Genomic DNA, 141,541 nt, shown 5'->3' with positions numbered 1-141,541 from the left:
TGGCTAATTTCATTTCCTTAAAACATTGGACACGCAGATGTAAGTAGTGCGTCAAGGCTTTTTCACTTCCTGTAGAAGCTACAACAGTTAATCTTTAGTGCATCAGTGCAGTGCATCTTTAGCCTTTTGGTTAATAAAACAAATCCAAGAGACAAACAAATCCAATTCATTTCAGCTATGGTAAAAGTGCAGGTGTACAGAGTGAGCCAAATAAACTTCACTGAAAAAAAAAAAAACAACTTTTCTTCCAAAGACCATAAGAGCTGCAAAGCTGAAGACTGTCCTTGAAGGAAGCACAATTTAACAATACAGCAAGGCTAGAGACTTACATTGTGTTCTTTTGCTGATACACATGAAATAAAAGCTGAATCAGATCACTAATCTATTTATTGCTGATGAAGCAAACACCACCAGCCATGTACCAAGAGATACATACAATATCAGCTTTTGTATCAGAACTGCTGTATCTATTTTTGCTTCCCAAAGTTTCTGAACTTCCGTAAACAATTGTGAAATCCCCTGTTTTTTTAGGTGATTTCCGAAATTTTCCCTACATATATTCTCAATTATACTCTACATATATCCTAAATGCTACGTCTATCCAAATTCCATTTTCACATAGTCTGGACACACTGGACATCCCTTCATCAAGAATAGCTTTTTTTGATATGTCAACTGTTCCTTGGCATTATCTCAGTGTTAGCAAATCAAATCTCCAGGCATACAGGTGGAAGTTATATTACGGCAACAGACATAAATTTAACTATTGTGTTATTTTGGAGAGAAGCTGACATGGTGTAAACCATCCAACAATGTTGTAATCAAAGATGGTATCTTCCATGACTTTATAGATCCCTGTTTTGATGGTATAGTCATTATCACCTTTTTAATTATCACATATTTACTGTATATATCTTCAAGAACTGACACATGGATGTTCACTAGAAGTGTCACAACATATAAATGCATTATTTATTTAATTTTAGTTACCATTACCAATTCTGTAATTCAAGCATGCATCAGTCTTGTCTAGTACTAGAACTGAAAAAGTAAACAGTGCTGCGATGTTTCAAAATGATCAGAAAGGCTGTGATCTATGCAAATAATATAAAGTTATTAGTTATTAGTAGTAACTAATATTATGAGAGTGAGAATAATGGTATAATTGTCTCTGATCACTCAAAGGTGATGAAAGGTAATTATAGAGCAGTTACTGGCATCTTGATGTTTCTTTGGTGCTATGAAAGTGAACACAGAGGCTTTAAAAACAATGGCCACAGCCTTGGATGCATGAGATTGCAGTATTATGATTAGCTTGCTCTAAGTCTCATTATTAAGGCTTTAAGTAACATGTCTCATCGTCCAGCGCTATCTGATCAACAAAAGGCTCGCTCTCCTCCCTCTCTGCCTTTTCCTCCTCCACCTCCTCGCTGTGACTGATGTTGCTGCTCCTTAGCGCCCTCCGCAGCTTGGTCCAGAACAGCTCCTGCGCTTGGGTGGGGTCGGAGCAGTCAGCTCCCGGCCACTGCAGGTAGGTCTTGTTGAGCATGACCTTCCGCATGCGGTGATAGGCCGACAGCTGCCTGTCAGGGATGGGCTCCAGGAAGACCAGGAGTAGCACGTCCCGGAGCTCATGAAAGAGCCGGTAGCTGGCCAGCTGGATCTCCAGGGAGCACCACTCGCTGCGGAGGTAGCGCTGGCTGACCACGCACACCGTTTTGCGGCTCCCGTACACCGCCGCCACGATGTTGTCCACAATGTCCCGCCCCAGTTCGAAGTCGCGGTGGTGGAGACAGAGCCGGAACGGGGATCCTCCCCCCTCTAGGTTCGGCAGCAGCTGCTCCAGCACCCATTTTTCGTCCGCGGAGTTGTAGGAGATGAAAGCGTCGTACTTGCACTGCTCCTCCTCCTCACGAAGTCGCCGCCAGCGCTCTCCGAACCAGGAGCGGAACACATAGTAGCTGTACTTAAGGTTCCAGTAGAGCTTGGCATAGAGCAATGGAAGTACGGACAGCAGGAAAATCAAGTTGCTGGTGAAGGCAAAGAGGTAGCCGCCCACGTCCAAGTAACAAACTTTAGTGTCAAAGTTGTAGAAGTAAGCCCCAGGATGGTCGGGGCACATAAGGCTGTAGTGGTACACTAACTGGACCTTAGGGTTGTTGTTGGTCCAGTTCTGAAACCAGCTGTTGGGACAGGTACAGCTGATGGGAATGTGGCGCAGGTCGAGATAGCGCAGGCTGGTAAGGTTCTCCAGGAGAGTCTGATCCACGGTCTGCATGGCATTATGGGTGAGCATAAGCACTTGCAGCTGGGTGAGGTTACCAAACACGTCTGCCGTTAAAGACTGTATTCCCATGTTCTCTGCATTCAGCCGACGCAGTTTGCGCTGGTTTTTGAAGATTCCTGGCTGGAGCTGCGTCACTCCATCACAGGAGTTGTCCAGGGAGAGGAACTCCAAGCTGGTTAAATCATCAAAAATATCAGGCTGGAGGTAGTAGATCCTATTGTTTCCAAGACGCAGAGACCTAAGTGACTTAAGGCCTCTGAAAAACCCATTTGGCAGTAGGGTAATCCCATATGGCATTTGTCCATCTAGCTTCAGGTCTTGCAGATGACTCAGGTTCACAAAAGGGGAGTCAGAGTAGTTATATAGGTAGCGGATCCTGTTCCCCTGCAAGTCCAGTACTCTCAGTGTAGCCCGCAGCCTTTCAAAATGCCAGCCGTCAATTTGTTTGAGGTGGTTGCCATCAAGGTAGAGGTTGGCTAGGCTGTGAAGCCCTGCAAAGGCGTTTTGCTGGAACTTAGAAATTTTGTTCCCACCCAAATCCAGAATTTGAAGGCAGCCGAGGGCATGGAATGTTTCATTAAAAATGACAGCAATGCGGTTTTCACGCAGGTTGAGCGTGCGCAGCCTATGCAAATCTGAAAAGCTCTCCTTGTAGATATCCGTCAGGAGATTGTTGTCTAGGCGAAGCGTGGTGAGACGTCTTAGTCCCTTTAATGCCTTGCGGTCTAGGTAGGCAATGCTGTTTATATTTAGGTTGAGAGTTGTTAGGTTTGGAGTGTGACTGAAAGCGAAGGATTTTACATCGAGAATACGGTTGTAGCGGTAGCTTAGTGTGGCCAGGTTAGGAAAAGACATGCTTTGCTGACTGCGGCAGGATTCAAGGTGACTCAGGACGTTGTGTTCCAAGATGATTTTCACTAAGTGATTTTGTCCTTTCAAGAAGCGTAGGCAGCCTGCACTCTTCAGTCTATTGTGGGAAAGGTCGAAGGTTTCCATAATTAGAGGACAGTTTGAGAAGGTTGCATCCTTCAAATTGCTGATATTGTTGTCCTGGAGGATCAGGCGGTGCATGTTGCATTTTTTGCTCTTTAGCAGCTTGCACAGTTCCATCACCTTGGAGCTGTTCTGCAGACCCATGCCTGAGAAGTCCACATGACCAGGGTTCACATTGCTGAAACTGAAGAGGTCAGTGGCTGAGACTTGGGTAAACCGCAAGCGCATATATGAAATATTCCTCATATCCAGGCCTCTCAGAGAATTTGATTTCAGCTGCCCGTTGTAGGAAAGGTCCAACAAATGGACGCTGCTCAGAAATGTGTCCTTACACGCTAAAGTGGCGAGACGGTTCGAACAGAGATAAAGGATTGCAAGGGATGGAGGCAGGCTTGAGGAATGGTGAAGGGATGTTAGCTGGTTATTGCAGAGGTCTAGCTTCATTAACTTGTGCAGGTGGGTCACAGATTCCATGATCCTTGAGAAATTGCTCAAGCGGTTGATCTGAAAGTTTAGGAAGTTCAGATTTGTAAGGTTTGAAAAAACTTGTGGAGGAAAGTCCCACAGTGCATTGCTGCTCAGTATGAGCTCGGTCAGATTTTCCAGGCCACTAAATGCCAAGGGCTCAAGTGTTTTAATTTTGTTGGTGGAGAGATTCAAGGACTCCAACTGTCCCAGATTAAGGAAGGCATAATTACTCACATTCTGCAGATAGTTCCAGTCTAGCTTCAGGGTCTTCAGTTGCTGGAGGTGGGAGAATGATCCCGGGGGTATGTGGCTGACTTGATTATGGGAGATGTTGAGTGAAGTGGCCCAGTCAGGGAGGTCAGCAACAAGTGCAGAAATGTTCCTTTGCTGGCGATGCAAGCAGTTGAAGGAATAACGGTTAAAAGGGTTCTCAATGCAGTTTTTGAAGCCGTAGGCGACTGTGGGTGGAGGGAGCTGAAAAAGATGACCTAAAACTATTGCCAAAGCCAAGACAATGCTCCTCACCATGTTATCAAACTTTAAACGAGGAAACAATGTAATCAAGGTCTGTTGTTCTTTGGTTCCAGGATGTCAACTTTTCAAGTTTTTTGCTGGATGGTCTTCTGCTCTGTTCAGCTTCTCCTGATATAGCTGATTTTAATAGTTTAATGACAGTTCAGCAAGATGAATGATAGCATGGGTTTTATCCTGATACGATAGAACAATTTAAATAACACTTGATTTCAGCTGTATGGAATTTTCATCTCATTGCAAAAGATGAAAAAATTGGTCCTTCCAGTAAGTTTCAGGTGATTGTACTGATCATCAGATCGCTACAAAAGAAATAAAAAGACTGTCACTTAACTTAATACTTGCAATATTTATTTAAGACATTTATCCATCCTGTAATAAATAAGGCAGGCACAATTCAACATTCTCATCACCATACTTATCCCTATGCTCACAATGATACTGCTCAATCCCATTGCCCAAGTTGGATACTTGTGTGACCCTGAATTTCAGACAGGTACTTGCAATGCCTGGTCTTCTAATTATCTCAGGTGATGTACCGTCAGCAAAGCACAGCTCAAATAGAGGAAAAAAGTTTCGCCAAAGGGCACAGATGGACAAATCAAAGGGGATCCAGTTTAACCCACATTCAGAATTCAATCAAACCAGGAAGGTTTCACCCTACTAGAGCTGGTACATTACTGAATTGAATGTGGTTCTGCTCATACATTAGGCAGTGGGATATATATTACATTACATTACATCCTTGTCATTTAGCCGATGCTGTTATTACATGGGTTACATTTTTTTAGCGTACTATTAATTTATACAGCTGGGTATTTACTGAGACAATTCTGAGTTAAGTACTTTTCCCAAGGGTACAATTGCAGCAGGGAATCAAACCACCAACCTTTTGGTTACCAGGCCAACTCAGTACCACTACACCACACTGCCACCCTTTTAATATTGTATCAAGAAATTACGTGATTCAACCTACAGTATCATATGAATATCATATGATAAAAAATAAACAGAATCCTGGCAGGCTTCTGTTCTGTTCCTCAGTCCTCCTTGTGTTTTTTTTCCATTAGTCTCTGTTCATGCAAACCACTAACACTGTTATTGAGAGTAAACATTAAGCATGAACAGTAGATATGCCAGTTAAAATTACACTTAACATTGAGCATGAAAAAAACACGTCAATGCAAACTGTAATTTGTAATAACTTTGTCCTTTCATCTCAGCAATAATGAAGTGACTTGCACTGAACAGCATGAGACTCAACATGTACTAAAATGCATAGGCACTCATGCAAGCCTAAACGAGTAGAGATTAATACTCTTTTCCTAGGGTGGCAATGACCACATACACTTTATAATTTGAGGGGAAAATATGAATTCCATTTAACTGGAGCTATATTTTAAATAGAAACCCAGGACACATTAAGAAGAGACCATGTTGAATGATTCAATGATTCAACAACAGCAGCTTTGTATGAATTAAACAGTCTTGTCAAAGTTCTGTTTTCACAGACTTTCATATCCCTGTTTTTGCTTGGGGGCTTTACTCCACTGTTTACAACCTCCATTAGTCATATGCAATGTACTTGTACACAAATTGCACCTATTCACACTTAACCCACAGAAACAGGACAAAGTTTATCGTTCTCACAATAAAACAGGTGCATACTTCAAAATCACACATGGGAATTGTTTGTTTTGAATATTGTTGAGGAAGTATGTCCCAGACAGCCTCATAGGTGGTGTTTGGTGTGCTTTGTGTAGGTACAGCCCCAGATTTAGGATCAGCCACTAGATCATTATAGATACATATACAGTATAAATATATTCCTGAGTCAGTCTTAATGTACTATCTTCCTGCTTTACTCAGAGCACCCTTGATACATCCAATGGTCCTTTTTCTCTTTTGTCCTGAGGGCTGAAGAATATTAATCACTTGAATATGTGCAGCTACAAGATTAGGAGTTTTTTTTTCATCAAAATTGAAAAAGTTCTCCTTACCTGTCTGGAACAACCAGAGGGTAGAAATCAGTGCAGTGGTCACACTGCTACCATCAGACAGCCTTGCTTGTGTTCGTTTTTAAATGCTACTTATGGCTGCACATTCACCTTCCTTTTCTCATGAATAGAAAGAGGAAGATATGTGAGACTTTCAAATGAGCGTATTCAAAGAAACTCAAGAGATAGATACATTGTGGTACATTGAAAGGCAGGGAGATGGTAAAGTTTTTTTCTAAAAGTTATTTTTATTCAAAGGAACTATTAGTATTTTTGTGAGCCATTTCAATCATGTCCAGTTATTTGTCAAACAAACCACAAAAATCACACAAAAGACATAAACAGAATTAATCATAATTATAACAATGCCATGACTTTATGATGTTAGTCCTTTTGATGTTAAATTGCAATTAGAATATTAAATAAGCTCATTCTAAGCACTGAAATGCTTTCAAAGCTTGGGAACTGGGGAAATGGGGGAAGAATATTCTTTTCAGCCTCTCATCTTTTGCTCTCTGGCCATCTGACAGAGTCCACAGTGAGGTAGGCAGGCCATGATCACCCAGTCATCACAGATAGAGCCCTGAGAGAGAAAGAGTTACCACAATAACTGTAGTTATCACTGGCTAATTATTGATGATTCATAATCACTGCGACACAGACAGCAGGGATTGTGGCAATGACTGTAATCTTTTTGTAAGACATGAAGATCATATGGGTGACATAAAAATAGAACAGTAACATGAATGACAGTAACTACACTAAGTTATGTAAGACAGTGAGCTATATGGATTAAATGTGACCCCACCAATTATAAGTCACAGACTCTGGAATGCACAGTATTTGAGAGCAAACTTGCGTTTATGTGCAACGCTGTGTGTTTGTCATGCAGTGTAAATCTGTAAAACCAAACAGCATGATGAGGATACTATTCATCTGCAGTTTTGACAGACCATCACCTAAGGTATATGTACAGCAATGTTCAAATTGCTACACTGTATTAGCCTCTGAGACTTATGGATTGGAGCCAAACTGCATGCAAAATGCTGAAAGGCAATGTAATGACATAGGAACAATTCCCTTACAATGTAGATACACTGATATGTGGACAGCCTGCAACTGAATACCAGTCGTGTTGTTTGAGCCCTAGAGGTTTCTTGGAAAAACAGGCCATGCAAAAAAGCATGTATTTTTGCTACACAACAATAGATTTATTTGTGAATGAAAAGCTGAAGTAAACTTTCAAAACGAAATGTAAAACGACATTTTTTAAAGTATTTAGAGAAGGGGGCTGAGGAGACTGGAAGGCTGACACTGCTTCAGCTGTGAGGGAGAAACCATTACAAGCCAAGAACGGAGGGATTTCAGAGGTTTCTTCTGATATGAGTTTCAGTAAATTAAAATGTGCTGAGACATTGTTTTGCTGGCACCGGCTGCAGCACCACTAGGGGGCGTGTGGGAACAGGTTAAGAGATTGAATTGAGTATCCGATCACCAAGAATTCTTTAAAACCCTTCAAGGTACATTATTGACGGCAAATATGAACTTCCTTTACTTTTCATAAAGGAGGCTTACAAATTCTGGCAGATCAAAGCAGGAAGAAAGCCCTTTACCATACGAGATGTAGCTGAGAATATCAAAAGAAAACATAAACAAATGTGCAAAATCCCTGCACCCTACGTTATTAAAAAGTTAATTAAATTAAAGGGAAATTAAACATTTATAGCCTACACATTAGAATGGATATATATTCTGGTCTGACAGACTAAAATTTGAGAGACAGAAGACGGAGGCAAATGTTCACTTGGTCTGAACTAATGTCAATCAACACTCAACACTTTTTTCAAATGATGCAATTTAAGCCATTTACAGCTCGCCATCAATGAAAAAGGGAACAAAAAGGTTCTGGAACCTTCCAAAAACATGTGAAAACTGGAACTCTAAGTGTTCCTCTCTGCTTCCCCCCCTGCCTTTATTGTGCGGTGCAATGAAGTGGCAACCGGGCGCTCACCGAAATATTGTACTTGCTGCGGATGCTGGTTCTCAGGGCGATAAGGGCCCCTGGGAGGAAAGGCAGACAGCAGCTCTCTCCATGATCCTGAGCCACTTTGCATCCCAGGATGCAGGGTAAGAATGTGCCACACAGACCTGCATACCACACAACACACTTACAACACATTTCCCGCAGCCCGCACATAGCAGTCCACTCAGCTGTGTAAAATAGTACCAACCATTTCAACACCTTCTGACAAAACTGCATTGTTAACCACAAATTTTTGTCTGAACCACATTCTATGCCAGTTATGCATATTACTGCTTTTCTTATTGAAATTTGTGGAAATTTCAAACTGAATCTCAAAGTATGTGCAGCCTATGTTTCAAAATTCCAGCAAGAATGTGTATGTTAGAAATAAAGTTTTTAGTACATGTAAGTGAAAAGTACAGTAGCATGGTTTCTACAAACTTTAAAAAATGCTACTGTAGTATACTATTTATTATCAAACACATATTTGCAAATTGATGCCCCTGTCTTACTCATATCACCTCTGTTAGGGCCCAAATGCCATGGGTTCATTTGTGTTCTCAGATTAAGGGTTTCACAGATTATAGTAAATATTATAGTAAACATAGTGTTTTTGTCAATTATATTTTGCAATTTATTAATTATTTTTAAATTGTATTTATATGTAGTGTTCAATTGTGTGGATACTCTAGTACAATCCAATGATACTCCGATAAAACCTGTGTGATAGCGTAATCAGCACAGGTCGTTCACATGCAGACGCACAGAGAGGGACTCACAGATGCCACAGTCTTCACAGCAATCGCATACATTGGAGCTCCAGTCTGTGGAGCCTGAGGATATAGTGTAGCTGGTAACTGTCACCTGGGGCTGAGAGCTTATCACCTCAGTCTGGTAAGCCATGGCTGCGAGGGTGAGACAGACGGACAGTCAGACAGACAGACACAGCGAGAGGCAGAGACAGATAGTGAGCAAATTTCTCCCTGGTAGAAACGCTGGTGGACCGCCAAGAGTGTGACACAGTTAAAAACTGGATTTTTTTGTGCACGTGGAGGTGTATTACTTTGTGACTGCTAATTATAACTTATCACAGTAGCCCAGGGGGAAAAGACAAGGCATCACAGTTCAACTATTTTTAAAATAAACAGTAATATTTGCTGTTGTAACAACACCCTACCGCAATTAAAGGTTTTCTTGTAAATCCATTTTCTTTTTCCAAAAGACTACGGCAAATTGCTAAAAATGTGATCTTCGATCAATAACAACTTTTGTTTGTATTTAGTACACTCTGTTTATTCCTGCAACATTATCATGTATATTTTTCACTGCTCTGGATAAAACCTGCTAAATGACTAAATATACATGTAAAGAATATCCATAACATTATCATTCTGAGACACATATTCTATGCTATGGTACACAATTAATTTTCCACATACTAAAGGACCAATTTTATTTATCTAACCACCAATATTTAGTGCATCATAAGGGATAAATATTATTACTTACTCTGACAGTGCTGCACCTCAACCTTCTCTATCTATAATATCATTGCATGTTTTCCTGGACAAAAAGCCAACAAAATAGCAAATGATCACCACTGACCTACCCTTTCTGATCAAAAGCAGTAACTCAGCAAGTCCCCAATCAGGCCAGTCTTCCAGATACCACTGAGTAAAGTCAACAAGTGATGGTGCTAGAGAGATCAAAAGCTCTTATACCAATGGTGATGTCAGGGTGTGTAGTGGTAAGCAGCAATGTTGTTGCTATGGGAAAATGTAATCTTTCAAGAGAGAGGAGGGTATCACTGCCTTGTCCCGCTCTGCCCATGTTGAGGGATAGGCACACAAATGGCAGTATAAGAACGTTAAATGTTTGATTTTGGGGCGTGCTGGTTTCTGTGCTTTAAAAGGTCTCTACAAGTCTGACCTTGGCGTTATCTCTGAATCTTTTGCACAACCTTTTCAAAAGAGTAAAAAAACAGATTTGTTTCTTTGACAAGGGCAAACTGTTCACACTCTACAGGTGTGTTTCGTGTGTGGAAGGTGTGTGTCCAGTCAGATCAAGTTAAAAGGTACTTTATTCCAAGGCGTCAGCAGGTGGGTGAGGCAACACAGCATTCACTGGACTGCAAGATGAATGCTGTAGTAACTGCTATAGGGAAGCCAATCGCTAAAGAGAAGTCTGCCACTTTCGTAAACGTGTAATATAATAAAAAATGTAACGTGTAATATAATATAATGTAACGTATTCAGTGCCCAGAGGGCTGCAACATAACAAACCACTCCACCATGCAGCCTTGGAGCTAATGCTGAGGCATACATTTCTGCAGGCAGATATTATATCCAAGCCTGTTGTGTGTATTGAACAGCAAGACCAACAGTCACGTTGTCAAATTCAAAATCAAATTCAAAATCAAGTATGAAACAAGTTCATTACTGCTAATATGAATGTAAGAATATAAGTGAATACTGGTCATTTTTGTAGCATTTCCCATCAATGAGTATAAAGGTTATGAGCCTCTCTGTGGTGTATTTGGTCACAGATCAGATGCAGTTTAGCCAATAAAGCACCATTAATGATTCTCATGTTGTATCTGCCCAGAGAATCAAGGGAATCTGGAAACTTTACAGCAAGGCAATATGCTTTTCAGGGTGTGGCATGCACTTCCTGCTCAAACTCAAAGTGTCTACTCCTAATTTTTGACAGTGATATTAATACTTATGCAGATGACGCACGGGGTCACTGCCATTTCAGTCAGACAGAGCCATAAGCTGCCTTGAAATCACTGCTTTATGTGAGTGTGCAGCAAGATCAAGCACAGTTGTAATCCTTTGCTCTATGGTAACAAATATATCACCACGTATGTACTGTTTAGCGTTGGACTTTCCTTAAATGATAGCATTATGCTACATTACATCATTGTCATTTAGCAGATGCTCTTATCCAGAGAGTCTTCCATAGGTTACAATTTTTTACATGCTATCCATTTATGCAGCTGGATATTTATTGAAGCAATTCAGGGTTAAGTACCTCACCCAAGGGTACAGCAGCAGTGCCCCAGTGGGGAATCAAACATTTTTGATTTGACTGATTTTTGGTTATAAGCCCTGCTCCTTACCACTATGCTACACTGCCACCCTTAAAAAAGAGAAACCTTCCATTGCTTTTATCTGTAAAAGGGACAAAGTCCTGAATTAAACCCCACGGGCAACCTTTATTCGGTTCTTATGGCAACTGCAAACAGTAGCACAGTGCTCACCAACAGCTATGTACACATACAGACTCTATATTACAAGATATAAGCATAAAATAACATATGACCAAATGTCCTGTGTGACACATACATCAGTGTAAATACTGTATTCTATCCTAAAAACATAAAACCATCTACAGCTTCAGTGTGTGAGGGGATAAGTGTTTTCACATGATAATTGTATAAGATCACTTACGTCAGGTTTACAGCGTGTTCTTATATGATTATCTAAGATATTAGGAAATGAAAGTCGTCTTCGTATAAAAGGGAGTGGCTGCGGTGCTCTTGTGTTAGTAGCCCTAACGTATGAAATGGCTTTGAAATAACTGTAATGTAATGAGTAAGTGCAAGTCAGTTCGGTGTGGCGGGTGTGATATTAGCTGTGCACAGAATCTTTTGTGGTTTTGATGTGGCAAACATGAGAAGGATGACATCTCACCCTTCTGCTGCAGTTTGACACCAAGAAGAGGTTCTTTGAACTACGGATGTGAGAGAAAATGCCCATAGTTTCCTTACAGGCTGTGCAAAGCCTTGGGGCCTCCATGTCTGATCGCCAGGGAAATGTGTATCTGTCGTACCTTCTGATAATTAGCCTTTCATAGCAGGCTCGTGGTGAGACAAATTCCTGGATCCTAGCCTTAGTTCTTCTGTTTGCTGCGTGATATTGGTGTGAGGATTTTGCACAAGTTGACTGACGTGCAGGCCAGTGCTGTTGCTGCCTGTGTGATTCCCTGTTTGACATTTGCAACTTCCTACCCTGGGAGTAATGGAATCAGGGATTTAACTGTGGCTCAGTGATTGATGTGAGTGGGTTTTTTTATACTTAAGGATGAGACGGGTTTTTTGATTGTGTAGGGACCTACACAAAGTGTCCTTTGGACCTGAAATTATTTGTGTACTGTGCTTTATTCTGTTCATTGCTTTCTAACCGTTAAGATTATTAAAATAATTTATATTTTTCCTACAGTCTTTGCTCCCATTTATTAACTAACCTGTTCCTGTATTCAACGCGAGGCCTATAGTACGAGGTCATTTAGTCACTGTCCCACTAGGGGGAGCAAAAGATGTGTTTTATCATTTAATCGTGGTTGATCTAACAATACTACATTAAGTGAAGGACAATGACAACTTTATAAAAGGAGTACAGCTAAAAACAAGCAAAAAAAAGAAGAAGAAGAAAAAAGAAAAAACAAATATTTTCCCTAACCTCGATCCAAGACCATTTAAAAATGGGGAGTTCTCCATTTCTCTTTAATTTAATTGCACATCAAAAGCTGTGAGGTAAAGCATTCATGCACACATTGATTAAATATGGTGATGAAAGAAAAAAATTCACTGAAGTCACACGTGAGTTAGCATAAGGCAGACACAAAATAAAAACAAAAAAAGAATGTCATTATTATTGTCTTGCATAGAGATTTTTTTTGCTCTGGAAAAGCCTGTCCTTATGAATACATTGCTGCCACCTACTGTACCAGCCCACCTCCAAGATTCCCAATATCTCTTTGAAGAAATATATAACTTAGCAAATGTACATACAGTATAATAACATGGGATAATGTTTACATATTCAAATCTTGATATTTCTTTATTTCTGGTAGGTAGCTGAGGTATACAGTGAGTGAAATTAACTACTCCAAGGCTTGCATTCTCTCAATTTGTAAATGCACTTCCGGCGGTGATAACATTCACAGTTTATCACCCCCGTGTGTGTTTATAAATTGGGACAATGTACGGAATGGCACAGTTTGTGTCATGCTAATGGCGCTGCTGTTTATGAGGACAGTACTAACAATCCAGAGACATTTGTACACAGACAGTCCAAGGTAGGCATCTGTTTCATCCAAGAGTCAAGAGTCTTTGACCTTTGAATATCTGTAGAGTATTCAAGCAAGTTCATTTATTTATTTATTGTTTACTGTTACTTATTTAAAATTTTTACACTTGTAGATTTCTCACTTGTAAGTCGCTTTGGATAAAAGCGTCTGCCAAATTAATAAATGTAAGTGTAAATATACATTTCAGTGAATATAATCACAGTTATAGTGACTAACTGCCACTATGTAAATTTGGGCTGTGATATTCATCACAAGTCTGACATAGATCAAATCTGATTATGGTATATCTGTTTTTTTTTTCTTAACAGCAACAAGGATAAAAATAGCCATATTTCAGGAAGTCAGAAAAAACATTTCCCTTGTTAATGCATTGACCGTAAAGGCACATCTACATCTCAGAGATGCAATCTCCTCTTCAAATCCAAGACCCATAGCTGGTAAGAATTTTTAGTTGAATTTTATTCCTTTACAGTGAACTACTGATTGGTATTATTGATGTTGATCATTTTCTTAATTTGCTTAATTGTGTCAGCTAACAAACACAACTTTTAGATATAATCAACACTCAGCTTAGCTACTCAGCTACAACTTGGTGTCTTTCAGTTTCATGCTTTGTGGTATGATTTACTGCAGCTAAGTGAGAGCACTGAATGCAGGTGAGCACTCCTGGATTTTTTAAATTGAATTTTGGCCAAATAATGTAGAGTATAAATTAAAATGCATGGTATTGCAACGATGGGCGTCCACCTTGGATGGAGAACCGGGCAGCGTCCTGGGTTTGCATGTGTATAATTTTGCTTCATTTGCTTTGTGTCAGAGTGGGGCCCATACATACTGTGAAAATGTATGATACCACATTTTTAGGAGAAAAAACACAACTCACAACATGAAAAATAGCTCCGCTGCTTGACCTTTCAGTGGGAATGTATGTATAATTACTTTGAATTTCATTTTACAGTCAAGATATGCTTTTTGTTTTGAAATGGCTGTTTTGTTCTTTGTGTGACATTGTTGTGGACAAACTGTACTTAAAGTTGGACAAAAGTGTCTCCAGACAATGAATAACTATCACAGGAATAAACAAAAAAACACATTTACTCAAAGTTACATGAAAAAGAATACTCTCAAAGGTATACACCAGTTCTATCAGGTTCGTGTAGCAAAATTTCAAATCCCAAATGTATCAATGCTTGTTTTTCTTTATTTTGATGAATCAGGATAAAATGGACAAGATCAAAATTCTTAACATTGACAAGCTGAGTACACAAGAATTGCAGTAATACTAATTTGCATACAGAAAGCACGACAGCATCGAAGATGACCTTCTTCATGAAACTAAGCTATGACCTTAGCTGCAAAAGCAACAGGCATGTTCCTTGTAGAGCAGACCACACTGCAAGAGCAGCACTTTCATTTCCGTCATGAGGTGGATCTGTGCAACACTCAGTCGATCAAGACCCCCTCAACAAACCCCCCCCATTCCCTTCCTCATCCTCATTTAGTACCCACCCCCAACACCCCCCCCCCCCAAAAAAAAAATGTGTGGTTTGTCTGATGGGCAGACAAGGGAACATTATGCGGTAACGCTTTGCTTTATCATGCCAGTGCTGATGGGCATTGGTTTGAAGCATTGTTCAGAGAGCTGGGATTGCTTGCGGAAGTTTAAAATCTAGTGGACACTGCAGGACACCACGGGCACTTGACCACTCTCATCCCTCAGCTGTGCAACACTGGAATGAATACAGCTTTAGAGTTCAACGTGCCTGGGGACTCTTCATTTGTCCCTTATATTTAGTAAAGTAAATATAGTTGGGCACATTGCCAAAGACCTATTAATGAGTGTTACCAGGAAAATGTGAAGGTTCAGTTCCTGCATTTCTGAAAGCACTTCTCCTTTCTTTCAAAAGCGAGAAGGAGAATCAAAGCAGACGGAGGAATCTTTCTACAAACATCTGCGTCCTGTCTGTGCTCGAGCCCCAGGTGTCCATCTACCACGATGACCACACCGCCAATGGCAATGACAACCACTGAAGAGGTGAGTGATGCATTGATTGATTTTGCACACACTGGTGCTCAAAGACATGATTTGCTGAGGAAACCCGTAACTACACAATCTTGAGCCATTCCTGTGAGAAACACATTGTACATATTAGTTTCACTGCAGTAAGAAATATGAGCTGTGCTTACACAGTACTTTAAAAAGTACTTTACTTTTTGTAAGTCATGTTAATATTTCCATTGTATCTGACAAGTGTTATTGGGATCATTTAAAATGGGAGTCTTTGGTAAGTTGTATTAATAGAAAACACACCATAAAGCTGCAAAAGGTATATTCACTGGGTGTATCTGCGCATGCAATCAGACTTTAAAGTTACACAGGGGAATATAAGCACTTTACAGCTGGAGTCAACATATAAAACAATCCCTGCATGTAAAATTATGATGAAACACAAAGATGTGCTCCTTACAAAGCGTGACTTGAAACACCATTAGCAACTCCGTGAAGTGTGCGAGAGGTGACTAAGAACCCTTTTGGCTAAACTTAGAGCGCTCAATGTGTTTTGTAAATGTTAAAAAAGAGAAGTTAAACATCGTACCCAGTTCTAGATCCTGGAACTTTGTTCAAAAAAAAGCTTACATTTACAGGCAGCTATCAGCCAGTTGAGTGGTAGCAGATGAATTGAGCATTTTAACATTGCTAATGACATGTGGAGTTTAGGTTGCTTGAATGATCTCTCTTCTTTTCATTACATTTACTAAATATGAAGTGGGTCATGATGTTCCTGTTGAATTATACAAAACCCATCCATGTTTTGCATATGAAAATGGGCTTGTTATACATGCTGGGTTTTCACCAAAATATGCTCTGAACTGCTCTTCACTCCGCTCTTAAGCAAGAGCTATTTACATCGCCTCTCATCAGTATCCTTTCAAACACTGGTTGGTGTTTCACTGTCCATTTCAAATGTACAGCTGATGCCAGAAACGTTAAAGCAACCGAATGAACAGCAGAATGCTCTGAAAGATGTGTGGATTTGGTGTCATGAGGGGGCTCACTGACAGGTGATCTCCGTTGGGTTCCCAATCCCTGCAGTGTTACAGTGTCCCATTAAGAGGGCTTGGGGTTATGCCTTGTGCTTAACAGGGTAATGATGGATGGAAAGTCTAATAAGTCTAATAAGTTCTTTTGTTTGATTTTAGTATATGTATTATGAAGACTACACCAGTCTGGTCGACACGGACATGACCTATGCAACTCCGTGCAGTCCGCAGCATAGCTGGCAGTTCGCCGGCCGCTTCTGCCCCGTGGTGTACAGTCTGGTCTTCGTGCTGGCAGTGGTGGGCAACACCCTGGTGCTGTGTGTGGTGAGGCGCTACCGCACCTCCCGTAACAGCCCCTGCTCCTTCTCCCTGACGGACACCTTCCTGCTGCACCTGGCGGTGTCCGACCTGCTGCTGGCCCTCACGCTGCCCTTCTACGCCGTGCAGTGGGCCAAGGAGTGGGTGTTCGGCGAGGCGGGCTGCAAGATCGCCAGCGCCGTCTTCTCCCTCAACCTCTACAGCAGTATCCTCTTCCTGGCCTGCATCAGCTTCGACCGCTACCTGGCCATCGTCCACGCCATCACCACGGGCTGGCGCCGCAACGGCTACCACGCCCAGATCGCCTGTGCCGTCATCTGGGTGGCCTGCTTCGCCCTGGCCAGCATCGACCTCCAGTACGGGCAGGTGGTGAAGCTGCCGCGCTCCGAGATGCACGTCTGCTACCACCAGCTCCCCGAGGGAGGGCTGGTGGGGCTGCAGCTGCTCAACCTGGTGGTGGGCTTCGCCCTCCCCCTGCTGGTCATGCTCTACTGCTATGTGCGCATCTTCCGCTCGCTGTGCCACGCCAGCCGGCGGCAGAAGCGCAAATCCTTGCGCCTCATCATCTCGCTGGTCGCCGTCTTCGTGCTCTGCTGGGCACCCTACAACGGCTTCCAGCTGACGGACAGCCTGCTGCGGCTGGGGGTGATCGAGCATAGCTGCAGCCTTGACGACGCCCTGGACATCGGGACCTTCATCTCGGAGAGCCTGGGCCTGACGCACTGCGCCCTCAACCCGCTGCTGTACGGATTCGTGGGGATCAAGTTCCGCAAGGAGCTGATGCAGATGTGGAAGGGGCTGCTGGGGTCCTGGGGCTTTCTGGGATTGGATGGCTGGGGACAGAGACAGGAGAGGCGCAGGGCCGGGGGGTCGTTCAGCTCAGACAGCGAGAACACCTCCTACTTCTCGGTCGTCGTGTGAACCCGGCCTGGGAGACAGGGACTGGAGGCAGGGTAGCCCCTGATGTGAGCTCTGTCACATTGCACGGACCACGCCCCACCAAAATAAATAAAATTCAATACAATAATATGATGATCATTTATAATGTTGAAAAAAATATTTTCATTAATGATTATTGCGGAAAACAGGAAAAGAGGTCATTGTGGTGTTTTCGGTTCACACTTTCATGTTAAAATCAGAATCCAGTAATGTCTCTTCATACAGTATGTCGTAATTATGTTAAACAGTATATCCAATCAGTGGTTTGAGCTTTTTTCCCTCAATATTGGAGATGAATGCATATGGTGCTCCATCAGTATTCCACCTCTTAAAGCCACTGAAGAAGGGATATGGAGGGAATGTGAAGAGTAAAAATAGAGGGAGCATAATTGATAAATTGTGGCATGTCTCATGAAAAATGTTTTTATATTATCAAATCTAAAACTTTTTTAGATTTCAGACAGTATCTTACAGTGCCCCTTGAATTCACACATTGTATTAACATTCAATTCCCCACTGGGTCACTGCTGTTGTACCAGCAGGGTACTTAAGGTCAAGGGCAAGGTACTTAACCTTGAATTGCCTCAGTTAATATCAAGCTGTATAAATGGATAACATTGTAACCTATGTATGTCCTCTGAATAAGAGCATCTGCTAAATGACAGTAATGTACTGTAATGTACCACAGCATCAGAACATGTTAGATCATAACTTTGACTTCAAGAAAACATTAAGATACCTCACCTACAGCTATAAATGTAAGAGGACAATTTAGCTACTCAATTCAATCAGTTAGGGCATAAACTTTAATTGAACTAATTCATTACAACATAGCATTATGCAGGTGATTTTTTATTGGTATACACATAGATTATAATCTTTCTTGTGATGCAAACTACTTAAGTAGTGACCAATGTTGTAAAATTTGGTGCTGATTACCTAAACTGAACCATGAAAAGCAGTTTTGGTCATTTTGTTCTTATTCAACCTCAAATCACATGCTGATTAATTGCTTTGGCCTTCTGATATCTTCCATGATAAGGATGGTTTTATTGTACATTAATTAACTCAATGATTTTAAAATTAATGACGAGATTGACTGGTACAAACACATGCAAGTATGTGTCTACACATATATGTAGATACGTACATATATATATACATTGGTGTGCGTGTGTGTGTGTGTGTGTGTGTGTGTGTATGCAGTCTATAGCTATGTGGCCCAAAATAATGTATTTCTGAAATTTTTTCATGCAATATCTGGAAGGTTTTAGCTGCCCAGACAACCAAGGAACCAAGATAGTTTTTTACCCAGTGTGCACCACTCAGAAATGGGGACATGAAACAGTCAACTTCTGACTTTCACATCTGCTGTCTCTTTGCATGTGAAATTTTCTGTGCAAGATCATTTTTTGAGTGGTAAATATCAGAGTGGTTAAGACCAAGAGCCAGGTCATCACTTCTTGTATGTTTCTGTAAGGCCGCGTCTGGCGGTTTGGAACACCACACAGTCACATTTTCAGAATTCTGTCAGCTTGGGTTTTTTTTTTTAGCTCTGTCTGATCACACAGCAAAATGAAGACGTATGTATCACCGACGAATATTCAAATCCAGGCAGCAAACCGTTTCTGCCTCAAGCGGAGCCAGCCCGGTTGACTTTTAGTCTCAGGTAGCCATATCATTTCCTGTATGACGGTTTCAATACTCGGAAAATGCACTGACGGAAGCAGGGGGGCCATCATGCAGAATATCTTTACAGCTGATTAGTGTAGCTGACAGGATGTGTGGACCCAGCACTTCACTTAATAGACAGCACTTCCTGGGTCTTGATGGCAGAAGCCAGAACTGACAAGCAAATTATGGCACAGCAATATGAATCAGTTTAAATACTGCTCCAGTGCTCTTTGGACACATTTGGGCCTAAGATGTTTGGCATTTCACTCCGCTTCCCTCAAATTATTCTATTATCCATTACCTTTGTGTTTGAGTTGAGTGTCCTGGATGTGTCACACATTATATAGCCAGCACTTGCTTACACTGGTCTGCAGTGTAAGGACTTAAGCTTGATAATGGTGCCAATGGTTGGAAGGTTAAGGGGTATGGGTGTATATTATGAGGGCGTACACACTCTCCTTTTAATTACACGCTGAGCAGAGGTAATATACTACAACGAGGAGTAGCGCTCAGGCAGTAGGTACTCCTCCACAGCAACTTTTATTGTGACAACATGCTAATCAAAACATTGTCACAATAAAAGTTCTTTTTTGTGGTGCACCACCTAATGGGTGAGTGGTAACCTTTCCAATCATATGGGGAGGTTCCCATTTTTTCGTTGATAGAATCATGCATAGCACTGAGCATATATTGAAATATTATTTATTCGCTTCAGGGTTTTTCATTTTCTTTTAACGGTTTAATTATTTTACCATCTCATTGATAATTGTTCTCAATTGATTTGTTGTTTCTAGGAAAAATAAAACCTCTTTACCTATTAATACCTTTTCAGCTTACTGAAGTCTGTACTGAACATTGTCTGTTAATAATGTATTAAATATATGATTTTCATGACATCCCATTTTTGTTAAACATTGTTCACTCTGTACTTCATGATCTTGTATGTCAGCATTATGAAATAAATAATAAAAAGGAAATAAATCCTTCAACTGCTTCATCATGATGCCCTCTGGTGGTCAATGATAGAGCACATTTAATGTCAGAAATGATCAGGTAAGAATATATTGTTTACCAATAACCATAATGATTTAAAGCAAATGAACAGTCATATTAACATTTCTGAAATATATTTTGAGCTCCTTGCATAAATTACACTATGAGATGATATAGCACACAATAAAGTGTGTTATAGAGGTTTCCTGCGTATCTTTGCATCTAGATGGTAGTGACATACAGAGGCTGGGAGGAAATGAATCATTTCAAAACATCCAACAGTTCATTTTTAATACACGCTCCATTATACGTTCAATATTTTCACTTGATTCATCATCATTTATTATTAAAATGTGCGTAGGGTGAGACATCTGGAAACATTCCTGAATGAGTGTAGCAACAGTAGCAGCAATTGTAGCTATATTCGGCATGAGTACGACTAATATTATAAACAATAGCGGAAAGCATCTATAAATCTCCTGGAGTTTAAAGCGAAGTTGGGGGAGGGGGAGTGACTTGTTTAACCAATGCCAGTGTAGAGCACCCACCAGGGTTATGCAGAGCAGCCATTTTACCATTCAGCCATATCACTGGCCATCTTCCAATGCAGACTAAAGAGCCACCTCCTCAGACTGCACCTTGGTTCCACCTCAATCCCTGCCCCACAGCACCTGCTACTTGTAGTACTTGCTGTTTATTTTATGTGTTGTATTGCAATGTGTTTTGGGTTCTGTGATCTAGCGAGTGATGTATGGTAGAATATTTGGCTTCTCTTGTCTAGTCAGGTTGCACAATTTAACTTGTGGTAGGGCTTGAATGGTGTTATGCTCACACTCACTGGTCTGGGAGTGTTTGTTAGCCTGGTCTGACACTGTTGCTCATTCAGCTTTAATGGATGCACTTATGTTCTTTTATGCTGGAAGTTCTGGATCTGGATAAGAGCGTCTGCTAAGTGAATGTAATGTAAGGTAATTTTGTGCGTGAACACTCAACACATTTCAGCTGAGGTGGGATTATTTTTAATGACCGTACAGACTCATGACCTCAGTTTAACATATCAAACAAAAGACAGAGTAATATTAGTGGTAGCAGTAATATTGGTAGTGCTAGTACTATAAGAGTGTGAGAGGTAATTGCTGTAATTGTACTAGTATGGTAACCATAGTACTAATAGTGACTTACAGTGAGCTGAAAGTCTGCACGGCTATTAGTACAGCAATCATATTACTAACAGTGATCACAGTCTAAAAGTACACTGTACCACAAGGCGGATATGTGATTGTTACAGAGTGTGCATCTTTCTGCTTCACAGGACCCACCGTTCTGGCCCACCCAGGCTTCGAGAACAAAGGCACTGATAAACCTAATTACTCTCCCAACATGAGAAGAGAGGCAACTGTAACGCTAATGCATAGACCAAATGGCTGTATTAGACAGACACTCCTGAAGAGGTATAAATGAACTTTCCTGAGACCACAGATTCCATTGCCTGCAAACCAGCTGAAATTACAGAACGTTTAAAAGAGACTCATGAGATCATATAGTCAATATTCCTTAATTATAGGTGTTATGCATGGGACAGGTCTAAATTCAGGGAATCAAGCGCAAGTGTGCCTTTTCAGTCAGCATCAGAAGATAGTGGGGAATTCTGACTGTAACAGGTACATCACTCCGCCACTGGGGGGCCCGTGAGGGAAAACAGGCGACCCTGGAATTCACAGACGTATAGGGGAGGATCAACCAGACAGCCAGGGATACGGAAACAAAAACAGACAGACCTGTTCTCAGACCTGCTTAGGGACAGTAAAATGGAGACAGCGAGAGATACGTAGTGAGAAAAGGTTAGTGTAAGCAAACTCATCTCTGTCTGCTTTAAAGTGCTTCACTTTTGGATACTGTTACTTTTATGGACTGCTGTTAGGCTCCCTATGCTGTGAGGTAAGTATGCTGCTTTTAGTTGCTTAAGTGTACCGTGTTAAGCACTGTTTTTAGCTTGATGGCAGTATTACATTTCAGAATGCTGTACGTCTAGCTGTTCTGTACGTATGTTACTTGTTCTGTGCTTATATTACTGCTGTGGTGGCTTCTGTGACATGTGTTTGATGCATTACATTACACTAGTCTTCTAGGTTACTCTGAAAGGAAATAATGAAATAATAACAACAGTCATAACACTAGTACTGCTAGTCGCAGAACAAGTAGCAAGGAAAGCTGGATGGGCTGCAGTAGCTTTAGTAGCTGCTGCAAAAACAGTAGCGTTACATTAAAAGAAGTGCTGTAAGCAGGGTGGTTGCAGTAACAGCGCTAATGTCCTGTGCTTATCTCACCCACACTACGCTGCACAGAAACAAGCCAAGCCCTCTCTCGGGAGTGTGCTGCTGCAACAGCTGTTGCGTGCGTTGACCTCTCAGCAAGCTACTGAAACAGCCGAGATCATCTGACCACCAGCAAGGAGGACGCAAATGAGTTTTCTCCCTCTGCGCCCAGCCTCTTCCTCTATATACTGTAAGTATCACAGGGTCTCCACTTCAGTTTTAGGGTTTCTGTGCACTACTCTGCCTCTCCCCTCCTTGTTTCCTGAAGACAACCAGGCCAAGTTTTCTAAGCTATCTGCCTCTCTGTAGGGGAGTTATTTTTAACCACACGGACACAGCATATGTGCCCGTTGCAGTCTCTGACCAAAATTATTACCACTGAGGCCTGAATCATGAATACTGTGGTAAGTTCATTCTTTCTTCAACTCTTGAGCTTCTTTAGTTTTGGCAGTGACAGCCTTGTCTTGTTTGTCTTTTTAATTTATTTTATTGTTATCCTCTTTATTTTTCTGCTTTTTCCTCCCTGAGGACTTTGTGTTTCGGAACAGGATGCAATGTTTTTGCTTAAGATTTAGATGCAGTGAAAACACTGCTTTCATTCCCTCGTATTTTCGCTTTTTTTAGCCTCAGCTTCGGCTCCACTCTGTCTGAGGATGTTGTTTTAGGAAATGTTTCATTTTGGTTTCGTTTCGAACACTCTTTACAGCCTCTCACACCCATACTTTCAATGTCAGGATCTTCAATGTAAACACTAACTGCTCTTGTATTTCACCTTTACATTTTAATCTTGAAGTAAAGATACAGTTAGACCACAGAACGTAACACACTGAGAGGCAGACCGCTGTTTGTCAGCTGGTCATGTGCTCTCGCGAAAAGGAAAATGTACTTTCCTGCTGACGTTGCTGCGATGTTGCCTCATCTTTCGCTGATGTGTAAACAATGTGACTCTGTGTGTGTGTAAAACAGTAGCAGCTATTTCTGAGAAATGACAACTCAGTAATGACAGAACTTTTATGACCTCTCCCAATACTGTAACATTTTAGAACTTTGACGACAACGTGCAGTTTTCCTGACCTAATATGACTTTTTTTTTGTTCCAGAGTCAACATTCTTTTACAGGCTACTGAAGTGAACTCAAGTGACAGTGAAATTCCTGAGACTGTTGACATATAACAAAAATAATGAATTGACAATATTCTTGTGAAAGGTTGACGAATGAAAAATCGTCTGATTTATGAATCCGCATTTCCACTGCTCTCTTTCTCCATAGAGGCCCATGGAGGTGGATTTGGATGGCCTGTTCGTGCACAACACTACGTTTGATTATGAAAACTACGAAACCCCTGAGGACGAATGCACAGCCAGCAACCACTTGCAGTTTGAGGCCGTGCTCATCCCGATTCTGTACTCGCTGGCGCTGGTTCTGGGCCTGCTGGGGAATGGGCTGGTGCTGGGGGTTCTGTGCCGGCTACAGCGGAGCTGGAGTGTGACCGACACCTTCATCCTGCACCTGACGGTGGCTGACACCCTGCTGCTTCTCACTCTGCCCTTCTGGGCCGTAGGGGCTGCCCAGGGCTGGAGCTTCGGCGGACCGTCCTGCAAGCTGATCGGAGCCATCTTCAAGGTAGGGGGCGCTGTTTTGGCTCTGCCTCTGGGGACTGCAAAGTGAAAGTTCACGGACTCTGTGCGGCTGGGACCAGTCCAGACTGTTGCACAACTTATCCACACCTACAAACTTACAATTACTCACAGCTCTCCTGGAAATGTACTGTACAAAATTTAATTGCCAATTCCAATGTAAAACTGTATTACAGTGTTAGAATCAGTGCTGTGTATAGGCAGATATGCAGAATTATATGCCAGACAGTGACAACTGCTGAATGTCCTTAATGCAATAATTACTGTTTGTAAGTCACTCCATGCTCCTTTCTCAGTTTTCCTCATCTCTCTCCATTCCACAGATAAACTTCTATTGCGGGATCTTCCTGCTTGGCTGCATCAGTCTGGACCGCTACCTGTCCATTGTCCACGCTATGCAGATATACTCTTGTCGCAAGCCCTGGGCGGTGCAGGCTAGCTGTCTGTGCGTGTGGATCTTCTGCCTCCTGCTCTCCATCCCTGACTGGGTCTTCCTGGAGCCCGTAGCGGAACCAAGAAGAGGAGGGAAAGCAGTGTGCACTCACAACTACCTGAAGTTCAACACCAGTGCTAAGGACTGGCGCATGGCCTCCCGCCTCCTCTACCACGTCGTGGGATTCGTCCTCCCCTCCCTGGTCATGGTCTTCTGCTACTCCTGCATCCTGCTGCGTCTGAACAGGGGCTCCCAGGGGCCGCAGAAGCTGAAGGCCATCAGGGTGATCCTGGCGCTGGTGGTGGTCTTCTTCGTCAGCTGGACGCCGTTCAACATCACCCTGATCGCGGACACGCTCCGCTCAAAGGGAGATTTCAGCGGCGCGTGCAAGAGCAGGGCGGCCCTGGACGTGGCTCTGGTGGTCACCACCGCCCTGGCCTGCGTGCACGCCTGCCTGAACCCCGTGCTGTACTCTTGCCTTTGCTCCAACTTCAGACACCACCTGCTGGACATGTTGGGATGGCGCTCTCGGGCACGTGCCGACCACGAGCTGTCCCTGTGGGACCAGCCGGAGGACTCTGTGCTCCAACACTCGGAGGAAATGGGCCAGTTGAATCCCCCGAAAAGCACTGAACAGACTCAGCTTAGTCTGACTGAGCAGAAAAGCAGCAATGGTATTTCCTCCTGACTTTTATTCTACTTACAGCATATCTGCACTTTAACAGACTTATTATGGGTCAGGATGTAGCAGTTCTAATAAGTGAGAGTTTTTGTGTTTGCAAATATCACTCCTACCAATTCGCATTAGTTACAGCCAATCCGTTTTAATTTCCTCAATTTTGTATTTGTTATCCTCTCTGTGATAAAGAGGATCATTATTATTCTGCATTATGATAATAAGCTATTCCACTCTCTACCATAACTTTGTGTGGTACCCCTGATCCTCCTGTAATTATATATAAAATGGTTGTTTCCACAGCACGGTTGTTCAAAGAACACATGGGTTTAAGCTCTCTGTAAATCTGTTTCTCAGGCCCTCCTTTTTATATACGGTATATATATAATTCCCATTCCTACTGTTATTTTAGGCACTTTTTATATAACTATTTATAGGAAATAGGAATATGAAGACACACGACTTGTAATAAATTCTTAAAGCATGTGATTTTCTTATATACCCTTGCCCTTGCCAAAGTGGCTCCCCTGCCACTAAATGACTTGCATTTTGAGAAGAAAAAATTCCCATACCCATGTCAATATTTACCATCTTTTAGAGCATTGATAAACCCTATTTACATGGGACAGAAACTGGGGGTTCTCAGAACTTTTTTGTTGACACGTATTCAGGTTTTTCCAGGGTACAATTCCTACTTTTTTCATACAAATCAGATAAGTGACTTAAAGCAGTTATGTAATTCCAGAAGGGGCTGCTTATCAGCACAAACGCTGAAAAATGTAAAAAAGGGAAACTGCAATAGTTACCTTTGAAAAGATGACATTCAAATGGTTTCTCCCTCAGCATGCTTGCTTTAATGTGGAACTTCCAGAGTGCTGCTTCTCATCACAGTATTACCAGCTGACATCTATGGTGTAATAGTCATATGGGGGACCTTTTGGAAAAGACAACAGGCTTTGTATTTTTTCAGCCTCAAGTGAATCTGGGCTTTTTCTACAGTTTAGAATCAAACGTTGCTCAATTTGGCTTTTATTAAGCAAACTATGTGATTTTCCCCTGATGTCACATTAATTTGATTATATAGCCAACTGGCATTTTATGTATATGACTTGTTTGTTTCTTCACTGACCAAGTCACCTGTGTGTTTTTTCATATCAAAGTCGTTAAAAATGCCACATACTGTTTGGTTCAAAACGCCATAATTGTCTTATGAAATGTACCGAGCAGCAGTTTCAGTTAAGCTCGGGTCAGTTCCTCCAACATTGCCCACCTACCCCCTGCTGTGACATCATTTGGCTTCTGCTCCTGTATAAAGGTTACAAGATCTACAAGATCACAAGCCGGTCCTATTCAGAAGTGTGCATTAAACAGACAATGACCATCTCTGTGCACTTCTTTCACGACTTGGCTTCTTCAAGACCCATCTCAGTGTGCTGGTATTTCGTTCGGTAATTGCGAACAGTGGCAGGCTTTGTTTGTGAAGTTCATTGGTGGGAGTCAAAACAAGAAAAAGAGGAGCAGAATTTATGTAGCGAAGAACAGAAAACATGATAATGAGTTGCTGGCTGAGCCACAGCTTCCCTATTTAAAAGGAGCTTTGGTCACAGATCATGAGCAGCGATAATGCGCGCTTTCAGTGTGAAATTAGGTCTGACAATTTCTATTCAATCAATTGAATATGGTTTGATTTTTCTGTATTATCCATGCCAAGGGTTTTCTTCCGTGCATTTGTCAGTTTATAGCTGTGAAAAATGCCATGTTTGTGCAATATATTTCCCCCTTCCTCTTTTTTTTTAACACGTAACACAAGGAACTGGAAACAGAGGCAACCACTACCAAGCCCCAACAGGAAATCGAGCGCTAGAGTCACCAGAGAGTGTCGCATTCTTAGCTGGACTCACAGTCCATCACATGATCAACTTCTCCAACACTGATGAAAACACATTAATATAATTACTTTTATCTATTCTTTCATTTATTTAAAGAAAACATTCATTTATCTCATATTTCATTTCAGTGTTCTCGGACACAGCCCAAGGACAAGAAAAGATAATGGGCGACACCTGTAATTTTCAATTAATATTTAAGGAGTTCATGGAGTTGTTAAAGCAGCATATCACTCTCTAAAAACACAGGGCAGAGGAAAAGACAATATAGATATGCTATGACTTGTAGGATGATGCTGAACATGTCTAGACAGAATGTCTTCCTCAGGCTTTGCCCCACAGCAAAGGAATGGCTCCAGACCGTAGAAGATATTGGGTATTTCAGGTATGACTGGTAATCCACTCCAAGGACACATACATTTGCAGCTGGCATCCTGACCCAGGAAGCATTTCTATTGGGCAACCGGTTTTGTGAAAATATGTGCTCATGTGCATCACTTGAGCTTTACCTTTCCGAGGTTACCCAATAGGAATCTTGTGCATCAGGGCACTAGCAGAAAATGGAGAAGAAACTGATTATTCTCTCTCAACCTCTGGACACTCCACTCTGTCTCTCAACTCAAAAACAGCAGTTGCCTTAGACAAGCTACCTTTTGAAAATTATTTAAATTCTGTAACCAAGGGGGAATTTCAGCCTCAGGGGAGCTGAGCATATTTTGTGGTTGAGTGAATTATTGAGCTTTTTATAATCAATGGAGCGTATCTCGCTGATGTGTTTCATCTGCCACCTCTGCTGTCAGAACTCAAAAGAGAACATCATCATCATGTTTAAAGAAGGTAAACATTAAACATTTTATTGACAATTGTGCAGGGCTATCAAATGGAATGAATTAAAAAATAAATGTTTAAATAAAAAAAAAGTGTTTATTGTCACTGTGGTGCACTTTTCAGTCCAGAAAGCTGCCTTAAGTATCAGGTCAGAATGAGAGTATCTTGGTAATAAATTATGGACACTTGTTTTGTTTTGCATCTCCCACATAGCACTCCGTTAGTCCTTTAGAATTCGCGTAGTTGTAACACAGCTCCAGAACACAATTTCTCAATTCTGAATCCACCCCTATGTTGTCTCCCTTGTTGCTTATGAGGTCAATTAGATAGAATCATGTTTTAGTTGGTAGTGCGCTGCGTGACTCACGGTGTTAAAAACATATGTTGGCTGCAGATGATTGCATTTATCTCACCTCAGCACTCCTGCGTTGTTGCTGTATGAGGTTGCCATGGTGAGGCGACTTATGTAGTACTGTCAATCACAAAACAGGGTAGATGGGTAGATTGCATAGATGGGGAGAAAACATAAAAAAGAGTAGCCCATTTAATGTAGCTATAGCTGGACGTTAAGCAGCGGCACATCTACTGTTTTATTTGAATTGATTTTGTTTAACCTTTATCTTACCAGGTTAGTCTCGCCAAGATTAAAAATCTCTTTTTCAACAGAGACCTACTCAAAAAAGCAGCATATGAAATTTCAGCCAATGACACATTTACAACATAAAAAATAAGACATTACAGTTTAAAGGAAAATATCAGTTTACTTATTCAGTACAGTAATGATGTTCAGTAGAGGTGTGGTGCCACAATGAATTAAAACATTTATGCCATATTTTTAACCCTAAGTACCCTATTGTGGTAAGAAGCAAGGCTTGCAACAAAAAGGTTGCTGGTTCAATTCCCCACAGGGGCAATGCTGCAGTACCCTTGGACAAGGTACTTAACCCACAATTGCCTCAGCAAATATCCAGCTGTATACATGGATAAAATTCTAATCTATGTAAGCCGTTCTGGATAAAGAGTGTCTGCTAAATGACAACAATGTAATGTAATGTAAGAAATCACCATCTGGGGTCGCGTGGGAGTTCCAATGTGCAGGGCTGAAATCAAACCCCGCTGTGTGAAGAGAGGGTCCTGTTTTTCTGTGTGTAAGCAATAATCACAACTAGAGCAAGTAATTCCCTATGAAAGATCTCACACCAACAGGTGCAAAACTCTCAGAGTTTTGGCTTCTGTATCCGGAGGCCTCTCTGCATTCTTCTAGCATGTATGCACTCGCTCAGGGTAGTGCCATGTATAAACTGTCTGATTTTCTTCAGGGACAAGATTGTGATTTTGTGGATAATCTCAGAAGAGGTAGAGGACTGCGGGTTAGTGAAAGATTCAGCTGCAAGTTTCAATAGATGTGGAACCAAACTGTCAGAACGAATTGCCTTTTCCATACTTTTTAAAACCCTGCAAACCACAGAAACAGATATCTCAAACCTCTGATCTTTTCTCACTTCTACATGAAGAAAAGCCTGACTATCTGAGTTTGCTGCAGTGTTACACACAGAACCAGAAGAGACAAAATGATCTTTAAAGCAGTTTCATTAAAACCGTTCACTTCTGTCAGAAACCATTGTTGTACTCTTAGGTACACATAAAGGTGAATCATAATTGAAATTTTTATTCAAGGACTTAAATTACTTTCCAAAACTTAAAAGGATTGTTTAGACTTTCACAAGTGGTCGATAAGTAATATTCAGGCTTTCTTTCTTAGTAAGAGCTGTACATTTATTTAAGAACTGAAACCTTAACCAACCAGACACAGAATTAGCTCTCCCATCAGCAGCCCATACTTAGTTTCTCAAATGCATAAGCTTAGACTCTTTCTCTGAGCACTAGGGGTTATCCTTCCCTTTAACTCAATATTTCCTTAGTCGAGCATGTTTGGTTGTAATTCCCAGGACGTTGTCATGGAAAAAAAAACCACAGGCCGCTTCAACATCTGGAATAAGTGTTATTCTGCTCCAATCACTGTACATTTGAACACCCTTACACACTAAGAAAGATGTGTAACATTCAGTTTGTTGAAGAAAACAGGACTTGGTTTTAGGGACATTAGTGTTTCTCATAGCAATAACAGTGCGGTCATTAGTAAGGGCACCAGTGGCAACATATTTATGTGGACTTTGTCTGGAAAATGTCATTGGGGGTCGATTTATAAGGGCACTGCCGATTAGGATGCGTCGGGGCATTTATTAAAGAAGTTCAACTTCACACAATCATAAGCTTTAAAAATTCTATTTTTTATTCTATTTTAAATAATAATAACAACTATTCCACTACGCTCTGGTTTCGCTGTTCTTTAGGGAAAAATACTAGCATTTTGCTTGAGACACGACAGCAACCTGCCACGGTGGGGTGGAAATCTTTCGATACTTCGACGTTGACAGCAAGCATTTCAAACTGTCTGCACACAGATTCTGAAAGGAGCACGCTCGCACGGAGTTCGGCTTTACAATACGTAGCAACACCTCCTTTCCTAGGTCTGTCAGTGCGGAGTACATTACGATCATGAATGTGGATGTCTTTGTTGGGACTGATTTATTTTAAGTTCCAGAGATCACAAATCAACCGGCATCAGTCGCCCAACTCATAATTAAATCAATTTTCGATACTATGTTACGGGAATTAAAATGTAGTATACCCAATCCAATCCAGCTGTACCTTCTTTTTTAGTCAGACGGAGTTTGCAAACTTTGTTGTCCAACGTCTGGACTGGGCTTTGGTTGAACGCTCCCAGATATCAGCAAAAATAAAATAATAAAAACACTGTCGCGTTCTTTGTATTTAATCATCTGTTGACAAAGTGCAGAGAAGAGTCTTCTGAACCAACAAAGACATCATTCAGCATTAGCAAACCATGAAGATGCCAAAAGATAACCGAGTGATTTATAGATCGAGTAGGCCTATAAAGACAGTGTATCAGTGGCAGTCGCTGAGGGAACTGCGGTGTTCACGCAGTTTATGGACTTACTCACCCAGCTCTGCACGTCACAGAGGGTGAGCAGGCAGAATAGTACCAGTATGCATTTCATTTTGACCACTGTGGATAACTCCGGTGTAAAAACCACAAGAATGTTTGCCGGTCAGTCCTGCAGCTCTCTTTGCGTGTGAAACACAACGGGTTGCCAGGTAGGTGGCTGGTGCGCACAAGGATGTAGCCAGGAGAGAAAGATCTTCACACTGTGTGGACAGGAGGCCTCAATAGCCTACTATGCAGATGGGATAGGGGTTTGAGAGCGTTCACTCCAATTTTTGAAAGGCGCTGGTAGATGGAGATGTAGCCTGAACATGTCTTGGCGCTGGACAGGAGATCTCGGTAGCCTACTCTGTAGGCAGAAAATATAATAAGGTTGCCAGATTTGGCAGAAAAACAGGCTAAAGCAGGAGGACTCAACATAATGCCGTCCTAAAATGCACGAGCCACTTACAGCACTGAATTGTAGAAAATCAAGACTAACACTATAGACCCATTTGAGTTCCAGATTTCCAGTTTTTCTTGCACATCAAAGACTGAGTTGTAGGCCTCACTCAGATCTGTAATTCCACTTGAATGTAGCCATCAAAGCCCAGAATGAACAAAGAATCAGACTTAACCTTTAAATGTATAAAAAGATTTTTTTCCCCATCTCAATTTAAAAATATTTGGGATGAGTAGAGGCACAATAAGAATACAAAATTGACTTAACAAGTACCAAACTACAAAGACAAACACAGACAAAGACTGCCAATCTACCTTCGTGGAAAACTGGAATGTTTGACCTTTAAGGTAGCTTGAAAACTGCTTAATCAAGGAATGTTTGACCAGCACAGTGTCACAAATCTCTGAATTAGAATTGCCAGCAGAACAGCAAGTAACAAGTGCACCGCACGTAACATAGCACATACAGTACATTCACCTTTTCAGAACAGCATCTTGATACTGTCCTTTATGGGAAGAGTGGGTCTACAGCAGCTCAGTCCTCTACCTCTTCTGAGATTATCCACAAAATCACAATCTTGTCCCTGAAGAAAATTAGACAGTTTATACATGGCACTACCCTGAGCGAGTGCATACATGCTAGAAGAATGCAGAGAGGCCTCCGGATACAGAAGCCAAAACTCTGGGAATTTTGCACCTGTTGGTGTGAGATCTTTCATAGGGAATGACTTGCTCTAGTTGTGATTATTGCTTACACACAGAAAAACAGGACCCTCTCTTCATACAGAGGGGTTTGATTTCAGCCCTGCACATTGGAACTCCCACGCGACCCCAGATGGTGATTTCTTACATTACATTGTTGTCATTTAGCAGACACTCTTTATCCAGAACGGCTTACATAGATTAGAATTTTATCCATGTATACAGCTGGCTGTTTGCTGAGGCAATTGTGGGTTAAGTACCTTGTCCAAGAGTACTGCAGCATTGCCCCTGTGGGGAATTGAACCAGCAACCTTTCAGTTACAAGCCCTGCTCCAAACCACTACACTACACTGCCACCCCATTTGTAGACCATCTAGCATCACTCTATGCAGGCAGAAGGTAACTTCACTCCTAACACTACAGACGTGAGGAAGAGTGGGCAAGGGCACAACAGGTGGAGCAATGGAGTGAGTTACTGTTCAATCACTCAGACACACAGCCTGCTGAAGATGACGGAAAACTGCTCAACACAGGACTCTCCTTTATTCCCACAGCCAGCCCTATTCAGATTAAGGCAGAACTCTTTCTGTCCTTTCGTTCCACCAATTTAAAACAATTCTGCCATAAGGAGCGGTAGTGTAGCCTAGTGGTTAAGGAGCAGGACTCATAACTGAACAGTTGCCAGTTCGATCCCCGCTGGGATACTGCTGCTGTACCCTTGGGCAAGGTATTTAACCCACAATTGCCTCAGTAAATATCCAGCTGTATAAATGGATAACCTTGTAAAGAACTGTAACCTATGTAAGTTGCTTTGGATAAAAGCAGCTGCCAAATGAATAAATGTAAATAAGGACAGCACTAGTTCACCTCTTTATGCTTATATTGCTAATTTTAGCAGTGATTTACGTATGAATCATATACTGAATTAGATATGTGGGGAAGTGTATATGTGAAAGTTTTCTTCAGGGTATGTGTTAGCATTGTGTTTGCAATGGTATTACATGTATTGTGTTACACTTTCATGTTGATCTACGCACAGACTTGTGGTCTCAGCACTATTTTTGGCACTGACGCTTGTTCATATGTGCTTGTACAACTTTTCATACCACTTAAACTGATGCACATTGTAAGCAACTCTGCATAAAAACATGAAGATGTATTTGTACTGTGATGACTTATATTTAAAATCTAAAAGCACTTTTTGTCCGCATACCAGCAATACAGTTGTTGTTTTTGTGTAAGTTGGTTGATGTTGATGATAGTGACAAGCGTGTCAAAAAAAAACAAAACAAAAAAACTCTTAGCAAAGAAAAAAAAAACTCTACAACAACTAACCCTAACCCTAACCCAAATTTAAAGAGGACTTGAGACACAGGAGGTTTGATTAAAAAATAAAGTTGCCTTTACTGGAGACTTTCAAAATACAGTCTTGTGTAAGTGGATGGACGGACAGACAGACGGATGGACGCACACACACCAGGTACAGCAACTCTAGACTGAGCAAGGGCAGGAATAAAAGGCAGAACTTAAAACAGCAGTGAACACAGGAGCAAACAGTAACTGATCAACACGTGAAACACAAGAACAAAATGAGACATACAGAACACATGGTTGTGTGGCCATCTGGTGGCCAACCTGGGAAGCAGCAGCTGCATTCATGAGAGGAAACCTTGCAGTTTTCAGTGTATTGCCAACTCTGTAGGTGGATCAACAAATGTGGTATTGCCATCCATGGGGATGATCCTAAATCATCTGCAGCATGACACGTCTGAGGTCCACCATTTCATTAGTGTTTTCTGCTCTCTTGACTAGATATATATATATATTTATCTGTAGTTCTGCTTTAAGAACTTGATTAATCCTGTTAGCTATATATCTTTTTATGTAGAAAAATCATAGCATAAATCAACAAACAGATAACAAGAAATAAGAATTGAATTACTGGGGGGAAAATCCGTGGTAATCCAGATGGTCATAAATTAAATTCTGTTCTATTTTCCATAGACACAGGGTTCTGAGCAGGGATTAAATTCCTGAGCACAAACTAGCACAAAATATTGGATTTATTCAAATATTTATTAGGTATTATAACTGTATAAATATTTGTGTAGTTAAATATATCTACACATATAAAGTTCAGTATGGCCTCTAAATTAAATTTTGTGATACAGGCTGCCTAGAAGTTTGGGAAGGACAGCACATGAAAATCAAGGTCTTCAGACTGGCATTCATTTTTTAAGGGCTTAGAGTGGAAGAGCTTTAAGTGAGAGAAAGACAGTACACACTCTCGAAGGACAAAATAAGTCCTCCTTGGCTCCCCTCTACAGACCCATAGAAAACTACTCAAATCAGGAAAAAAGCAACAGAATATTAACAGCTGTAAACCAAGACCTTTAAAATACAGTTCAGTAAACTTGTGTATTTTAATGAATGTGTATATATATCAGTTCAGTATTTGGCCTTGGGATAACCTCTGCCACGGAGGCTGCCTCCCACTCAGAAAAAAAATGCACTGAAAACCAGGATACCTAATTAGCATGTGGAATATGGAAGGCTGCCTCATGCAAATATACAACACTGCAAGTCACAAATCTGCTAATTGTGAAGGCCTCCTGTGTTACTCTGCTACATTGGATCACACTGCTATGCCACCTTTTAGCCACTGGAAGGCGGCAGACAAATAGATATCAAGAAAAGGGTCATTTAACTTGCTTAGAGAATTGACTTCAGTACTGTATGTGGAATTTTCTTGTGTGGAGACTTCGGTCATATTATTTGCTGTGTGGTTGTATGTAACATATCAGTGCCAACTGAAAATATGAAAAAATGATTCAGAGGGCATCATGAAATAATATTTAGAGGGCATGTTTATGGATGTGTGGTTTTTGGGTCGGTGGCATGTCCCCCTCAGTGTGGAGAGGATGGAATGAAATAACTATGCTGTAATGCAGCATTTATATGAATTGTAACAGCAGTGTTAACATCCCACCCTTAACGTTCTGAAGAAACCTATGTCCCTGTGCATGTCGTCTTTAGGACAGGAGATACAGAGCTAACCGAGGGTTTCAACTGTCAAACCTAAAACCGTTTGGTAACAGTGGAATCCTGCCTTTTGTGTCATGTGATGTGGATAGAACAAACGGCAGAAATACTGTCTTTACAGGCGCGTAGGCAAGTCACGACTTGCGAAGAAGCGATTTCCAGAGACGCAAACCGGCAGGAAGTGGCTGGCATGAGACGGCGAGGGGCTGAAAGGTCACAACAGTTTTTTGGCGAGAGTGGGACGAGCATTGTGGAGCACAGCGCTCTTCTTTTCCCACACGTTTCATCTTATGAGCCACTCAGCTCACATAGTTTCCCTGCAGTGCGCTCCGTAAGGCACTCTGTAATTACTCCTTTGTGAAGAGCACTATTCTAAATGCACTTCAGTTGATTTATTGTCAGATTGGGACGTGTGTTTCTGACTTTGGAGTGTCATTATGCCCCAATGACAGTCCACTGATCCTGGTGTCTGTCAGTGTTTGAGTACATAGGGGTGGGTGTGGTGCTGTGGCAAGGACCTGGGCTCGTTATTGACTGTTTCATTTCCCGGTGGGATGCTGTCCTTGTATTGCACCCTTGAATTTAGCCTGACTCGCTGCAGCAAATATTTAGTGGTAAAATATGGGTCATATCTAAAAATATAAGCTGTGTATGTTGCCCTAGATAAGGAAGTCTCCTAAGCACATAAGTAGAGTCTTTCTCCTTTACCTTCAAAGTGACTTCCTGCACAGTCTTTCGAGTCATAACCCACAGAGGCAGCGCTCAGAGTTTAATCTGATTTTGAGGGAACATTAACATATCGCATCTGATAATCTAGTAACACTTCCTTCAGGAGGTTCACGTTGAGGTATGAACCCAATGTTCAAAATCTAAACCGAAAACAGAATAAAAGACAACAATAAAAGACACTTAGAATGTAGTACAGTAATTATCACCGATGACAATCAGTTCATGAAATTTCTGTACATGGCTTTATGCATAGAGCCAACAGTGCCCAGAGTAAGCCATGGTAACTGAAATTCCAAATACAAGCAAAATCATTTTTCGTATTTATGTTTTGTTTGGAATACATAGGCACTGAAGTCCCTCTACTTACCTGACTTCTGTGTGATTAGATATAAGACATTTATTGTCAGGCATTGATCATCTAAGAATAGCACAACATAACAAAAAGGACAAAAAGCACAAGTAAAGTGGACTTTATTCATTTAAAATATTTGTAAAAACACTCATTGTATATTTAAAAATGCTATGTACAAAGTCTTTCCCTCATTCATGAACTTTGAATACTTGAACCAAAAAAAAAAATGTTGACCCTAGCGACTCAAATCCAAATTCAAATAAAACATACAAAGTTTTTATTTTAGAAAATGAAAACAGTTTATATATTCTAAGCGATTTTAAAAAGTATTTACGTTTGCATGTGAAAGGAGTAAAAAGTGGTTTACCTCAAAGTGCAGAGATTATAGTGATACGGTGCTCCACAGATAAAAAGTTACATAATTACTCATGTCTTAATGGCTCAAGAAGTATGACATATGACACACCCTCCACAACTGAATGTCTCAGCCAAACCAAGTTCTTAAATAACATTTATCTGAGCAATTAGATATGGAGTCACTGAGGAGCATCACAAATATCAGCTATACAACATGCATTTGTGCATATGTCTGAATGTGAGAGAGAACAAAACTAAGAGGCAGAACAAGAGGATAGCTTATGCACTCTGACCTATTAGTTTCAGATAGGGCTGGGCTTCACTTAAGCAAAACAACATGTAACAGTAAAACAATAATACCTCACACACATTCAAAAAATGTTGTTGTCTAAGTTAATAGTCCACCAAATCGTTTTATTACTCCTTTTTAAATGACATAGCCATTGCTGTGATTGATTGCCAGTTTTACCATTCGGCTGTCTCAGTCGCTTTGTATGAACTCAGTCTGGGTAATCATATTCCCTTGAAAGAGAGAATGTGAGAATGTGAAAGAGATTTTTTTTTACCCACATTTTTCACGCATATTTGGTTATCACCAATTGTGCTGCTCAAGCTCGTCTCACCACGACAACCTCTGCGCTCATGTTGAAGTGGGGAGGGGGGCGCGAGGTAAAAATGGCTATATTTCACACTACGGGCCACGCTGCAGTGCACTACCGTGAAGTAGGTTTTCTTTAGAATAAAGGTGCTACTCCACTAACATCACCCCAGCAACTCACAGGCACCCCACGAGTTGCAGGGTACCAAGAGAGCGTGTGATGAGGAACCCCTGGCTGAGCCCCCCACCCACCCCCTAACCCTGGTGGTGTAAAGCCAGTTTGTTCCACTGCTGTGGGGGGAAGCAGTTTTTAGACTCACAAGAAGTTATTTTCAGAAATGGAACCTCCTTTTAGCGTGCCTCGGTTGTTTGGTGTAGACGTGCTCTATCGATACACTAACGAGCAGTTGTCATCTTTACATTCCAGTGCATGAGGAAAGTAAAGCCTTAACTTTGCATATTTTAGCCTGTTAGTCTCGTGGGCTTGTTGTACACTTCTTCTCAGTCTCGATTTTAAGAGGGAAGTTGTTGGATGTACAAGGACACTTGTCCCTTCTTCCCTGGTCTGTTGTCAGTTGAATGCCTGTCCTCTTTCTAGTCCTCATAAATACTGCTTCTTGAGTAATTCTGCTTAGATTTTTTTTCCAGCACTTTTTTTCCAAATCACAGCCATTTTTTTCTGTACTTGTTGATCATGTTATAAATACACCTTGAAAATTGTATGATACCAGTTATTGCATCCATGTATTGTAATTTCTGAATGCGTAAGACCATTACACAGCAGTGTAATATCTGACAAATATCAACAAAAACAGCTTTGGCACATTTACATTCATGTTTGGTGCTTAATAATCTTGTGGTTTAGACCACAAATACAACCACACCCAGTAAAATAGTATGCAAAAGCACTGACTGTGCAAACAGACAACTTAATTCAAACTACAAACTTAACACGATATACAGACTTAAATTCCCACCTGCAAATATGACATGAGTTATTCAAAATAGTTTTAGAATGTTGCATGTTTTGGAAAACAAAGGAACATGATTTTGACAAAGGCACTGTCACACATTGACACACATCCTGTTTAAGTGTCTTTCACCACATTTAAACAGTCTGTTTTCTACACAGTGGATCTATACATTGAAGTAAGAAACGAAATGTCTCTCCTGTGGCTAACTCTCTGAACCTTCTTTTCTGTAATGCATCTTTCCACTATCCCTGGACTTACTTCCCTCTGTAACTCAGCCCTGTCTTTGGCAATTTTACTCACTGTCTCTCTCGTTTCCTCGTTTGCATGAAGTCACCAAAAGCCAGACATTTCCACGTAACGCCGTGAGCCCGCTGCTGATGCAGGGTGGGGGGTGGGGGGGTGTTGGGTTGTGTCTGTGCAGCGCCCTTTCCTCAGAAGCCGGAGGTGTAGGTGGTGTCCCCGGACTCCGACCACATCGAGCTCTTCCGCGCAGCCGGCCTCACCTGGCTCTTCAGCTTGCAGCCCAGCACCCTCAGCATCTCCAGCAGGTGGCGCCGGAACTTGACGCCCACAAAGGCGTAAAGCACGGGGTTCATGCAGCAGTGCAGGTAGCCCAGGGTGGAGGTGACCGTCAGGGACACATCCAAGGCGTTGGTGCTCCCGCACGTGAGGTTGGCGGTGTGGTTGGAGCGGAGCGTGTCCGCGATCAGGGTGATGTTGAACGGCGTCCAGCTGACGAAGAAGACCACCACCAGCGCCAGGATCACCCTGATGGCCTTCTGCTTCTGTGGCCCCTGGGAGCCCCTGTTCAGACGCAGCAGGATGCAGGAGTAGCAGAAGACCATGACCAGGGAGGGGAGGACGAATCCCACGACGTGGTAGAGGAGGCGGGAGGCCATGCGCCAGTCCTTAGCACTGGTGTTGAACTTCAGGTAGTTGTGAGTGCACTCCTCTTTGCCCCCTCTTCTTGGTTCCGCTACAGGCTCCAGGAAGACCCAGTCAGGGATGGAGAGCAGGAGGCAGAAGATCCACACGCACAGACAGCTAGCCTGCACCGCCCAGGGCTTGCGACGGGAGTACATCTGAACAGCGTGGACAATGGACAGGTAGCGGTCCAGACTGATGCAGGCAAGCAGGAAGATCCCGCAGTAGAAGTTTATCTGTGGAATGGAGAGAGATGTCAGATTTCAGGGAATCTGACACTAGCCCTGGAACACAGTTTTACAGTACAATTGATGATGATATTCTATACAGCTTATTTCATTGAGGGATTGAGTGGGTTGCAAAACCTGTTGTTGTTTGGACTTATCCTCATCACACGGAGTCCTCTAACTTTCAGTGTCTGTAAAATATGTTTACCTGATAGCAATATTTAACGATTTAATGCACTTGTGTCTCTACCAGTTAGCTTGTACTTTGTCTGGACAACTACTGAAACTTGGTCATGCAGCACATCTAATATTGTGACTCCATGTATGACTCTCACCTGTGTTGTACTTTGCCTCACTTGTGAGTTGCTTTGGATAAAATGATAAAATGATAAAATGTATGTGCATGTAAATGCAATATGAGAAAACCCCAGCAGCCCCCAAAGGCGGAGCCAAAACAGCGCCCCCCTACCTTGAAGATGGCTCCCATCAGCTTGCACAGTGGCTTGCCGAAGCTCCAGCCCTGAGCAGCCTCTACAGCCCAGAAGGGCAGAGTGAGAAGCAGCAGGGTGTCGGCCACCGTCAGGTGCAGGATGAAGGTGTCGGTCACGCTCCAGCTCCTCCGTAGCTGGCACAGAACCCCCAGCACCAGCCCGTTCCCCAGCAGGCCCAGAACCAGCGCCAGCGAGTACAGAATCGGGATGAACACGGCCTCAAACCGCATGCTGTTCTCCATTGTGCACACAACACCAAGGCAACATGTATCGCTGCCAGTGTAGTTGTAATCACTCTCATTATACTCCAGGTCAGACAGGTCATAAAAAACATCCTGCAAATAAAACAGGATAAACGGTCAGATCTTTGTTGTACTGTTGCATTGTCAAATATGATTCGTAACTTAGCTTAGTCAAGATTCATATAGATTTCAAAATCATGGTTTGAAATTAACACGTTGTGATAGGCTGCTTGTGGCCTGCAGATTCCTGCAGCCCTAAGATGCAATGACGTTAAAAGCACAGGCATGGTAGCTGTAGCTACATGAAATGGCCTTTTACTTTTACTCAGGGATTGTGCTCAGGACAGCCTGACAGCCTGACTTCTTCAGATCGTCCGTCTCTGCACCACAAATAATCTTCTTGACAAATTCTTTAATTCAAGACATTTTCCCAGCAGCGTTTTTTTTTAGAAATAACAACAACACATATTTTAAAATATTTTGAAGGACAGTGGAGGGCAGTTACGCTTGATTCAGTCATGCTTGTAGAATGACATTACACTTCAGCAGAGCATATGAATTCCATACTATTTTTTTTCAAGTGATTTTAAAAAAAATAACTTGAAAAAACATTTATATAATCTAGCCCACCAACATGCGTGTGCAGAGTCATACATGCACACTGAGGCACAGAGATACACAGTGTTCTAGTGCAAGCAGAAGTGAAGGTAAAGGACTAAGATGTAAACCGGCTTGCATCACACAATGCACACCATAATATTAACCACGAGTGCATTCTCTCTTACGCACGTATGTGAGAACATCCAGTTCAGGTAGGAAGACATGCAATATATATCTTCCTGTTGCATCATATAGTCTCCTTGAACAAGGACGTGAAACCGCAGCCGCTGTGACAGCCCCTGATATCTCTTTGTCTTTTTAGGGATGACACAACTCAAGCAAATGTCTTTGCAATACATTAAGAAGAAAGAATTTGGTCTTTTTACCATTCTGAAAAATTACAAAACTTAAAGTACAACAGCAATGTGTTTTTTTGTAGAAACCCCACTGTAATATTGAAGTGTTGTCCAGATTTGTTCTGATGTTCTTTCAGACAATGACTGGTAAAATGTTTGCATAATGTGGCCTTAACTTCTGCTGATACATCATATCCATAATGCCCTCATTGTCATTTGAAGGGGTTTCCCCTCTCTTGTCGTTTCATCTAGGGCTTGGTTGTACTGTGGGCACAGAAACAGCAGAGAGGAACCTGAATGTACTGGCACAGCAACCAGTTCATCTACATATAAGAATCTTCTGCTGCTCTTTTTTAGCAGGGTGGAGGGGCCTGTCTGTCACTAATCTAAATAAATTTCTCATACTTAGTTTACATTTCCTGCAAAACAGCAAATTGTTATGTGTCTTAGGTAATAAATATTGATAATCCTGAATATTTACACAAGGATAATGTTCCACCAGTGCTTCACTGAAAGACAGCGCGTAGTTATGTTCAATAACGTAGACCACGCTCCCCAAAAGCAAGCGATATGTGTACTTACGGGTACGGCGTGAAATTTAACTGGTTAAAGTTTAACGTTTTAAAATATTTTATGATTTATATGCGATCATTACATGCAATTTTGCAGCGATGCCATATTCTTCAATGTTGCATTACAGTCAAGCTGTCAGGTATGGGGTATTATATAACAGGTGCCATAGATGCAGGCTTGCTTAAGGCTCGCAGTGGCGAGCATGCTACGCGGCAGGAGAGATCCCTTGAAGTTAATCTTCTGAGAAGACTTGTGGTTTTTCAGAAACTCATGACATGTATGTGTGTGTATATATATGTACTCATACATTTACAATAACTCAACCACTATGCATTTACTGCTAAGAAACACCACATGTAAAACCAGAATGAGGACAGGATGGAACAGGGTATGTTTTGATGACCAGCTCCATTTGCTAAATGTCTTTTTAAAATGGAACACTCTAACTGAAATGGACACTCCATCCATACAGTTATTTTGTGCAGAAAAGGGCAGGTGACATTAGAAGTTAAATGTCTGAACCCATGACAAAGAGTCTATATCTTAATCAATCTATATTCATCCCAGGTAGACTCGTCAGTTCATCCGCGACATGACACCCCCGTTCAACTGCGAACATCCAGAAAAATCCTGTCTTTAGTCAAAATTTTCAGTTTTGAAATGTACAACATGCCGAGCCATCCGGATTTGGCTATCACTGTCAGAGAATGGGGATGCAGCTTGTGGCTCATTTTGCTTGGCACGATTATTGCATCATTTTAAGTTAGTGTCTGTCAAATTGCTTGTTCTGGCCATTTATTTTCCTTTTTCAGCAATATTGACCATGGTATGCTCTTCACATAATTATATAGGGTTGGCTTTACAAAATATATAAATCTAAAATTGGTAAAGCTGATTATTATAAACTGTCCTCCTATAAGAACGTCATATTCATTTTAGGTGAAGCAAAAGCAACATACTTCTTTTTTTACATGATAAGTACTTATTTTCGCACAACTGGTGTGTCCTAAATGTTAAAATAGCAACTTTTACTACGTCTTTTACGCATTGGACGGGGTATAAACTGGATAATTAGCTTTGACATTTTAAAAAAATATATATTTAGGCATATTCAAGAAAAATGCATTTTAGCTCGGTCATCAAATGTGTTCCGAAAATATCCATTCAGCAGCTCGTAATCTTGCATTTAGGGTCTGTCTGCATTATTAGTCAGATCCGTATGTGGCTTAATATTGAAAGGAACACTCTTATCGGATCACCAGAGAGCACTGGTAAAAATAAACACTATACATAAATATATAAATGGCAACTTCTACTTTAAGCCTTCTCAGTTTCAAAAAGCTACAACAACACTACTAATAGTAATACTAATGTAGATAGTACTACCATTACTACCACTACTATTAATAGTGGTTTATGTCCTGCTTTTATATATATAATTTTTGCAATTTTGACACATATTAGCAGGGGAAAGAGATCCGAAAGATTGTCGAAGGGGAGTGAGGGACAACCTTCACTGCAAGGCAACATTGCGCACAGCAAGCAAAAGCACTATTGTCATTAGCATCATAAACAATTCCTGAAATACTGATCGGGTAGATGTGTTTATAACTTACCGGCCCCCCCGCTGACATTGTTACGGTCTCCGCCAAGCACAGCTGTGTGTCCGTCCAACGCGATCAGCGATCGGTGCTACAGTGGCGAGAGAATACATATGCATGAGTTATTAGGGGAAGGGGAGAGGGGGTGAGGTGACTGAAAAAGGAAATGAGATAACATCAGCACCATTCACAATTCGGTGCGCAGGCTACCTGGGGAACAACATGACTGACTATCAGCGCGATAGAATTTGATTTAAGATACCTCACTTTTTCTTTTGAATACTTATTTTAAGAAATATATGTGCGAAAAATAAGAAATATGCATTATAATATTGAAGCATCTACGTATATTGATGCATATACGTTATAATATTGATACATATGAATTTAAATATTGCTATCACTGACTGTGATGTGATGTGACTGCAATTTCTTTCTAGGCTGTCTAGTCAGGTTGCACAAATAACCTTGCGGTAGGGCTTGAACGGTGTTATGCCCACACACTCACTGGTCTGGGAGTGTTGTTAGCCTGGTCTGACACTGTTGCTCATTCAGCTTGAACGGATACATTTATTATATAATTATATATATATATTTATAATATATAATTATTGTGGACTTTAGTTTGTGAATAAATGCTGTCTTAAAAGACGCCAAAGTCATATTCAACATTGCCAATAACTGAAATCTGTGCTTGGTTGCTTGATTGTTCCACACCTGATTTACATTAAGCCACAGTATAATGCCAGGCATGTGACCATTTGCAGACTTTTTGATAAAGAGGGTAGAGTTGACGGGCTGCAGCCTAACGCTGTGTCTGCCTTGACTTTCTTATTATAGTGATGCAAACATATGTACCAGTCATCCAACATCTGTTTTTTTTTCTTTTTTTGTATACTGTACTTTTTAAAATAAACATTCTTTTGAAAATCCAGATCAGAGGCTTACAAAACATAAAAATTAATGTGAGGGTATCTGTGATTCATAGCTGTGGATGTTAAGGGTAGTTAATTCATGCCACTACCCTAATCTGCACACAGTTTGTAGTGAGAAAGGGATGTGCAAAGATCAGGAGAAGCAGACACACAGCTAGAGAGAAGGACTACAAGACATTCAGCTGCTCAGTTTGTACACAGTGAGGCAGCTCTACAATTTAGAAATTAAACACAGAGATGAATACCGAATTACGTAAGAGCTGGCTGAGACATTTCATATTTAATTAAAAGTGCCAGGATTGTACAGTATAAAAGCAGGGATGCAATATTGGCCTGTTCAGAACAGCTGAGGCAGAGTCCTCCACCCACGGTCAAAATGCTAGGTTTGTATGTCCGCTCAGAATCAGATGGAGCTGCTCTGTGCAAATCAAACGGAACTTTCAGCCAATCGAGTTATTCTGTCTCTGTGAAGCTGTTCCTGTTTTGAATTGACCCCAAGGCAGCCTGGTGTTTGTCCGTGACTGCTGATCTGCACACACACATTGCCCTCTCTTCTGCCTGGTACAGGTTTTAAGGACAAGCCCGTTGAGTGCCAGGGCCTACGCTGACACCAGCAGTCACACACAGCTACAGCGACAGACCCTGACACTGCACACTATACTGACAGTTTCTAAAGTATGACTGCATTAATCATTCTGAGTGACCCTTTAGACCTCAGGTTGTTACCAAGAACGGAGTGTTGCTGAAACCTCTAAATGCATTCAGTTTGTGTGTGTGTGTTGGGGGGGAGGCGGTTGTGAGGGGCATTGTATGTTGGTCAGACCTGGTATACAGGAGACTGCCGATTCTTGAAAGTGATGTTTTTTCAAGGCAGTGTGGGCGAAGTGACAATACCAGTCTCAGACATATATGTTTCATTTTTATCAGGGGACTTTTTTGCTGTACATCACAGAATTTTTTTGGCCGGCGAGGTGTTACGACATATATTACCAAAACATACTACAGTAATTGAAACAAACTTGAGAAGGAATCTAATAATGAAATTATTGAAGACGCATATGCAAAACCATGCGCACAGAGGGGAAAAAAAACTTCAGTGATGCACGATTGTGGGGCTTTAGAGTAAATGGGGAGCTCTTCTTGTAAATAGTGACACAACCTTATTCAGTTGTTTTATGCTTACTCTCACATGGTAATACATTCACAGGAGGTTTCCATTGATTGATATAACATGCATACATACAAACAACATTAATGTGTATATTGATGACAGATCTCATAATTTTTGCCATCAGTCAGACTCTGGTGAAGTAGGACTGTACTCCAGCTAATTTGGTTTTTGAAAGAGGCAAAGTGCAACTGCAATTTATATGTGGTGATGAGAAGCTCAGATATATATCCTAACACATATCCTGTTGTGTTAAGTAGAGATGCCCCTGTACTAATTGACTTCCTGCCACACTGGTAGCATGGACATGATGTACAGGATGTTGTCTTGATCATTACATCTCAATATAAGCAGATAGATATAGACCTAGGGTGGGATTAGCTAAGCAGCACAACTGAAGCATCAGAATCACTACTTGAGCAAGATGATGATTTTTGTGAGCATTCCTAATTATAGTGCTGAGTTACAGATGATGTCACCTTGAAACTTGTTTTTGAGAGAGTGGTGTTGGAGACTGTAGTGTTATCTGTCACTGGGGAGACTTATCTGTTGTTTAGAGAGGACATTTGTGTCAGTGGAGCAGGACGGACAACCAGCTCTTGTTCCCCATAGTTTGAGGTTGGCTGTGCCGGCATTCAGACATTCTGTGCCTTCTGAAGGGTGTTCTGCCGCGTACACCAAAAATGTTGTCGTCAGTTTAAAGTGATGGGAACTTTCCACGCACCTGAATGTCTTCCCATGCCTCTATGCCAGTGGTCTGGATATGCCATCTTGCTAACACAGAGATGCCATAGATGCCACTGACTTAACCATGAAGTCATGTCTGTCACGGTCTAACACCACAACGAGACTGAGACATACACTATTACAGACGTGCAAAACACGAACATCGCAACACAACACTTTTTACATCCTGCTGGCAGACCAGACAACATTTGTATTAAGTGTGTGATTGCGTGCATTTTCTGTGTAGTGAGCTAACTAGCTGAGTTTTGTTGTAGGCTGGGTGGGGTGACTGCTCTCGCCCCTTCGCTACAATGCCCACAAAAGTTAGCGTGGTCTCCCTCTGCCTGTGAGGAGGTCTTCCCAGACCTTGAGCAGCACATGTTTCAGCCTGAACTGCCAGTTTCAGATTTTAGTCTGCCATCTGCAGTGCAGATAGATGCCTCTGTGCTTGGTTTGGGGACTGTGCTGTTGTATTGCTGCAAGGAGAAGGCACAAATCAGAGGCCTGTTTAGTACGTTAGCAGGAAATTTTTCTAGAGGGATGTGTGGTGCTCATGCCATACAGCGCCAGTGATTGGCTGTTAAGTAGGACACAAACAATCTACAGCACTACCTCCTTGAGAGGGACTGTGTATTGGAGACTGACCTATGAGCCTTGCAATGGCTTCATCGCATGAGTCACAGCAGTGTGGGAGTTTATTTGGTGTTTATTTTACATGTGGCATTGTGATGTGTTTTGGATTCTGTGATCTAGCGATTGATGGTAGTATACCTGGCCCAAATTAACTTGTGGTGGGGCTTGAATAGTGTTATGCTCACATTCACTGGTCGGGGAGTGTCGTTAGCCTGGTCTGTCACTGTTAATCATTCAACTTGAATGGATACACTTCTGATCTTTTATGCTGAAAGTTGCTCTGGATAAGAGCGTCTGCTAAATGAATGTAATATAATGTAACCTAATGTAATGTACCTAATGTAAACGGAGTCACCAGATGCCTGTCTGTGTATCCTTGTTGTTCTGACAAGTTTTTTGTCCCTCGTAACTCTCGTGATCACTCCAACACCAGCATCACACATCACTTACCTGTAATGTAGCTGTTAATTCCTGTGGGTTTGCCTTTTCATACAACTAATGCTATAGCCTGTCATTGCTATGGTTTATGTGTTTTCGCATTTATGCGTGCAAGCAAATTCATACCACGGCGGTCTATCTTCAGTCTCTCACACCCTCCACTTTACCCGCCACAGACAGGCTATTTATTGTTCAGATTTTTAACTGGACAATTTTCCATATTTATATTCAAAGGGACGGCTCTCCTATTTTCCACTTTGGGCTTGGTTAGCAGATTCTTCATATCTTTAAGTACTGTATTCAAAAACCAGGTAAATCTGGTTCAACAACAACATTCAATGCTTTCTCTGCTGGGGCCAGAAATGACTCAAAGTTTGAAATTCACCACAACAAGACGCAAGAAAACAAAACAAAAAAAAAAAAAAAGCAGAAATGAAGTATGCCCAAAATATCCATGCCAAAAGATACAAACTGTTGCACTAAGCTGAACTGAGTCAAATTTATATCAGGAAAAATAACGGTGCAAGAAAAACAGACAGCTGAGGGTAACTCATGTGAATCAAAGAAAATAAACACAGCCAAAAGTAGAACATATTCACTGGCTGTTAGTGCAAAAACACAGTGTTGGTCATGTGATGGCACTTTAAACACATGCGTGGAGCTACTGCGTGCTATTAATTGCACACCCATCGAAACCATCGAAATCGAACACTGCACACCAATCGAAATCTGCGGCACTTCACCATGAAGGGCAAGTCATTTTTACAGATTGAAATCAGTCAGTGATTGACAGCAAATGGAAGCTGGTTCATTAACCTTATTTGGGGCTCACTGTGCATTTGCGGTCAATACGCCATTCTCATTCTTGCCGTTTATGTTCTCAGTTAAAGAGCAATGTGGTGAAAATACACTCTTCCTGTGTAGGGTCTTTATTTTCTGTGTGAATGATGTTCAGAGAGAAAGAGCAATTGCAAAACCACCATCTTTAACACTGATACCTTCATTGATTTTGTTTCAGATCTTGCCAGCCTCTTAGGACTAACTGCCCAAACAGTAATAAATTACTTAATGTTGTTATTTATTGTAAATGTACTTATCATTGCTACCTATGTGATAGTAAAGCCTATTTATTTTATGTTATTAATTTATTCATTAGATGCCCTTATCCAATGAGGCGCACATTCTTTTTTAATATATTATCAATTTATGTAGTTGGACATTTACTGTATTAGTTTTCAGAAACGACGTTGTGTAAACTGATGTGTTTTATATGCACACACGCACACACACACACACACACACATATATGTTGGTTTAACTGATACAGACTGTGGGCACACTGCATTGAATTTAGGCAAATTTGAACACACTGTTGCATTACGCACATTTGAATTCATTTTCGTTTAGTGCCACACCTTATCCAATATCTGCACACATTGACAGGACCCTCACTTGCTGCTTCTGCTGGCACTAACTCTACATGAGAGATGGGTGATACAGAGAGGTGAGGACAAGGGTCAGCAGCCCTAGCCATATGAGTGAACAGATATGCTGTTCTCGGGGTTCCCAAGGAAAAGGCATATTCTTGGGGGGGGGCAAGGTCAACAACTTTGCCCTGAACAGCACGTAAAATCCTTTCCTCAGACTCCAAACAAAGTTGAAATGCACCAAAGGCAACACACTGTAATTGTCCGTAATAATGTGGGGTGTTATTGCAGAATGATGCTAGGCGTTGAAATTGGCCGCTGGTCATTGCAGACAGTCATCAAGGTCAGCGAGGATATGTTGGCTCGCAAGTGGCTCAGCCGTAAAAAGTGTTTCTTTCAAGTGGAGGCTGAACCCTACAGGCTACGTTCGATCCTGGCCTTGTCATCAGCTGACGATGATGGGGAGACCACAGCAGCAAAACGCATCAGTTTAGTTCCGTCAGGGATATTGCGGTGCTTCGTTCGGCCAGGGGTAAGAGTATGCTCCAAAAGTCATTACATAACCTATAATTTAAGTAACTTGGCTTTTCCCCTTGAGCGATATGTCTATATAGGAATCCCCTACATGCTACATAAATACAGAAGGTAGTGCTTTGGTATACACTACACATCTTGAAATTTTAATATGTACATGTTTTGCTATTTTAAGGGGACTTACAGCACGTTAAGTTAAGTTCACGCGTGATACGCATACCGAGGTGTGCTTGTATAGCTTTGTGTGACGGATAGACGCGTTCAAGCACATTCTTTCATTTTCTGTACGCACTTTGCTCATGACGCCCTATTACATGCACTTATGTACCTTTACTTAATAAACTGCTTTGGATAAGAGCACCTGCCAATGGTACATGTAATTGAATGTAAATGTAAATTTAGCATGACAGGTAGGCTGTGATTAAAGTATTAAGTTTGTGTATCATGTATAAACATGACAGGTTTAAGACTGACTCAGACACAAACTCTAAAATACCCTGAAAAGGTGTGATCTGGTCTATTTGTAAATGACTGTCTGTATATTTCCCTGTCTGTAAGACTCGGCAAAAGTTCAAGAATTGCTGAAATCATCTACAATGCTATGTTTAACTGTAACAATCCATACTCTTATGTTTATTGTTATTATTATTAGTAAGATTTAATTTTATAATATGAAATACAAGCAGCATGCCAAAGGGTCATCAAAGTGTATTTTAAAGTCCCATAATATTTCACGATGAAATGAGTTTTAGCGAGCTTTCTGTAGTGAAACCATTCAAACTCCCTCTTGGTTTCAAATCTTTCTTTCTTATCAAAAGCGATCATTATTCCCTTGCGCTATGAGTCACAGAAGTTTCTCTTTTTTCATTTTGCCTGTTTTCAGTTCTTAAGGCATGAATTAAAGGTGGGAAGCCAAAGGGGGGGGGGGGGGGGGGGGGTTGTAGTAAGGAGGAGAGAGAACAGAACAGGAAACTAGGCTTTATTTTTTGTTTTCAGTCATTTTTATTGTTAACTATTTTTATCATTTTTATTGCTGTGGGATTTTTCAAACATCTTTCAAGTTCGTCAAAGTGTATCCTTATATTCCTGTTTGTATTTCCGTTACGTCCGTCATCCTCCCTTACTTTCCTAAGAATTTTTTTTTCCCTTTTTCTGTTCTCATTAGGCATTTATCCACTTATCTCACAGTTTGTGATCGGCGCCGTTGTCCTCTTCACTCTGTCCCCTTCACTCTATTTCCTTATTCTCTTTATCTCCGGATGTAATCTAACCCCAGATAAAGATGTTTGTCGCGAGCTGATCTGACACCTGTTCTTTGCTTCTGCGTGTGTCAGTCTGCATTCATCCCCCTTGTCTCATTTACGTATTTCGACAGCTTGTTTTTTTCACACCTTGGCACCGCGGTAGAGTGCAGCTGTGGTTTCTGAACGCTCTGAGACAAAGTTCACTGCAGTGGCTGCATCCTGCTCACTGCTGTTTACAGGTACACCGGGGCCTTCTGAAGCCACTGAACACCCACTGCACCCACTGCACCCACTGTTACAGAGTGTGATAGTATCAGGGCTGGGGAGGGAAAAAAAGGGATGGGAAAAGTAGAGGTGAGAGAAAGAAAATTGGGTCGGGGGACTCCAGTGAAGGGTGTATGGGTGAGACTGAGAGAGGGTAAGGAAGTGAAGACTGACAGGAACACAAGAGCAGGAGCCTAGAGTGGAAAAGTGGGGTGAAAGAATGAGAACAATAGGAGAAGGAAGATATCACTGTGGAGAGGGTGGAGATGAGGAAAAGAGGCAAAAGATGACATTTACATTTACATTTATTCATTTAGGAGACACTTTTATCCAAAGCGACTTACAAGTGAGGCAGAGTACAACACAAGCAAAAAGCCGTATAACAAGTCAACATTATTAGAGGTACTTGACCAGGTTTCAACAGTAGGCCAGACAAGGTACAAACTAGCTGCAAGAGATACGGGTGCATTAAACCATTCAATCTGTTTTTTCTTTAATAAAGGGAAACAAAGTTTAAGACAAACAAGAAATTGCTTTAGGTGGTAGTGTTTCAGGTGATCAGGTGAGCGCGGAAGAGCTGTGTCTTCAGACGATTCTTGAAGATAGTGAGGGACTCGGCAGAATGGATGAAGTGGGGAAGTTCATTCCAACATCGGGGTAAGGGATGGAAGGGAAAGGGGTCAGAAGACAATAGCAAGGTAGAGCCAGTCAGAGCAGCAACAAAATTCATTTTTGGGGATTTGAGAACAGTTAAAAACAAGGCAATGTGCCGAAGCTTCTTCCTTTGAAAGGAGAAGTTGACACGTTTACGCGTCAACTTCCAATCTCATTACCTCTCTCGTTTTCAGCCCAGCCATTTGCTGCCACGATTTAAATAGAAACATCAGGTGCTTAAAAAAATGTATGTTGAAATAAAATTAAGTGAGCATTGTGTAGTGACAAAAATGCCAACTTTCTTTGATACCATTGAGAGTTCTTCTGTACCCAGAAGGCATTGCTGCCCCACTTTCCTGAAAAACCCTTCCTAATCTACTACTCAAGTCCTGTAGAATAGCAGGCGGCTGTTATTTCCACTAGTGGTCCCTATCAAAGTGAACTAAAAAGGCTGTTCCAGAATGTGTTAAATATTTTCCTTCCAAGACATCCACTTTCAACTACATTATTTTATGATGCTTCAATGCTTGCAGGTGTACGTGTAAAGATACGACTGTATTAATTGCTCTTGAGTTATAGATGTAATTATTCCATCCTCTGGAATGTCTCAAGCGATGTCCTGATCATCACTTTCTTCGGTTGGTTTGTTTAAATGAATATACAAAGATCTGTCTTTTTAACAAACATAATGAAATGCGATTTTGAAAATATAAACACAAATTTCCATAATTTAGTCTGACAGCGGAAAATTCTAAATATGTAGATTTTCATCAAATAGAACTGATGATGGATGAGAGTGATTGTAATTAATATCAGAGTAAAGGCAGGTGAATATTCACCAAACATACCAGGCACAGGTGAGTTGTGAGCTGAAGTTCAGTAAGGCTGGATTTTTCAAACAATTTGACAGGAAAACTATGTTTAAATCAGTTCAAAAAACCCTTTTCAAGCATTGCCTTTCCACAACAGTGGCAGCAAAGAAGCTTTCTTTGTTCAAAACAAAACTGATTTTGCTGAACTGGCAGTGTTGGCTGCTAATTTGTGGCTATCATTGTTCTGTATGTGCAGCAGATTCTTGCCAGCAGAGCAGGAAGTTAACCACCAGTTTCATGATGAATATATACATCTTCCATCGGGGCAGAAGTACATACTGTAGCATTTAAAAAAGTGATCCTTCCTTTCATCCACCAAATATCCTTCTGAATCTCCACAATGTTGGAAACTACACAGTGTTGGAGTACAGTCTGCCATGGAATTGCAGTGTGTATAATTATGATAAGTATATAATGTGTGATCTGTGTGATAAAAAGTTACTCTAACAGAAAATGATTATCGTGTTGTCTGCAGGACCTTGCTACTGTACGTGCATTTGATCCTTGAATTCCAAATATGCTCAATAAGTTATATTCTGTTTAATTTTATTCTTAACCCAGCGCATGAGGCACCAATACATCTAGACTAGGTAGTGCCATATGCGTGCCAGGTCATTAGCATTCTGCCAGCACTGCAATGATTCTGTGATGGAATGTTGTTGCACGGAATGGTGCACACCTAACAATGGATTAATGTCACGGTATATTCAGTCAAATGGTTCCGTTTTCAATCAAAACAGATCATGCATAGCACATATTAACACCTTTTTTTAACTGCCCTTCAGAAAAAAAAGGTGTTAATCTGTGATATGCATGACTGACCATGTAGCGGTAAATCATTTCTGCCTTTTTCTTGCCAGTCTCCAAAACCCACCTGTAGACCTATAAATACAATATTTACATTTTTTGCCTTTTTACATCTGTCAGAGCAGTGTCAGTAATTGGTCCCTGTTCACTCACTTCCATCTGAGAAGGGAAGTGAGAACGTGCAAGTGCAGTATCTAAAGGGAAACTTTTTTTAAAGCTAGTTCCTTAAAAAATGTTCTTTGCCAGATTTTATTACAGGGTATAAGACCGGTGAGGAAGTGATGAGACACAACCAAAACAGAAGTGATTTAGTAACGTAATGAAAATTAACCTATTGTCATCATGTTAATTCATGCTACATTATGCTTAGCAACAGTACACAAGTCTTAAATACAGGAGGCTAAATATAACAACAACAACAAAAAAAAAAAACTTGTGTCATCTGACTGGGAGCGTGTGGTGGCAGAGCAAACCTGGGGACTTAGGATGGGTAGGTTGGCCGAGGTGTCCTTGTCTCACTGCTGTCAGGCACCTGTTGATTTGTCAGGCACCAGCGAGTTGCGTGGATGATGTCAGCACGATACTATTATACAATGAGCAACCACTTCAGTGTGGGCCACTGTTTGATCTGTGGTGTGGAAAATGGCCATGGACTGCGTGCCGGTGTATCAAAGGATTGCATTTGTCTCACTTCAGTACTCCAGCCGGAGTGCAGATATTGTCATGGTGAGACAAGCCTGTTGGCAGGTCCCCCCCCCAGAAAACAGGATTGCATTAAGGGGAAAAATCTTAAACAAAGCATTGATTTTATTTATTTATTTTTTTTTGGTTGGTTTGGTGTTCCTTTTGCAGGGCTCTGAAAAGAATTGAAGATGCAGCCACAGGACAGAGAAGGAGCTAGAATACCACTTCCGCCCTCCCTACCCCCGCCTTCACTCCTGTCTAGAATAGGACCAAAAAAGGGGTCCCCCGCACTACATGCTGGACCGATTTGACACACTGACACAGTGAGCCCTAACCCACATTCAAATGATGCTGTCAAATAATTGTGGGCTCAGCCTTCAAAGAAGTAGGTCCACTGCAGCAAAGACTGGATGACTCGATCAAATTTTCGGTTTATTGAATGCAAATCATCCCCATGCTTACAGTAGTCATTCAAGGTATGAATGGTTCTTCTTTTATGGTCTCATTAATATGACAGATGCTTTTGCGTAGAGTGACTTTCGCATACAGTGGCTTCAGAAAGTGCTCAGATCCCTCCACTTTTTGCATACTTTGTTGTGTTACAGATTTAATCTAAAATCGATGAAATGTATTTTTTTTTTTTTGGCCATCGGTTTACACACGCTAACTCGTAATGACAAAACGAAAGCATTTTTAGAAAGTTTTGAAAATTTATTAAAAATGAAAAACTGTACTGTTTCATTTACATAAATATTCAGACCATTTGTCGTGGCATTCCATATAGAGTTCAGGTGTATTGTTTGCTTTGTATCAAATTGAATTGATTGGACATGATTTAGAAAAGCACACACCTGTGTATATAAGGTCCCAAAATTCACAGTGCATGTCAGACCAAGAACCAAGCCATGAAGTCCAAGGACATCTCCCTAGACCTCTGCAATCAAATTATGGCATAGATCAGGGCAAGGATATAAAACCATTTCTAAAGGTTTGAATATTCTTAGGAGCACAGTGGGCTGCATCATTGTGAAATGGAAGGAGTTTGGAACCACCAGGACTCTTCCTAGAGCTGGCCATCCAGCCAAACTCACTAACTGGGCAAGAAGGGCTTTGGTTAGGGAGGTGAGCAAGAACCCAATGGCCACTCTAACAGAGCTTCAGAAGTCCTCTGCAGAGATGTAAGAATCCTGCTGGAAGGACAGGAGCTGCCAAGTGGCGCTTGAAGGACTCTAAGGGCTACCTCTAGCGAAAACCAGGTACTGCTCATCACCTGGCTAATACCATCCCTATCGCGAAGTATGGTGGTGGCAACATTATGCTATGGGTGTGCTTCTCAGTGGCAGCGACGGGGAGACAGGTCAGAACTGAGGGAAGGATGAATGCACCCAAATATGGAGAGGTCCTTGAAAAAAAACCTGCTCTAGAGTATGCACACAACTTCAGACTGGGGCAAAGGGTCATCTTTTAGCATGACAACATTTGAAAGCATACGGCCAAGACAACACTAGAATGGCTTAGGGAGAAGACTCTTAATGTTCTTGAGTGGCCCAACCAAAGACCTGAAGATGGTGGTTCAGCCATTCCCCATCCATTCTGGCTGAATGTAACGGGTGTAGACTGCGTTGTGTATTTTAACTAGATGTTACGTGGGTCGGTGAGTGAGCGAGGTTCAAACGTCGGTTCTCATTGCTCACTGCCAGCCCCTTATGGCCAGTGTCGTTGCCAGTTGAGCTAAAGGCAAATTGCCCCTAAGCTGTCGGCAACAATGCTAGTTAACCTCTCAGGGAGTGATGCAACTGCTGCAACTGCTCGGCTACCTGCTACCCGCTACCCCACAGGCTTTACGCGGGACTCACACGAGCTACTCACTTCAGCTCGGCCACATGAGCTTGAGAGGATCTGTCAGGAAGAATGGGGAAAAACTGTCCAAATACAGATACATAAAGCTTGTAGAAACTTATCAAAAAATGCTTGAAGCTGTGATTGATGACAAAGGTGCTTGCACAAAATGCCAAAAAAGGGTTTGAATACTGGCATCCATCATGGACAACACCTCCCACCCCCTGCGTGTGTCTGTGGTGTCCCTCAGCAGCTCCTTCAGTGAGAGACTGCTTCACCCACAGTGTAAGAAGGAGCGCTACCGCAGGTCATTCATCCCGACTGCGGTCAGACTGTTTAATAATACCATTGGGCAATAAACCCCATCACTCTGTAAATAGATACTATGGTTTTTGCACATCTCTGGTTGCACTCAGTGCTCATTTCTGCACTGTATTTTTCTACTTTTAATGTACATTTATTTACTATTTTATTGGTTCTTGACTTTTTATATATATATATATTTCTTTGTATTTTTTTTTTTGTTTTTTTGTATTTTTTACCTTATTGCACTTTGCCACTCTTGCTTTTTTACCTCTGTCTTAATGCCGCTGTGACATGTGAATTTCCCCGCTGTGGGATCAATAAAGTTTCTCATCTCATCTCACATCATGTCATGTAAATGAGATTTCGGTTTGATTTTTAATTTAAAAATGTTTTTGCATTGTCATTATTACTTGCAATGCAGGTACTAGAACAAATGTGAAACGTGCGTGCAACCTGCATCATCTTCTGTCGTGAGGCGCATTTCAAAGGCCTCAGAAGAAAGTCAGCTTCCAGTGCATACTAGCACTAACCAAACATGCAGAGCCTGGAAAATCAAACACTGCAATCAAGAGATGAAAGCTATTATAATTATTATTTATTATAATTTTCAGACAAACGCTGCACAATTAACGTAACCTAGACAATCCAGTCCCGTCCATGACTATAAAAGTCTCACTTCCTTTCTGCATCAACTGTTCATGACACCCCTCCTCCACCCCATCCACCCCCTTTCTTTTTTCTTAGTTTCAAGCCAACTTCAAGAACAGTAGGTTCGCTTTGTCGGGCCAATTTAACTACTAATAACACCTTTGCTGGAAGCACAACGCACTCTCTACACAGGTGTACACTTGATGAAATAGCTTGGATAACAATGAAAGCAAACCTTATATGTCTAGTTGTTGGTATGCAAGTGTTTTATACGTTTCGTCTGCAGACACTGGAGTTGACATTACCAAGACAGTTTTAGCAAATGTCGTGAAAGTAGGTTTTTTGTCTGGCTGGGGGGTTGTGAAGACCTAGAGCTTGTGGGAGGGGGTGAGGGGTTGGGGGATGGGTCTGAAGTGCACCCCGCACCTCTTTGATGTTATCACTTGACAGCAGCATTTATCTGAGCTCTGGGGAAAGATATCAGTGACACCTTTGTGGTTTTCCGGAGCTGTACTGAGATGAAACCCTGCATCTTGCAACAGCAGTTTCACAAGCAAGCTCCTCATTAACCCATTGCGGTATCTCCCACTATCATCAGGCGCTTGATGGGTGTTGAAGACTGACCATGGAATAGTTCTTGTGGAAAAAAGTTCCAAAAATAGTTTCCTCAACCACATCTGCCCTGGAGAACTCGTAAAGAGTAGGTTCAGGTGTAGCCACGTGTCAGGGTGCAAAAAGTGTTGCAAGCTGCAGCCGATGTGCTTATTACTGTGCATATGTCTTGCAAATGATATTGTTTTTTTGTTTGTTATCACATTCAGCTCTGAGACTATCAGGTTGACAGCGGTCAGAACCACAAATGGGTACAGTGCCTGCACTGATCCACCTTGCTGATAAATGTACTGCCCACATCCTTTTTCGCTCACTCGATCATGCTCTCCCAATCTGTCTCGCCATCTATTGGCTCGTTCCCACAGCCATAATTAGCTAGGAAAGTCCTCGTTAAAGCCCTCTGCTCATTGAGCCGACTGCTCGCAAAGCAACTCTTGTCAGGAATTGATGAGTAAATATGCTAGGGCAATTGGGAGAGAACGGGAGTTTGCAGGACACATTTTGCCCAGACTGCTCGTGTGGAATCCTGAAGTCTCGTCAGATATGCCCGGGCCAACGTGAGATGCAAAAAACATGTGGGGTACAGTACCAGTCAAAAGTTTGGATACAACTTTTATTGTTTATTTTTTCCTATTTCCACATTTTAGAATATTAGTAATGGCATAAAAACTATGAAATTACACAAATGGAATTATGCAGTGACCAAAAAAAGTCTTAAATGGTAGTCAAAATTTTTTTGGAAATAAATTCAAACATAGGCATCAACTTCACCATTCATATTTGTCTATGCAACAAATTTCAAGCATTTACGCATAAGTCCTTAGATATAAATGTCTTTAAATGCATGTTTACCATTATCCTAACCAGGAACCAACTTTTGACTGATACTGTATATATCTGGTCGGGGGGGGGGGGGGGGGGGGCTGCGATAAACAGAAGCAGAACACGCAATAGTTATGAACTGAGGCAATCACTTCACACAAGTATTACTGTTGATTCTACTCCTCCTCCTCCTGCTAGCCCCCCCCCCCCCCCCCCCCCCACCCCCCACCCCATCCGCTCACTCACTAGTCAGGTCAGATAATTTCTTAAAGGTACCTCAAACACATAACAGAGGACTGAGCAATCCAGCGCTAGGTTACCTGAAGATTCCCAGGTGCCGAGGCATGGAGATCTAGTGTATGCACATTTCAAATGTGGGAATTTCTAATTATGTGCAATATTATTAATTATTGATATGGACATTGATTGTGTATCAGCAACGTTTTAATACTGCGTAATGTGATATACTACAGTGTGTCTATAGTATGCTTAGGGTCCCGATGTTAGTTGAATTATGGTGAGGTGAACTGCAAACAAACCAGGCTAACTAAAATATTGTATTTAAAAAAATCTGTTGTAATGTGCTTTTGTCAGTCACTATTTTTGTTAAATTATTTTGTTCAATGTTAATTCACTGACGGTAATCTGAAAACATGACATCATTTCGTTCCAGCAATTTCTGTGTGCAGTTTCAGTCCCACGAAAGTTTTGTTGTCGTTGTTGTTTGTGAGTAATACATACATGCATGCTTAAGTCAAAATGTATATTGGGTAACCATTACGCCTTTATTTTTATCGGTTACTTTTATTTTAAAAGGTGGTCACACAGCTGGGCACAGTCTGAGATGCTACTTCTAACACAATACAAAAAACACACTAGCTTGCATTTTATGGCAAGTCTGTAGCTCCCTCTTCTGGTTATGTAAGTCACAATTTTAGGCCAAAACAAAAGGCACCAGCGTTGAAGCCCACCCTTACATGTCTGTGAAACAGTATGCAAAAATAAAGATAAAAAATAACGAATAAGATGACTGATAACTTTTTGTACATGAAAATCAAATTTACAAAAAGAGAGATTTGTAAGTGAACATATGCGTCAGCGATGAAACCTAAATCTAAATCAACACTTAAATCTATGGCCCCATTCCCCAGATCAAAAGTCTCTGATTTCTCACAGACAGTAAGGCACTGCAGTTAAACCCATCCCCGAGGAACTTAATTCATACTTCATATCCAAGGTGGCTTTTCCAGTGTAGTGTCAGACAACAACTCCTCAGACTGGGTTCACAGACAACTTGGCTGGGAGGACTACCATGGGTGTGTTGTGAAGGCCAGGGCCGAAGAGTGGGAACACCCTCTCAGTGAACTTGTCAGTGAAGGTGCAGATGTGCTTTTTTTCAGCGGGGTCCCAGAAGGACACCTCGCCCTTCTCCATGTTCAGCTTCACCCTGATCTTGTCCAGCCTCCTCTCCAGCGGAAGTGGCGTGCGGGGGGAGGTCAAGGCGTTGTACACCCCTTTGCTCAGCCCGATGGTCCACACGCCCCCCGTGGCCGTCACCGTGAACTTCCGTTTCCGGGCGACAGACTCCTTGCACACGCCCAGGATCCACTTGGGGTTGTCTCCCACCTGGACGTCCCAGCGATGGCGCCCAGAGGTAAAGCCCTCAGAGCCCACCACAAACACGCAGGGGTCGAAGCGCTCGGGGTTGTCCGGGATCAGCTGCCTCTCCGCGCTGGCATACACGCCGGCCATGTCGGGAGTCATGCAGAGCCAGGGAGAGCAGGTGTTGGGGTCCATTACCACCGGCACTGAGGGGGAGAGATGGGACACATGAGACTCACCAAGGGCTCCTTTCACAGAAGACCCTTTCAGATTTCAGTAAAAGCTTCAGTATAAGATCACAAGTTCTCACTAAAACTGACTTCCTGCAAGTTTTCAAATGGGCTATCGCATTCATGTTGCATGTTCAATAGAGTCAACAGAGCCTGTAGAATGCTGTATTACAAAATAACTTTTTAAATGTAAACAATGGCACCTTGAAAATGTCTGTAATTTTTGAAATATGACAAATTAATGGATGTTAATGCTAAGGAAATCTTAGTGTGGTTTGTGGTACTGTATATTGTGTAGATCAAAATGACGCTGTTGAACGCTTAAGCAGAAATAGCAAAAAATTACTTAAATTTATCACAAAAATAGTAAATTTTTTAGTAAATGTTGGACTCTCAAAATCTATGAGCCAACTTTCAAAGTAATCAGAGAGGGTCCAATTCCAAGTCCCATTTCACACAGAATTATCCTAAATAGAAAACAGCTTTTGCAACCTAATCATTCGATGGCATCACCTTTATCTATCTGGTAACCGCCAAAATAAGGGAAACGCCAACATAACTCCTTAACGCATTGCCAGAACATCTTCAGTGTGCCTTGGCATAGATTCTGCAAGTGTCTGGGTCTCTGCTGGAGGGATGCAACACATTTGTTCCACAAGAAATTCCATCATTTGTCATTTTGTTGATAACAGTGGGAAAACGCTCTCAGGTGCCACTGGAGAATCTCCCACAAGTGTCCAGTTAGTCTGAGGCGTGGCCATTGATGCAACCATGGCAAACGGTTTACATCGTTTTCACGCTCATTAAACTGTTCAGTGACTGATCATGCCCTATGGGGATGGGGGCTTTGAAATCCTGGAAGAGCCCACTCCCATCAGGATAGAAATGCTGCACTATAGGATGACGGTGATCATTCAGAATGGCTTTGTATTTACTTCCATCTACCTTGCCTAACTGACTTGAACTGAGTGGACCTAAATCATGCCAGGGGAAGGCACCCTCCACTGTAACAGAGCCACCAGAACCCTTCACCATTGAAAACAAGCTTTGCTTTGCATCTCATACCAGTGCACTCACGATCAAGGAGTATGTGCTGTTAACCACAGTTGCCTCTGGTTGATGATGTCTTTCCCCCAGACTTGGGAAAAATCCCCGCAAGAAAATCGCCTTAACCACTCTTCCTCATGAAACATCAGCAAGTTGAGCAGCCTTTGTCACTGAAGCTCTGACCTCTCTCAAAGTCTCTGTAACCTCTTCCTCTAGCCATGGTAGCCAAAACAAAGGGTAACTGGGCCTGCCCAGTATTTCTATACATGACCCTAAGCATGATGGGAAGTTAACTGCTTAATTAACTCAGAAACCACACCTGTGTGGAAGCACCTGCTTTCGATATACTTTGTATCCCTCATTTAAGTCTTTTGCTTTATTTTGGAAGTTACCTGCTAATGTACACAATAAACTTGCAATAAACATTATCATAGGATTTTCTGATTTATTATATTTCAATGTTTCAATGTTTTTTAACCTTTATGTAATCTTATTTTTCTTTTTTTTTATGGCATACCAATTGTATACAATAGTCTTGTTTCACCAGGAAACAGTAGCTCAGACGTGGTTTCCTTATTCCACTGCTCTTACGCGCCCTGCATTTTGTCAGGTGCCTACGAGTTGCTCGGATGAAGCCATCCTCGGATGAAGCCATCCTCTAACGAGTGCCAATTCATCGTGGTCCACTGTGTTACTTGCAGTGCAGAACTTAGCCGTTGGCTGTGAGAGTGTGTATCGGAGGATTGCATTCATCTTGCTTCAGTGCTCTTGCACAAGTGCAGAGGCAATTCATGCAGTCAGTATGCAGTCAGCAATTCCAAAACATGGTTCCACAGAGGGGAAAAAGAAATTAAGATTTAATATCAATTCAATATCCTATCTGCACTGTGACAGCTGGTCTCACTCAGTGTTCCAGGCCCCCACCCCCCTCCCTGTTCTGGACCCCCCCCCACCAAGTGTGCAGATCTCCCTTATACTCACAGCATGTAATATGTGACTGCATCTTCTCCCATACTTTGTAGCTCAGAGCGCCCAGATGCTTGGCCACATTAATGAGTGCTCCTGGGACACTCTGAGGGTCATCTGCAGTCCACTGGGCCCTGCGATGAGAATCTGCAGTCAGCTACAGTATGGGGCTGGATTAAAACTTCACTACTCATTGCAACCATATAAAGCAGTACAGTGTCCAGGGCGGAGTCTACATACCTTCTTTTTAAGGATTGGAAGTTCTGAGGAGAAAAAAAAAAACATTCATTCATAAAGAATTGATCAGTCCAGAACCCATATGTATACACATTATGACTTTTTGAATATAATGTAATACAATAAGTATGCAGACATGAGCAAAGGTGTACTACAGCCAGTAACATAACAGTGATAATGCAAGCTATACAACGGAGGCAAGATACCACACAACTGAATGGATGTTAGTGGATGCATAATCTTTTACAGTATAATCCTCATAACCTTCACACTTTTCCTGATCTTGTAGAACTGACTGTGCCGAACAACATACCAGAAGATCAACAAAAAAGAACTATGTGAAATTACACATAGTGCTTAAGACTGCCTCTTCATGCAATAAAATAACTGGCCATGCAGACAAAAAAATATTGCAGATTGCAAAATCTGCCAAAACATTTGGCGTTGAAGAAGGTTTTATAATATTCAGATACTGTGCAGGGGTATGTGGGCTTCCGACACGTTTAAAATGACAGACCGCTTTTGTTTAGTGTCATACGGCTCTGCGAATGCTAAAGGGTTCTTACCTGCAGGAAGGTTACGTCTTCCGAACCCATATCCCTTCTTATAGACTGGATGAGCTCAGACAATGCAGAAATGTCTCTACTCAAGCTGCTAATTCTCTCGAGCATCATCTGCCTCTTATGCTCCTCCTCCTCTCTCAGGGCGGCAATCCTGCTGGACTCCTCCTCATTCAGGAACTGGTGCAGCTTCTCAAACTCCATCTTTATCTGTTTCTCCGTCAGCTGGGCTTGGCTCTTCGGGGGAGAAAGGAAGACCTCACCCTGTTAATTTCCTGATTTTTCAACAGGAAACTGTTCCTAAATTCCTCACGCGTAAATGTATCCTTTACTTTTACAAAACTCAACAAAAAAGTTTTCTGCAAATACTTTAAAAATATCTGCGAGGCTGTCCAGTACTTATAACCATAGACATACTCATATCAATATATCAATATCAACCCTTCTCATTGCTTTTCTGTTCAAAAATAGACAAATAAACATGTAAAATGAACTCAGACACAGTAAGGCCAAGCAAGCACTATATGACATTCTGGAGGATTGCACAGAAAATGAATTTTTACAGGCTAATGACCTCTTCCTCTTACATACCAGTTTTGTCAGATTAAGTGAGAAAGGCCACTGCAACAATTTCATCCCCATCTTGGCTCTTTTAATAGTCTTTTTTTTTTTAGTCTTTTGGTAGGCAATGTATTTGAAATAATTCTTAGAACATTTTGAATTATGCACACTGAAATAATACCATATTCAATGCCACACAATGGAGTATTTTGAAATACTGAGTAAGTGATTCTACTGGTGCATCATAAGCTTTACATTTAAACTTGGACAATGCAGCAAGCATCTACAATACCGCATATTGAACGTTGCCATACAGGATCGTGCAGGTACTACTATAGCCAGTATATTACATTACACTGTTGTCATTTAGCAGACTCTCTTATCCAGAGCAACTTACACTGGGTTACAACTTTATCCATTTAAACAGCCAGATATTTCCTGCAGTTCATACAAACATATATTACACATATCAAAATGCATTGAGGTGGATTATTGGCATATTCTGTTATATATGCTGACTATTCTGACATTTGTTTATGACATATTATTCTCTGTATTATATTTTCTATTTGATATGTTACCCTATACTGACAATCTTGTTAATTATATATATATATATATATATATATACGCGTGTGTGTGTATGGGGTAGATTGCTTCCCAGTTCATTTGAACTGAGCTCAGCTTGTGATGAATTTGTTCATTCAGAGTAGCAAAACAACAACATAAAAACATGCAACCTTAGTGAAGTTACTTTCATTACTATTTTTGTTGTTTGTTATTACTATTGTTACATTCATCAAAATGAAAAAGAGAAGAACAGCAGTATTACCCGGATGTACTCTATTGTGGCATTGTATTTCTGTTTCATTCTTTTAAACGAGTCCACTTTATCATCCAAGATGTTTAATTTGACGTTCAGCTCATCCTGGAATAATAATTTTAAAAAAAACAGAAAAAAAAACATATCATGTTAAAGTGTAATATATCAGGCATTAATGACACGCTCTATCTGCATCATTACACAGGAAGTAGATGAACAAGCTGAACAGGCTCAGATAGGCCTACGCAGAAGGCCTTTGCTCTTTCTGTAACTACAACTTCGAAGTTAACTGGTTCCTGTTTTCTAAAGCAAGTGCCATTTGCCACTGAGATGTGTACAGCACAAAGTATTGAATTATTTACATCATTTGCAAATAATGTGACATAAAATGTTAATTAAAAACATACTTTAGCTACATATATCTCATAAACTTTTCCAGCTACTGCCGTTAAGTATAGGTGTGAACTTGAGAGGGTGAAGTTCAGGGTGACATTTTTCCGTGCCGTGGCTAACTGCTGTTTACGGACAACAAACAATCATATTTACAGATGTAATTGGAAGCACAGGAGCAGATACCGTTTTCAGTTACGAGCGGGTCTCTCTCACCTTGCAGCACGGTACCTCCCGTTCCAGCGGGCCCAGCTCATGACCTCGGTGCAGGGTTACGCAGTCGATGCAGACGGGCTCCTCGTCCTTCACGCAGTACAGCACCATCTCCCTGCGGTGCAGCCCGCACAGAGTCTCGTACGTGGCCGGGACCCTCCAGCCTTTCTCCCTCTGGAAGGACTCGCAGGTGTTCCGCAGGGCCCGGTTGGGGATGGGCTGCTCGCCGTCGCACCTCTTCCTGCACACCGGGCACTCGCGTATGCCTTTCTGCTGCCAGCTGTGCTCCAGGCAGCCCTTGCAGAAGCTGTGGCTGCAGGTCAGCAGCACGGGCTCTCGGTAAAGATCCCTGCACACCGGACAGGTCAGGTCTTCCTCCAGGAGAGAAGGTCTCTCCGCCACTTTAGCCCCAGAACTGCATTCGGCCATTTCGTCTTCGTCGACTGAAGCTTTTACTTTCGCTTTGTGAACCGTTTTACACATAACAGGAAGTTGGAGCTGCTATGGCAGTGTTGGGGAAAACAACTCCGTATATGCCGCGTTTTTATAATGTGACAGTATTTGTAACACATTAGCCAATATTTGGTTGTGCTTAAATACAATGCTGAACTAATAAATCAAGATATTTTGATGTTCAACAGTGTTGATGATCAACAGAGTTTAGTTTGGAGTATGACTGCGCAGTATATTTTTATTCTTAAGACGTAGTTCACAGTAGTTGACCCTAGAGGGCGCAATAGCACTTCTGTCTTTTATTGTATATACAATATGTAACGTGTAAGTCAAGTAATTCGTAATTCGTGAATAAAATGAAAGTAATAACAAACACCAGGCGTTTGCAAACCATACAAAGTTAATAAGTAAACAATTTAAATATTGGGATTTTTGAATTGTGATATTGTGGCCATTTTCTAGTCACATGAAAATGTAATCACAGCAAAGGCGCAAATTAAAAAAGTACATCACGAATCAAATACGTCATTACTGATGGCGCTCCTCATCTAGTTACACCACCTTATAGCATATTTGATGATTTTAGCATAAACTTGAAACAAAACTACCATTCGACCAGAGATAGGATAATTAGTCATTAATATGTGTAAGATCATCACAACTTTAATTTTTTCAAAAAATAATATTTTTATTCAAAGAAAGGAGGAGAACAGGATATTGATTTGTTAATTGACAATGAAAAAAATCATAGATGATGACACTATCAAAAACATGTTTATGTTAACAATGGGAAGGGTTCTGTCTGACACTGTGAGACATGTATGCAACATTTCTATGTAAAATATGTATTATATATCTTCAGCAATTAAAGGCTGGTTTGTTTTCTTTCAAAAGTCAGTAGTCTAACCATCAATTACCACATGGCCACCCCATACAAAAATATATTGAGAATATATGTTAGAGAATAATTTTAAAATCATTATACTGTAAATTATTGTCATTTTGGTACACTGAAGCCTATTTCTGCTTTGCATTAATATGTTTTAAATGTATTTGCAGTGTATCTTCTTGGGCTGAACAACATATTTCTGAATATATTCCAATATATTTCATTTTTGTATGGGACATTTCAACATCAGCATTATAGTGACAACACCTTCCAGATGGTACAGATTTTGAATTCACAGAAGACAAGTCTTAGTCTGCATTGCTAAAAAAACAAAAAAAAAAAATGCAGGAGTGGATTTTGGTCAAAACTAGCTGTAAGTTTCTAGGGTATATCTGCCTGGAAAAGCCTAAGCATAGAATGGTCCCACATGGAAAACCACATCCAGTTAAACATCCTTATCAATGATAAATTTCTGCATGATAGTTAAATTAGGTAATCTGCTGTCTACCCTGTTTAGGTAAATTAACGGTATTGATTGTTTTGTCATATTTATATGCATTTTTATATGCATATAGTGTAAAGCAGGAACAAGAGCACATGCTCATTGAGATGTATGAAGATCCAACATGTTGTTAGATGTACGTGGAGAACAGCAAGTGCAGCTGGGACAGGTATGGTATGCAGATTATGAAGGAGACTCCATATTGATTTAGAATCTTCTCCACTATTCCCAATAAGCCAGCAAGACAGAAAATGTGTAGCTTTTACAATGCCTTAGACAATTTTCAATATAGAGTGCACTGAGCTGGCTGTCTCGTCCATAGATTAAGAATCTGTTACGTTCTTATGTTGCATTGTCACCACATTGTCTATAGCTTTTTAACACAAAGGTGATAGGTGATGAGGTGATGAGGTGATGGGGGGGGGATACAACTAAGGGGACTCTTGCCCCCTCATGGCGCCGGGTGCGGACACACTGGTCCCGTGTGCACTTATTCGTTTTTTGGCCTCTCTTTTAATATTGGCTTCACCACTGCTGTGAAATAAATGTATTATTTGATTTTGAAACAGTAGTCTTGTGTTGTTATTTAGCCTTTCAGAGGCTATTGCATGGTTAAATGAAAGAATTTCATTAAACCTACCACCAGACCAATTTTAAGTGGTGACCTGGCAATCTGCCCCAGATATTCCTATTTCATATTATGGCCATGACGCACAAACACGTGGAAAAGGTAAGGTAGGGAATTATTCGCATCTAGTCAAAACACCACAATATAGCCACCCGCAGCATGAAAAAAAATGCAGAAATAGGCAATAGCAGGATGACAATCTACTGTTTTACTATTGTAGCCGGGTAGCGTCATCCACCCTTTTCGCACCTGTTTCTGTTTAGTTTCCTGGTGATCAATTAGCATATATAACAAGCTCCCAGTGTGACCCAGGTAAACCCTACCTGAACGTCTGTTTCCGGGATATCCGCCCCTTTCGGTACCTGCTCCTCTATTGTTGGAAAGGTATGTGTCGATTTGCTGTGTGCTGCTTTGCTTGGGTTTATGCACTCGTTTTTTTTTTTTAGTTGTTTTGTTATGTAGGCTATTGTAACACATCCCATAGTGTGGATGGATGTGTCACCTGGAGCAGCACAGTCCTTGAGACTGCCACACAGTTTTATACAACAAAAATACACTTATTAAACAAAAAAAGGCTCTAAAACAATACTCCAGAAAATTAACTCATCACTAGCACAAAATCACACATTTTACATGAATCGTAAAACAGAAATAAAGAATATCAACCAATTAGGGGAAAAAAACGACATTATTGCTGTGCAGCATCTTTCCAAATATTGATTCATGTTTGGCTACATTTTTTTTTTTTTCAAAATGTAACACACAAATGTCTGTTTTATTTCCAGCTAATAGGTCCATAAAAGTCCATAAAAGATCTTGTTATCATTCAGTGACTGCCCTTTGCTCCTGATGTAAAATAGCTCCAATATATAACAAACCATGACAGTTTTGCATCACGGGATGATTTGTTATTAATAGGTCTATCTAAAATCTAAATTATTTGTCTAATTCCTTTTTTCCTAATTCCTTAACATTAAGGTGTGAAGGGTTAAATATTCTACAACACAAACAAGGATGCAAAGCACTGTAACTGCGTGTTTATGACTCTCCAGTGTCAGGACACGTATAGCAATGCCATTGGTTTCAGTTAGATAAGATGAGAGCTGGCAATAGTCTTCTAATTTTGCATAGAAGAACAATATTTGGATATACACCTGATGCAGGAAGTTAACGCCTGAATTCTAGATTTGCAGCAATGGGAGGTAAGTGAAAAAAAAAAATTTTGTGAGCATAGAATGTGTGCATGTAAATTTTGTTAGCATTTGGTTTAAGCTTGTTTAGACAAACACTGGTTTGCCAAGTACATGGAATGCCATTGTGTAGAGTAAATGGAAGTGTTTTTCTCTTGACACTAGGTGTGACAATATCGTAAGAACAGTGCTGCAGCTTTGTTATATTATGACAATATGGTCCGTAATTTTGCAGACACTGGGTCTTATCTTCTAGTTGCCATAGTAGGAGAGAGCAAAAGAGCCTATATACATGCTAGAGAGAAACCACCTTCTGTTGTGACATACATTGATCTGATTTGGAAAGCCATTTGGGCTGAAAACAATAATTTGTGTAAAAGGTGCTATTCCTATTGTTTATTTTATATAATTATTGTTATGCATGCATATCCATTTAGATGGATGTGACATCTAACATTTAGATGTTAGAGTGACAAAAGTATTAGGCATTGATAATTTGGAATCGTACCTCTAGGATCAGATTGTTAATGTGGGGAAATGTGACAGTTCTAAGTTGTCAGTGCCATTTCAGGGATCATTTCAACCTTACTGTGGAATATAGTCCTGCTGCAGGGTATACACTTTGCCAGCACAGCAATGGTAATGCCTCCAAAACTTTACCAGCAATTACTAAATATTACAAAGTCGTACGTAGTACACCGTTGTTTCATATTTTGAAAATCTGAAACTATTTTCCCCACTATAACTGGAATACGACTTGCTACTGTTCAGTGGGAATCTCCATTTAAAGTGATGTTCATGTCTCTGAGACTGTAACCCAATTATTACCAGAGTGAGTTTTTTTAGTTGCCACATTCTTACACATATGATATAGGAATACACATGGTGTCTGTGTGGTAAGGTGAGGCTCTTTTGCTGGCAAACAGTTACAGTTTGAGTAAAGAAAAAAATGTAATAGTTTGGTTGTAATGGTTTAACATACTCGTTAGCTTCACCTGCTAGTTCATACCTGCCTGGCCAACCTTTAGAACTTCGTCCTGCAGTATTTCTAATATTGTTGACTCTTTATGGTTTTTCACTTGTGTTGAATTGTACCTCACCTGTAAGTAGCTTTGGATGAAAGCGTCTGCCAAATGAATACATGTAAATATAAATATGTAAGGAAATACATGATTTACATTTTCCAAACAATGTAGAGGGACAGAGTATTATAAGTGATATTACAAACAGCATGCATAAAAAATGACAACCATTTTGTGTAATTATAGTCTACAGGCGTGAAGAGCACCAGAGGTTTTTAATTGTGGTGATCATTTTGATAATTTCTTTCCTGGTGAGTACATTTACTTTACCATATAAGGTTACAGAGCAGTGAATAGAGTGTATAGGTGCAAGCTGCAGCAACGAGGTTAACTGAGAGAAAAGGATAAAGTGCAGGATGTGGCAAAGTAGAAGAGTGATAGAGCAAACAGAAACCGTGAATGTAATTATAGCAGAGAACTACACAGCTTCTGACTCCAAGCCAAGGGAAGGGTATTTTGTTTTAATGCAAAAACTGTGCCATAAGACAAAAGTGTCTCCCTAAGAAAAGATGCTTTTCCTGTTCTGTACCACCTTTCCCCTCAGCCTGTGCAGTCACTTTCAAGTGAGGTAATTGTGGGTTAGGTGCCTTGCCCAAGGGTACAGCAGTGGTGCCCCAGTGGGGAATCGAATGGCCAACCGTTTGGTTACAAGTCCTGCTCCATAACCACTATGCCACACTGCCGCCCCACTGTTGTCTAGTTTTGTTTGGAAACTGTGGTGTATGGCCTTTAGCGTGAGTTTGAAATGGATGTCTTGGTGGCCTAAATGCATAGAGGAGATGTTACTCCATGCTCTTTCCCATTCTGGAGTCTCGTTAAGTGTTTTGAGTTCTCTTTCCCACAGACAAGCTCTGTGCAAAAGACAAAATAATTCAATCTAGAAGCAATCTACTACTATTTTCACATACTCTCATCAAGGTACTTGGCACAATATTACACTTATCATGAATACTAGCTCTTGTTAGTAATAGTTTGCCAGATATCCTTCATATTTCCAGTGTGTTGCAAATGTGCAAATCTGCATCTCAATTGTTTTATAATTGTTACAATTATCCAATTGTTGAGTGTGCTTAAAAGCATTAGTGTCACTTAGAAAATCAGCATCATCAAAACTAGCTCCCTAAACTGCTGACCATGGCTGAAATAATTGATCAGTCAGCTGTTATGAAATCTTGTGAAATCTGTCCTCAACAGTCCAAAAGTGTCTCTAAATACTTAGTGGTCCAAAACACTAGCCACCTGGTCCAGACCATTAGCCGGAACACAAAATGTTACAACCCCAAACTCATTAGAACATGACTGACAGGCTACTGGTACTGTTACTACCAGCACAGGTGCAAATGCTACTGCTAATGGGTTAAAACAATAATGAACACTCATGGTAGTGCATCTGATCAATTCCGGCTTTTCGTCTTTGTAACTGAAGTTCACCCAGAATCATCATCATGAAGGCCTTATTACAGCATCCATAAACATTCTAGACCCCTTGTGACAGGTGCAGAGTATATCGACTTAAAATAGCGTAGCTTTGCATTTTCATATTTCCACATTGTAAATGTTGTTTTCCATGTATTATGATAATAGAGGGTGTGGTACTGGATAGAAGATGACTGGCACTACAAAATTTCCCTGCCTTCTCATGCCAACAAACACATCATTTCTAATGGTCCACAAACCATTCCCATGAACAAAACCATGCCCGATATTGGTATTGCCCCCCACGAGTGGCGCCAGATGCTGGATGCTCTCCGCTGGGCTGGTCCAAGTCAACCAGTTAAAAATCTGTCCATGAGCACAAGTCCACCCAACACATATTTCTACATTCCTGGGCTGCAGAAGAGTTACCAAGTAGGGGAGGAACTGTACGTCACAGTGGTTGCAAGAGATTACCAACAGAACCCTAAGCAGTATGGAGGTGACTTCTTCCAAGCCAAACTCTTCTCATCTACACTCAAGGTACTCTTTGTTTCTTTAATAGGTGTGCAATATACGTGCTTGCCACATTCTTTTCACTTTAGTGTCAATCTTCTCTTCATGCTCTGTTATTGCTTCATTGCCTGTACTGTTGCATTGATTACTGAGGAAAATATGAAATGGGAAAAAAAACATCTTTATTTCAACATTGTCTCTTTTGGTCGACTTCTAAACATCTTCCATGTTATATTGCCTTATGCATGTTCATATCACGCATGTTTCGTGTTCCCTGCTGCTTTGCGGCCCAGGCCAGCGTGTTTGGAGAGGTGACAGACCTCCAGAACGGGTCCTACTCGGTCCGTTTCCTGCTGCCGTGGGCTGGGGAGGCATGGGTGGCTGTGCGCATGATCCACTCCAGCGAGGCGGTGCAAGTCCTAAAAAAGCACCGGGAGTCTGACTCGGACCGCGTCTTCTTCGGCGGCACCTTTGTGGGAGTTGACAGTAACGGAACTGTGCAAACACAGACAATGGAGTGCAATGCGAAGTGGGACGGGGCCGGCCTGGAACGCATCCGGAAAGGCAACTGCTGCTGCGAGTATCAGGACCCCAGAACAGGGGAGGTGTGGCTGTGCAAGACGCCTAAAACTTTGCCTTGCGATGCCCTGGTGTATCACCATATGGGGGGGTACAGGAAACAACTTACTCCTTTGGAAGCAAAACTCATGCAAACGTGAGAAAAAAGTGTGTGTGTGTGTGTGTGTGGTTGGGGGGGCTTGGGGGTGGGAGCTGAGAAACTGGAAGAGTGAGGAAGTATGAAGCAGTTGGAAGAGGAAGGAAAAGGGAATTGTAATGGGGGTGGGGGTAGGGGGGATTTATCAGACATAAATTACACTTATCCACTCTCTTCCACAGGAAACTGACTAATATTTGGATCAAAGGGAAAGAGAGCAAAATTATAATCCTCCCCTCCAATAAAACTGTAGGTCTGTATGCTGATCATTATACACTGATCATTTCTTTGTCTGTCAATTTATCTTGCCTGTGGATGCCTTTGTGCCAGTCTTGCAATGCTCCCATCTGCAGATTCTGAGCAAAGGGGTGTGTCAACCAGTTATGTTAATCTAAACACCTTTCACAGTACTGTTGTAGTAAACATCAGGGAAGGGTGTAGGTGCAATAAGAATAATAATTTTTTACTCTATAACTATGAAGACACTCTAGACACAATTCACCAGATGTTAAAAATATGCCTGTAATCTCATAATATTGAAGGACTGGAGCAGCTGGAGTCTGCAGCTGCTGACTTGTACACTTGTTTTTAACATGGCTATGCAAGGGGTTTGGACAAAATGTGAATATATGGTTTGGGATGAGTAAAACAGGTTGTATTAATATATCATGAGACTCTAAGTTGGTCCAAACGGCAGTGTTGGGCGGCAGTGTAGCATAGTGGTTAAGGAGCAGCACTCGTAACCGAAAGGTTGCCGGTTCAATCCCCACTGGGACACTGCTGCTGTACCCTTGGGCAAAGTACTTAACCCACAATTGCCTCAGTAAAAATATCCAGCTGTATAAATGGATAACATTGTAAAGAACTGTAACCTATGTAAGTCGCTTTGGATAAAAGCGTCTGATAAATGTAAATGTCCAAACTCACCAAAAGTTAGATTTTAATTTGTTAATTAAATAATTCAATACATAAATAAATGACAAAAAAGCATTCTGGTGTTACCCAAATGGCTGTGTACATATGCACTTTTATAAAGTAGTTACTATTCTCATGCTGCCAAGATGTTGGCTTTTCTCCATCTAACAGCCTTTTGTATGTGACCAACGTCCAAAGGTCAGATGAGGACATTGTCCCAAGATAAGCAAGGCAAGATCATATCATCCAATGAGATGACGGCAGCTGGTTGCTAGACAGTGGTAATAACTATTCTTTTCTTCTTTTCACTTTCAGGTGCAACAGAAAAATGCAGACGTGGTCTGCAAACACCAGTTCCGGCAGGGTTCTACATGAGAGATGTGTGGACCTCTCTTGTGTGTGCCAGTAGCCACTATAACAGTTTGGCAATTGCAAAGTGTTTGCAAGACAGACAGATCTACATGATGGGGGACTCCACCATGAGACAGTGGTTCCATTATCTAGAAAAAGCTGTACCCAGTAAGACATCCACATCACTGCTATTGTGAGGGTCTACAGGACAAGCCTTATAGGTAGTTTAATAGGAATGAGGGCAAGATGAGTAGAGCTCTGTAAGAGATTTTGTCAGGTTTACAGGTTAAATAGTTTCATGGCAGTGGCTTAATGGCTTAATGGCTTAATGGCTTGGAGGGGGGGGCAGAGTACAATGGCCTGATTAGTGTCTAAGGTACAGTATAAGGTCTGATGATTGTTTGTAAATGTAAGGTAGCCACTCCCTACAAAGTGTCACCAGCGTTTTGAAATGTATGTGAATCATTACCAGTAGCTAACGAGGTGAGACTAGGAAAAGTGAGACGTGGCAATATTTATGGACATTGTAGGCGTCGCTTTGGATAAAAGCGTCTGCTAAATAAATAAATGTAAATGTAAATGTAGACCAGCTGAGACCAGCAGTGTACAGGGGCCAGATTGCATTGGCAGGGAGACCAGCTAGGAGGGAGATGCATTAGTCCAGATAGGAGAAGACCAGGTCCTGGGACAGGAGCTGGGTGTTGTAATTGGTGCAGAAGTAGTGCAAAACTTTGGAGCTTTTTTTGGGAATAACTAGTAGACCCTTTTAATAGACGCAATGGACTCCACAGAGACTACACTGCAGTCAACAGCAATATCAAGGCAGTCAGAGAGTTGCGGTTTCTGATGCTTACTATTTTCTAGAAAACGGGATTTGAGAATATTGTGCTTATTTGCCAGGAGATAGCCATTTTTATTAATTGAATTAGTTAAAGCCATTTGACTTTCCTGATACTAAGTAGACAGTAAAGAATGCTAAATCTAAATCTACCACTGCTCTATTCTCTGCCTCACATCTGTAGTGTTGACTTTCCCCCTCTCACCAGCCATGAAAAGCTTGAACCTCCACAGCCAGGAACAGGCAGGCCCCCTCATGGCTGTGGATGTGGGGAATAACATAGTCCTCCGCTGGAGGGCCCACGGCCCACCCTTGCGCAGTCGTAAATCTCCAATGGCTGACCTGCATTACATCAGCAATGAGATCGATGACCTGGCTGGTGGGCCCCGCACTGTCATTGTCTTAAACCTGTGGGCACATTTCACTACCTTCCCGCTGGAGTTCTACGCTCGCCGTGTGGCAAGGATCCGCCAATCTGTCCTGGCACTGCTGAAGCGGGCACCTGAAACCATTGTCATCATCAAGTCTGCCAACACCAGTTACAAGGTAGTGGGCCCCTGTATGTACCTTTGGGCCTTGCCCTGACCTCTTGGGATGCTTAGAGTTTGTCCACTTCCCTTTATCTATCCTGTAACCAATTTTGTGTAAATCCCTCTTTCTGCGCTGATCCCCACCACAGGCTCCAGCTGTGAATTGGTGAGTGCTACCTTGTAAAAGCCTCTTTTTCCCGTTTTGTCAGGATGTGATTGGCAGTGACTGGCTCGCCTGGCAGCTGGACACACTGTTGAGGACAGCCTTCCAAGGGATTAATGTGGCATTCATAGACGTCTGGCAAATGACCTCCTGCCACTACAGCCCTGATGCCATCCACCCCAACCCAACCATCATCCGAAATGAGATTGATATAGTGCTTTCATTCGTCTGCCCTGTCTGACTGTCTTTTCCCCTTTGTGTCCATCAGTTCTTCCTAATGGCAAAAATCCCCATCTAGCCGAGTGCTACACAACCCTGGTGCTGGAGGACTGTAGTTCCTGCAGGCTTTTATTCTATCCAGGCACATAACAAACTAATTAAGCATACCATTGTCTTGATTTAAATGGCATGAGTAGCTTAAGGACAGCTGGAAAACCTGTGGAAATGAGGTCCTCTGAGACCAATGCTCTTTGTTGTTCCTGTCTCTCTTATTTTATGACAGTGTATTTTTTCTTGTAACTTGTATTCTTTTGCTAATGTCATGAGGAAGAATTTATAAAGTTTTTGGACAATGGACATCGGTTTGTAATGAAGGTCTGATAGCACTGCACAAATACGTCGAATCATATTCACGTCATAGATACACGATCACATATGCAGATGGTACTTTTTTATTGTTTCCTGTGTAGTTTAATAAAGCTGTACACCTCTATTTTCTCTTTTCACCTTTTCTTATTCACAGTCTGGCAGGTACACAAATTACACGTTTATACTAGCCCGGCTTCATCTACATATAAGGTGCAGGTGCCAATTCATCTTTAATGAGCAGGAAAACCTGTTTGAAAATGGCAGTAAAACGCCAATCCTACTACACAGGTTTGTGACCATTAACTGAGTGCACTGTGCATAGGCCTACACCACAAAGGAAATTCATGTAAAAAGACTGTTCATGAACCATTAAAAATGACAGCACATGTTCTTCAATACATGGTGGTGTACTATCTATAAGTGTACTGTCTACCCAGCCTCTTGAGTTGTAAATCATATTTTCCTTAAATGACGCTTTGACTCAGTTTGTTGTCTGTAAATATCAACGTCAATTGGCAATAATAATGATAATAATAACAAGAAAAAGAAGAAACACAAACAGATGTGAAGATACTTGTGACTAAAAACAGTTTTAAAACAAATCGCTGTCATGATTGATGTAGTCTGTGAGTAATTGTATATCGTATATTCAACCTACATACAAGGCAAACTTGCCATGTTGCCTCCTTACACATTGTATCCACTGCTGCCTCAGGAGACGAGGTAATTTGCTACTTACAATAGGGGTAAGATCAGTGACCATAGCAACAGCAACTATTTAACTTATCTAATTTCACAAAACTACATTACATTCATTTAGCAGAGGCAATTAGCCAGAGGGAGGGACCCAAGTTATATGAGTAACTCTGACAGAACTGGTGAAGCAAGTACAAGCAAGTGCATGCACAACACCATTTAAACATCAACACTTGTAGGCAACTTAACACAAAACAGCCATCTTAAAAATGGAAAGAGGCTCTTTTATTTCATAGCTCACAATTCAAAGGTGTATCACGGGGAAGCATTTGAGAATAAACTGTTCTTGTTTTCAGAGGTGCCAATTGTGAGATCCTGAGGACTGCATATCAGTATAGATTTCAACTTGTTCAACAGCTGAAGTCGCCTGAGATGTACTGGAAGTGTCAGCACTTCAGCTCCCTAGCTGTTGTTTTTGTGTTTCTCCCTGTCAGTCAGTGTCATCCATGTGCTTTTCTTTACGGATCCCATGTGTTCCAGCCCTGCCCCGCTCTCTGCCCTGTCCTAACCCACCTCATTTCCTGATCATCTCCACCTGCCCACCTGCATTCCATCTCTTTGGTAGCCCTGTCTTTCTCTACCCCAGAGCCATGTCTCTCTACATGGCTCTGGTCTACCCTGCTTGCCTCTGTCTTGGTGCCAAATTATAACAAGTGCCTACCTGTTTTGTAACTGCCTGATTAATCATTCGTGTGATTCCTGAGCTGCCTTTCGCCTGACTTCCAACTTCGTCCCTGCCCGCTGCCCTGCCTTGGTTGTCTGTTCTCCCTGCCTGTCTGGTTTTGACCCTGCCTATTCTGCCATTGCGAACCTGCCCAATGATTTCCCTTTCCAATAAAGTCTCCTGGAACCTGATTACACCTGGTCTGCGTGTGAGTTTATGCCTGTGCCCTGGCAGGAAGTGTACTGGAGGGATCCATGGTGTCACCTAAGGAAAAAAAAAGAATGTTTACTATAATGTTGCACTTGTACTTGTGATTTGGCAACTGGGGATTGATTGGAAAGGACTTCCACAAACTCAGAATCTTAAATCTTCAAATTAGGACTTTAAGTGAATTAATACCTAAAATGCATATGTTGCATCTGTTGCCACAAATATTTTGTATCCACCAACATCACTACGCCCCGCAACCATGGGGCAGCTGACTGTCCCATCTCATCAGGGTTGCTCCTCTCAAAAACTAATCCTGTCTGCATTGGTCCCTCAGTGGTGGAATGAACTCCCCGCACGGGACAGGGCAGAGGAATCACTGGCCATCTTCTGATGCAGACTGAAGACCCTCCTCTTCAGCCTGCCTCTCATTTCCACCTCAATCCCTGCCCCTAAAACCTGCTACTTGCAATACTTGATATTTATTTTATGTGTGGTATTGCTATGGGCTCGGGTTCTGTTGATGTAGTGATGTGATGTATGGTAGTATACTTGGTTTCCCTTGTCTAGTCAGGTTGCACAAGTTAACTTAGGATAGGGCCTGAATAGTGTTATCCTCACATTCACTGGTCTGGGACTGCTGTTAGCCCGATCTGACACTGTTGCTCATTCAACTTGAATGGATACACTTATGTTCTGTTGTGCTGAAAATCGCGTGAATAAGTATGTCTGCAAAATGAATGTAGCGTAACGTAAGGCATGCACTTTAAAGAAAAGGACTGCCGTCTTAAATGAAAGACAGATGTCAGACAAATGTGTTGATCATTGGTGATCGCTGTTTTGGGATATTAAGCCATGGTAAGCGTTTTCCTTGTAACAGGTGTCAATGGGGAGAAAAACGCTGAGATAACAACGATACTCCTAGGATTTCGGTTTTGATTTTTTGACAGGAGGAAGTGTTTCTGACATCTGAGAGAAATTTGGTGATCATTGATCGCAGTTTTGGAAAGCCACGTTAAGCGTTTTAGAATGTCCCAGCTTTTGTATGCCTTCAGGCTTTGCTTTGTGTATTTCCCCGGCGTCGAAATCAGGTAGGCTACATATAAATGTCAGGAAACCCGATTCCTGGCCACATGTAAATGTCCATGGACCACTAGTTCTTCGGTAGGTTGCAAGGATCACTGTCGAGTCCGACTGCCTTGAATTTAAGCAGATAATTGTTTGTTTTACTCCCGGCTTCGCAGTTTCCACTACTAAAGGCAGCCATGTTGCAGGATGTTTTGCCACTCAGTCCGATTGAGGGGGCGTATTCCGGCGAGAAGATTAGATTAGATTAGATTCAACTTTATTGTCATTACACATGTAACAAGTACAAGGCAACGAAATGCAGTTAGCATCTAACCAGAAGTGCAGTAAGCAGCAAGTGCAGAGAATATATTACAGTTATATGTATGTACAGTATGAGATCACTACTGTTTATTTATTTGTTTAAGGGTGAAATTAAGGTACCTGCTGGACTTATGTGGATGTGAGTAGTCTTATCAACAAAATGTAAAAAAGCACATTCTATTAAATCATTTTTATTGAATCTGAAACAAAGTGCTATTTGCATATGAAGCATGTCTACTGTGATTATAAGTTAAGAAATCTGGATTCATTCCACGGTGCCCATTATCCCAAAACATCACTGACTTTTTTCAAGACATTAGCAAAACAGTCATATTACATGCAAAAGCAAACTGACATAAAATAAAAGAAAAAGTAACATTACAAGAATAAGATGACCTGAGTTTTCTAATAAGACATCAAGGAGCATTGGTCTTAGAGGGCCTTATTTCAACAGATTTTCCAACTGTCTTTAAGATAGTCATGCCATTTAAATCATGACAATGGTATGCTTAATCAGTTTGTTATGTGCCTGAATAGAATAAAGGCCTGCAGGAACTACAGTCCTCCAGCACCAGCGTTGTGTAGCACTCGGCTAGATGGGGATTTTTGCCATTAGGAAGAACTGATGGACACAAAGGGGAAAAGACAGTCAGACAGGGCAGACGAATGAAAGCACTATATCAATCTCATTTCGGATGATGGTTGGGTTGGGGTGGATGGCATCAGGGCTGTAGTGGCAGGAGGTCATTTGCCAGACGTCTATGAATGCCACATTAATCCCTTGGAAGGCTGTCCTCAACAGTGTGTCCAGCTGCCAGGCGAGCCAGTCACTGCCAATCACATCCTGACAAAACGGGAAAAAGAGGCTTTTACAAGGTAGCACTCACCAATTCACAGCTGGAGCCTGTGGTAGGGATCAGCGCAGAAAGAGAGATTTACACAAAATTGGTTACAGGATAGATAAAGGGAAGTGGACAAACTCTAAGCATCCCAAGAGGTCAGGGCAAGGCCCAAAGGTACATACAGGGGCCCACTACCTTGTAACTGGTGTTGGCAGACTTGATGATGACAATGGTTTCAGGTGCCCGCTTCAGCAGTGCCAGGACAGATTGGCGGATCCTTGCCACACGGCGAGCGTAGAACTCCAGCGGGAAGGTAGTGAAATGTGCCCACAGGTTGAAGACAATGACAGTGCGGGGCCCACCAGCCAGGTCATCGATCTCATTGCTGATGTAATGCAGGTCAGCCATTGGAGATTTACGACTGCGCAAGGGTGGGCCGTGGGCCCTCCAGCGGAGGACTATGTTATTCCCCACATCCACAGCCATGAGGGGGCCTGCCTGTTCCTGGCTGTGGAGGTTCAAGCTTTTCATGGCTGGTGAGAGGGGGAAAGTCAACACTACAGATGTGAGGCAGAGAATGGAGAATCATCAGACCTTATACTGTACCTTAGACACTGATCAGGCCATTGTACTCTGCCCCCTTCCACCCCCCGAGCCATTTATCCATTAAGCCATTGAGCCATTAAGCCACTGCCATGAAACTATTTAAAGCTTTAAACCTGACAAAATCTCTTAGAGTTCTACTCATCTTGCCCTCATTCCTATTAAACTACCTATAGGGCTTGTCCTGTAGACCCTCACAATAGCAGTGATGTGGATGTCTTACTGGGCACAGCTTTTTCCAGATAATGGAACCACTGTCTCATGGTGGAGTCCCCCATCATGTAGATCTGTCTGTCTTTCAAACACTTTGCAACTGTCAGACTGTTATAGTGGCTACTGGCACACACAAGAGAGGTCCACACATCTCTCATGTAGAACCCTGCCGGAACTGGTGTTTGCAGACCACGTCTGCATTTTTCTGTTGCACCTGAAAGTGAAAAGAAGAAGAAAATAATAGTTATTACCACTGTCTAGCTACCAGCTGCCGTCATCTCATTGGATGATATGATCTTGCCTTGCTTATCTTGGGACAATGTCCTCATCTGACCGTTGGACGTTGGTCACACACAAAAAGCTGTTGAAAAGTGGATCTTGGCAGCATGAGAATAGTAACTATTCGAGTGCATATGTACACAGCCATTTGGGTAACACCAGAATGCTTTTTTGTCATTTATTTATTTATTCATGTATTGAATTATTTAATTAACAAATTAAAATCTAACTTTTGGTGAGTTTGGACCAACTTAGAGTCTCATGATATATTAATAAAACCTGTTTTACTCATCCCAAACCATATATTCACATTTTGTCCAAACCCCTTGCATAGCCATGTTATGTGTACAAGTGTACAAGTCAGCAGCTGCAGACTCCAGCTGCTCCAGTCCTTCAATATTATGTGATTACAGGCATATTTTTAACATCTGGTGAATTGTGTCTAGAGTGTCTTCATAGTTATAGAGTAAAAAATTATTATTCTTATTGCACCTACACCCTTCCCTGATGTTTACTACAACAGTACTGTGAAAGGTGTTTAGATTAACATAACTGGTTGACACACCCCTTTGCTCAGAATCTGCAGATGGGAGCATTGCAAGACTGGCACAAAGGCATCCACAGGCAAGATAAATTGACAGACAAAGAAATTATCAGTGTATAATGATCAGCATACAGACCTACAGTTTTATTGGAGGGGAGGATTATAATTTTGCTCTCTTTCCCTTTGATCCAAATATTAGTCAGTTTCCTGTGGAAGAGAGTGGATAAGTGTAATTTATGTCTGATAAATCCCCCCTACCCCCACCCCCATTACAATTCCCTTTTCCTTCTTCTTCCAACTGCTTCATACTTCCTCACTCTTCCAGTTTCTCAGCTCCCACCCCCAAGCCCCCCCAACCACACACACACACACACACTTTTTTCTCACGTTTGCATGAGTTTTGCTTCCAAAGGAGTAAGTTGTTTCCTGTAGCCCCCCATATGGTGATACACCAGGGCATCGCAGGGCAAAGTTTTGGGCGTCTTGCACAGCCACACCTCCCCTGTTCTGGGGTCCTGATACTCGCAGCAGCAGTTGCCTTTCCGGATGCGTTCCAGGCCGGCCCCGTCCCACTTCGCATTGCACTCCATTGTCTGTGTTTGCACAGTTCCGTTACTGTCAACTCCCACAAAGGTGCCGCCGAAGAAGACGCGGTCCGAGTCAGACTCCCGGTGCTTTTTTAGGACTTGCACCGCCTCGCTGGAGTGGATCATGCGCACAGCCACCCATGCCTCCCCAGCCCACGGCAGCAGGAAACGAACCGAGTAGGACCCGTTCTGGAGGTCTGTCACCTCTCCAAACACGCTGGCCTGGGCCGCAAAGCAGCAGGGAACACGAAACATGCGTGATATGAACATGCATAAGGCAATATAACATGGAAGATGTTTAGAAGTCGACCAAAAGAGAAAATGTTGAAATAAAGATGTTTTTTTTCCCCATTTCATATTTTCCTCAGTAATCAATGCAACAGTACAGGCAATGAAGCAATAACAGAGGATGAAGAGAAGATTGACACTTAAATGAAAAGAAAGTGGCAAGCACATATATTGCACACTTATTGAAGAAACAAAGAGTACCTTGAGTGTGGATGAGAAGAGTTTGGCTTGGAAGAAGTCACCTCCATACTGCTTAGGGTTCTGTTGGTAATCTCTTGCAACCACTGTGACGTACAGTTCCTCCCCTACTTGGTAACTCTTCTGCAGCCCAGGAATGTAGAAATATGTGTTGGATGGACTTGTGCTCATGGACAGATTTTTAACTGGTTGGCTTGGACCAGCCCAGCGGAGAGCATCCAGCATCTGGCGCCACTCCTGGGGGGCAATACCAATATCGGGCATGGTTTTGTTCATGGGAATGGTTTGTGGACCATTAGAAATTATGTGTTTGTTGGCATGAGTAGGCAGGGAAATTTTGTAGTGCCAGTCATCTTCTATCCAGTACCAGATCCCCTGTTATCATCATACAGGGAAAACATATTTATGTTATTATTTGCAATCCACTCTGCACAAGTCTCAAGGGATCTAGAACGTTTATGGATACTGTGATGAGGCTGAATCTATGATGTGTGGCTCATTTACATTAAAATTCACATTTAGTGGACTCCAGAGCGACTTACAAAAGTGTAAGCAAGAAGGTTAGGTTAAGGGCGGAGATGATAGTAAGTCATGTCACAATGCAAAAGTAATGGTCAAATTCTGTGTCATATTCTACAAAGTGCCTTTGTAGTTGCAAGAGAAAGTTTGAAGATGTAGCAAATGTGTTTCAGGACATAGCATGAACATTCAGTGTGCGGTGGAATATTCAGACTTTGGCGTTAGCTGAACCAAGATGTATTTTGAAGAGGTGAGTTTTCAGTTTGCAGTGGAAGATGGTAAGTGAGCCAGACACTGGGTGGGTGAGCTCAGACTTTTCAACTACAACTGTTGCATGGAAGAATTTACAACCCACAGAAGCAACCACAGTGTTTATATACATACATACATACATATATATATATATATATATATATATATATATATATATATATATATATATGTATATATGTAACTGTCTTACACTAGTTTACATTAGTCTCATCTTCAGTCAGTTATTTAAACAGTAGCCTACTCATTCGATGCTGTTGGAAGAGCTCTTAAAGATATCATACCAAAAGTCATCACCGGGTAGACCAGAGAAAAACGTCCGTGTCACCTTCCGCTCTACTTTTTTTCGTAGCGTAGGCTACTGTTTCACATTCGTATAGTTAAAAAAAATCAAATCCCAAACCCAAAGTTGTGGGTTTCAGAAGCTTAATTATAAACGATTAAAGATAGGGGTGCCACCGCTTGTTTAAAATTGTACTTCTATTTGCGTTTTAGCGATGTGTTACGGATACAGTGACGGAGCGACTGTGTAATATGGTGGCGCATGTGCTTGACTTCCTTTAGTTTGCTCGGCTGTTTTCAGGTTCTCACACTCACTGGTCTAGGAACGTTGTTAGGGCGGGTTGACACTTGCTCATTGACCTTGTGGGTACACTTCTGTTATGTTGCGGTATAAATCGCTCTGAATAAGAACGTCCTCTAACTGAATGTAATGAGAAGGGTATACCAGGAAGTAACCGTAACATTATAAATAGATAGCCTATATAAATACAAAACCATTATAAATAAAAACATTACAAACGTGAGATTTATGCGATAATAGTAGTTCTTTACTCAAATTACACTTTCTGTTCAACACAGCTCGATTCTCTATGCTCCTTCTGCCTTGCTGCATCTCTGAATACACCTTCAGCTGCTCCTTGCAGCTGGTATATCTTGCCATCATTTTATACTGTACTCTTTATACACTGCATTATGATAATTTGGTTTTAAAAGGTGCTGCATAAAAATGCGTGATTGTTTTTTGATAATTCAGTCTGAATGCAAGTGATATACTCACCAGGAAAGAAATGACCATCATGATCATCACAAACAAAAACCTCTGGTGCTCCTCAAACCTGTAGACTACAATTACACAAAATTTAAGTGGGCTGCTCGTCTCTCACAATTCAGTTCATCGCCATTATCATGTATGCTGTTTATACTGTGTTCCTTTAATGCATTTGGTTATTGTTATGTATGCACAATCATTTTCAGCCAAAAGCACCTGTTGAATGTATGCTTTAGAGCAGGGCTTACCACTGATTCTCCTGGAGGGCTACTATTGTGCGTGTTTCCTAGTTCTCTTTAGACAATAAGTGACATCAGGGATGGGAAAGTACACATGTTGGTTCACTAATACAGTAATTGGTTGAATCAGCTGTGTATCACAGGCAGGCTTGTATGTTAACCAGAGGCAAGGCTGGGCACCCATGTGGGAGTATTTTTGGGTGCCACTCAGTTGGTAACAGCTGAGTATCTATTAGTTAAGTTAATTTTGTCTCACAGTAACATGGGTATCTAAAACTGAGATTCCAAGTTGCAAATCATGGATGAACATCATTGACGTCAAGGACACATTTTTTTCCAGTTACTATTAACAGCAGTCACTATGTAAGTATCATAGCAGCATGTTTACCATCTTACACAGCCCAATATTGAATGCTAGCTAGCCAACAAGTAACGAACGTTTATTGTTAATGTTAACTGTGATATTGTAGTTACTATGTTTTTGCCCAGTGTCATCTGTTTGCACAAATAATAATGGGACAGAACATTTACCTCACTGCAAAGGAATGCGTCAGGACTGCTCACTCCAGTCTCAATTGACTGTATTTACAATAGTACCTCTTGCCACAGCGTGTCAGTGCTCCCGCCTCCTAGCCTTGCGCTTTTGGTTTTTTTTTCCTTTTTCCCTTGTGTTTCTGCCCGGCCCTTCTCTCCGCCCTGTCTCCGCCTGATTACCTGCGCACCTGCATCTCATCCCCTCGTCGGTCTGTCCCTTTATATGCCCTGCTCGCTGTGCAGTCTTTGCTAGTTCGTCACAGTGTTTTTCGCCTGTTTCGTCCCCGCGTTATCTTTGTTCGCTGTTTTTGTGATTTCGACCTGCCTGTTTTTGACTCCGTTTTTTGCCTGCCACTTTGCTTTGTTCGCCTGATCGTGCCCTCCCGTTTTCCGACCCTGCCCGTTCTGACTTTCCCGTTTTTGGATTTGCCCTCGGACTGCCTCTCTGGTTTTGACCCTGCCTGTGTCCTGGTTTTTGATTCTGCCGTGTGTTTCTCTGCCCTCGCGTTTTTTGGGTCTGCGACTGAGTCCTAGCCTGTGCTGCCTGACACAGCGTTATACAATAGCCAACAATTGAGGGGCATAGTCAGAAGAAAAGTCGAACAAAACATCTCACTCTAATTATATGTCTCAGGTCATGCTATGTCTGTGTCTCCTGCTGCCTCACCTCTTGGCAAAGTTGTGGAAACTTCTGGTTAGCCAAATCAGCTAAATTTAAATAAAAATATATATTGTCCCAACTGTATCTTGATATTACCCTTTCTTACCCCTACCCTTCAAGGTTACAGATTTAATTTTTTAACAGTTTAATTTTCTGGATGTACATGTGACTTGACAAATTTTATCAGCTGTTTAAATTTCACCTAGACTCCTGCTACTCTTTATTACATGTAATGTTCATATTCATGAAACATGTGAAGTATTCACTAAATTCATATTTCATAAATATGTGGAATACTCATTAAGTTCGTATTTGATGCCCATTACAGTCTATGAGGTGCTGCGGTCTCTCACTGGAAGAAACGTATACACCCTCATATACTCAGTGAATCAGGGATGCATTATTTCCTGAAACTGTAAAAAATGAAAATACACCCTATGCGATTCTATTTAAAAATTCTACAGGATATTGCAGCTTTTTTGTCTCAGGTTCATTGCCTCCAACCCCAGCAATGCTTCAGTCCAGGTAACATCATTTCCTTGTCTGGGCTTAACTCCTCATATTTGTGCTCTCTGAAGACATATGTTGCACTCATGTAATTTTTTTCTTTTTGTATACGTCTGTATATGTATGTGAGTTAATTCAAAATGAATGCCACCTAAATTCTAAATGAATACTACCTCAAAACTGTAAATGGAATGTTTTCTCTTTTTTATTGATGAAAGCCATAAAGTAGCTATTTAAAAACTTACATTTTCTCTAAATCTTAAAATTCCAGATCTGTTTAAATCAGGGAAGAGATGTTAAACCTTTGTGTCAAATGTTCCATACTCTTTAGAAATCCTTTGTGAGCACAAACATAAAATGAACTAACATAATTCACAGTCTATACATATGCTATGCAAGAATGCTTTTTGTACTTACTTCCCATTGCTGCACATCAAAGGTCTTCTTCGCCTATATTGTCTGTTCTCGAGAATACATCTAAAATGTTTTTGAAAATTAGGACATAGAGAAGAAGCTGTGTGCAGCCAGTACACTTTTCTAAGACAGAGGTTTCATAAATCCCTTCATCCAAACGTTGTCAAGGCATGGAATGTCACAACCAAACCTGTCATACAACAAACTGGTTTACTTTTACAAAAAGACAAAACATCTCTCTCAAACAAAGAGTATGGGCTAAGCTGCTGAGTTTTGTATGTATTGTTGATTTTTTAAAAATATTGTCAGTCATGCCATAAAGTGAATAATTAAAACAGACCAGTTTTGAAGTAATTAAGTCGCTGATATGGGGGTTTTTGTGAATAAATGGCAGATGGGCTCAGGCAAACAAAAATAAACACCACAGCCCCAAATGGTGTGACTGAGCTGAGGCTTGGCTTCCTTTGTGCTCAAATAATCAAAAGACAGAGCTCAGTCAGAGGTCACACTGGAATGAGTCTTAATCTTTAATTTAATTAAATTTAATCTGTAATGAGTTCAATGATTGGTGATTTTATTACTTCAAGACTGGAGTGTTGTAAAAAAATACTTTATGGTACACAATTCAACACAACACAATTCAGGAGCCAAGCCCACACTCTCTACATGTGAGAAAAGTTTAGTATAGTTTTTGCCAGTCCTCTTTTTCTTGTTTAGTGCTATTTTTTTTTTTCCACCCAAGGCTCATTATTCAGATAGATTATAGAATAATACATTTGGATGATTTACACAGTCTATACAAAATTTTATGTAGTCTGTTACAGCATAGAAAAATTTTTCAAGATTATCACATTTTTTGATAAAGATGTCTCATACTGTACACTGAAAGCATCCATTAAGGCACACATGAGATTCATTAGTCCTGTAGTTCAGTCTGAATAGTTTTCAGTTGAAGTTTGCTAGACTTCGTTTGCTGGACTTTTACTGATCTGAGGAGGCCCCCTAGAGGAGACTTTGAGTAGCTTTTATAAGCCTCCCTGATACTGCCATGGTGAAAATCAAGAATCCTTTCTTTCCTCATCGGACAGTTGATATGCTGATAAAAGTTGTTGTTGAGCATCTGTTCAAATTCCCTGCTGTGAACTGTGGGTGATGTTTTCCTTTTCAATCACCGATGCATAATAATTTTATATGGTCTTTGTGATATCCTGCATGTTTCGTGTTCCCTGCTGCTTTGTGGTCCAGGCCAGCGTGTTTGGAGAGGTGACAGACCTCCAGAACGGGTCCTACTCAGTCCGTTTCCTGCTGCCGTGGGCTGGGGTGGCTGTGCGCATGATCCACTCCAGCGAGGCGGTGCAAGTCCTAAAAAAGCACCGGGAGTCCGACTCGGACCGCGTCGAGGGAGTTGACAGCAACGGAACTGTGCAAAGAGCGACATTGGAGTGCAATGTGAAGTGGGACGGAGTCGGCCTGGAACGCATCCGGAAAGGCTGCTGCGAGTATGCCCTGTGTGTGTTTTCTTCTGATTAGTCCTTATTAAAGCCCCCCCACTGATTCATTACGTGGCATTTCCTTATGTTTTGGCTTTTGAATTACTTCTCTGGTTATTGCAACTCAGGGAGTTATTGGCCGTAGCAAATAACATTAAATATCTTTAAGCATATTAGCATCACAGACATACCATTTAAAGGGAAAAGCTACATTCTTATGAAGTTTCACTTATGATTTTTAAAATGTACAGATCAGAAGGATTAGCTTTTTTTTGGAGAGAGCTGACATATCTGTTCAGACCAGGAGATACAAGGATTGTGTTCACATTAGCCTGGCCCTAACAAGGTTTTTGTCCTGTCTGAAGTACCTTCCAGGTATAGCTTAGCCTGTATGGAAAGTGTTGGTTCAGACTCATTTCCTATACTGATACTCAATGGACATAAAGGAAGTAGACATAAGTTTTGGCAGGCCAAGCATCAAATGTGCTTGAAAACTATTGTTAATAACAGATATTATGGTCACTAAATTTGTCACGATTGAAACTTTGGCGCTTAATGTTAAAGTTAATGTGATGGTAGCCAAAACCACTGACATTTTCTATTTGGAAAAACTGATTTTGGTTAAACCTGATATTTATGTCTGATAATACATTTTGGTCATAGATGTAGATAGAATACATATCTATGGCTTAGTGTGGCAGTTGACCAAATAAGACAGTCTGCCTAACCTACAGTGGCTCTCCATTTTGGCGTCATGGTCTGGTTTTGAAGCAGCTGCCAAAAAGGAAAAAGGAATCATTGCTCATCCTGGTTACAGGTTATTTTGTGATGCAACAATTGTAAGAGCACATTGCTCCTATCAGATATCTTTAGCATAAAAACGAAGATCACTGGTGTATGGCAGGGGAGACACCTTTTTAAATTGCATATACAACCGTAATTATACTTTATTTTTAAGAAAGGCTGTAAATATAATAATATGCCATCTCTTCTTTGAAGGCAGTATCATGATTTTGATCATATCACTTGTGTGCGTGTGCTGGTGCGATCGCTTAGCTCATGGTCGCCAATATGAGCACATTGTATTTCAACATTCAAGTATTTCCTGATGCCTTCCATGACTTGAGTGACTCAGCGGTGTATTGTAGTCTCCACAAAAACAACAAAAAATTAGCCCACACACACTTCACAAAAAAAAAAAACTTAAACAAACCAAGTACAAAGTGACGTTACTTAACGTTTTAAGTACGTATTCTCTATTAACGTGCTTACACAGATGTTTGCCATTAAAAACACTGGTATCGAAATGAAACCCAGTTACACAACAATTTGGAGGACATAATCGCACACAAATTGTACAAGCGCTATTCCAAAGCAAGCCTATTTTGCCAGTGTTAATACTGATTAACTTAACTACTACTGATTAACGTGTGTACGGTGAAAATACTTTGCGCAAACCGGGATGGTATAGCATCCGCCAAATCGTGGGTTGGCGGGGTATACCCCATACATTCTATTATATATATATCTGTATATGTAGAATGGGAAATAAATTCCGTTTTAGCAGATCGCATCACTTCCTGTTGACCACTGGCACAGATGACCGTGGTCGTAGAAAACCCGGCCCCCTTCGCCCAGGATAGACGTTGCTATACCGACAGCGTTGGATAGATGGCGCTGTAGTTTGTGTCGGCGTTGTTCCTAGGTGTCGAGGCTGTTCACGTCTCCGCTTTGTGTTAGCAACAAGAAAGGGAAGACAACAAGCTAGCAAACATTATCAGTCATCGCCGCAAATTGTAGCTGGTTGTTGTTTGTTAATTTGTTTGAGAAAACGCAAGGCAAGAAAGCACTTTAAAATCATAATCTAGATAATTTGCAATGCGAGATTGCGGCCGTTCCTCGTTTTGTCATGCATTCGTTTCAAGCTGGCTACAATTTAATGACATGCTATTTTTATTGACATTGTATTAGAGTAGGGAGAAAAAAAACTTGCAGGCCGCGAAAAATCCTCGAGCTGGAGTATAAATTAACGCTGCAGAAAAGCACCAAGACAGGCGCTGAAATCGACCAGAAAAAAATCGTTAGTTACATGCTCAGATTATTCATGTTTGGTTAACGGTAGCTCGACTAGCTAACTAGCTCGGATATGAAGACTCGGGAATTGGTGAGTACTGTAACTGTTATGTGTGTGGGCGATCGTTTAGAGTCTTTTCTGCTAGCGCATTGACGTTATTTGCATGCTACTTTGCGCAAATAATACAATGTTAAAATATAAAATTACCTAACTAAGTAGCTAGTCAGCTAGGCTGTTGTACAAGATATGCATTAGCTGCACAGGGGGCTAGCTAGCTGCAGTAATGTTAGCTGGTCGCCAGCGTCAGGAAAAATTCATCGCATAGCAAGCGAGCTGATCTTGAACAGTCAGCTTGCTTGATAATGACATTTTACGAGGACCCTTAGTTGGCAAACTAGACAGCAAACGTTAGATGGATATGCCAGCCATAATGTGGAGTTGGCCAGCTAAAGCTAGCTGCATCATAGCTAACTGGCCAGCTAGATCAGGGCTGACTGGAAAATCTTTACAAAGTCAGTAATGTCGGAATACTTCTATTTTGTATTTAGGTAGTTAGCCAGTGAACTAAATCAGCCACCAACACCCGATTAAAATAAATGAACCGAACAGCTGGCTAACGTTACCCACCAAAGCAACGATATCAGGAGTCTATATACACAAACGACCCTAGTTATGTGGATAGCTAGTTACATGTTGGACCCAATTGGTTGTCTTATGAAAATGGCATATAACTAGCTACCTTGTTGATTAATTCAATAGATCTGAATATGATGCTCATGGTTATTGGCCTCGTTGCTACATGTACAGTAAAGTGATATTCCAATACATGCTTCTGCGAACTAGCTAGCTGTTTACAGTTGTTTAGCTGCCTAGGTAGCTACATTCAAGCGTCATTGACGGCCAGTCCTCATGGTGTCCAGCATCCAAACGCTGCCAGTTGAAAAGCCTCCATCTGAACCGTGGAGGTGGTCAGTTTTGCGAATGCCTCGCTTTGAATCCCATTCTAGCTTATACGTTAAGGTCAGGGTAGTGCTACAACAGAATGCAAAAGAAAAGCCAAATATACTCTAAAATTTGAAAACATTGTCCTTCTGTGGAACATAAGAGCAGACCGCAGTTTAAACTGCTGGGTCGGGCTTGGACTAAATCAGCTAGGCTTGTCTGTGTATATACAAGGTAGGCTAAGATCAGTTCACTTAGCTAGCCTGTCAGTGGACTGAATTAGTTCAAAAACTGATTTAGTCCCAGTCCAAGTGATTTCGCTGAAAAATTAAGTCCTGTCTTCAATTTTTCAGAAGAATATTAAATTATTATGTTGTATTATTATGTTATGTGTGTCTTGAAATGAGCCTAATAAGGCATAAAGCAAGATTGTCCCTCAAGTTCCTGCTTCCCTGGCACAGCTGGAGACAATATAGGTTAGAAGATGCATCATATTGAAACGGAAAACAAAGTGTCATTGTGCCAGAGGCAGTTTGCATAGTTGGGTAACTAGTGTGTGTGCTAACATGACTCTGACAGTTTGATAGGTGTCATCAGTTGTCATTAGTCAAGTAGTATGGAATCTCTCTAAATCATTACTTTGACCAGCAGCCAAAGGAGTAACCGACAAGAATTTTCCTGTCTCGTGTCTTTCGCTCACTTCAGTGTTATTCTGTGACATTGTTCACTAATGACTGTTCAACAGGAACCAGGGCCGATATGTCTGTTTTCCCTTGTCTCTAAGGTGTCTGGCTTGTGAGTCAGTCCAGTGAGTGTCGTCTCCTCCCCCTCTCCTGCCTTCCCTGGCCGAGGGAGAGATGGCGGCCTCCCCTCCCGTCCTGGTGGTGGCGCTGCTGTTGGCCTGGACCGTCGGGAGCTGGGCAGGGGATTGTAAGGGCCACAGGCAGGTGCTGAGGGGCCCCCCAGGATATGTCACAGACGGGCCCGGCAACTACTCCGTCAACGGGAACTGCGAGTGGCTTATCAAGGGTGAGGTGTTGAGAAACCCTGCTTTGAGGTGTGGTGAACACGGGACGCTCCCCTTGGCGGACTGTCACTGCCCAACCATCATTACATTACATTACATTTTGGCATTTAGCAGGCGCTCTTTCCCAGAGCAGCTTATATAGGTAACATTTTTTAACATGTTAACTCTTCATACAGCTGGATATTTACTGAGGCTGTTCTGGGTTATGTACCTTGCCCAAGGGTACAACAGCGGTGCCCCAGTGGGGAATCGAACCATCAGCCTTTCGGTTACGAGTCCTGCTTAGTACCACTATGCTACACTGCTGTCCATCAGAGAGCTATTATTTTATTGTATTGCAAGTTGTCGGGGGTTAGCTTTTTCTTTTGAAATGTGCAATAGGGCAATAGGGGCAGAAGTGTGGCGTAGCTGTTAAGCAGCAGGGCTTGCAACTGAAAGGATGCTGGTTCGATTCCCCACTGGGGCACTGCTGCTGTACCCTTGGGCAAGGTACTTAACCCACTTAACCTCAGTAAATATTCAGCTGTATAAATGGCTAACATGTAAGGTTGTGACCTATGTAAATCACTCGGGATGACAGCGTCTGCTAAATGACAGTAATGTAATGTGCAGAGGCCGCAGCAGTTATGGGCAAGGGAGGGCATCTGCAAAGCAAACCTAAATGTAAATGTCTGTTGTGTACCTCAGTGGCTGATAGGCACTGAACTGCAGAAATCCTCCTTCATCCCACAGGTTGGCTAATCTCTTCATCTCTCTCTCTCACGTTGTCTCTCAGCCCCTAGCAGCAGCTACAGTATCGTTCTGAACTTCACTTTCATGGAGACGGAATGCACATACGACTACCTGTTTGTCTATGATGGAGACTCCTACGACAGCCCCCTGCTGGCCAGTCTGACTGGCACGACCTTGCCACAGCCCATAGAGGCCAAGTCAGGCAAGGTAATGGCACAGCGGCACAGCCGTGGACACCAGCACCCGGAGAGTCACACTGCGACAGGCTCAGCTAAAGCCTGCTTAGATATTTCATATTGCACATCTGCACTACACAATAATGATTCAAGAACTTGAATCAAGAATGATTGTGTAGATCCACAGAAGTGTGTGCTCACCCTTAAAATGGTACAGGAATGGATCCTTGCTGACTAGTGTCTGAAAAGAGGGGTGTCGTTGCTCTGATTTTCTGTAAAACAGTGTAGCTTCCTGTGTGTTGTAAAGAGAGTTAAGTTCAAAGGAGGGCCCCTGTTTCTTTCCTCCCACGCTTAATTCCTCCATCTTCCCTAGATGCTGCTCCATCTCTTCAGCGACGCCAACTACAACCTGCTGGGCTTCAACGCCACCTACACGTTCTCTGTGTGCCCGGGAGACTGCGGGGGTCATGGCCGCTGTGACACGGCCTCAGCCCGCTGCCTGTGTCACCTGGGCTGGGGGGGGCCGGACTGCACCACCCCGCTCTGTTCCCAGGCCTGCGCCCTGCATGGCGCCTGTGACGCGGTGAGGAACGAGAGCGTGTGACGCTGATCCTGACCTGAGGATCCAGCCAGTGAACAGCGGATTTATTCAGTGTTGTGCTAGTTCTTGTTGTTTTACCCACTGTGTGGTCAGACACATTCTTATCCGTTGATGCTGAACACAGTCCAGTGTTGGCTTGAAGCAAATGATAGCTCTATAGAGATGGCCTCAGTTGAATTTACACATTGAGAATGATAGTAAATTTTGTCACAGCTGGAATGGGTTAATGTACTGAAGGTGGCTGTTTTCTGAAGGTGACGTGTGCCTTGGAATGGGTTAATGTACTGAAGGTGGCTGTTTTCTGAAGGTGACGTGTGCCCTGGAATGGGTTAATGTACTGAAGGTGGCTGTTTTCTGAAGGTGACGTGTGCCCTGATGGTGCTGTTCTTTTCTCCTCAGAAAGGGGAGCGTTGTCTCTGCAGCTCTGGCTTCGTGGGGCGGAGTTGCCAGCTTGGTCTCCGTGACGACAGTGGGGCAGGGCAGTGGTGGGAGGTGAGCGGGGGCGATGCGCAGATGCCCCCCCGCACTGCTGCTGCTGGGGTGTACCTCCCCTCCGCTGGAGCAATGTACCTGTTCGGAGGTGAGAAGGGGGTTCTTCTCGTCTTCTCTTGACTGCTGCTGGCCAGTGGCCTTACCGTAATGTTCATTAGTTTCTGACTTCATATGGATGAGTACACTGGTGTTCTTGGTCCTTTGTTGCTGCCATGGCAAAAAAATGGAACTCAGTTTGTCTGTGGGTGTGTGCACCTGTGTGCTTGCCTGTATGTGCATGCATGCATTCGTATCTCTGTTTTAAATATTTTCTGTTTTCGTTGAACAGGTCACTGTTTTTACTTGATAACTGGCCAGATGTCTGAAACTTATAGAATTTAAGGGCTGTAGTACGGTGTAATGCCCAGAGCACTGGAGTGGGTTTGAATCCAAGAGAGGCATTGTTTTGCATAAAGGTGTAGGACCTCTCTTGTTCTAGTGGAGGTCCTTGTTAAAACATACTATATGTGTGAACAAATACACATTTAAGAACATGTGTGAAGAATAGGTTGTAAAATTGTTTAGTTTTTAAAAAGCTGTGAAATGATCTGGTTGTGGGTGTTATCTTGATATGTTTAATATGTTTTATGGAATGAAAATGTAGTGCAGTGTTGCATAGTGGTATGGAGCAGGGCTCGTAACCAAAAGTTTGCTGGTTCAACTCCCGCAAGGGCACTGCTTTTGTAACCTTAGGCAAGGTACCTAGCCCTAACATTGCCTCAGTAACTATATAGCTGTATAAGTGGATAAAACCTAACCTAACCTATGTAAATGTAACCTGTATGTAAGTTGCTGTGGAGAAGAGCATCCACTAAATGACAGTAATGTCTGTCTTGTGTCTCAGGGTTTGATCTGAACAAAGCTCTCGGGGACCTGGTGAAGTACAACTTCTCAACCAACCAGTGGGAGCAGAGATCACATGCATTCAGTCCGGTGAGGCTTCACAGCTGTGTGTCAAATCCAGCTCTCTGTCTGCTGTGTGTCAAATCCAGCTCTCTGCACATCTCTCATTGTGCTGTAGTGCTGTCCCTTTTCATTCAGTATAAACGAATTGACCTCCATTGGAGAATATGGTTAACATCTTTACAATGAACACCACAGTGAATAATAAGAAAGATAAGAAAAAAGATAAGAAAACCTGTTGCATACTGTTTCATTTTATTTTTGCTCAAGCAAAATTGGAAGGCCAGAACAGCAAGGAAGTCTGTGATTTTATTGCAGTGATGAGACTGATCATCACTTCTCTTTTACAGCTAAAGTTTGTTTTTTCACCTAAATAACAATTTAATTATTTAACAATAATTAACAGTGAAGTCTGTAAAATAGATGAGTTATGAAATTGTCATGACATGCTAACTGAAGAAGTTTTGTTAAATGTTTTTTTGTTTGTTTTATTGTGGTTTTGGTTAGACAGTGAATGTTTTTTTTTATTGTTCTTTGTTTAAAAAGTCAGTTAAATGAGCAGTTGTTGTGACGTCAGTCTCTCATTCTCTTTCTCTCTCTGTTGCTCTCGTGTTGTCTCTCAGGCGGCTCGTCACTCTCACACGGCCATGGAGTGGCAGGGGACCATGGTAATCTTTGGGGGAGAGCTGGCTGACGGCTCTCTGGCCAGTGACGTCTGGATGTACCGCCCCCTGGAGGACAGCTGGCAGCAGCTCGGCCAGTCCGACTCACTCGGAGCACCAAGGCTGGCCAATCATGCAGCTGCCATCGTGGACAATTACCTTTATGTGTTTGGGGGTAAATATGTTGGAGTTTTTTTCTTTTCATTGCGCTCAGGTATGTTGGAAGGGAAAGGGTTATAGTAATCCAGGGGGCAGCAGTGTAGTGTAGTGGTAAGGGGCAGGGCTGGTTCAATTCCATGCTGGGGCACTGCTGCTATGCCCTTGGGCAAGGTACTTAACCTGCAATTGCTTCAGTAAATGTCCAGTTGCATAAACAGTTGAAATTGTAAGACACTCTGCATAAGAGTGTCTGCTAAATGACAATAATGCAGCGTAATGTAATCCTGAACCCCTGTGTGTGTTTCCTGCAGGACGTACAGAGGAGGACATGTTTTCTTCGTCTCTGTATCGATTTCGATTGAGGGAGCCTCTGTGGGAGCTGGTCCGGCCCTCTGGGGGGAAACCGCCTGCTACAGCGGGACACTCCATGGTCTTTCACGCCCCGTCCCGAACACTGCTGGTCTACGGGGGGCACAGACCCACCACTGCCAGGTAAGGCTGTAGTGACCCTGGCGCTGACAAAATGGAGGCTGTGCCGCAGCGTGTGTGCGTGTGTGCGTGTGTGCGTGAGTGTGTGTGTGTTTTTTAGAGCTGGTGTTAAGTCGCTGGTAGACTGTGTTTTATAGGGGAGCAGATCGCAAAGCCTTTACCAGGAGAAGTACCCCATATCTTTTGTTAATACCCGGTGAATATGCGAGATTTATAGTAAAATATTCTCTCAATGGGTTGGGTCTCCCCAAAAGGAAGAGTCAAGACCCCCTCTCCCCCCGTACACCGAAAAGACTTGCTTAAGAGAGATGATTTGTCATGGTGTGGGAAAGTGGGCGTGTGCTGCGGTGCGATTGGTCGGCCAGTCAGTCCCGCCCTCCCTCTCCTCAGGTTCAGCGTGCGCGTGAACTCAACCGACGCGTTCCACGTGGATCGCCGCTTCTGGACCTCCTTCCGGTCCCGCTTCCCCGCCAGCGGCCCCCGAGAGAGGGCCTTCCACTCCGCCACCATCATCGGCAACTACATGGTGGTGTATGGTGAGTGGCGCAGTTCGCGGGGCATGTGTAATCTAGTGACTGTGGTGGAAGTGTGTGTACTTGGTTTCCCTTAGTGTCTAGGGTGTTTAGTCAAGTTGCACATGTTAATTTACGGAAGTGCTTGATCAGTGTTATGTTCACACTCACTGAGTGTGTTTAGCCTGGTCTGACACTGTTGCTCATTCAGCTTGAATGGATACGCTTCTGTTCTTTTGTATCTTAAGTCACTCTGGATTAGAGCGTCTGCTAAATGAATGTAATGTAATGTAATATGTCTTGGGGTTAGGCTGGGTCAGCCAAGAGGAGTGTGATGCCCAAGTGATTTTATTTCTGCTTTTTTTAATCTCATCACCCCCTCTTCTACGATCTTATTTTGTTCCTTCTCGCCTCTTCCTTCCTGCCAACACCTCTCTCTCCATTTATCTCTCTCTCTTTCTCTCTCTCTCACACACACAGGAGGCAATGTTCACATCCACTACCAGGAGGAGAAGTGCTACGACGAGGAGATCTTCTTCTACCACCTGGGCTGTCACCAGTGGGTCAGTGCAGGAGAGAGCCTCGTTCACAGTGAGTTGAAGTACTGACCCCGTGAACAGAGAGAAAGAACAGATAGGAATGGGAGAGATGGGGAGAGTCTGAGCACAGAGAGGAAGAGAATAAAGAGTCTAAACTATGACCTTGTTTGCATGAGGGTGAAGAAGGGTCAGAGAGAGATAGATAGAGAGAGTGTCTTCCTTTGACATGGATGGCAAGAAAGATGCACTGCTATAGTGAAGTCGGCTTTGTTGTTCTGTACTGGTAGTACTGAGAACAGACAGGTTCTTGGACTGACTGGCTTAGTTTAGTGGAGGTACAGACTGCAGAACTCCTGTGTTGTGTAGATGTTAGCCTGTGCATTGGGTGTTTTTGACGCGGTTGCCTTTTCGTCTCTACCTCAGGAGGGGAAACTGTGAGAGGACGCTACTCCCATGTTGCCGCGGTGATGGAGGGGCGCGTGCTGCTGGTTGCTGGGGGTTACAGTGGGGTTGCCCGGGGAGACCTGGTTGCTTACAAGGTTCCGCTGTTTGTCAGCAGTGACCCAGGAGACAGGGTAAGTGAGAGGGAGGGAGTGGATACGAAAGGGAAGTCGGAGAGAGACAGGTGGAAGAAAGGGAAGACGATCAGACCTTGGAAGGGACGGGAGAGAGTGCAGAGTGTACCATGCAGAAATGGGGAAATCACATTGAGGAGAAAAAGGATGTAGTGTTTTCATGGAGATGTATTACAGAATAAAGTGTGCATTTACAGGTTTAAATGTTGTGTGGATATATTGGCTGCTGTGTAGTGTGTGTATTGTGTAGAGCATTGTGTGTATTAAGTGTGTGTGACCTGCTGTGCATTGAGTGGTATTAAGTGAGTGTGTCTGCTTATGGTGTGTAACTGTGACGTTGAGTTAAAAGATACAGTGCGTTATGATGTTGTGTATCAGTGACAGTGTTAAAGGATACTATTTGTTGTGGTGTGTAACTGATTTTTGCGAGGCACAGTGTGTTATGATTGTGTTTACCTGTGACATTGTGTTAAAGGATACAGTATGTTACAGTGTGTTATGCTGGTGTGTAAGTGTGATTTTTACAGGATACAGTGTGTTATGCTGCTGTGTAAGTGTGATTTTTACAGGATGCAGTGTGTTATGCTGGTGTGTAAGTGTGATTTTTACAGGATGCAGTGTGTTATGCTGGTGTGTAACTGTGATCTTGTTACAGGATGCAGTGTGTTATGTTGGTGTGTGACTGTGATCTTGTTACAGGATGCAGTGTGTTATGCTGGTGTGTAACTGTGATCTTGTTACAGGATGCAGTGTGTTATGTTGGTGTGTGACTGTGATCTTGTTGCAGGATACAGTGTGTTATGCTGGTGTGTAAGTGTGATTTTTACAGGATGCAGTGTGTTATGCTGGTGTGTAAGTGTGATTTTTACAGGATGCAGTGTGTTATGCTGGTGTGTAACTGTGATCTTGTTACAGGATGCAGTGTGTTATGTTGGTGTGTGACTGTGATCTTGTTACAGGATGCAGTGTGTTATGCTGGTGTGTAACTGTGATCTTGTTACAGGATGCAGTGTGTTATGTTGGTGTGTGACTGTGATCTTGTTGCAGGATGCAGTGTGTTATGCTGGTGTGTAACTGTGATCTTGTTACAGGATGCAGTGTGTTATGCTGGTGTGTAACTGTGATCTTGTTACAGGATGCAGTGTGTTATGTTGGTGTGTGACTGTGATCTTGTTGCAGGATGCAGTGTGTTATGCTGGTGTGTAACTGTGATCTTGTTACAGGATGCAGTGTGTGCGGAGGCTCCGGATGAGAGCTGGTGCCTGAAGAACCCAGAATGCAGCTGGTGTGAGGGACGGTGTCGGGAATATCAGCCTCTCAACCCGGTAGTTCCTCCTGCCTCTTACCTTTGGTTTCCTGTCTAATTTATCATGACAGCTCATGACACAGTATGTAGCTTTTTCTTTGACTGAAGTCCCTGCTCTCTCCTCAGTGTGGCAGCACTGGGTGTCTTGGCCTGGCCAGGTTCCTGTCAGACTGCCAGTCCTGTCTGGTGTTCAGCGGGGTGCCGGGCTCTCTCCCCCAAGCCCCCGGAGATTTCGGCTGGTGTGTGCAGAACGAGTCCTGCTTACCTGTGTCAGGTGAGACATAGAGAGTAGAGGGGAGGTGTACACAAAAGCAAAAGGTAATATTGGGTGAAAAGACAATAGCCAGCACGTAGTATGAAGGAAGTAAGTTTTTCCATCGCAGAATTATTGCCACTTCTGTGTGGGTTTCGGGAAATGAATGTCAGTAATGAGAAGCTCTCCCCTCTGCCTTCCCCCGTGTCCCGTCAGAGCGGAGTGCGTGCCGTGTGGACCAGATCTCAGGGGCGTACGGCTGGTGGGGGGAGCGCACCCGTTTCCTCAACTCCCTCCACTCCTGTCGCACTGAGAACTATGTCCCGGGACTGCACCTGCTCACCTTCCAGCACCCCCGCAACGACTCTCAGCCCGACAAGGTACAGCGCCACCGCGCCTACACCCTCCGCCTTCTCTTCTTTCTCTCCGCCGCAGTGTGTACAGGTGCCAGTCCCTCTTCTGTCCACCTGTCGCTCTTCTGTCGTAGCTCTTTGACATCCTCTCTCTGCCCGTTTCTCCCTCTGTCCTCAGTTCTGAGGTGAGGTGTGTCTGCGTGCTTTCTTTTCCAGTTTCTGTCTTACTCTGTCTCTGTCTCTCTGAGTCTGGGGGTTTTTATTTTGAAGAGGACAGAGGATGTAATTTTCTCTGGTTTTCATGCAAAGTGTGCCCTCCCTCTCCCGCCCGTGGGAAGAACACGGGTGCCCCTCTCCTCACACTTTTTCCCGACCCCTGCCCTGCAGGTCTCAATCCTGAGGAGCACGTCCATCACACTCAACCCCTCCACGGAGATGGATGTCACCCTGCAGTTTCGGGGCTTTATCCACCCCCTGTGGGGTGCCCCTCCGCCCGCACCGCCCCCACAGGAGACTGTCTCCATGTGGGCCCGAATTCAGAGGCTCCACTTCACCGCCCGTATGGCCGCCGGGCCCAACTCCCTGCAGCTGGTGAGAGAGTGATGCAAATAAGGGAACACAGCCAGACACAAAGACACAGACAGACAGACAGGCACAAACAGACAGACAGACAGACGGACAGGCACAAACAGACAGGCAGCCAGGTACAAATAGGCTCATAAACTGACCAACAAAGAGGTCAACGAACAGACCAACAAACACACAGCCAGACACGGACAGAGTCAGTCAGCCTAGACAATGACTGAAGCATTTAAACCAGCACGCTATGAAGCTTTTTTTTCCTCTGCCCCGCCCCAGTCGGAGGTGGTGGGCCGCTGGGCAGCTCAGCAGGAGAAGGAAAGCCGTCTCCTGGCCCGCCCGGGCGGGGGTCGCCTCTTCCAGAACCTGACCCGCGGGAACCGCTACCTGGTGGAGGCGGAAGGCTATCTGAATAACTCTGGCTCGGGGCACACCAGCGAGATGGCCCTCACCTGGAACAGGACCGCCCTGCCTGGGGGAAGCGTGAGTGTTCTCCCAACCACATCGGCTGTGCCGTAGGACAGTTGACCCCACTCCGTTTCTGTATGGAAGCTGGTGATAAGGAACGTTAACAGCCTTACATTGGTGATGATGTCACCTGCTATGTAAAATTGTAAACTGGCGGTAGATTCCAGGCTTGAATGGTGTTATGCTCACATTCACTGGTCTGGGAGCGTTGTTAGCCTGGTCTGGCACTATTGCTCATTCAAACCCAAAAGGATACACTTCTGTTCTTTTGTACTGGAAGTCACTCTAGATAAGAGGGTCTACTAAATGAATGCAGTGTAGTGTCATACCATTGTAGAGGGATTGGTAATAGCTTTATTTTAGGAAGATTGTTGCTTTCAGTGGAGCCTTTGGTAAGGACTGTGCTGCTAGCATCAATAGCTCCCCTCTCTTGCCAGCAGGATGAGAAACAGGGTTACGCAAGGTTTTCCTCTGGCTGGATCATTATGCTGCCCCTTAAATGGGACCCTGTCAGGTTCCAGTGGGGCTGCTCAGCTGTGCTGGGCTCCCGTCGCCCTGCTGGGTGTCCTGACCACTCTCCACTTCCCCTCTACAGGAGATCTCCTTCCTGTTTCTGGAGCCCTATCGCTCGGGCTCCTGCTCCGGGTACCGCTCCTGCCTGGCCTGCCTGTCTGACCAGTCCTGCGGCTGGTGCCCCCCCCAGAACCGCTGCCTGACCCGCGGCAGCCCCACCCTGGAGCCCTGCCACGAGGCCCAGGGCGAGGAAGAGCGCCACCTGCTGCTGGCCCCGCAGCACTGCACCCTCTGTGAGGACTACAGGGACTGCACTGCCTGCACGCAGGTAACCACGGAGACGCCGCTGAGTTTGAGGCATCGCCTCAGTCTGCGTGGCAGAAGAGGAGGGTAGTTTTTCAGCTGCATTGCTTAGTAAATTAGTAACTTTCATAACAGCTTGTAGGTCTTTGCAGCAGCTGTTTGATCTGTGGCTTAGCATGTAAGCCTTCTGCTTAGCTAGCGTGTTAGTGTGTGTCTGGGTTGGACAATCTGGGGTTTATCTTAGCGCATTATAGACTCTTAGAGGCTCACCCATCTGAACCCTCTACTGCAGGACCCGTACTGTGAATGGCAAATAAGCTCCAGCAAAAAGGGAGACTACCAATGCAGCCGACGGGGGAGGCTGGACGGGTCCATCCGCAGCCCAGAGGGGTGTCCCAAAGTCTGCAATCAGTGAGTTGCCAGCCGTGTGCCTTTCTGTGCCCCTGAGAGAGAACCGTAGCGGATCGCGTAACAATGTGTGCCCGGCTCCTTGCAGGAGAAAGACGTGCGGGGAGTGTCTGTCCAACTCCAGCCAGTGTGCATGGTGCGAGTCCGCTCAGGCCTGCTTCTACTTCGCCGCCTACCTCACCAAGTACCCGTACGGCGAGTGCCGAGACTGGTACGACAGGTAAATAAATACCCGCCAAAGAGGACGCCCCGTCCCATCCGTTCTCTCCCACGCCCCGAGTTTCAGCTATGGCGCTGAAACAGCTGTGTCCGCCTGCTGAAATCATGGAAACCTGTGATTCAGTTTGATTTAATTAGCCTGAATCAGATTAATTTATTTTTGCGTTCAGCCCTTTGCCAGAGCTGCACATTATCTCCGTGTTGATTATTTATTCATGCGATGTCTCTCCCTCTCTCTCTCTCTCTCGCTCTCTCTCTCTCCTTCCCTCTCTTTCGCGTGTTCTCCCCCCCCCCCGTTCCGTAGTGTTCACTCGGTACCGCAGTGTAAGCAGTGTTCAGCGCTGTCCTCCTGCACAGACTGCCTGCAGACCTTCCAGTGTGGCTGGTGTGGGGACTACAACAACCCCACCATCGGCAGGTGAGAGCCTCACGCGCTTACATAAGCCCGGTAGCATTCGCTGACAGCAGTTCTCACTGCTTCACACACCCATACTAAGAATAATGCAGCACTCCCTACAGATGCTGACATACTGTCATTTTCAACAGATCAGAGTTTTATAATTTCACTCGTGTCTGTGTAACGTCTGTACCTCTTCTCTCCTCCCTCTCTTATACATTCTCTGACTTCACCATTTGCTCTCTACCCTCTCCCCCCGCCCTTCCCCTTTTCTGCCCCTCCCTCTCCTCCTCCCCAGGTGTTTGCGAGGGGACTGGGCGGGGCTGAGAGACTCCGCCTTCTCTAACTGCAGCATGGCTGTGGCTGAAGTCCGAGCCTCCAGGTACACCTGCTGTGCCCCAAGGCCTCTTTCTTGTATTTCACGCAACAAGTATTCTGACACTGCAGGTTATGGGCAGGTTTGGTGTCTTAAAATGAAGAGTTATAAGTACACCACATGTTACGCAGTTTAGGTAGTTGTTAGGGCTTGAATAGTGTTATGCTCACACTCACTGGTCTGGGAATGTTGTTAGCCTGGGCTAACACTGTTGCTCAAAAAATTGAATGGATACATGTATATTCTGTTGTGCTGGAAGTCGTTCTGGATAAGAGCGTGTGCTAAGTGCATGTAATGTAGACGTAATGTAGTTAATTGGTTTGGTGCAGATGGTTCCGTAGCAGCATGGATGGTGTCTTTTATTATGAGTTACGCTGACTCCCCTCTTCCTCCCTCGCCCCTCCTCTCCCTCCCAGCCCGGAGCCACAGACCTCCTCCCCTCCACGCGTGACGGAGATGGAGCTGGAGCCGGAGCACCTGGAGGGCGTGGTGGAGGGCGAGAGGGAGGCGGTGTGGTCCTACCCGTCCTGCCCCGACGTGGAGGAGTGCCGGCTGGGCCTGCACAGCTGCCACCCCTACGCCACCTGCGTCAACACGCCCACGTCGTACGAGTGCCACTGCGAGAGGGGCTACACCGGCGATGGCGTGCTGCACTGCAACCAGACGTGAGTGTCCCGCGCCGAGGAGCAGGGGTGCGGAGTTCACATCTTAAAAAGCCCAAATAGCTGGGCCTTGCGAGCGAGTCGTAAAAGGCAGCAGCGTGGCATAGTGGAGCTGGACTCGTAACCCAAAGGTTGCTGGTTCGATTCCCCACTGGGGCACTGCTGCTGTACCTCTGGGTAAGGTACTTAACCTGCGATTGCCTCAGTAGATATCCAGCTGTATAAACAGATAACATGTAAAAACTAACTTGTGTATGTTACTCTGGATACGAGACAGTGATGTAATGTAAAGGGGCAAAGTGCTACTAAAAGGATTGGACTTTCATAACCATATGAAGACCATTTGTAGGCCAGGTGTCTGTAGGATTTTGAAGTACAGCTAAATTTTGATAATGTCAGTTTAAATTTAAATAGTAATTGTGTAAAATTGAGTGTAGCATTGGTAGTATTAGCCAAAATGAGAAGAAAACAAGGAGTGTGTGTAGCCTCACAATTATGGAAGTCTAAATGAATCAGAAAGATTTAGTTCAAGAGGTGAACAAATGAAAGCATACCCTGGGGAGCAGGAGTTTTCTGTGGTCTCCTAGCATAATGCCATAAAACCTGAAGTGCTTTGGTGTCAGTTTGGGTTGGTGATGTTTCTGTTATGTCTCTCCTCTCCTCTCCCTCTCTCCCCCGCCTCCCCACCCCAGCTGTTACAATGAGTGCAGAGAGGGGCGGTGCAGCGGGAGCCCACGGTTCGAGTGCGAGTGTGCGCTGGGCTGGACATCAGACCCCTCCACCCTGGTCCTGAGCGGGGTGGAGTGTGACGTGGACTGCGGCTGCAATTTCCACAGCACCTGCGTGACCGCGCCCGGGCTGTGTGACCGCTGCCAGGGTGAGAGAACGAACGGTCCCATCTGACTCTGTCACTTCCTGCGTCCCTGCCTCACGGTGACCACGGCACGGTCCTCTCGGGCAGCACTGTGTGCTGACCGTGTGCTGACCGTGTGCTGACCGTGTGCTGACCGTGTGCTGACCGCGTGCTGACCGTGTGCCTCGGTGCGGAAGAGCAGGGATGTGTCTCTGTGTGTGTGTGTTTGGCTTCCACCTTATCTGTTTGTTTCTTTTTCAAAGTCTATCATTCATTCATTCTCCAGAGATTGTGTGCAGTTCTTTGGAACTCAAACTGAGGCTTGCAATCTGCATTTCCATTGAAGAATATAGTTTATTAATACATTATGCTGTACTAGCCTTCAGTCTCTCTGTCAGTTGGCATACACGGTGGTCCCTGTATTAACCCCCCCCTCTCTCCCCCCCCCCCCCCCCCCCCCACAAGACTGGACGACCGGACCGCAGTGTGAGCAGTGCCGGCCGGGCAGTTTCGGCTCAGCGATCGCGGGGGGCGGGGGGTGTCTGCCCTGCCAGTGCAACGGTCATGGAGACCCCCTGCAGGGGTACTGCCACAACCAGACGGGCCTGTGCTACTGCACCCACCACACGCAGGGCCCGCACTGCGACACCTGTCTGCCCGGTTACTACGGCGACCCCAGGTCAGTACGGCCACCTGTCTGCTGGCCTCTCCAGCAGGGAACTCGAGGGCAGATAAGAGTTTTTGTGTTCCTGTGGAGATTGATGTTCTTCACAGTACCAGTCAAAAGTTTGGACACATCTACTCATAGAAGGGTTTTTCTTTACTGTTATTATTTTCCACATGTTAGCGTAGTAGTAAAGACAGAAACGGAATTACGAAGTAACCAAAAACATGTTAAATCAAAATTATCTTATATTTTAGGTTCTTAAAAGTAATTGAAAAATATATTTTTTTAATTGAAAAGAAAGAAATTCATACATAGGCATCAATGTCAATATCTGTCTAAGAAGCAAATTTGAAGTCTTTAAGCAGAAGTGTTTTAGGTCATAATGCCTTTGAATGTATGTCATCATCTTAGTTATGTCCAAACTTTTGACTGATACTGTAAGTCTTGCATGTTTATCTGGGTGGACAGACATGTGGACACTTACATTTTTTTACTGAAACAAAGACATTACTGTATGTGTGTGTTTGTGGTACAATATATAGTGTATATAATTATGTATAAAATAGATAAATGTTTTCTATGTGTTATACTTTGTATGTTAAATACATGAAACTAGTGTACTCCACTGTGTGTGCCTCTCATCACCCAGCTCACTGCGCTTATTTACCTCCCCCCTCTGTGCCCCTCGACAGGAACAACGGCACCTGCTTCCGGCAGTGTCAGGGGCGCTCGGTGCTCCTGTCCTCGTCCTCGTCCCCGCCCGTGCCCCTCTCCTCCTCGCTGGGCTGGCGCGGGGGCGCGGGGGGTCAGGGCGGCCTGTCCCACTGCCTGTGGGTGCTGTCTGTGTCCGAGGACCTGTCTCCGTGTCTGCCCGAACAGCTGTGTCCCTCCGTGGCTCTGACGCTGCACCCGGACTCCTACACGCAGTGCACTGTGAGTAGCGCTCTTTAATCATTACCCTCTCTGTGGTGCATTACATGTACGTTGCATAAGTTAACTTGCGGTAGGGCTTGAACAATGTTATGCTCACACTCACTGGTCTGGGAGTGTTGTTAGCCTGGTCTGACACTGTTGCTCATTCAGCTTGAATGGATACATTTATGCTCTATTGTGCTGCAAGTCATCCTCAATAAGAGTGTCTGCTAAATGAATGTAATGTAAGATAATGTAAATGTTACACCTCTCTCTCACAGAGCTCCTATGTGTACATCTTTGACGGCCTGCCACGATTCCTCGACAACGGTGTGGTGCACTCGGACCACAACCTAATTGGTGCATTCTGTGGGACGACTCGGACTCAGCCGATTACAGTGGAGGCTACATCGGGTAATCTGCTTTCTCTCATCGCCCCGCCTTTACCTTGCTTACATTAGTGGTTAAACACTCTATACTCTGCAGTTTCAGGTACAGGGATGTCAAATGTACCCATGGGGGCATGACCTGGCTAATTGCACTACACTCACAACACTGCATGCTTTTAAATACTACACAGAAAAAACAAAATTGCAATTGAAGTATGTTAAGTAGTTGTAAGGTGTAGCTGGAAGATCAGCAGTCTCAACGGCAGTTATCCTGAGATATCCTTGTATACTGAATTACTTGCTGTTTATTTTATGTGTAGTATCTCAATGTGTTTTGGGTTCTGTGATCTCGTGACTGTCATGTACGGTAGTGTGTGTACTCGACTGCCTTTAGTTTCTCGGCTGTCCAGTCAGGTTGCACAATTTAACTTGTGGTAGGCTTGAATGGTGTTATGCTCACACACTCACTGGTCTGGAAGTGTTGTTAGCCTGGTCTTACACTGTTGCTCGTGTAGCTTGAATGGATGCACTTATGTTCTTTTGTGCTGGAAGTCGCTCTGGATAAGAGCGTCTGCTAAATGCATGCAATGTAATGGAATATAATCCCTACTCGTCATTAACCCTTCACTTGCCGTTCCCCCCTGTAGGAGTGATCTCCGTGTACTTCGAGGCCAACGTCTCCTCGGGTCTGCCCCAGGGCTTCAACGCCTCCTTCTGGGTGCGCCGCTGCCAGGAGGGGGCAGCAGAGAGCGAGGACGGGGCGGCCCCCTGCCAGGGCAAGGCGCAGTGCCAGGGGGGCCTGTGCCAGTGTCCCCACGGATTCGGCGGCCCGCACTGCGACAAGGCTTTGTGTCCCGGGGAGTGTGGAGCCTCAGAGGGGCGGGGGACGTGTGACATGGTGAGCAGGGGAGGGTCCACTTCATTCGGGGGCATGATACTGGTGTGTGTGTGTGTGTGTGTGTGTGTGTGTGTGTGTGTGTGTGTGTGTGTGTGCATGTATTACTGTGTATTTATGGTGATGATATTATGCAGCAGGCTAGGGTTACATTTATTATGATAATCAGTTGATGATTGACCGTTGATAATTCATTTATTATGGTTATTGATGGTGTTGTGTTGCAGACTCTGGCTGTGTGTATTGATGCTAATGGTGTGTTGCAGATTCTGGGTGTGTGTATTGTGTGTTGATGGTGTTGTGTTGCAGACTCTGGCTGTGTGTATTGTGTGTTGATGGTGTTGTGTTGCAGACTCTGGCTGTGTGTAATGTATATTGATGGTGTTGTGTTGCAGACTTTGGCTGTGTGCAATGTGTATTGATGGTGTTGTGTTGCAGACTTTGGCTGTGTGTTTTGATGGTGATGGTGGTGTGTTGCAGACCCTGGGTGTGTGTAATGTATATTGATGGTGGTGTGTTGCAGACTCTGGGTGTGTGTCTGTGCTCAGAGGGGTGGGCTGGCTCAGACTGCTCTTCCCCAGTGGACTCCAGCAGCCTGGTGTGGGAGACGCTGCTGGACACTCAGCTGACTGCGGTAAGAACCGGCCAAATGCTAAAGCACACCACACACCACTGGCTAGGGTGAAGTCCGTCACCTGTTTTGGGGTGTCCTGATTGAGAGTGAGGAACTTTCAGCCTTATTTTTCCATTTGTTGCTGTCACATTATATCCACACAGTCACATCACGTCTATTACTTAAAATGTTTTAAGATGTCAAACTAAGCACACAGTTACATGCGTAACTTCAACTTAATAAGCATGATTCTGATGTGATTTGCTCTTTTTTTGTCTGCATGTATGTTCAGTTGATGGGCTGGAGACCAGGAGTTTCTCAGATGTGTGCCACTGGATTAACCCCCCATTCCCCATTCCTCTGTTCCCAATCTCCCTCTCAGAACCAGGCTCACAGATTCCTCCACAGGATGGGTCATTCCCTGGTCTCGGGCCCCCAGGGAACACTCTGGATGTACGGAGGCCTGTCTCTCTCAGAGGGAATCCTGGGAAACGTCTACAGGTCTGAACCACCACTCGAGCACTCACAATAATGGTTGTTGCAGAAGGATCATCACTGGGATAAGTTGAGTTGAAACACAAAGATTGAATTGTTCAGCTATGTTATGCAGGTTTCTCCTTAGTATTCCTCTCTCTGGAGTTATATGCATAATTATGTGTCTCCAAAGCAGTGTAGGTACTTGTTATGGCATACTGTTGTGATCATGATTTGCGCTGTGTTTCTTTGTATCAGGTACTCCGTGTCAGAGCGGCGCTGGACTCAGATGCTCACCAGCTCAGTGGATGAAGGCTCCGCCCCGAGTCCCCGCTATCACCACGCCTCTGCCCTTCTGGCCAATCACGAGCCTCAGTCCGGAGCCCACAACATCATGCTGGTGGTGGGCGGGGTCACACACAGTGGCGTCGCTATGGATACCTGGAGCCTCAACCTCAGCAGCCTGGTGTGGAAAGAGTACAATGTAAGAGAGGGACTATGGCGTGTTTACGGTCGTCTTTCTGCCTGTGTGTGAGACTCTCCAGGTCAGTGTACCAGACTTATACATGCTTTCTCTCCCTGTCCCCTTTCCTTTCAGAGCTCAGTGCTGCCCCCGGTGGCCGGACACACCCTCACCGTGCGCCGCGGCCTCTCGGTGCTCCTGATCGGAGGGTACTCCCCAGAAAACGGCTTCAACCACCACCTCCTCGAGTTCAACCTGGACTGGGGCAACTGGACTGTGGCCCCCCACACTGGAACGCCCCCTACAGGTAAGGTGCTGACATTACAGCCCCGCGCCTGTCTCTGACTCGCATTGTGAAGTCTGGTGAGGCCCTGTGCAGTAAATCGGGCCACGCCCTGTTGTAAGTGACCGTCCCTGATGCGTGTCGTCGGTGCCGCAGGCCTGTACGGACACTCCGCGGTGTACCACGAGCAGACGGACGCGGTGTACGTGTTCGGCGGCTACCGCTTCCATGTGGAGTCTGTGGAGCCATCCGGGGAGCTGTACAGCCTCTACTACCCCAACCTCACCTGGTCCCTGCTGGTCCCGTCTCAGGGGAACAAGGTACAGGCACGGAGAGGCCAGGCCTCATTGCTGATACACACGGTGCTGTGGCTCCTCACTGACAGACCATTTCTCTTTCCCTCTCTTGCACTCTTTCTCCCCCTGTCTTTTGCTCTCTCTCTCTGTCTCACACTGTCTTTCTGTGTCTTGCTCTCTCTTGCTCTTTCTGGCTCTCCCTCTCTCCTCTTTCTCTGTCTCTCTCCTCTTTCTCTGTCTCTCACTCTTCCCCTTGCACTCTCACTCCCTTTCTTTTTCTTCTTCCTCTTGTCTTTTTCTTTTCTCTCTGGCTCTCTCTTTTTCACCCCCTCTCTCTGCCTCTCTCTCTCTCTCTTTCTCTCTTTCGTGCTCTCTCCGTCTGTTGAGCCGCCTCCCTCTCGCACTCACTCTTTCTCACTTTTTTCTCTGTCCCTCTGCCTTGCTTTCTCTCACACTGTCTCTCTGTCTCTGGCTCTCTCACTCTCCCCCTCACACTCTTGCCCCCCCCCGCCCCCCCCCCACGCTCACCCCCCCTTTCTCCCCCTCTCACGCTCGCTCTCCCTCCCTCTCTCCCCCCCCCCCCCCCCATTCTCCCCCTGGTACACTCACTCTCGCTCTCGCTCTCCCCCCCACCCCCCACCCCCTCAGCCCCTGTCACGTTTCTTCCATGCGGCCGCCCTGCTGAGGGACACCATGGTGATCGTGGGGGGCAGGACAGGCGAAGAGGACTACAGCAACACGGTGTCCCTGTATCAGATCAACTGCAACACATGGATACAGCCAGGTGACTGTCGCAGAGCAGAGCGTTAGCAAACAGCGTTCACCAAAGCAGTTTTAATCAGTAACAAGATCCGTTCAGCCAGGTAATGCGCTGATTGGAATTGATTTTGAGAAATCAGTTGGAAAAAGAAGTTGTTGAAAGTGAGCCCCAGGGAAAGTCTTAGCTGGACAGCAATGCTCACAACAAGGCAGCCCTCCAAGACACTTCTTTTTGGAAGTAACACAGTAACAGCAGATGAAGGTATATTCCAGTCTTTAGTGAGTTGAGGTGAATCAGTAACAATCCCCAAATATGCTCCTCACTAAGGGATTTTGGGGGAGGGGTATTTAGAGTGATGGCCTCACGTTGGTCCTTCACAGGTGGTGTAAACCATTGTCACTTTGACCTCCTGAATCAGTCAACAGGAAAAAAGAGTCACACACATTATTATACTCACAATTAGCTCACTGCAATATACTTTGTTATTATTAAACATTTCAAGCAGCTCCGGGTGGATATAGAAAAGGGTATTTTTTAGATGTCTTGTAGGAAAGGCCCCCTGATCAGGCTGTGCTCTGGTAGAGGTGACCGTGCTGTTGCTGACAGGTGTGATTTAAAGGTGTGTTCCAGGGGGGCCTCCTTTTCCAGCTCTTTGTTCTCACGGGCCCTGGAATGATTACCTGCTGAAACAGTGCTGTGTTACATGCAGTGATTACTCACTGGGGGGTTTAAAGGTGTAAGGGGCAGCTTTGGAACGTGCCATCAGCACAGCTGGTCTTGGTTTCCTTGGTACATCCAACGTAGCACTTTCCCTGGGTTTCACTGTGTCGTGAAGCCTGCCCCATGTCAGACACCGGCACACACAGGCAGGCAGTAACATGCTCTGTTTTCCCCCTCCTAGCCTCCTCGGTGGGAGAGCCGGTGAACAGGTCGGTGTCTCTGGCCATGGCGGGCTGGGGGGGCCGGCTCTACCTGTCGGGGGGGTTCAACGGGGTGACGCTGGGGCGCCTGCTCACCCTCACCCTGCCCTCTGACCCCTGCGCCCTGCTGCCCACGCCGGGGGCCTGCAACAGCACCACGGGCAGCTGTGTGTGGTGCAGGGGGACCTGCGCCTCCTCGGACACAGCGGAGAGGTACAGAGCCCCGGCGTCCTCAGCCTCCACACCACACGTCATACTCAGGCGGGTGGATGGGTTAGGTGGCAGTAGCAGAGTGGTTAAGGAGCTGGACTCGTGAGCAAAAGGTTACCTTTGGGCAAAGTACATAACACTGAATTGCCTTAGTAAATATCCAGCTGTATAAATGGATAACATTGTTTTTAAAAAAAAAAAACTGTAACCGACGTAAGTTGCTCTGGATAAGAGCTTCTGCTTATTGCCAGTAATAGATGGGTGGATGGATCGATGGCTGAATGGATGAATGAATGGATGAATGAATGCTCTAACGTGATCTGCATGAATAACAGCCAGCCTATATCTGTTTGTGAGCTCTCCTAATTGCAAACTGTTATTCTGCATATGCCCAGCACACGTGATGCAAATGTAGTATGTGGCATTTACATGAAAAAATGGCCTCCTTTGACAGTCTTAAGGATCATGGGGATCGTGGTAAACCATGACGTGATGTTTATAATGTTGTTCTGTGTTTTAAAGTGACATGCAGGGTGATGATGTTCAGTAGTTTGGGATGGAGCGCTCTGCTTGAGTCAGTCTGATGGTGTGATGGCGCGGATCTCTGACATGGCAGGATGTGCAGCTGGATCTCATGTTGCGTTGTCTCTCTTTTGTCTCAGGCTGGGGTGCGCGATCAGCCAGTCCCCCTGCTCGCCCACCCCGCGCCTCCCGGACCAGTGCCGCCGGCTCAAGACCTGCAGCGAGTGCCTCGCCCGACACCCCAAGACCCTGTCCAACCCCACCCAGGTAACCCGGCTCTCTGGAATCATATCACTAATCATTTTAGAGCACAAAAAACCCTGTCCAGCCCCACTTTGGTGATATATTACCAGTCATCTCTGAACACAACGAAGACCCAGTCCAACCATACTTGGTAGTGCTGGATTTATAGTTCTCTTCTTGGGGTCAGGTTTTCTAGAGCATCATTCTAGGTTTTCAAGAAAGCACATGGTACTTGTCTGCAACAAACATGCAAATAAACAGTCACAGTTGAGATGACCGGAATGCCCATATGCTCACATCACATCAATTAAATGAGTTGGGACTGCTTTCCCAATGTGATACTGCATGTCCACTGAGTAGATATGGTATTCTGCAGATACTCTGTCCCTGTTGGATATGGCATTGTGTCCATTGAGTAGAGTTTGTGTTCTAATGCCCTCTCTTCCCTCTGCACCCCCTCCCTGTCCCTCCCCCTCTCCCTCCACGCCCGCCTCCCTCCCTGTCCCTGTCCCTCCCCCTCCGCGCCCCCCTCCCTGTCCCTCCCCCTCCGCGCCCCCCTCCCTGCCGGCCTCAGTCGGTGCTGCAGTGTAAGTGGTGCACCAACTGCCCGGAGGGCGCCTGCATCAGCAGCTCGGTCAGCTGCACGTCGGAGCACGACTGCCGCATCAACCAGCGCGAGATCTTCCTGTCCAGCAACTGCACGGAGACCAGCTGCGAGGCCTCCGACTGCCCCAAGTGCACGGCGTCCGGGAAGTGCATGTGGACGCGGCAGTTCAAACGCACCGGTGAGCGAGCGCTTAGCCCCGCCCGCGCCTCTGTCGCCAAATCCGCCAAAGCGCCGCTCGGCTCCAGCTCCCAGGAGCAGCGGGAAGCGCGTGTGGAGACAGCGGCTTTTCGGGGGGGGGGCGGTTTCGATTTACATGCCACACATGCTGTATTGTATCACAATACGTGACAGTAATATAACAACCTGGCTGATTGTTATATGCAACCTTCATTCTAAATAAACTGCACTGTTAGTGCTAAATGCTGTTAGCTCAATTCGAAGGCAGTCAAAGGCAGAGAGAGTATAAGTATGTTGAGCATGTTTTAAAACACTGCAACGTTAGTCTAACGGAGTCCCTAGTGTCGTGCACCGTTGTGTCTGAGTGTTATGTCTGATGTATGTTAGTATACTTTGCTTCCCTTGTCAGGTTAGCGCAGTTTAACTTGTGGTAGGATTTGCATGGTGTTATGCTCACACTCACTGGTCTGTGAGTTTTGTTTTTGCCGGGTCTGACACTGCTGCTCATTCAGCTTGAACGGTTGCACTTATGTTCTTTTGTGCTGAAAGTCGCTCTGGTTAAAGCTCCTGCTAAATTAATGTAATGTCATCTAATGTGGGGCAGCAGTGTAGCATAGTGGTTAAGAAGTAGGACTCATAACTGAAAAGTTGCTGGTTGCAGTCCCCTACTGGGAGCCCTGCTGCTGTACCCTTGGGCAAGGTACTTAATATCCAGCTGTATAAATGAATAACATTGTAAAAAAACTGTATAACTGAATCAGAGCATCTACTACACGAATGCAGTGTAACGTAATGTAATGTAATGTAACGTAATGTAATGTAATGTAATGTATGTCCTACGTATCCCCCAGGTGAGACGCGACGTATCCTCAGCGTGAACCCCACCTACGACTGGACGTGCTTCAGCTACGCGCTGCTGAACGTGTCGCCCATGCAGGTGGAGTCGTCCCCCCCGCTGCCCTGCCCGCCGCCCTGCCACCACCTCACCACCTGCGGCCTGTGCCTGGGCTCCCGGGGGTCCGACGGGGGCTGGCAGCACTGCGTGTGGAGTGTGGCCCTGCAGCAGGTACGCGCGGCTCCGTGCGTCTCCCCAGGGGAACGCTGGCACGCTGCATTTCAGATGCTCTGGATTCTCGGCCTGTTTTTGCGAATCACAGTTAACTGTGCAGCTAGCTTGCTGGCTTTTGGATTCTCAGCATGTTTGTGTATGTCGTAGTTAACAGACAATCTGCTCTCCATCCCACTCCACATCGTTCCTTTCTGTCTCACATTGCAGTCTGGGTGGTCTTGACATTATACCTGTCACTCTGTTAGTTTGAGTTAATAAAAAAACGATTTCACTCTCCTTTGCTCCCTCTCCCTCTCTCTCCCTCCCTCCCTCTCTCTCTCTCTTTCTTCCTCCCTCTCTCTCCCCCCGGTCTGTCCCCCCCCCCCCCCCCCCCCCCCCTCTCTCTCTCTCTCTCTCTCTCTTTCTCCCCCTCCCCCTCCCTCCTCATCCCTCTCTCTCTCTCTCTCTCTCTCTCTCTCTCTCTCTCCCTCCCTCCTCATCCCTCTCTCTCTCTCTCTCTCTCTTTCTCCCCCTCCCCCTCCCTCCTCATCCCTGTCTCTCTCCCTCTCTCCCTCTCCCTCTCCCTCTCTCTCTCTCTCTCTCTCTCTCTCTCTCTCTCTCTCTCTCTCTCTCTCTCTCTCTCTCTCTCTCTCTCTCTCTCTCTCCCTCTCCCTCTCTCTGTGTCCCTCTCTCTCCCCCCGGTCTGTCTCCTCCTCTCCCCCTCTCTCCCTCTCTCTCTCTCTCTCTCTCTCTCTCTCTCTCTCCCTCCTCATCCCTCTCTCTCTCTCTCTCTCTTTCTCCCCCTCCCCCTCCCTCCTCATCCCTCTCTCTCTCCCTCCTCATCCCTCTCTCTCTCCCCCTCTCTCTCCCTCTCCCTCTCTCTCTCGCTCGCAGTGTTTCAGCCCGTCCTTTGTGCCGCTGCGCTGTGAAGCAGGCCAGTGCGGGAGGCTGCTCTCCGGGGGGGACTCCTGCTCGCCCCAGTGCTCCCAGCTCACCCAGTGTTCCCAGTGCATCGCCCGGCCGCAGTGCGGCTGGTGTGCCGCCCGGGGGGGCAACGGGGCCGGCCGCTGCCTGCAGGGGGGCCTGGATGGTGAGGGCCGCCAGGGGGGTCGAGTTTAGGGGAGGGTTACAGAGGAGCTGACAGTAGGGGTAAAGCAGTAGGGGGGGGGGGAACAGGGGGCAGCAGCATAGCATAGTGGTTAAGGAGCAGGGCTCGCAACCCGAGAGGTTGCTGGTTCAGCTCCCTGTTGGGGCACTGCTGCTGTACCCTTGGGCAAGGTACTTAACCCACAACTGCCTCAGTAAATATCCAGCTGTATAAATTGGTAACATGTAACAATTATAACCACTTGTGTTGTACTCTGCCTCACTTCTAAGTTGCTTTGTCTGACAAATAAATGAATGTAAATGTAATACAAGTTGATCTAGGTAAGAGCATCTGCTAAATGACGATAATGTACTGTAAAAATTGGAGTGGTTGTTACTCACTCTCATGGATGCCAGATGTGGTGTTATCGCTGCTATCAGAGCACATCGCTGCATTAACCAGCGTGCCCGTTGCCCTGTTTCTCCCTCCCCCCACCCCGTGCCTCAGGAGTGAGCGAGGGGGTGTGCCCCCAGCGCAACAGCAGCTGGTCCTTCCTGCACTGCCCCGAGGAGGACGAGTGCGCCAACGGCCACCACCACTGCAACAGCACGCAGGACTGCCACGACCTGCCCCAGGGCTACCACTGCACCTGCCGGCAGGGCTACGTGCTCAGCAGGTAAAAACGTCACGCCGTTATCATCGCCACGATGACAGTCTCATGGTTACCACCGCACTTAACCGACAGAGTGACCTGGGAGAGCCATGGTATCGTATAGAATCTACAGCATATGCGGAGATACAGTGATGGGAGGTTATTAGTGATGGTGTGGAGGGATGGATAGATAGATAGGTAGATATATAGATAGATAGATAGATAGGTAGATATATAGATAGATAGATAGATAGATAGATAGATAGTATTAGTCCAAAAAGGAAATTGCTTGCAAAAACTCATGCCAGTAAAATCTAAAATAAATAAATATATATAAAAAAATTAAGGTTTAAAAAAAAGCAAGACACCAAGGGAGCGACTGTTGACCGGCGGCAGAAGTGAAGCATGGATTGAGACGATCAGCCCACTGTGTGAAGCAGTACTGACCCCCCCCTTTCACCTCCCCCTGTCCCCGCCAGCATCTCCGGGCAGTGTGAGCCAGTGTGCGCCCAGGGGTGCGTGAACGGGACCTGCGTGTCGCCGGGGGTGTGTCAGTGTCACTTCGGTTTCGTGGGGGAGAACTGCTCCTCCCAGTGCCGCTGCAACAAGCACAGCAACTGCGCCGGCGTGTCCAAGCCCGACGTCTGCCTGGAGTGCCACAACAACACCATGGTGAGTGTCGCGACGGCCGGCTTCCCTAATGAAGGGCCTCACGGAGGAGGCAGGGTGTCCCTGCTACTGCCTGAGGACACACCTCATCCAGACTGCAGTCAGTTTCGTAAAGCTTGCGTACACGCACTGTGAATGCACCAGAAATGGCCATAGGACATGTTACATTCCGTTACATGCATTCACATTTCACAGTACTTCACAGTAAAAAAGTGATCGCCGGCATATTGCTGCACTGCTGACGCAACTCCAAGCTGGTCCTTCGAGTGGGAGGTTTGTGGGTCAATGGTGTAGTGCACAAAGGCAGGCGAAAGCTCTCCTGCTTCCCTCTCCTCCTCCCAGTGTGTGGGAGGTGCATGTACACTGTACTGTTCACTGAATCCACCTCAGTTTGGTTTTGATGTGCGCTGTGTCAGTGGTCTCAGTGCGCGCACCTCTCTCTCCGGACAGGGCCAGCACTGTGAGAAGTGTAAGCCGCTTTTCGTGGGCTCGGCAGTGGGCGGGGGGACGTGCCGGCCCTGCCGGGAGCTCTGCCGGGGCAACAGTGCCGTGTGCCTGTCCCGAGATGAGTACAAGAGGGCCCTGGATCACCCCGACGAGTACCCCCTGGATCCAGAGAATGTAAGCAGAGACCTGGGAGCCTTGGGAGTGTCTGTGACTCTGTCTGTGTGTGAGACTGTGTCTGTGACTGTGTGTCTGCCTGCCTCTGTCTGTCTGTCTGTCTCTGCCCTCTCATCATCATTGTAGCGTATTAGACAGGATGTTTGTGTATGTAGAAGGGACTGTCTGTATGTGGGAGTGTAAAGTATTGCTGTCTTGCCCTTTTCACACTTTTGTTCTTGTGAAACCGTCACTGTCCTCTTACTTTCTGTCCCTCTGAGTTTTTGTTAGAATTCCATTGTGTCAGTGTTGCATGTTCTTCTTTTTTTCCCCGTTTCTCGCAGTATCACAACAAGACAGGAAGCAAAGGCCTTTCTTTATTGCACTGTTTGTTTAAGGAATGCGTGTGTGAATGAAAACATCCTCGTCAAATGTCATTCCACAACATCACAGTAGACGTACCTGCTTCCTCATTTGGCCACGTTCAGTGTCATATCGGAAGGTGAGCCTAGTGGTGCCAGGGTCTGCCCGAGCCAAGTGATATACGTAGAGGGCACGCTAACGTGATAAAATGCCCAGACACTCGTAGGTGTAGCTGAATCCAGGCTTAGCGTAGACCCCGCGGTGTAGTGCACAGTTCAGCAGTTAAGTCTGGTCTGCATTAACCCGTCTGTCTGCCTTTCAGATTGTGCAGTGGGTGACGGAGGGGCCTTCAGAGGAAAACGCGATGTGCGTGAGCTGCCAGAACAACAGCGTAGGGGACAAGTGCGAGAGCTGCCTCAGCGGCTACTTCCTGCTGCAGGGGAAATGTGAAAAGTGAGTGGACAGACCGGGTCATAGAGGTCGTGTGGTGGTACAGGGGGTGCAGTTCGGGGTTTTCGGGGGGTTTTCGTGTCACCAGTTTGGCAGCAGATTAGCATTGTGGTTAAGGAGTAGGACTCTTAACCGGAAGGTTTCCTGTTAGATTCCCCCTTGGGCAAGGTACTTAACCCACAGTTGCCTCAGTAACTATCCACCTGTATACATGGATAAAATTGTAACCTACTGTATGTAAGTCGGTCTGGATAAGTGTGTCTGCTAAGTGACGATAGTGTAACGATCATGACAGTGTGGTGGAAAAAGTGGTATAACTATTAATGTGTAATTGGACTGCCATGCTGCCCTCCCGCCTCTAGGTGTCAGTGTAACGGCCACGCGGACACTTGCAACGAGCACGACGGCACTGGCTGCCCGTGCCAGAACAACACCGAGACGTCGTCCTGCCTGAACAGCGCACAGAGCGACAGGAAGGACTGCTACAGGCAGCAGGTGCGTAGCCACTCTCGCTGAACCCCGCCTTCGCTAACATCGAGCTCAGCTGCTTCACAAAAACACCGGCTCTAAAAGATCCAATTCTCAGTATGTTATTTGGCCCAAATCACCAAATATATTTTGGAAAATAATGAAATGATAATAATGTAAATGTGCAATATACACATGACCTGGAGGTGCCACAGTGCTGGAGAACTTTTGCATATAGCATTTGTGTAATTGTATAATGTCACATCTTGTATTTCCTTAGCAAAGTGTCCATATTTGTTGTGACTTCCATTGCTGTGGAGTGCAACTTGCATACAGTGTGGAGTGGTGTTCAGGGTGCTGTGCTTTCAACCAGATGCAAGTTCAAATCCCGAGTGGGACGTGATTGTTGTACTACTGTAATACATAAATGCAGTGCTTTTTAATCCCTTCCTCCTGTTGTATCCCAGTGCGCCAAGTGCAAAGACTCCTTCAACGGCACACCGATCAACGGCAGGCAGTGCTACCGGCAGTTCAACGTGGACAACGAGTGCTGTTTCGACCCCACCTCCCAGTCGAACTGCTTCCACGAGCCCAACATCCGCAACCTGCCCAGGGGCCGCACTGTCTTCTTCGCTGCCCAGCCCAAGTTCACCAACGTGGACATCCGCGTCACCATCGACGTCACCTTCGGGGAGGTGGAGGTGTACGTCTCCAACTCGCACGACACCTTCATCGTGGAGGTGGACCGGCAGACGGGGGTGCACACCGTCAAAATCGAGGACGACGGCGCCAAGGGGGACAAGGAGGTGCCGCCCTCCCCGATGAAGGTGTTCGCCAACTCCACCTCCAGCCTCTCCTCGCCCCTCCTCCCCAACCACTCCCTGCAGCTCCAGAGCAAGCCCCAGGGGGCGGAGCGCGAGATCCGGGAGGAGCGGGCCGAGGGCCTCATCTCCTACATCACGGTGTGGAAGCCGCAGACCGTGCTGATCGTCCGCGGGGTGCGGGACAGGGTGGTGATCACCTTCCCCCACGAGGTGCACTCCCTCAAATCCAGCCGCTTCTACATCGCCCTCAGAGGGGTGGGCACGGACGCCCACGACGGCCAGTCCCAGGGCCTGCTCTTCCTCCGGCAGGACCAGGCGCACATCGACCTCTTCGTCTTCTTCTCCGTCTTCTTCTCCTGCTTCTTCCTCTTCCTCTCCGTCTGCGTCCTGCTGTGGAAGGTCAAGCAGTTCCTGGATTTCCGCCGTGAGCAGAGGCGGCACATCCAGGAGATGACCAAAATGGCGTCCCGGCCTTTCGCCAAGCTAACCATCTATCTGGAGCCCGAGGAGCCCCAGCTGATCTACCTGCCTTCCTCTGGAGGGGTAGGGGGCAGCACCGTCTCGCTCTCCCACGCCAGAACGGGAAAGCTGGGAGGCGTCATGGTAGGCCCGAGGGGGAGGCTGGGGGCCACGTCCTACAAGCACGACCCCGGCTCGGGTCCGACGACCCACCTGCACCACCACCTCGCCCTGGGAGGGGGCAACAGCGGCCAGCACCTGCCCCTGCATTACCTGAACACCCACCACTACGCCCCCACCTCCACGACCAACCCCACCTCGCACCACCACCACCACCCCTCCACGCACAGCGGCTACCAGCACTTCTGCCGCTCCGACCCCTTCCTGTCCCAGCTCATGGGCTTCTCGTACTCCTCCTTCAAGGTGGGGCCCATCACCCTCGAGCCCACCGACGACGGCATGGCGGGTGTGGCCACCGTGCTTATCCAGCTGCCCGGCGGCATCCTGGCACCCAACCGGGCGTGCCTGGGCTCCGCCCTGGTGACCCTGCGGCAGAATCTGCAGGAGTACTGCGGCCACGGGAGCGGGGGGTGCCACCCGGGTGCCGGCGGGGGGCGCAAAGGGCTTCTGGGCCACCAGCACCTCACCACCATGGCCATGTAAAAAGCAGAGCGCACAGGCTGAAGGGGACAGCAAAGAGAGAGCGTGAGAAGATGGCCGCCGAAGGCTGTCGAGAGATTATGGAGGGAGAGGGGAGAGCAGAATGGGTTTGGAGAGAAACTGTTGATAGATATGTACATACACTATCTTTTACTCCTTCCTTTATTGCTATTTTGAGGCTTCAGCAATGTGTTAAAGTACAGTACGCTTTCAGCTCAGTGACATCGCATCCAGCCTGCAGCCAATGTAGAGGCAGAAGTGCAGATGACAGCCTATCAGAAGATTTTGTTGTTATTGGTTCGGCCAATGACAGAGAACACAGCGGATGATGTGAACAGCGTGGGAGATGGACCAGTGACGTGCTTCATATCCAAATGTCATGATCGTCGGAGGCAACAGGAAAACACGGTGACCAGTTCACTTGAATGTGCAAGAATGTGATCATTGTCCTGTCGTCTTGTCCATCAAAAAAAAAAAAAAACATCTGATTGAGGTGGTATTATGCTAATAAAACTGCACCATTGATAAAAACACTAATTAAGAAGTAACTTAGGCAATTGCATGCTTTTATGCAACAGGCCTATATTTAAATCAAACTGTATAGCTGTACCGTTATACAAAAAATGCCCTTAGCCTTCATAAATGGTTCTTTTAGCTAATGTTGCATTTGCCTGTACTTGCCTTTATTCTCCCAGCCTTTGCTATCAAGTACAGCTGTTTGTATGTTAACTGTCATATAATTTCACACCCAGTTGTATAGTACCCCTTTCTACTGAGGTCACTAACTTTGCCGCCTCAATGCCTGTTGAACGTGATCGTAATAGTATGCTCTACTGTACTGTAGAATATAACCCTGTACTGTCAGGGGTTTTCTTATGTCGAATTAGTCTGTCTGTGTCCACACATAACGCTACTGTCTTCATGGGAGAGGTATCTGAGCATAAGCATGTTTAAGAAAAACAAATCTTGTGTAACAAACGTTACTACCCAGCCTCTTGGAATTTTCTGTTACTTAATTATATGAAAAAGCAGGATATTGAGAAACCATTCAGTTGGACGCTGCTTATTTGTCCCATGAATGAAGGATGTGTAGGATAGCCCCTTTTTATTACTTGGATATATTTCTTCAAAAGTTAAAAATATGAAACCAATTTACTTGATATCATGTGTACTTTACAGTTTGGCTTTTTTTAATTTAATTTTATTTTTTTTTGCTGGACTGATGTTCCAGCTCCTTGAATGGATGACTGTGTCGGCCATAAGGAGCTGCAATTCATGTGAATTTTTTGGTGCATTCTAATTGGTCTTTCCATCATTTATGTGATAATTGGGAGGAATGCGTATGTGAGCTGGTTGAAACCATTTTGATTAAGTTTGAAATGCAGATACCAAACACTACAAGCTCAGTGTGAAAACTCTCCTGGTGAGAGAATGTCAAAAAAAAAAAAAACTGGATAGATGGTGTGAAACCAAATTGTACACTACAAGAAAAATGATCAGTATTTCTTTTTAAGCATTTGTGTTTTTTTGTGTTACTGTAAGAGTACTGTATGAAGGTGTTTTGTATGATGTTTGTGCTGATGGAAATGGTTACATTCAAAACAGAGTTTTGCTTTCATTACACTAAAAAAAAAAGCCCGCCTTACTAATCTCTTTGCGTATGTGCACCACCGTATGGGCACTCCATTTTAAATAATGTCCTTCAGGGGCCAGTGTTTGGGTCATTGCTTCAGATATTTTCTAGATGAAAAAGCAGTGGGTAGAAACGGTTACAAGTACAAGTAAATTTTGTATTTACTGAGTAACAAACCACATTATTTTAAATGGAGGAGGCCATATCTTGATTATTGTAATGTGAACAGGCACCATTAGGTGAGGTGTTTGGTGATGGTGGTTCAGGCTATGAACATGGAATGAATTTAGTGGTCCTGCTCATTAAAAGCAATAGCCAAACACATGCAAGAACTGGTTGGCCATATTGGACAACTGATTCAGAACCTTTGCTTAATTGTACAATTTTCATGTATGATGAAACGGTTATTCTAAATGTTAGATACCTATTCCCAGTGTCTTTGATTTTAATTTATGCAAAGCATATTGAACTTTAAAACCATTCTGGTGATTCTGTACCTGTGAATCACGCTTTCTTACACTAAGTGTCTAAACTTATTTTTTTTTCTCTCTGTCATCATTGTCATTCTCATATTATTGCTGTTAATGTATTCTGTGCAAGGTTGATTCATTTACAGTATTTTTGCTTTGTCTTTTTTTTTTTTAGAAGAGAACTCTGCTGTTCATGCAATTGTTTGCAGTTGGTTTTTCCTCGCCCTGACTCACCTTCATGGCTTGGAGTCTGCTACAAAGTGGAAGTTACGAGATGTGTTCATCAGTGAACTACTTTCTGTACTTTTGTGTTTTCTCTATTAAACGCCAGCTGAATGGACCTTATTGATGAAGCCTGGTGACATTATTTCAATTCAAAGTGATGTGACGCTGTATGGTTCATCATTTTAATACCGTTTTAAGACGTTCGCAGATTATATTGCTATTAAAATAGACACAACACACTTGTACAGTGCGCTGCGTAGATCAAGTTTCAGTTGTTCATCATTGCGTTCATGCGTTCAAGCACCCTTCTCCAAAAATCACCCATGCCCTCGATGACCCCACCGCAGCGGAGTGACCGCCTGCAGCCGCCAGGCTCCGTAAGCGGCCCTGGGGAAGAGCGTCTGGCGAGCGATGGAAAGCGTTTGCACCAATCGCCATCATCCGGATCCTGGACCCGAAGCGTGCGGGACGTGATTGGTGAGACGCTGCATCACTCCCGAGCACAGCTCTTCCGGTCACTACAGCTGTGTGATGTTGATACGTGACAAGATTATTGCACGGTGAACAATTTAAAAGTAATCAAGCCGCAAATGATTATGGGCAGGGCTGTATTATTATGGCTGGGCTAGTACAAAATAACCGTGATGTTCGACCGGTTTTGCATTGAAATGAAATGGCTAGTTTTCCTGTCTAACGTTAGCCAACAAGCTAGCTACACCGAATGTGGACGGCTTGTTGCTGGCCGTGTTATCCTTTATTGTCCGTTAGGAATAAATAAATGAAGAAAGCGTGAAAAATTACAGCTAAAGGCACCTAGCAACAGTTCCGGTAAGTATTTTAATAGCTGTCGTGATTATCGTGATTAGTGTCAGCTAGTATAATGTAATGTTTACAGTCGATAAAGCCATACAAGCTATAGGCGTTCACTTAACGTGTATTTTCCTCCGTTTTTCAAGCATATCCATACAGCCAAGACATTTAGCAGCCTAATGTACCCTGGCTGCAACGTCGTAGATGTCGTCACTTTTAATGATCGGAAAAGATGCGGAAAATAACGGGAGTATTTCTGCTATTCGTCGTTGCCATGTGTCATGATAGCTCTTACTGTACAGAACAGCGGTGATACTGTATACAGCCAAGACAGGATTGAGCCCATGCTTATTTATACAATCACAACAAAGAAGCCAAACGTTAGATTGCCTCAATCGACATATATTGATTGGAAAAAGCAGCGCAAAACTGAGGCAGAGGCACGCGACAATCGGTATGGGTCTTTATGATGATGAGTATTTTCAGTACAACGTCATAATTGTCCTATTTCTATTGCTTTGCCATTCTGTTCTGTGTACTCATATGTTGTTTAAATGAAAGTAATCATAATTTTGTTTGTATTTGTTTCTAACAGGATACCAGTGTCATGGGAGAAGAAGCAGAATTTGGACTTTTTGCACTTTAGACTGAAACATGGAGCTCAAACCTGTTGAAATGGCGTCAGACTACAACAAGGAGGACAAATCTCCCAAACAGCACATAGTCCAGAGGAAAAGACGCATGAACTCTGAACCACAGTCACCAAAATTTGATGGTCAAATTAAGCATGAATCAAAGCTGCTTCAGTGCCCGACTTCTCCCATTCACAAATTAGATTTTGTGCAGTCGGCCTCCTTCAAGCAGTGGTCCGTCCAGATCAAGGAGGAGTCGAATGATTTTGAAGTGCATGCGATCCAAATTAAGGAAGAGCTCACCGAACTCGAGTTGGCTCACTCTGCTGTTGACTCCAAAGCAACCTACTGTAAACAAGTGAAGTCCTGTGATTCAGAGTCGGTTGGGATTAAGCCAGAGCCAGATTCTGTGCAGAAAGGCCAAGAAGCGGTCACAGTTAAAACAGAGTCGGTTGGGGATAACGGGCATCATGTTGGAGAGGTGAAGGATTATCCGTCTTTGTTCAAGGTGAAAAGGGAGGACAACAAAGAGCAGCGTACTTATTTCAAACAGGAGAGTCCCCTGGATGATGCAGACACTGGGGAAAGTGATGGCCACCATGCCAGCACAGGTAGGCTGCACAGTGAAAGAAACAAATAATATGCTGAGTGGTATTGTGTGAAACGTGTATTCAGTGTCGTTCTTGTTTCTGTAAGGCTTATCGTTTCCCATGGTGCACTGAGTGGTTCAGATACATGAAGATCGCCCTGAATATGCTGACTATTTTTTTTACTTTTTTGTAGCATGTTTTCATTAAGTCTTCTCACCATTCCGTCTTATTCCACTTGCTTTTTTCTCTTTTCTCCCTGCTGCCCTGTGACCTGATGTTTATTTTTTATGTTTCTCCCTCTTTCTTCATGTGGTATCCCTCTAATCTCTTTTTTCTTCTCCCGACTCCCAGCGTCCTGTCCGGAGTATTTCCCCTGCCCTCACTGTGCCGTCTCCTTCACCGCTGTCTCTTACCTGGAGAAGCACCTCAAGTGGACCCACCAGCAGCAGTACCTGGCGCTGCTCCGAAGCCGAGCCTCCCAGAGCAAAATCAGCACAACAAAAGTGGAGAAAATGCACAGCTGCCCGCACTGCAGCCAGGTGTTCCCCTCGCAGCGGCGGCTGGCTGCCCACCTGCGTGAGCTTCACCCCAGCACCCCTCCTAAAAAACGGCACCCCTGCCCCCAGTGCGCCCGCAGCTTCCACTACATGGCCAGCCTGCAGAAGCACTGCAAGGAGTGGCACAAATTAGCCACCGTCTGCGCAGACGGACGCCTGAGCTGCGCAGACTGCGGGAAAAGCTTCGGCGCTCTGGGGAGATCTGGCCCCCATAACTGCATAGATCAGAACGAGACAGTGGAAAACGGACCTCTCTCCACTGAGGGCGGATACGCCTGCAACGTCTGCGGCAAGAGCTGCACCACCACCCAGAATCTGCGCGTGCACATGCGCACGCACACCGGCGAAAGGCCTTACGCCTGCGGCGAGTGTGGGAGGCGGTTTTCGGAGAGCGGTAGCCTGAGCAAACACAGGCGCATACACACCGGCCTCAAGCCGTTCAAGTGTCAGGACTGCGGGAAGCAGTTCGGGAGGATGAACCACCTGACGTCCCACCAGCTCACGCACTCCGGGGAAAAACCGTACCCTTGCCCGGACTGTGAAAGGAGATTTGGCCACAAGGGGGATTTAAAAACCCATCAGCGCACCCACTCGGGGGAGAAACCATACCGTTGCACAGAGTGCGGTAAAGATTTTGCAATTATCGGAAACCTGAGGGCCCACCAGAGGGTGCACAGCAAGGAGAAGGGCCACCAGTGTGGGGAGTGCGGGCGGAAATTCGGGGAATCGGGGCTGCTAAAGAAGCATCTGCGTACGCACACCGGGGAGAGACCCTACCACTGCACGGTGTGCGGCAAGCAGTTCAGCCGCATCCAGCACCTCAAAACCCACCGGCGCACACACACAGGGGAGAGACCGTACAGCTGTGCCGAGTGCGGCAAGAGCTTCAGCCAGTCCGGGGACCTGACCAAGCACAAGCGCACCCACACGGGGGAGAAGCCGTACCCCTGCCCCGACTGCGAGCGTAGCTACAGCAATTCGGGGGACTTGCGAAAGCACAGCCGCAGCCACTCCGGGGCGCGGCCCTACACCTGCGAGGAGTGCGGGAAGAGCTTCAGAATGGTCCAGCACCTGAAGGTCCACACCCGCACGCACACGGGGGAGAGACCGTACCTCTGCCCCCACTGCCCCCTTGCGTTCTCCCGGCCCCATCACCTCACCTCACACCTGAAGGTCCACTGATCTGGAGAGTAGAAATCAAGAGCGGGGAAAAGAATCAGGCTTGACACCCGGAGAAAATACAGAGGGCTGCACCTCAATCCAAGGGGGGGGGCACAAAACGTCATGTCTTTTAAAAAAAAAAAAGCAGTAATAAATACTATGTAGACATTGGAATAGAAGGAGACAACTGGGGGTGCACTGCACTCCTAAGCACCCCCATAGCGCCGGCCCCGCAAAGAACGTAGCTGCAGATATTTAGGAGAAAGATATTTTCAGCGGGGAGGCATATAGTTAAAACTGTTCATAGCTTTTTAAGATTTGTACAGATACGCTGCAAGAGAAAATACAACAAAATCACATGACAGTAACATACTACAAATGTCCGTCTCTAACATCATCTAAGGATGATTAGATAGAACATACTTAATTGATTACCTTACAAAAGTAATTATTTTGTATGATTATGCTCAGTGTAACCAACTGATAGTCTATAGTTCCATTGACCAATTTTTAAATGAAAGGTGCAACAGTGCAATATTTGCATCTGGTGTACCCTGCATTAGATACTCTAAGTCACTTGTGTAATATTTTTAAAGGAGAGGCTTATTAAATCGGTAATTTCTGCCGACATTTCAGTCCTCTACTATTAATGTGCCCTGAAATGTATGTGTCTGCTGACATGTCCAGGTTATATAGGAATAGGTTTTACCGAATGCTGTAAGAGATTGGTGAAAATGTATCTAAGGGATGTAATGTTTGTTAAATAATACCACAAATGTAGGGTCAAGTCATATACACAGATATGTAATGAATCTGGACTAATGTCTGGTTATGGAGCTCGCCTTTGAATACAGTGATCGACATTTTTCGAATTACTGTCATGTTGTCAGATATTTGCTTCATACCAGGCTTCTTTACCTTTAGGTGTGTTGTCAGCTTACTTGATATGTCGATTTTGCAGTGCTGGCCTATGCCTTGAATTGTATCATTAATTTGAAAGTCATTTTCACTGTGGTATTTCCAAGAGTTTTTTTGTTTTTTTTGTGGTGATTATTAATCTTTGAAACTGCCTAATTTTGAACGCATATATTGTCTTATTGCAGCCTATGTTGTATTGACATTTTGGAAATGTAATGTATCTATTGTAGTGTTATAATGTTAAATTATTGTATGCTTAACCTATAAATTGTAAATATGTACTTATTGTATTTTACAATATGTGACTTTTTCATAAACAATATCTCAGACCTTGTTTTCGGTTTCTGAGTAGGCTATTAATTAGGCAACGTATTTTGCCTGTCCTTTTCGTCAGATGCATATCTCTTTTTTCTCTGTCATGTTAGTTTGGTCCTAGCCTTCTTCGTATTAAAATACGTTTAACAGTTCCTAATTGCAAATGTAACTCACTTGTGTAGCCTGCAGGTTAACGATAGATCTCTCTAAAGCCGGACAAGGCAGACTTCGTCAATTTATGGCGAATAGGCCTTGCCGTCATTTTTATGAGCACGATTACGAGGACAGAGTCGTAACCACTACTCCACACCGATAACGAAGACGTATTTAGGGGTAAGTAATATTGAGCGTACCTTTGTTTAAAGCTGGAATCAATATTTCTTAAACCATGCCCATTTTTCATTTAGGACTACGGTGTCCGTTTGGGGGAGGGGGGAAAGATAAATGGGTAGATTCTTTAATCTTTCTTGTTGATATAATAATTGTTAAACTACTACAGTTCTTAAAGATCGGGCGTTAGAGAGGTAGTCATATACAGAAATGTAATAGATTTAGAAAATTGAGATGGATTGTCCGGTGGATGACACGTTTTAGAATCGTACGTATAGTGTCCGGCGAAGAGATAAAATGACCAAGGAGAGGAGCAACAGAGTACAGGTTGCGCGACAGTGCATTCTAATTAATCAGAGTAGATGCCTATGTAATTGTAGACTAAATATGTTCTGCTGTAATTGCGACGAGACTAATATCTGAATGACTCAAACTTTGTGGTCCCCGTTCCTCAGCTGCCGTTACGAAGAGGAAGTTCACTCGATGAGCACCTATTTCCCCATTTGCCTTCAGTTCCAACTCGGACCACTGGGGGGAGCTAGATTGCTGCCGATCGGTTATTCTGAGGTTATCGAGAGTTTCCCGTCGCCGAAGTTAACTTAGAAACGGGTGAATTCTGTTCCCTTTCACTTTCTCCGCCGGTTTGCTCATGCTCACACTAAACAACAATGCCATATTGGACTGCTGAAAAGCCAAGAGAAAATTAATCTGGCCAAAAGGACTTTTTTGACCCATTTGCACCTGTCCTCTCCTTCACCTCTTGGCTACCTGCTTCCTGTTCTTCAGTATTTCAGGTTGTCTCACTGTCTCACATTTTTTTTCTCCAAATGTTTCAGAACAGCTGTATTTTCATTGCCCTCCTTTCATTCTCATCCCTGTCTTTGCCACTGCTCTGACCTTTCTTTCCTTCATGTGCCAAGGTGGTGTTCACTTTGTCTCTGTTAGAAAATTTGCTGTATTGGAGTAACAGAGGTAGATATAATAAAAGCAACTATAAAATAATAATAAAAAACCACTACAGTACATCACAGCGCACCCCCTCTCCTTTACCCCAAAACAGAACAGAAACCACGGTATGGGGGCTGAGTCTGTCCTTTGACAGCCGGTGTCTTGTCTTTCTTTGGTGTTTTTTCAGCTTGTCTGCCAATTGAATTACTCCATACAGGATCCTATAAAAGTCTAGTTCTGGTTCTGTGATGTAATCCAAGCTATCCAATTTTCGGTTTATTTATCGCCCGGAGTTTTTGTCAATTTGTCTGAGGGACATATCGCTCGCGTTGTGCTCTGTGTCACCGGTGTCGTCGCGGTGCGCTGGTTTTAGTGCTCGCTGGGCCCCGGGGGTCAGCCCCGCGGTAAGAGATGCTTTGCTCCACGGGGCTTTCTGCTGCTAGCTCTCTGTGTCCCACCGGACTGGGACGGGCCCACTCCCACTTCTCTCATCCGCGAGGGGTTTTTCGTGGGTCAAAACACCTCAGTCTGTCTTGTGAGAATTGTAGTGGTTTTGTGGCTGTAAATAAAACCCTGTATATTGCGTTTTAGCCAATGCCGCTCCGTGTCTGTCACTGCCGAGCCCAAAATGCTGTAAAACCACAGGTATTTCCACAAGGGCAAGGGAAGGTTTCACGGCGTGGCTACTCACAGAGGCTAAAACAGAGGTAAACACAGCACATGAAAGGGTCAGTATTGTTAGCGAGTATTTAGCACAGTCAGCTGCTCTCATTGTGAACTCGCTTTGAAGCTGTGCTGTGGTTTCTAATGTGACCTCTACTGCTACTGCTGCTACTAATATAATGGGAATAGCGCCACTGCCACTTCTGTAATATCTGCTGCTGCTGTATCTTTGACCACTGTCTCCCCCTCCCTCTATCCCAGTCTAACCTTTTGCTCTCTGTCTGTTTAGCAGAGGGATAGAGATGTGGAGGGTGAGGGAGACTGACAGCGTGCGCTCCCCTGCTCAGTAAATATGAACTGCAGTGAACAGACAGGCTCATTCATCACTGAGGAAAAAGAGGGAGAGGGAGGGAGAGAGGAGGGGAAGAGGGAGGAGAAAGAGTGGAGAGTCAAGGATCGTGGGAGAAAGGAAGGGGCCGGTGGAGAGGGGTAAATGGAGAGAGAGAGCGAGAGTGGGAAGTCAACGGAGTGGATGGGGGAGAGAGGGAGGAGACAGATGGTGGGAGGGGGGAGGAAAAAAAATAATGGGATAACAGGAAAAGATTGGGTAGAAAGAAAGAGGGGGCAAGTGAGAAGAAGAGAGTGTAAAGTACATGAAATGGACATGCTAGTGGAGGCATGTTGACTTCTTCCCAACCAGCGGCTCATGGACTACCAGGAAGACCACAACATTCTGACACTCTGTATAGCCCCTGACAATCCCTGTCTACACATGCTTTTTCATCCCCTATCCCTAAACACTTTAACAGGTTACAGTCTTGCTGAGCCAGACTTGTTGCCTTTAAATCTTTCAACAGGGTGCAGCATAAGGGTCTCCTTCATAAACTGAAGAAAGTCAATGTTTCAGGACCTTTGCCATAACCTTACATGTTCTGACAAATTGCACATAAGGGTACATCTTCTGTAGTTCATCAGAGTAAATTGTCATTCATCAGAGTAATTTGTATAGTGAAAAAATGATTTAGGACTGATTTAAAAACCTGTCCCACACTAAGCTACATCCTTTGACACCCCATTCTCACCAGGTTGAGTAGGTTGTCACTGAGTCAGGAATTTTGGCTCCTAAAGAGCACATTTTCTAAAAATTGAAATTTTCCAGTTTCCCCTTTTTCATGCAACCTGTATATCATGCTCATTTCACCATGGCAAACTGCACTCACACAGGAGTGTGGGCCATGAATGCAGTTCTCTGATGCGTAAGCACACTTACTGCAACTGTTTTTTTTTTTACACTACAGGTCCCATAGTGCACCAGGCAGCTGCGTCCAGTCAAGTTGCAAGGTGCCGTGACCAGCGCGATGATGGGACCCTGGTGAACATGCCCATCTCTGCCAGTTCCCCTGGTCATTGTCAGCAAATGACACAGGTTCGAACCCAGGCTCAGTCTGCACCTGGAACTATTGCCCTAACTGTCTAAGCCACTCGGGGACTCCTATAGAACCCTTGCTACATAGTACTCTTGTCACATGAAAAACATTGAGAAACAGTTATTTTATCTAATCACACACACAACAGTGTGAGATGAGAGAACGACATTTAGTGTCTGGTATCTTGTCAGATTACGGAGGCTCTGTTTGCAGTCATTACGTCTAATTGGCAGTAAATTTGGGTGTGAGATGTTTAGAGTGGAGATGGAAAAGTTCAGTTTGCTATGTACATGACAGAATCAGGATCTGAATGCTGCCTTCCCTACTGTTTTGTTTATAAACAACCGCTCACACACACACGCGCACGCACACGGAGCATTGGATATTGACACAGGCCTACTTTGAGCCACTGTCAAGATCCTCCTCCTTTCCTTACCCTATAACCTTGTTAAAGGACTCACCCCCATTACAAGAACTCAATGGCATCCATCTGCTTTGGATCCACAGAGTACACCTCTGAAGAGCCTTTCTGTGGTGCCACCACATGTATCAGGTTTAGCAATACCCACTTCTCAAAGCCACCATACATCCAGGCTTGAAATCCTGAAGGCAAATGTGTGATGGTCTCCTTATGACCACATCTTACAACACACTATTAACTCCGTGAGACATGACCTGACATTGCACCTGGAACCTCCCTCTGACTTGGATGCTCTCTTGACCTCTCTGTGGCACCTCTGCAGATATTTTCCACAAATTTCTCTGCAGGATTCTTCCACTTCCTGTCCCTGTCATCACACCTCTACACTGTCACTATTTGCAAGGACAAAGCAGTGCGACTTCCCTCCTGCATGTCTTGTGAATCACCACACTCTGGATTTCTCTCACTGTTACAGGTTTACCTGTAACATGACAGCCTTTCTACAACTTTTCTACTGTATATTTCTCCTCTACAGTCCTCACCATTGACAGTACCTCAGACTTTGTAAGAAGCTAAAACCGTCAAAATGGCCATAATGGTCAACTAACCACTAAGTAGTGTTGTGCAATATTGGCAAAATTATTTGGCCAGTTATGGAGCATTTCTTCAATAAACAGAAATCAAAAAAATGGCTTCATGATTAGTGTCTCTGACACTGGAAAACATTATGGGTCATAATACATCAGAAATAGAATTCATTGTACCATCCGCTATGGAGATTTATTGGAAGGATTGTCATAGGATGGCCTCTCCAAGGGGAAGTGAATCTGTACCTCTGGTTGCTTCATGCATCTGAAATCCCAGTCTCGTCACTTGTGAGCAGTCCAGACTTGAACCCAGGCCCTAAATGACAGAAGGACCAACATGACCAATAACATAATCAAGGAAACAGCTAACAAACTGGCACAATGAATGCTGTTGGGTAAAAAAAAAATCACCTTCAATCATTCAATCACATATTATTAGATGTAATACTTTTTACAGTTGAATTGTCACAAAGCTCTGAACCTAATGCATTTTCCAGAGGGAATGTAAGAACCAGAAAACCCTGAGCTAATTGGTAAAAACTGGAAGAGTATCCCCTGACTCCAGGAAAAGAGAGTGAACAGACTCCTGGAAAATAGTAAAATGTTAGTAGTGGAATGGTATGACCTATCGATGAGTTCATCACATGTAGTTTCTCAACTTTTTCCATCTTGGTCTTGCACCTCGTATCATACAGGACATTTACATCAAAAGGCGCTCTTTCAATTTCCTCTAATTCACTTCACCATTTTTCTTACATCTCCTTACATCAAAACTCTCCCTTTCTCTCAATTGACCCTCGATCTCCTCCATTCACCTCCTCACTCTCTCTATCCTCTCTGACCCCCATTTCTTCCTCCATCCCTCCCTTTTCCCCACAAAGACAGGAGAAAGGGAAGATGACGTGTGACAGATGCTATATTTCGACTTTCTGTCACAGAGATTAATATTGACACAGTGTGTTTCTTACCAGGGGGCTGGTGACTGTGTGTGTTGTGTATTTATTTCATTATTTGGTGTTCAGGCAGTTTTTCTCAAGAATCAGATGATAACAAATGTACAGACTGAAATAGAGACACAAAAGTAAAAGACTGTGCTCACCACATACTCAGTGTCCCTCTTTAGGGAAGTCTCTGTCTTTCCATATGTCTCATTTTTTGCACACAACAATGATTTAAGTCAAAGCTTTTTATTCTTTTTGAAAGCCCAGACCCCCACATAGAATAACAGTGGCAAGAGAGACACCCTGCAGGCAGAACATGTTATCTGCATGCTAAATCATGTTACACCAGGCCGGCTAGCCTATTTCACTTTTGCAAATAAGCAATTGGTTGAGTGAGGTAACCTTTAATGTGAAGTAAATGGAAAGTTCTTTGACCTACTGAATTGTTGAAGCAATTTAATTATTTACATGTTTGTTTTTACACGTTATTCTTCTGAAGATAGCCTTTATGTATGCTGCTTTGGATAAATGTCAATATGTGGACGTGTGTCCAAAAAATAACAGATAAAGAACAAATAATATTAAAATGCAGCCGAAATTGAAATTCGTCTATAAAATTACAGACAAGTAAGTCATTTAAACAGGAAAGGGAAAATAAGAGAAATAAAGAAAGTTACTTAAATAAACAAATAATAATAAAGCGAGAGAGAGATAGGCCTTGGCGCGGGAGACATACACCCGGCGGGGGAAACAGTTGTCGCTGGAGACTTTTATTGACTTTTTTCCCTCTTCAATCGCACGTGACCGGAGCGCGCGCGGGGGCTAACAGATAAATTCACAGAGAGAGGGACTGAGGTAGAGAGAGAAATGAGAAAATAAATTACTCTGGAAAGATATGACGATAGGCTACACGCGGCTTTAAATCTAAAAGGGAATTCGCGACACACTCGACCAATTTGTCACTGCGCTTTTTACCTTTTTTTCCATTTCTTTTTGGTACTTTTTTCCCTATTATTTTTCCCTTCCTCAGTACCCCGGTGCTCCTAATTTACCCCTCTTTTTCGTGCGTTCATCTCGGCTTCACACTCTTCATGTCTTCTTTTTATACCACCCTACCTTGTGTATGTGTTGATCTGTTTTCCATAGAGCCCCAGATTCTCTTTCATTTCGGCATACAAAACATACTGAATAGATTTTATCTATCTATCTATCTATCTATCTATCTATCTATCTATCTATCTATCTATCTATCTGTCTGTCTGTCTGTCTTCGTGTCTATTTATCCATTTATGCTACATTTATCAACGCTTTCCTCCTTCTCTCAGTACTTCCTTCTGTAAGTATGTCTTGCGTATATGCCCCTACCTCCCGCCCCAAAACAATCATACACCCGTACGCGTGCAGGTATTCACACCAAAACACCCAAAAACGAAAAAAGGGAGGAGAGGACCAAAATAAAGAGGGGGACCCACGGAGAATGAAGGGGCTGAAAAGGGAAAGAAAGGAAAAGGGAACCAAAAGAAAACGCAGTCTTAAAGTATACCCCCCTCTTTTATTTAATTTAGACGCCAGGCGAAAATCGATCCTGCCATTCGATACGCAATCCGAATCAAGGCGAATTAAGCGGGCGGAAATTAACTCTGAAAATATTTTTGATGGAGTGGCTTGTAGTCTCTCGGCCAAATGGACTGCAAAGTGGAACAAATGACAGGGGCCTAGTGGTGGAGACAGCGCCGCTCCATCTTCCATTAGGCCGTAATGGGATAGGTCCAGCCCCCTAGCTCGACTCGGCTGCATTAATCAAAACAGCCGCTATATGAAGATTTATGGTTCTCCCCGCGTCGCCGCTTCACTCCAGCGCCACTGAAGCCGGAGCCAGTTCTCGGTGTGCGTGTGTGTTTGAGGGAGGGGGAGTGCTCTCCCCTCTCCCTCTTAGTTTTCTTCTTCTGTTCGTTTCTCCCTTCCTCTCGCATATACGCAAACGCCGTAGCGCGTCCCGCTTTCTTCGCACTCGTTTCTGGCGCTCTCGTTCTGCGGCTTGTGAAATCTCTGTTGTGCTTTTTCATATACATGCTCTTTTACTTTTTACTTTTTACTTTACTTTGTTGAATTATTTGCTCTAATTTATATTACAACTTTATATAATACATTATATTGTTTTAAACAACATATACAATATATAATCGATAAACTTAAACAATGTGATATATACACATTTTTTACGTTTATTGATCTGGTTTTTCAGATTTGTCTGTCTCTGACTTTGCAGCGCAATGGAAGCTTCTGCTCTGCCTTCCACTTCACCATCAGGAAAATAAAAAATGAAAATATATGGGAACATATATACTTTTGTTATTTTCCTGCCACAACTAATAATTTAATTAAGATACATTGTCAGAATGCAGCTGACTGTTTTCTCTGTTCATTAGATGGTTACAGGTTGATTTTGACACCTCATGACATCACCACCTTACAAACAATGACACTCCGTATCCCTCTCTCTGTACTTCACATCACCCCCCTACACCCTCTCATAAAGTTGTCTTGGCTCCATGAAACTCCAGATGGGCAGACTTTGATTTGACGTTGGTGCTGAGTAGTGACGGAAGTTCCATCGTAATACATATTTGTAAATCTAGTCCCAGTTGTTTCCATCTGTGGTAAAGGGAGGCATAAAGACAGTTTGATAAAGTTTTGGTGGTTGAGACAGAGCTCCATCAAACACACTTAAATTGTGCCTGTGAGACTCGGGGTTTGGGGAGCCCAGGAGCTGGGGGTTATACGCAATGAGCTCAGGCGATTCTGAATAGGTGCAAGTGCAATAGGTGAGAATTCCAGAATGGAGCCGGACAGATGGACCTTCATCACCCTTCTGAATCTCACATACAGTGTGTCTCTCTGAGATTTGCACACATACATCTTCCAATGCCTCCCTCTCTGTTCCTTCCCCTTTTCTGACCTGTCTCTTGTGAGTGTTTTATTTTTTTTTATATTTTTCTGTCCCCATAACCCCCATTTCTACTATACACCTCTAGTTTCCATATACCTCACTCTATTTCTCCTTCAACCCATCCCCTTGTCCCGTTCAGAGAGCTAAACCGACATGGAGACATCTCTATATACATCACGCTATCTCTGTTTTCCTCTCTCTCCCTCCCTCTTTCCCCTTTTCCTTTCTTTTATTTCTTTTCCTGTGCACAGAGGGGAAGCTCACTGCCAGTTTCAGTCTGCCAGGGGGTTTATTTAAATTAGAAACGCTTCACTCTCCTCATACCCCTCTCTCTCTCTCTCTCTCTTCCTCCCCCCCCACCCCCTTCCCTCACACCCCCTCTCTCTAGGCACTGGTGACTCCCCCTTCCCCACTGCATCCCCCCCCGGAGTCCAGTCAAAGCTGTGCAACTTTTGGGGAGAGGAGGGAAAAGAGGGACTGAAAGGTAAATAGGAAATTGGTAGGGGAAAGTGTGTGTTTTGTGTGGGGGGGGGGGGGGGTAGAGGGAGGTTAGAAGTGACAAACAGGCCTGTTAGAAATAGTTTTTCATCTGCCTCATTTTTTTTCCCTCTTGTAGCTCATTCCACCTTTGTTTTAATCTTATCCCCCACATTGTCTCTCAACTGGTCCCCTTTGTCTTGCAAACCCTATCCTTCCACTCTCTCTTGAACCATCCAGGTTTCTCCACTCGTAATTCTGCCCTCTCCCTGTCCTTCCAGTCCCCCTTCTTCAACCCACAGCCCTCTCTTTCTCCCATCACACAGAGATTGATTCCTGTCCTTTTTATCTAAGTACAATGTATCTGCAATAAGTTTCACAATTACAACAATGCCAAGTGTATTAAACTATTTTTCAAAAACATTCTTTCTCTCTTTCTTTTTCTTTCTCTCTCCATCACTCTTTTCCTCTGTGAGTGAGATTCATGAAGGAGGTCAGTCATCCTCTCTAATCATCCCTGTAAATAATGACCCTCCCTCTCCCTCCCCCCTGACTCCTTGCCTATTAACGCGCAATTATTTTAGCGGGCTGAGCCACCCGTCCACAGTGAGAGGAAACGGAGTGTGGAGAACAGAGCGCGCATCTAATCACTGATTGACATTGGAAGCGTTCATAAATCATATCATCATTAATATTATTGTTATCAGCAGGAGTGGTGGAATTGTCGCCCACTAATTGAAGCACTGCAGTCAAAGTAAATGGCTTCTGACTGCTTACTGTATGTACCTCTCCATGCTCCGTCGGCAACGAAACGTGTCAGTATTCCTATTGTTCGTCCTCTGATGTGATAAAGAAGTATGAACTGGGCTGCAAATTACTATTTTAAACTCCATTTTCACATGTCCTGTTTTAGCAAAAGTAGGCCTACCGACTATGACAGTACTATTGACCAGTAGCATTAGTAAGTTGTGGGTGGACCAGTATTGTTGGTACTGTACAACAGTTCACCATGTACCACACCAGATTAGTGACACTGTTGACACTCATGCCTTTTTTTGTAATACAGTGGATAGATTCATGTTACCATTACTGCACCTGCTTGTGCACAATCTTACCACCCTTGACAAGGGTAGGCCCATCCATTATAGGCCCAACATGTAATGTGCAATAACTAATCAATCTAAGCGGCTTCGTGTTGAGAGACAGCTGCGAAAAACCCCTCAGGATCAGGACTGTAAACTCCATACACAGATTTCCACAGTCGATTGAATGCTGGTTACGTGATGCAGCACTTAATACTCAGCAATAAAATGTGCAGGCCGAGGGGGGTCTGAGCGAGCAGTCCTCGCGTGTGGGGGCACAGTTCTACCGTTCCACGCTCTTCAATAGTTTTGTCACAGGTACATGCGATATAATTAGGCGGGCGCACTCGTCGGTTCGGTTATTGGTCAGTAAATCAAACGTCTCTGCGTCTGCGCAATCAAGCCCCTAATGCCTCAATTTTTAACCACGGCCGTGTGGTAACATGCCATCCAAGATCTCCTGTGGTTGAACTTCGGTGTACTCCTCCATCCGCTCAAAAGAGTGATTCGGATCGCGTTGGAAAAACCAAGGCGCATATGGCGTTTATAATGGCTTAATGTCGGATATACGGAGATAATTTTAGCCATCGATAGATCGTCCGAAACCTGAACACGGATGGTTTATGTTTCCAAAACATTGGTCGCATCTTGTTTCGCGAAGGCTCATAAGCAGCCTATTCGTTTTCCTTCCATGGTGGGACAGCATCTGTTTAATGTATCATTATCGTTTCGGTTTTCGGAATTAAAAGCTGTAGCCTAGTAAAAACATAAAATAATTAAATATTATCCATAAAGAATTATTCGTTGTCTCAAGCTCCCTTATTTTGATGGATGTCTGTTTATGATTCGTTCCGCCAAGAAATTCCTACAACATTTCTTTCCCGATAATATATCAATTTATCAGCCGAGATTTTTTATGTAAATTTACCACCCTCCCCCCAAAATAAAGCGTCTTACTCCTAAACGATCTAGAACTAATTAAGCAAGTGTTAATTAAAATCCGGGAGAGAATAAACGTGGAGAATTGTTATGGAAACGTTGAAGTTAATCAAGCTTTCAGATTATTGATAACATCCTGAGAACAGTGATCGATCGGGAAGACATTAAGTGGCGAAATAAAGCAGAGATTGTGTGTGTATGTGTGTGTGTGTGTGTGTGTGCGTGCGTGCGTGAAAGAGAGAGTGCGCGCGTGCGTGCGTGTCCTTGTGTCATTAGGCTATGTATTTATCCCGTCCCGTGCCATATCTTTGTGCCACAGTTAGCGCAACTGTGGGGTGTGTAGTGTCCAAGTGTCCAGATTAAAATATATTTATATATTGTACGGATAGGGTACTGTCTGGGTATGCGTATGTTCCATTTAAAAACTAATATTTTATTTGCTTGGAACCCTCAATTAGGTGTTTTGTCCAAACCCATGAGTACGCAGTTTACTGTATGTCAGACTAAATCCCTTCTTACGATACTGAACGTACAGTATGTTATTGGAGCGCTTATATCAATGTTCAGTGTGCTCATTGATGTCTGTCTATGTTAATATTTCCTTCCCATCTAAATGTTGGTTCATACAACCCAGTGTGTTTGTACCTGTTTACATCTGTTCTCCCCGCGTGTCTGTTTACTTCTGTGTCAGTGCCTACGTGTCGTGTACTTACTAGCCGCTTTGTCATTCAGCCAGCGATAGGAGCAATTCACCCATAAAGTGGCGCTTTCGCCCATAAATAATATTCAAGTCGGTCTATTGTTAAGTGAAAAGTTGACTGGTGTTTGATTTTTTTCTTATTTTTTTTTCTTCTTCTTTTCCGCGGCGACCTCGGGTTAGGACTCATACATCACGGGATGACAGCTATAGAAAGGCCCTAAATTAGCAACTAAATCGAATATTGATCAGCTATGTGCGGCCCTGCGCGTCGCGGCTCTTTGCCGTTTTTTTTCCTCGGAGAGAGAGAGGAGGGGAGAGCGGGAGAGGGAGGCAGCATGTGTGCCATTCTGTGTGATTTGTGTGTGTGTGAGTGAGTGTGTCACGCTCTGTATGTGTCTGAATCACTAGTGTCCCTCTCTTCCCCCCTGTCCAGCTCTCTCTTTTTCCCTCTCTCTCACACACAAGCGCACACATACACACACACACACACACACACACAAATCTAGTCTTTCATCCCCATACCCCTTAAATTATCCTTTGTTAACATTCACCTTATTTAATTTTTATTTATATTAAGTCCCTTACCAAAAATACTGGCAGCATTTCACCATGCATGATAAATGTTATGACACATTTTGCAGTTATGATGATTGTAAGCTATGATTTAAGCTCATGTAGTTAATCAGATTTTAGTCCAGTCCAGTCCAGTCTCTAGGACCATGACTGTGTCACAAGCCATATTGACTTTATTTACCTTTATTTTGTACAGGCAGTTTACTTTAGTGACATGGTAGTCAATTTACATGGATCACATGTTTTTATTGTCCCTATCATATAACAAGGAAGTTGATATCAGTGGCATCGACATTTTAATAGTTTTAGTGTTTAAGCTTTTGTACACATAAGAAGCAATCCTGCATTGGCATATTGTGTGCATGCAAGAATGAAAATGCAAGTATCCGCTCACAAGAAAGGGAAACAGAAATAAACGCATAAAATAAATTCATGTAAAATTTTCCCCCAAAATTGTGTAATGATGAAGGGTGGGCCATTACTATTAACACTAACAACACAAATGCAGCTCTTTATTAGTCTCATTGCAGGCTGCGAGCATATTGTACCCTCGTTCCCACCATCTACCCATCCAGGCATCCATCCATCCAATCACATTTCTGTCTCTCTCATTATGTCATACAGGATCTATCCTTCCATTTTAGCTTGTCTGGTTCCGTTGCGCTGCAGATATGTCACTGGATGCTGATGGTCATGTTTATGGGGGAGCTATTTATGAATACAAACCCCTGAACAGTGAGCAGTGCCAGTATTGATGCCTCCTAGCCTAGCATTGTGTGTGAGGTCATTCCTCTGTTCTGCTCTCTGCGGGACGCGTTTGATGAAACGATCAAGGGATTTCTCGCAGGAAGCGCCGGTGTCCGGGGCAACGTGAACCAAAACCAAAGCCTGAGTGTAGGTGGTCAAGGTCATGTCAGGTCAGGCAGATTAGCCCTTTCGCAGTCATGAACAAAAGAGTCAGCTTGTGCGGGTTACTAACTCCAGATCAAAGTATTGAGTGTAGATATCATAACAAGACAGGCAATGTGCACCACCAAAAAGGGGACGGATTAAAGGGAAAAGAAGCCTTAAACTTTGGGTATTCAGGTCCTAACTCCTTTTCTATTTGCAGGTCTATCTCACTTATTTTAGAGTGAATTTAAACGTACATCTCCTGCTTTACATGATGGCAAGGTATCACTGTGCAAATAATAATAATGAAAAATAATAAATAAAACAATACCACAGGTATTACAGTCATGATGGACAGATTGTCAGTCTGTCTGTATTTATTTCAGTACCTGGGAGTATGTCTGATTTTCCATTACAGTACATTAGAATGCAGGAATACAAATGACACCAGGCTAGTTTCAGCACCATGGACAAAGCACAATGTTCCTTACCATGGTTGCTCCCCTGTATGGTTTATGTAATGTGTTCCACTATCGTACCAATATTGTATAATATCAATATAATACCAATATTGTAACTCGTGGATTGTGAGATGCCCAAACCGTTCATTTGCGTGTTTGTTTTCTACTTTACTCAAGTCCCATGGTAGTTAATTGATATGCACCCCATTAAGCTGATCACTCCTATTCCATATCAGTGTCATCCACAGTGATGCTTTAATTGTGTACCTGATCGCACGTTCATCCAGCATGTCTATTTCTACATTTCTACAACAAACGCACTTTCACTACTTGCTCTATGTGGTTATCAAAAAACGCAGTTAGACGAATGCGTCATTAAACTACTCATACTAATTATACTACTGTTTCTACTACAACCGCTAGTAGTAGTAGAGCGCCCGCTGCTTTTACTATGACCTCTGCTACTATAGCAACGTATTGTACATTGTTGTTGTGGTAAAAGTGAGGTAGTAGCATACTCATGTGATAGGAATCGGGTAGATCATAAAACTTTTTCATTGCATCTGTTCAAAAATAGACATACAGAGCTAGATACAAAATAATTAATGACAGACACTGAAGCGCTTGGAGAGCGCTCTGTGTACCGGGGCTCATCTTGGCTAACAGTTTCGAGAACTACGCTCGAGGACAATCCGGCAACCATCTGTTTCCGGAATTCACAAATTTTCGGGGGCAAAGTGGTTCTGTGCTCCTAGGTTCGTTACCGCGAAAATGCCGCAGTTTATTTATTTTCTCTCGCGCAGTTTCTTTCCTGTAGGACGAACAGAAGGTAAGAAAAGAGATGTTATTTTACTTTTCCTTTTTTTTGGCAGCCG

At 43.8% G+C, this 141,541-nt stretch overlaps 10 protein-coding genes across 15 annotated transcripts; 5 read left to right on the top strand and 5 right to left on the bottom strand.

Annotated features, from left to right (window-relative positions):
• Positions 1-1,289: 1,289 nt before the first annotated feature.
• tlr21 (toll-like receptor 21) lies at positions 1,290-6,351 on the bottom strand. The gene is made up of 2 exons (XM_036538130.1): positions 6,280-6,351; positions 1,290-4,581 (listed from the first exon to the last, which is right to left on the bottom strand). The coding sequence occupies exon 2, from the start codon at positions 4,274-4,276 to the stop codon at positions 1,334-1,336; it is 2,943 nt and encodes a 980-aa protein (XP_036394023.1). The 5' UTR covers positions 4,277-4,581; positions 6,280-6,351; the 3' UTR covers positions 1,290-1,333.
• A 418-nt stretch (positions 6,352-6,769) lies between these two features.
• Positions 6,770-9,202, bottom strand: cnfn (cornifelin). The gene is made up of 3 exons (XM_036538320.1): positions 9,079-9,202; positions 8,288-8,424; positions 6,770-6,859 (listed from the first exon to the last, which is right to left on the bottom strand). Exons 1-3 carry the CDS (start codon positions 9,200-9,202, stop codon positions 6,770-6,772), a joined length of 351 nt encoding a protein of 116 aa, XP_036394213.1.
• A 4,558-nt stretch (positions 9,203-13,760) lies between these two features.
• cxcr3.2 (chemokine (C-X-C motif) receptor 3, tandem duplicate 2) lies at positions 13,761-18,261 on the top strand. Of its 4 annotated transcripts, none has more exons than XM_036538247.1 (3): positions 13,761-13,830; positions 15,301-15,428; positions 16,595-18,261. In XM_036538247.1, the coding sequence occupies exons 2-3, from the start codon at positions 15,390-15,392 to the stop codon at positions 17,672-17,674; spliced, it is 1,119 nt and encodes a 372-aa protein (XP_036394140.1). In that variant the 5' UTR covers positions 13,761-13,830; positions 15,301-15,389; the 3' UTR covers positions 17,675-18,261. The 4 variants fall into 4 exon arrangements, with proteins under 4 accessions (XP_036394140.1, XP_036394142.1, XP_036394141.1 ...); XM_036538249.1 differs by lacking the exon at positions 13,761-13,830 and adding an exon at positions 14,003-14,049; XM_036538248.1 differs by lacking the exon at positions 13,761-13,830 and adding an exon at positions 15,013-15,192.
• A 3,861-nt stretch (positions 18,262-22,122) lies between these two features.
• Positions 22,123-25,876, top strand: LOC118784171 (C-X-C chemokine receptor type 3-like). Of its 3 annotated transcripts, none has more exons than XM_036538232.1 (4): positions 22,123-22,200; positions 22,705-22,864; positions 23,945-24,298; positions 24,636-25,876. In XM_036538232.1, the coding sequence occupies exons 3-4, from the start codon at positions 23,951-23,953 to the stop codon at positions 25,431-25,433; spliced, it is 1,146 nt and encodes a 381-aa protein (XP_036394125.1). In that variant the 5' UTR covers positions 22,123-22,200; positions 22,705-22,864; positions 23,945-23,950; the 3' UTR covers positions 25,434-25,876. The 3 variants fall into 3 exon arrangements, with proteins under 3 accessions (XP_036394125.1, XP_036394123.1, XP_036394122.1); XM_036538230.1 differs by having other exon boundaries at positions 22,164-22,297; XM_036538229.1 differs by lacking the exons at positions 22,123-22,200; positions 22,705-22,864 and adding an exon at positions 22,916-23,078.
• Positions 25,877-38,363: 12,487 nt separating this feature from the next.
• LOC118784179 (C-X-C chemokine receptor type 3-like) lies at positions 38,364-43,461 on the bottom strand. The gene is made up of 3 exons (XM_036538250.1): positions 43,388-43,461; positions 39,979-40,335; positions 38,364-39,518 (listed from the first exon to the last, which is right to left on the bottom strand). The coding sequence occupies exons 1-3, from the start codon at positions 43,403-43,405 to the stop codon at positions 38,790-38,792; spliced, it is 1,104 nt and encodes a 367-aa protein (XP_036394143.1). The 5' UTR covers positions 43,406-43,461; the 3' UTR covers positions 38,364-38,789.
• A 14,906-nt stretch (positions 43,462-58,367) lies between these two features.
• trim35-28 (tripartite motif containing 35-28) lies at positions 58,368-65,132 on the bottom strand. The gene is made up of 6 exons (XM_036538192.1): positions 64,618-65,132; positions 64,021-64,116; positions 62,634-62,864; positions 62,071-62,093; positions 61,846-61,964; positions 58,368-59,793 (listed from the first exon to the last, which is right to left on the bottom strand). Exons 1-6 carry the CDS (start codon positions 65,095-65,097, stop codon positions 59,258-59,260), a joined length of 1,485 nt encoding a protein of 494 aa, XP_036394085.1. The 5' UTR covers positions 65,098-65,132; the 3' UTR covers positions 58,368-59,257.
• Positions 65,133-69,548: 4,416 nt separating this feature from the next.
• Positions 69,549-75,042, top strand: LOC118784148 (NXPE family member 3-like). Its single transcript, XM_036538197.1, has 7 exons — positions 69,549-69,609; positions 70,943-71,314; positions 71,581-72,002; positions 72,185-72,255; positions 73,233-73,436; positions 74,315-74,652; positions 74,846-75,042. The coding sequence occupies exons 2-7, from the start codon at positions 71,042-71,044 to the stop codon at positions 75,038-75,040; spliced, it is 1,503 nt and encodes a 500-aa protein (XP_036394090.1). The 5' UTR covers positions 69,549-69,609; positions 70,943-71,041; the 3' UTR covers positions 75,041-75,042.
• Positions 75,043-78,995: 3,953 nt separating this feature from the next.
• On the bottom strand, positions 78,996-82,221 carry LOC118784396 (NXPE family member 3-like). Its single transcript, XM_036538629.1, has 6 exons — positions 81,961-82,221; positions 81,272-81,693; positions 81,021-81,091; positions 80,072-80,275; positions 79,441-79,778; positions 78,996-79,247 (listed from the first exon to the last, which is right to left on the bottom strand). Exons 1-6 carry the CDS (start codon positions 82,219-82,221, stop codon positions 79,053-79,055), a joined length of 1,491 nt encoding a protein of 496 aa, XP_036394522.1. The 3' UTR covers positions 78,996-79,052.
• A 7,170-nt stretch (positions 82,222-89,391) lies between these two features.
• megf8 (multiple EGF-like-domains 8) lies at positions 89,392-121,061 on the top strand. Its single transcript, XM_036538108.1, has 44 exons — positions 89,392-89,806; positions 91,443-91,687; positions 92,461-92,624; positions 92,967-93,176; positions 93,594-93,774; positions 94,570-94,658; positions 95,252-95,465; positions 95,761-95,941; positions 96,329-96,474; positions 96,931-97,041; positions 97,413-97,564; positions 98,788-98,889; positions 98,997-99,144; positions 99,340-99,503; positions 99,864-100,067; positions 100,335-100,538; positions 101,119-101,364; positions 101,632-101,750; positions 101,836-101,967; positions 102,271-102,384; positions 102,662-102,745; positions 103,156-103,404; positions 104,094-104,278; positions 104,720-104,933; positions 105,614-105,854; positions 106,115-106,247; positions 106,870-107,120; positions 107,641-107,751; positions 108,113-108,231; positions 108,463-108,688; positions 108,803-108,974; positions 109,107-109,270; positions 109,895-110,030; positions 110,908-111,139; positions 111,799-111,925; positions 112,476-112,686; positions 113,537-113,751; positions 114,628-114,823; positions 115,328-115,496; positions 115,952-116,144; positions 116,592-116,762; positions 117,427-117,557; positions 117,917-118,049; positions 118,490-121,061. Exons 2-44 carry the CDS (start codon positions 91,516-91,518, stop codon positions 119,966-119,968), a joined length of 8,595 nt encoding a protein of 2,864 aa, XP_036394001.1. The 5' UTR covers positions 89,392-89,806; positions 91,443-91,515; the 3' UTR covers positions 119,969-121,061.
• Positions 121,062-123,946: 2,885 nt separating this feature from the next.
• On the top strand, positions 123,947-126,158 carry LOC118784395 (zinc finger protein 883; the record flags this gene model as incomplete). The annotated part of the gene is made up of 2 exons (XM_036538628.1): positions 123,947-124,346; positions 124,677-126,158. Coding segments are annotated over 2 exons (1,788 nt in total), but the record flags the coding sequence as incomplete, so codon positions are not given.
• Between the last annotated feature and the right edge of the window lie 15,383 nt (positions 126,159-141,541).

Source organism: Megalops cyprinoides, chromosome 10, assembly GCF_013368585.1.
Source record: "Megalops cyprinoides isolate fMegCyp1 chromosome 10, fMegCyp1.pri, whole genome shotgun sequence".
Taxonomy (NCBI): Eukaryota; Metazoa; Chordata; class Actinopteri; order Elopiformes; family Megalopidae; genus Megalops; species Megalops cyprinoides.
Note: the sequence above shows the minus strand (reverse complement) of the source record. Positions and strands in the feature narration are given on the sequence as shown.

Bases quoted from the DNA above. Each gene is read 5' to 3' on its own strand.
- LOC118784396 (XM_036538629.1), bottom strand. From the start codon at position 82,221: ATGCCCGATATTGGTATTGCCCCCCAGGAGTGGCGCCAGATGCTGGAT. The intron at 81,092-81,271 runs GTGAGAAAAAAG...TCTCTTCCACAG, and splicing joins GAAGCAAAACTCATGCAAAC to GAAACTGACTAATATTTGGA. The intron at 79,779-80,071 runs GTAAGACATCCA...CCCTCTCACCAG, and splicing joins TCTGGAAAAAGCTGTGCCCA to CCATGAAAAGCTTGAACCTC.
- LOC118784171 (XM_036538229.1), top strand. The intron at 24,299-24,635 runs GTAGGGGGCGCT...TCCATTCCACAG, and splicing joins TGATCGGAGCCATCTTCAAG to ATAAACTTCTATTGCGGGAT.
- LOC118784179 (XM_036538250.1), bottom strand. The intron at 39,519-39,978 runs GTAGGGGGGCGC...TCCATTCCACAG, and splicing joins TGATGGGAGCCATCTTCAAG to ATAAACTTCTACTGCGGGAT.
- tlr21 (XM_036538130.1), bottom strand. From the start codon at position 4,276: ATGGTGAGGAGCATTGTCTTGGCTTTGGCAATAGTTTTAGGTCATCTT.
- cnfn (XM_036538320.1), bottom strand. From the start codon at position 9,202: ATGGCTTACCAGACTGAGGTGATAAGCTCTCAGCCCCAGGTGACAGTT. The intron at 8,425-9,078 runs GTGAGTCCCTCT...TGTGGTATGCAG, and splicing joins CTGTGAAGACTGTGGCATCT to GTCTGTGTGGCACATTCTTA. The intron at 6,860-8,287 runs GTGAGCGCCCGG...TTTCTCTCTCAG, and splicing joins GCAGCAAGTACAATATTTCG to GGCTCTATCTGTGATGACTG.
- LOC118784148 (XM_036538197.1), top strand. From the start codon at position 71,042: ATGAACAAAACCATGCCCGATATTGGTATTGCCCCCCACGAGTGGCGC. The intron at 72,003-72,184 runs GTGAGAAAAAAG...TCTCTTCCACAG, and splicing joins GAAGCAAAACTCATGCAAAC to GAAACTGACTAATATTTGGA. The intron at 73,437-74,314 runs GTAAGACATCCA...CCCTCTCACCAG, and splicing joins TCTAGAAAAAGCTGTACCCA to CCATGAAAAGCTTGAACCTC.
- cxcr3.2 (XM_036538247.1), top strand. From the start codon at position 15,390: ATGACCACACCGCCAATGGCAATGACAACCACTGAAGAG. The intron at 15,429-16,594 runs GTGAGTGATGCA...GTTTGATTTTAG, and splicing joins CAATGACAACCACTGAAGAG to TATATGTATTATGAAGACTA.
- megf8 (XM_036538108.1), top strand. From the start codon at position 91,516: ATGGCGGCCTCCCCTCCCGTCCTGGTGGTGGCGCTGCTGTTGGCCTGG. The intron at 100,539-101,118 runs GTGAGTGTTCTC...TCCCCTCTACAG, and splicing joins CCGCCCTGCCTGGGGGAAGC to GAGATCTCCTTCCTGTTTCT. The intron at 101,751-101,835 runs GTGAGTTGCCAG...GGCTCCTTGCAG, and splicing joins TGTCCCAAAGTCTGCAATCA to GAGAAAGACGTGCGGGGAGT.
- trim35-28 (XM_036538192.1), bottom strand. From the start codon at position 65,097: ATGTGTAAAACGGTTCACAAAGCGAAAGTAAAAGCTTCAGTCGACGAA. The intron at 64,117-64,617 runs GTGAGAGAGACC...TTATTATTCCAG, and splicing joins GGGAGGTACCGTGCTGCAAG to GATGAGCTGAACGTCAAATT. The intron at 62,094-62,633 runs GTAAGAACCCTT...TTTTCTCCTCAG, and splicing joins AAGACGTAACCTTCCTGCAG to AACTTCCAATCCTTAAAAAG.